The following is a 140,676-nucleotide window of genomic DNA, read 5'->3' on the forward strand; positions in this document are numbered from 1 at the left end:
GAATTTACTTAATGACCATTTAACCCCTAAAAACCAACATCTTGTAAAACAATTTCGAGACATAAAAATTGAATTCAATCGGACGATAAATAGATAAGGTAAGAGAGTACGTTTCCTTAAAACGTTAATTTGATCACGCCAAAGGCTTAAGTCCCAGATAAATAGAAGGCGGAGTTATCGGCAAGTAGGATCTCAGTTACCGGAGAGAAGTAACCTTACAATCTGTACCCTGTACCCTGTCTCCTATTGCCCATGGCGCAGCACTACAAGAAGTAATCTGAAATTAAACTGCATGATATCTATCTGCCCCACTAGCTGCTACATACCTTCTACCATTGGCTTGAGATTACTTAACTGTGGGATGCGAAAATCCATATGTTCATCATCTCACAGACAAAAGCAAACACCTCCCGTAATCACAAAACCAGATGACAGCAAATACACAAGCTAAATATACCTAAGTGTTGTACCTACTACCTTTGGACAAAGAAGCTCTGATTTTTAGCAGTAAAGTTATATAACAAACTCACACCGGTGTCAAATGAAATAAAAACAAAAACTACATTCATTGCCTCAAATCTTGGCTGAGAATAGAACTGACTAGTACTTTAAAAACATCGTCATAAAAGTTATTGATAAAACCATACCCAAATCGTGAAGTTGAACCACAGCAGTTTCCTTGCCTACTTCTAAGCTTAGCCCCACTCCGCATATGATCTCCTATATACAAAATATTCTACATATCTTAACAAAATATCAAAATTATAATACAGTATTTTTTAAATATATATAACACAGGATTGTTTGTCTTTTTTAAAAAATTACAAATAATTGAAATCATATGAAAACCCTTTTAGGCCAGTGCAATTAGCGATTCGCGATCGAAGTAATTCCGGTAGTCCCAATTTTTTTATATGTTATATAAACTGATCCCCTGATGTAAAATCTGAGTTTCCGACCTTGGCGCACCTGTGCTCGCGCCGCCATTTTGAAAAAACTCGCCGAAATCGGGCCAAAATCTAGTTTTTCCCAAATATCTCATTTCCAATGCAAATTTCGGCTAAAGTATCTGCAAAGTATAATAGAACATAAAATAACCTACAACTTTTGTGAAAGTAAATTTCTTCTATCTCTAATAGGTACCGAGGTAGAAAGTCGTAAAGGTGCTAGTAAACTCGCAGCTTGGTCTGACATGCCTATCAACGTAATCACAACATACAATTAAGATGATAAGGTACATAAAAAAGATAAAAAAATTGTATTTTCGTAAAATTAACATTTATTAAGTGTTTTATTTGTGGTGAAAAAATTACTGAAGAATATCTTCAAATGCAGAATAAGTTGTCACCTGCGTCAAGACGTAATCCTGTGCATAATGTGGAGCAGCTGTATGTAGATAAGACGATTATCAGAGCAGCTAGAGAACGGGGTGATGAGTGGGCCCAGAAAGTGATTGAACGAATTTCTCTAGTGCCTGAAGGCTCTGACTTGGTGGCGCAAGATGCAAGATATCATGCGTCTTGTTACAAAAAGTTATTCCGCGCACCTCCTTCTGAAATGAAACCTGGCCCGCCCTCTAATGAAGATGTTGATAGAGCCATGGAAGACATTTATAATTTTCTTTCCAACAATTCAGACGAATGTCAGTTTACACAGGAACAGTTAATGGGTAAAATAAAGGGAGTCTTTCAGCCTTGTATAAAAACTGTCAGAGCGAGACTTGAGAGCCACTACGGTGACGACAACTTCTTTGTTGAGAGGGGGAAAATACACCAGTAGTGTGCTTCAAAAACACTGGCGACAAAATAATTACTAACCATTGGTATCAAGACAGGAGCTCCAACCCCGTGGAGGAACGTCGTCGGATTGTAAGAGCTGCTGCAGATATTATTAGAGAAGATATTCGATCACAAGTGTACACATTGGAAAATTACAACCCATCAGATGACTTTCTTTAAGATGTGAACTCGGTGATTCCACATACAGTATCAGAGTTTTATGAGAGAGTGATAGGCAAAAAAAAACATGGAAAGGCAGAAGGATGGAAAAGGAAATGTGTTGCCTTATCGCACGCCCTGATTTCAGCAGCACGGCCACGATCTTTCGTTTCATCACTCCTAACTAGTGTAGGTGCATATATGTACAAAAAATTTGGCTCAAAAAAACTCATTGATGCGCTTTCAGCCCTTGGATTGTCATGTTCTTACAAAGAGGCAACTCGACTTGAACAGTCTGCCATTCTGCATCCGGAAATTCCTATTCAAGATAATGCTTTTGTGCAATTCGTATTTGATAATGCAGATTTTAATATAGACACTTTGGACGGATGTGGAACGTTTCATGCAATGGGAGGGATGGTGGGTGGGACCACCCACCAAAGATGCAGTCCAGCAACACGCTTCAAGAACATACTTGCAAGTGCAGACTTGGCTTGGTCACGATAAGGATCCGACTGAATGGGGGTGGAAAAAGGATGCTGTTGGGTTACTTACTCCAGTAACAATGTTGAAGGAAGCTGCACCTCAGGCCTTGCTGAACTTCATATCATGTCAATGCAAAAAAGGTTGCGCTGGAAAGTGCACCTGCAGAAAGTCGGGTTTGAAATGTTCCCTACTCTGCATTCATTGCAATGGCAACTCCTGCGAGAATGCTGTAGAAGCCTTCGTTGATGACGATGACGAGGAATATGATGACCCAGTCGAGACAAATTTGGGTGATAAGACAGATGAAGAAGCTATTCAGGGCCAGAAGTACGAAACTATAGTCAAGGGCTCGTACTTCTGTCTAAACTGATCTACCATTAATTTTATTTTTTGTTATGCTGACAACTTAACTAATAAAGAAAAGAATGTCAATAAATGTTAATTTTACGAAAATACCAATTTTTTATCTTTTTTATGTACCTTATAATCTTAATTGTATTAATAATCTTAAATGTATATTGAGATTACGTTGATAGGCATGTCAGACCAAGCTGCGAGCACAAATGTAGTGGCTTGGCCTATTTTAGTGGTCTTCCCATTGGGAATGTATGGCGACCGATATGCTGAAATAGTCTATCTACTATATTTATAGCTAGGTCTGACACAGGCATGATGATTGTTGTCAACGTATATGTTCTTAGAACAATAATTGTTAAAGAAAAATAAAATCAAGGAATGCCAAGTTTAAAACACCTAACCTCTGTTTCAATTTTTGGCCTGGTTTTGGTGGATTAGAGTTAGGATACGTAATAGAGATAAAAAAATATAAATTATATACCTATTTCTTCAACGAAATTTTATTTTCTACAAAATTATTGTCAATAAATTTTTCACAAATTTGTACTGGAAACGAGGTATTTATAAAAAACCAAACCTAGTCGCGCAAAAAACTCGTTTTTTCAAAAATATACGCATCTTTACGACTTTCTACCTCGGTACCTATTAGAGATAGAAGAAATTTGATTTCACAAAAATTGTAGGTTATTTTATGTTCTATTATACTTTTCCATGTACTTTAGCCGAAATTTGCATTGGAAATGAGATATTTGGGAAAAACTAGATTTTGGCCCGATTTCGGCCAGTTTTTTCAAAATGGCGGCGCGAGCACAGGTGCGCCAAGGTCGGAAACTCAGATTTTACATCAGGGGATCAGTTTATATAACATATAAAAAAATTGGGACTACCGGAATTACTTCGATCGCGACCCCCTTTTTGGCGCTAATTGCACTGGCCTATTTGGTAATTTACTCGAAAGACAAATGAAAAACTGTGAAGATTTCCCTCGATTTTTTAAATTCAAATTTTGAATGGTACTTCTGTAGAATTTAATATTTAATAGCTAAATTAAAATGGCATAGCAGGGGAAAACCAGTTCATCTCAAATAAATAACTGATGCGTAATGTTAAAACTATCTGGATTTAAGCGACATTTATTCTCCGCGAGAAGCTCTTCTAATGGCTTTATTATATTATGTGCTCGGTTAGTCCTGACATTGTACAATTATTTCAAACTAGCATAGACCCTTAAGGATTTGTGAAGTTGAAAGTATTTATAAAATATGTATTTGTCTTTGGCTCAGTTTGCATGTATCGCTTGTAAAATAATTATATTTTGTTACTGTATCGCTTGTCTGAACAACACATCCAAATTTGAATGAAAATGACTTTTTAAGTTATGACATAAATCTATGTACTCACCTGCGACACGGTGCTAGTCATATGTTAGTACGCTAAGTTTATTAAGCTGGACGCACATGGCAGAGAACCATTTGGCTGAATTCATTTGGACACGGTGCAAATTCGGGAGCCACACAGCTAAGGACCCGAGCCAGTTTAATTTATATCCAGCGATGCCATGGCGCAAAAATTAAAATTGGTGGGTGGTCAAATGTTTATTGGGGATAGTTTTTATATTTCTGGCGGCTAGAGAACTTCAGAGAGAAAACTTTCCCCAAAATATTTTAGGAATGGCATCACTAACTACGTCACCATTGATGAACAACTCGAGCTTGTGAACTGAAATCGACATAAAACATGTTATTTCTTCACAAATATTTAACAAATGTTTATTTTAAATAAGTATTGAAAATAATATAGGTAAAGGGAATAGCGTTTTTTACAAATATTCAACAAAGGAAGTTTATTTATAATTGAGTATTAAAAAATAATATACGCAGGTAAATAAAATCGTTTTTTACAAATATTTAAAAAAGGTTTATTTAAAATTAAGTGGTAAGAAATAATGTTCGTAAATAAAATGCGTACATATTTTTCTAAAAAATCCAGCAAAAAGTCCTCTTGAAACGCCATACCACGGAGAAATCTTTCCTCGGTGTGACATACTGCCCGAATCGATGGCGATGTTTGAATTCATACCTAGCGAATGTTGGCTCGGGGATTTGCCACGTATAGCCGAGCCAATCCACTTTTTTTGATTTTGGACCTGCCGAATATCAAGCGAAGGCTGCCGAGCCATGTTAAGGCCATCTGAGTTTCTCCGCTTACGAAAAATTTTGGCACGGCGCGGCGCGGGGCTATTTGGCTCGCTGGCTTTTCCCTCTGTGTGTCCTGCTTTATGTATTCGTCCGAATGCCGCGAGTCGCTCGTAAGTGTAACGGTACAGCTCGCAGGTGTGTGGGCGGCTTGACAAGAAAGGAGAACCTACCAGGAGAGTATGGTACTTAATATAGTTAGTAGATCACTGTAGAGGTATATTATATATTTGTACAGCGCCCTTGAGTTAATTTTTCACAAAAACGGGGCTATATAAATCATCTCTAATAATTATAATAATATTATTTATTAGTAGATAGATCTGTCAAAGAATTTATATGTAAAAATGCAAAAAACAGTCATTTTAAATATTTATATTGAGGGACCAGTAGGATTTATAGGTCCAGTTAGAAGTTCTACCAAGCCGAACCATCTAATATGAAAATATCTGGAGTCGGTGAATTATTTTCCCATTTGATCTCTGGTTAGTTGGCGTGTTGTTCTTGTATTGTTTTTTTTTATTTATTATGCTTATATAATGCACTTGCATAATGTGGATTGACTAGATGATCATTTGTGGAAAAGTGTATGGAAGGGTTTAGTTTTTCCTGTGGGGAAGATTTAACCCGGACATAAAGTCGGAAACAAATTATTATTATTAGAGAAAATAATCATACTACGCACCGACAACCTAATTTAGTAAGTTAATTATCATATCCTCCATAGTTTTGATACTTCTTAGCCTCTTCTCTCCTTCTGTTCTCCCGCCAAACAAGGCGTTCCTGTGCGGCTTAGTTATTTTATATTAGTTACCAACTTCTTCGTCATAACCACACCTAGGGACAGGAGATAATCGGACCCTTGTTCCCTGAACAAATCTTTCCATCCCGTATCGTAGGTAAAATTTGCAGGTAGTTGAGACAACAGTCCTTCTTTGATGGTCTTACACAGCCGGGAGACCACCTTCTTTAGAAATGTACCTTATGCCATTCCAAAATCAACCGGTAAATAACTTTACTTTTTTTTCTATAAACTATTCTAGATCTATTTTTATTAATAACGTATTTAAAAAAAAATTGTTTAACTGAGGATTAAACCTTCCTCCCCAGGGACTGACAAAAATGAGTGAATAAGCCAAATCCTGACCGTTTTACACCAACCTCATAAAGGAGGCTTTTTATAGGAAGACACACAGGAGGCCCTGAGGGAAATTGTTTTGGATGCTTGTTTTGGAGGGTCTTTTTTTACGGAAAGGAAGGTGACAAAGTTATGAATCTAGGGATCAGTGTGTCCAAAAGTGACGGACATATGAATATATCCCTTCCAATGCGGCGCAAGACGATGAGTCGAGATACCAGTTGGAAAGGTCAAAGGGTCTCCCCAAACCTGCCTCTCCCCAAACCAGACTCATTCCCGATCTGGCACGACACGCAGCTGCTGGACAAGCGCACACTGAGCACACATCATCCGATGAACCCAGGCAACCCTGCTAAATCACCAAATGCGACTAATCACTTGCAGTGACCTATGGCAGAAATGTTGGTTATCCAATAAATGGTTCCCGGGGCGGCGGTACCCAAATCCACCTCAAAAATTGAAAGGTACCGATATTTATTTCGTGTATTAAGTGCTTGAATGACAATTGATGCCGGGAAGTGGGTTAATTTCCATTGCATTAATTCATACATTTTTTACATATTTATTCCTTTTTTCAAGAATAAAAACGAAATTCAAATAGACTTATTTAAAATTATTAAAAATACCAACACGATGTGTTATTGCTACATTGTATTACTAGCCCGTGAAAAATCAATGTAAGATTTTAATCACTGAAAAATAAAGATACCAACAAGTTTTTTAAAGTACGTAGGTATCTAAGATTTTAAATATCAAATAATTATTGTTCGATAAGAAAAATTGTATACTAGTAGTTCTATGAACAGTAGACCTCGCGTCTAAAAAAAAAAAAATTTTCTCTTAGTTAATAAATAAGAAACCTTAATTTCCTCTGAAATCATAAGATTTGTAATTAGTTACTTAAAGATCTACCTACTTAATTATAAACCAAATAATGACAATTCTATTTTCAAATTTTATTTACACAAGTAGGTACCATCATATTGATAAAAGTGCGAATAAGAAAGTTCAAATAGATACGATGATTTCACATTTAGAAAAATAATCTTTAGTAAATAATTAAAACGACCACTATCTTGAAACAGAAACTGAACGTACAAATCAAATTACAGGAATAATCGAAAATTGTGCTAAAAAACATTCTAAATTCACTGAAGTTGAACTAGGGACGAGAATCGGTAACTGTAGATACGCCAGATGTTTTCAAGAGAATTCTTGGAAACTCTGAAGGCCCTAACAAGTGCCCAGGGTAATTTATTATCCCGACCATCGCCTTTTATTGCGGGCACATTGCACCACTAACAAGATTACATGGAGATCAAGGATGTACTTGCCGAAAGTCTCAGCGGTGCTGCCAAGGTCTGTTATCTATGTGAGGATACTGTGTCAGCACTTAATTAGCAGCAGACACATACCTGGACGGTTGAAGAACCTCGTGCTGGCACTCTTGGTGGACGCGGTGCACTCCCTCGCTGCAGCAGCTGTTCCAGTTTCCTCACCACCTAAAATTCTTGCTGCAGAGTCTCCATCTTCGTGTCACCTGTTTCTGTACTTCATCACCTGTTCCTGTACTTCATTTTATTTAACTGAATTTCATTTTTTTTTGTAATACCTGCATCAACTGTAAAGCGCCCCTGAGGTGATATCTCACAAAAGCGGTTCTGTACAAATTGTCCAATAAATAAATAAATAGATGAAGTTGAATGAGAACTTCACTACGTACCATCAATAAACTATGTCCTAGCTAGCCGGGTGGCAGTAATTAGGTATTATTCGTCATATTTTGCTTTGTGGTGGGGATCGAACCTGTAATATATGCAATCCTAAATGTAATTTAATTAATACGTGTAGGTAAATTATTTATTTTGCACGCTTTTTAATTGAATTAGTCGCGATTTAATTTAATAATATGTAACGAAATTATACGGAACGACGATTTTCTAATACGTTTTCCCACGAACACTTGACGTAATCGAAATGGAACGTATTTTCCGGATTAATTTCGTCAATATAGTCATTTCGAAAACCCTTGTAAGAATGCCGTGTTCATTTTCAAAGACGTGAAATTTAATTTCGTCATCATTAAGATTACTTGTAGGACTTTGTTGACATCGGGAATCCTTGCAAACCTACGATTATTTACATGCTGAAAATGTATAATAAAGATCAAAACCACAATTATTTTGGGAGGTGTGTACGGGTACTGCTGCCCCGGGAACCATTTATTTATTTATTTATTTACGGGAACCATTAATTCGATAACCAATACCTCTTCCATAGGCCATCTATCTCAAGTGGTTCGCTCCGTTTGGAGCGAACCCCGTAGCAGTGGTACCCCGGTTCACGGGTGAGGTTTGTCCAGGTCTTGGCTTCAGATGCGTCTGCCCACCAACTGCGTGGCGGACCGGATTGGAAGATGCCGGTTAAAGGAGACCGTTTCACCTCTCCGGACGGACTATCGCGACCCATCGCCTTGCAGCCTATTGGAAGGGATGGGTTCATACGTCTGTCACTCCTGGATACACTGATTCCTACAGCCCTTATACATTTCTTCCCGGAACCTCCTCTTCGGCATTTCCATAAAAGTCGCACAGCTTCCCCAAAGATGGCACAGGTCCTGAGAGAAAATATGTTCGTCAGGGCACCCTGTATGGGGTAACCGGACAACTCAACACAATCACAATTCAACACACCTTTTACGTCAAGGAAAACAAAAATAAATTCAGACACAAAATTACAAAATGGATTAAAGAACAAAAAATACAATATTACCAAAATTTCATAACATAAAATAAATAAAAACCTACACGTTACACACAAAACCAATATAAAACACACATCACTAACAAACACACAAGATTATATTTTAAATTTATTATTTTCTCATTAAATGTATTATGTAGATTATATTTTTATATTAGAAAATGAAGGCCTCAGCCTCAGCAAGTGTAAGCCTAACATTATGAATACCAAAAAATATGCTTTAGATAAATTGAAGGTTTTCCTATCGCTTCGTTTGACTAGAATACAAATAAAAAATAAATTACTCAATAAAAAATATAAATGCAAACTACTAAAAAAAATATTTTTTCAATAGAAATGTACGAACGCATAAAAGAAACAACTTTAAAAAAAAATACCGTATTATAGCCAAGATTATTTGTGACAGTTTCACTTGATTAATTTTTTGCTTTCTTATAAAATTATTTACAAAATAAATAAAAACCAGTTTTTGCTTGAAATCGAACGTTTCTAGACTCTTTTAATGCCTATTACCTACGATATAAGGTATACCAAGAATGTACACATTTTTGGCTTGTAGCTTCCTCTTAAAGAATAGGTACAAATCCTTTTTTTAAATTTGAACAACACTTTACAAGGGTTCTAACTGTCATGAGCTGGTATCCTAAGGTAATGTTTTAACGCATCCTCTTAATTCTAATATATCTCTGTGCTTCCCTCTATCACCAGTGTTCTGTGTTCTCTGTATTCTCTACTACACTTTAAATTTCTCTCAGCGTGCTATCAATCTCAGGAGACGTATCACGTGACGATAACAATTTGTCTCGAGGAATTCTGGTATTGCCTTTTTCAATAACCATTTTGCGGATCCAGCAACATTTGAACAGGGTGGAAATCAGAACGTGCGACTCAATAAATAATTGATAAAGATTAGATGTGTCCACATCTTCGGATCTGCTGGATCTGCCCTGATGATGGACACTGCAACGCTGTCCGAAACGTCGGCTAAAGAAGGAGTTAGCGCAACACGGCATAACACCCCAAAAACAAACAATAAAAATGCTTTTGGCCGTGAGAATCTAAAAACTTACGCAATAGTAAAGCTTATTTATATCTAGCCACTTTATTACATTTTTGTTTAGGGACTATTCTCAAACTGTTTCGTAATTCTTAACACATTTGGCCAACTTTAATTTGTATGGATTACTCTCCAAATATCAGTTTATATAACTCTTACGATTAAATCGAGAAACGTTTAGAAATCACGAAACTACGCAACAGGAGGCTTGTCACTGATCAGATGCTCCTTTACAAAATTATTAACTCACTCACAATTGCCCGGAGTACGCTCCGCTTCGATATAGTAGACATGAAACCCTTTTCTATATTGAAAAATGCAACACCAACTCCAATCAAAACGAATTAATGAACAGAACCTGCAGTTGGTACAACAAAAACCTTGCAAATATAGACATACATGCTGACATATTCACTGCTAGTCACTATCGTTACAGAAGTAACGATAAGATATAGAAGTAAGTAGAATAGCACAAAATCATAGTGATTAAATTAATTGTACCTTATTTTATCTTTAAAATGCAATTTTTTTTAACATCCCTCATCCCTTTCCTCCACCATCCCGCTACAACACCAAAACCTGTCTCCCACCCCCACATCAGTTCTGTATACTTAAAACACATATATTCTTGTATAATGCATTATATAGGTGTATTACATTTGTTCTACTTCCATTTTATACTTGTTACTTAGTTCGGTTTTTAAATGTGTTACTTAGTCCTGCTGCATTACTGAACATTAATTAGCCATAAACATGTAGTGTACCCCGTTATGCATCGGTATAGCTAATGTCTTTCTCGGTCGTATCCGACTTCTTCCACCATTCACTACTTTATGTACTGTTAAAAATAAGGTACTGTTAAAAAACTTCATAACAAAACTACTTTAATTCGACCCCATATCTCCATACCTCATATATCGAGATATTACGTTTAGGTATAACGTAAGTATTCTACGGGCGTCCCTGACTATTCCATACCATTCAAACTACTCTTTAAACATTTCTAGCACTAATAAGAACAATCTTTGAAATTTTCGGCGATATCGATCGACCACTTTTCGAGTTTTGCGAGCACAAACATAGGCAGGCTGAATTTTTATCTAGAAAGAAAATGTGACATCGTCAATTTGCAATTAAAATTCGCAGCTGCATTTGTCGTAAAAAATGTTGCAATGGTAAATATTTTGAATGGTTCTTTAAATTTTGAGGTCATCAGCAAAAAGTAAGATAGATACATCATGAAATATTTTTGTAAGATCATTTATAAACAAGATAAATTAGATTGGGCCAGAGTGTGAACCCTGTGGAACTCCACTTGTTGCATTTTTTCCGACGTGGAGGATTTCATTCTAACAATTTGTTGTCTTCCACTAAGATAGCTTTCAAACCAGGCTAATATAAATAAAAAGGACCAAAATTATTAATTTAGTCATAAATGATTTCAAGCACGTTGCTCTTTTACACTGCAATTTTTTTTGTTTATGTGAACCAATGCTCCCAACCGTCTTGAGCCAGTGAGACTATGGCATCCACAATATGTTGTGAGGCTGAAGGTAGAGGGGAGAGGAAGGAGATGGGAAGAAGAAGGTGGGGGAGTATTTGGCTATTCAGATCTGGTCACCAAACACGGCGAAAGCCATTCAAGCAACGTTCATTTATCTGTTGTAAGCTGCCTCGTAAGCGAAGATACCTTTAATTAAAAGGTATAAAATAAAGTCGCTATCAGCGTCTATCTGTTTTATCGCTTAGGTCTTCTAACCTAAGCAACGGATTTTGATAGGGTTTTCACTATCATTAGAGAATTTCTTCCAGAATTTCTTGACATATTAATTTTATTTGATTAATTTGTGTTATTTCACAATTAATTAATTAAAATTAATTAAAATAATACATAGTATAATTGCGGCACGTTCCAGAGTGGAAGATACTACCAGTATCGCCCTGGTGTAAGACCACCATTCAGAATTGAAACGTTGCTCCAAATGGCTTTAGCCGTGTTTAGTGACTAGATCTGAATAGCCAGGTACTTCCCCACCTTCCTCTTTCCCTTCCCCACTTACCTTCAGCCTCACAACATCCCCCGATTGGGGATGAGATAGTCTCACTGGCTCCAGACGGGAGCAGTTGGGACTCTTGTGAGGTATTCACTATAAAAAAAAAATAAAAATAAAAATAGAAAGTAAAGAAAAGCCGATGTGTTTTACAAGTAACTAATTACTAATTACTCAAGTCGTAAAAAAAATATTTTCGGGCGCTTACATTGCTCACGCTGGCTAAACCTTATAAGATCCATAAATATAATGTACTACGGAAATGCCCATAGAAAAGTCCGCGATGATCTCCAGGGATAACCCCCTGCAACGCTGGGTACACGTCAGTTAGTTGCTAAATAAACACTAAAAGCACGCGACTACTTAGTTCAGTCTTTACCATATGAACTACAAAGCATATCAGTTGCACCTGTAATACCTGCATTATATAATTTAAAGTGAGCAAGTAAATCTCTTCCAAACGCAATAATGGATATATCCTTGCCCCGGCCCTTAATAAATCAGCGAGGAAAACCCGGATCGGTGTAATATGTGAGCGAAGATAAATAAAAAGACAGCTTCGCCAGCAAATCTCACAGGATAACAGAAGAATAAAAAGTCGGGGACGGAATGGTGATCTCGCAGTCAATTTATTTGCTGGCGATGGTCCGACGCCCTCCCTCTGAAAGGATGTCAATAAAACCCACTACAATTTATCATGAGACATTTTCACGAACACTTTCCAACGGTTTCCACAAGGAAATCATACATAATGGAAATTTATTGCTTGGTCAAAACTTGTAATATTTTCGCAAAAACTCATTATTTAGACCTATACGGCTGGTTTTGCCTGAAACCAGCAGAAACAAACTGAAGGCTCGGTGTTCCGACCGTCCTTTTCTAAAGTCAAGCCCATTGTTCGATTTTTCCACATGTTTTCTGCCCAAGAGTCCTAACCATTCTAATATCTTTGGTCCTAACTGTTCCCAACCTCCTTGAGCCAGTGAGACTATGGCATTTCCGAGGCAGATGTAGTGGGGAGAGGAAGGAAATGGCGGGCAATAGCAAGTTTTGAAGCAATGAAGTGCGTCGTCTTCAATCAACCTTTCACGTATTGCCAGTTGAAGAATCTTGTATTTGTTCCTCCTCATGAAGCGACCAAAATATTTGAGATTTTCACAGCAAGCGGAGGTAAATAGTATATATCGTCACCTTAAAGCAATAGTGGGATATCTTCGAAAAATACACTTTTGAGATAAGTATGCAGTTCGATGTAAAATTTTGAGCTCTATATGATGCATTACTGGGATATTTTGTAAAAAAAAAATTGCCAGTGTTACAAGTAAAATCTCAGTATTGAAATGTTCGGTCACTCAGAGCAACACTGAGATATTGATGTTGTCCCACTGTTGCTTTCAAAAGGTCGTTTAAAATACTGAAATAAATTTATTGTCTCACTGTAGCTCTATAGTTTTCAACAAGTTGGGTGATCTTGGAAGAGAAACATAAATAAACTGAAGGTGAATACTGGTCAGGAGTATGTAGCAAAGTCAGGAAAAATACGCAGAGCAAAACAAATTAAGCCTGTGCTGTGTACTAATTGTAAATACAAATGTTCTGAATCTGTTTTGGAAGTTGATCGATTAAAATATTTTAATATTTATGATTCCATGAATGCTAGCTAATAGTGGTTATTATTTTGAGAGAGATGGACTTAACATACGTATGTGTAAGATTTTTTTATGGCAACCTTAGATATAAGCAATAATACCATAAGCACTGCATTAAAAAAGAAAACAGACAGCTTCCTGCAAAAGGATGATTTAGTTGATGGTGTTATGAATCACATCAACAGCTTTAGTAGAGTGGAATCGCACTATTATCGTGCAGGATCATCTCGGATCTCCAAATATCCAAAAGATGTACAATTTGTACAAATAGAAGTGTGTCTCGGTAGGTAATCTCTATGTTACACACTCTACATACAATTCAATACCAAATTCAATATATATTTTTTTTAACCAAAAAAGAACCTTTGTGGATTTTGTGTATAATACAACTATAGTACTGCAAATGAGATATTAGAAAAAATAATAATATTCTGAACACATTCAGAATGTAAAGCTATCTCGACAAGAAAAAGATAAAAACATTACCAAGACCACTGATGATACTGTAGTTGCCATTTATGACTTTCAAGCTGTTATGCCGTTGCCAAATGGCAATATATCTATTTTTTATAAGAGCAAGTTAAACGTTATAACTTCTGTATTTACAATACCAAACAAGACAGGGCCATTGTTACATGCGGCATGAGGGTGTAGCTAAAAGATGCGCAATTGAAATATCTACCTGCGTGTACACATTTTTAAAAGACCTTTGCCAAGGGAAACGGGAAGTGATATTTTATTCTGATAACTGTGTGGCACAGAATAAAAACAATTTTATTTATTTTCTATGTACATGCATGCACTATGAACACTTGATATTCAAATCATTACCCATATATACCTAATTGTTGGGCACTCAGAGAACAAAGGAGACTCCATTCATTATTGCATCGACAGAGAAAAGGTCAGGATTTTAAAACAAGGCCTAATATTTATTCCAACGGAGTTAGCGATGATCATAAAGTGTTCCAAGAAGAATGAACCTCGTTATAAGTTAACAGAAATGGAAACAACGGACTTCATTGACTGGAAGAAGGAAAAATTTCTCAATAAACATGGACAAAAATAAATGTATTTGGAATAAAGTTAAGATTTTACAGATCACTAAAGACGAATCGTTAGTTATCAAATACAAAAGCACCTACACCGAGGATCCATTTAATCAGAGCATTAATGTGAGAGAGCGACTAAAGAATGTTCGGAATGAGAAAAGTATAATTCTAGGACCAGCTTATACAGCTCCACCCTTCAATTCCACCGAATAAAAATCGTGATTTCTTATTTGTTTGCCAAAGTGGTGTTATACCAAAAAAACCTCATAATTTGTTTTGAATTAATTAATACTGCTAATACAGACTGCGATGTACAAGAAGAAAATAACGATGAAGGTTCATTGTAGGTTTCCAGGGAATCAACACATATTTGTTTTATTTTTTTGTTCTTAAAGTTCTGTAAAAAAAATTACATACCTTTATTCTAAAGGTTTTCTGTTATTTTTGATACATACCTACTTTTTATTCTTGGTTTTCTGTTAATTTTGTTACATACTTTTATCCTTAAGGTTTTTCTGATATTTTTGTTACATACATTATATAACGCTTCTCATAAATAAATTTATAAGCACAAATATATATTTTTTTCATTTTTATTCCACCTTACTATCGTCAATTGTCGTATTGACAAACTATAGGAGTAGGTGGGTGTGTACTGTTGAAAATGTATTTATGATTATAAACATCATGGAAAAACATGCAGAAATTAGAATTATTAATTATTTAAAGCAATTATTAATTATTTAAAGCAATTATTAGCCTGAAACAGTCGTACACATTGAAAAAATCTCCCGAGGAACAATTATTAATTCATTTATCCATCTAAACTCGTAATATTATTACTATGCTACACTGAGATAATTTGAGATGATTACCAAACACTCCACGCAACAGTGAGATATTTCCAGATTTACGTATACTTTGTCAAAATTAGTATGAAAAAATTAATTATTTTTCTATTATTACAATTTTGTGTTGATGTTAAATAATTTACCTCTCTTATACTATATCATTAATCTGCAAGATTAGTTAATTTGATGCTGCTAGAGCTCACGCAAACCTAAAAGTTCTATTATCTCAGAACAGCATTTTTCAAGATATCCCACTATTGCTTTAAGGTGACGATATATATAGTGTAGGTAAACTCTTCATATATTTTTCATTTTGAATTGGCTTCTTCCATATGGAATCCTATTTACATAAAGCGCATTGAAGCCATCCAAAGAAAGTTGTCCATCAATTAAATTTGAAGATAAATAATAGTAATCATGACATAAACAGTTCGATGGACTATTATGGACTAAAGTTATAAAAACTAGAAGAGACTCCGTAGATATAAATATTGGTAATCATGAAATAAACATCTCGATGGACTGTTATGGACTAAAGTCATAAAAACCAGAAGAGACTCCACAGATATAAATATTGGTAATCATGACATAAACATCTCGATGGACTGTTATGGACTAAAGTCATAAAAACCAAAAGAGACTCCACAGATATAAATATTGGTAATCATGCCATAAACATCTCGATGGACTGTTATGGACTAAAGTCATAAAAACCAGAAGAGACTCCACAGATATAAATATTGGTAATCATGACATAAACATCTCGATGGACTGTTATGGACTAAAGTCATAAAAACCAGAAGAGACTCCACAGATATAAATATTGGTAATCATGACATAAACATCTCGATGGACTGTTATGGACTAAAGTCATAAAAACCAGAAGAGACTCCGCAGATATAAGTATTGGTAATCATGCGATAAACATCTCGATGGACTGTTATGGACTAAAGTCATAAAAACCAGAAGAGACTCCGCAGATACAATATATCTCTATAAAATAATCAATTGCTTTATTGATTGTTCGCCCCTTTTGTCTGAGATTAATTTTAGAGTCCCAAGCTCGAGAACTAGAAATAAACCATTTTTTCATCTTTATAAATGCTTTACTAATAACCGTGACTTTTGGGTGTCACGAAACAAACAAAATTCACGAACCGCTACTGAATATTTTTTAATAATATACTGCGAGTTATCACGTTGTTGTTACGAATCCTGTTCAGTTTCATACCAATCATTTTATAAACATTTCTTCAGTTTAGTTATAGGTATATATTAGCGATTATGGTTTTGTTAGTCTAGTGAGGATAATTTGATTTCATATATTGTCATTTTTTATCTTTGTTATTATATCTCATTTTATTATTTATATAATATGTACAATTTTTTTTTATAAATATATTAACCCACGGGTACTGCTAATCTGGGTTTATGTGAAAATCTATCATTAGATTTTATTTGTATTGTTTTTAAGTTTATTGTTTACAAATCTTAAAAAATCTGTCAGTTTTCCTAAATAAATAAATACAACCTACTGGCTATAGACATCGTCGAGGAGATATCCTCGACGATGGTTAAAATTAAATTTTAATAATTAAGAATGAGAAAATTGTATGGGAATTTAATATCTTTGTCATAGGAATAATGTAGGCCACGTTTTTACAATTTCCTGACACAATTGTTACCAGAACATAAAACATAATAATGTATGTTATTCCACGGAGGCAAAAAGAAAATTATATTTTAATTATATTCCAACAAAAGAAAAATTATATTTACATAATTTGCAATTTTTATCAATAGCACATATATTAATGGCTTCACTCCATACACGGCTTTATTTTAATTTGCAATGGTAATATTCACACGATGAAAACAAAACGATGTATGGATACGCATTATTTATTATTATATACTATATAATATAACTGTGCATACAAGCGCATTTTCAATATTGGAACTGATATTATATGCGTTAAAATTTTTTTAATTATAAAATCTTTTCAAAATCAACGAGCGGGAAAGTTTATATTTGCGTATTAATTTATTTTACCAACAGATTGTTTTAAACGGTGACCGGATAAATCATCAACATGATAATTCATCACATCTTTAAAATTATAAAATCCTTTCAAAATCAACGAGCCGGAAAGTGTATATTTGCGTATTAATTTATTTTACCAACAGATTGTTTTAAACGGTGACCGGATAAATCATCAACATGATAATTCATCACATCTTTAAAAAGTTATATAAAGTCATGGAATGTGATGAAACAGAAATTTTATTAACTGGGTTAAGTAGGTTAGGTTAGGTTTTAAAAAAATTATCATCGTTTCGAATGACTTTATATCACTTTTTAAAAGTGTGTTGAATTGTCACTGTGTTGAGTTATCATGAAACCGTCCTGAGAAGAGGCGGACTAACGTTATTTTATTCTATTTTATTTAAGTATGGTAATGGTATGTTTTAGTCCTCCTCACTAGGGTGTCCTGAGAAGAGGCGGACTAACGTTATTTAAGTATGGTAATGGTATGTTTTAGTCCTCCTCACTAGGGTATCCTGAGAAGAGGCGGACTAACGTTATTTAAGTATGGTAATGGTATGTTTTAGTCCTCCTCACTAGGGTGTCCTGAGAAGAGGCGGACTAACGTTATTTAAGTATGGTAATGGTATGTTTTAGTCCTCCTCACTAGGGTGTCCTGAGAAGAGGCGGACTAACGTTATTTAAGTATGGTAATGGTATGTTTTAGTCCTCCTCACTAGGGTGTCCTGAGAAGAGGCGGACTAACGTTATTTAAGTATGGTAATGGTATGTTTTAGTCCTCCTCACTAGGGTATCCTGAGAAGAGGCGGACTAACGTTATTTAAGTATGGTAATGGTATGTTTTAGTCCTCCTCACTAGGGTATCCTGAGAAGAGGCGGACTAACGTTATTTAAGTATGGTAATGGTATGTTTTAGTCCTCCTCACTAGGGTGTCCTGAGAAGAGGCGGACTAACGTTATTTAAGTATGGTAATGGTATGTTTTAGTCCTCCTCACTAGGGTGTCCTGAGAAGAGGCGGACTAACGTTATTTAAGTATGGTAATGGTATGTTTTAGTCCTCCTCACTAGGGTGTCCTGAGAAGAGGCGGACTAACGTTATTTAAGTATGGTAATGGTATGTTTTAGTCCTCCTCACTAGGGTGTCCTGAGAAGAGGCGGACTAACGTTATTTAAGTATGGTAATGGTATGTTTTAGTCCTCCTCACTAGGGTGTCCTGAGAAGAGGCGGACTAACGTTATTTAAGTATGGTAATGGTATGTTTTAGTCCTCCTCACTAGGGTATCCTGAGAAGAGGCGGACTAACGTTATTTAAGTATGGTAATGGTATGTTTTAGTCCTCCTCACTAGGGTGTCCTGAGAAGAGGCGGACTAACGTTATTTAAGTATGGTAATGGTATGTTTTAGTCCTCCTCACTAGGGTGTCCTGAGAAGAGGCGGACTAACGTTATTTAAGTATGGTAATGGTATGTTTTAGTCCTCCTCACTAGGGTGTCCTGAGAAGAGGCGGACTAACGTTATTTAAGTATGGTAATGGTATGTTTTAGTCCTCCTCACTAGGGTGTCCTGAGAAGAGGCGGACTAACGTTATTTAAGTATGGTAATGGTATGTTTTAGTCCTCCTCACTAGGGTGTCCTGAGAAGAGGCGGACTAACGTTATTTAAGTATGGTAATGGTATGTTTTAGTCCTCCTCACTAGGGTGTCCTGAGAAGAGGCGGACTAACGTTATTTAAGTATGGTAATGGTATGTTTTAGTCCTCCTCACTAGGGTATCCTGAGAAGAGGCGGACTAACGTTATTTAAGTATGGTAATGGTATGTTTTAGTCCTCCTCACTAGGGTGTCCTGAGAAGAGGCGGACTAACGTTATTTAAGTATGGTAATGGTATGTTTTAGTCCTCCTCACTAGGGTGTCCTGAGAAGAGGCGGACTAACGTTATTTAAGTATGGTAATGGTATGTTTTAGTCCTCCTCACTAGGGTGTCCTGAGAAGAGGCGGACTAACGTTATTTAAGTATGGTAATGGTATGTTTTAGTCCTCCTCACTAGGGTGTCCTGAGAAGAGGCGGACTAACGTTATTTAAGTATGGTAATGGTATGTTTTAGTCCTCCTCACTAGGGTGTCCTGAGAAGAGGCGGACTAACGTTATTTAAGTATGGTAATGGTATGTTTTAGTCCTCCTCACTAGGGTGTCCTGAGAAGAGGCGGACTAACGTTATTTAAGTATGGTAATGGTATGTTTTAGTCCTCCTCACTAGGGTGTCCTGAGAAGAGGCGGACTAACGTTATTTAAGTATGGTAATGGTATGTTTTAGTCCTCCTCACTAGGGTGTCCTGAGAAGAGGCGGACTAACGTTATTTAAGTATGGTAATGGTATGTTTTAGTCCTCCTCACTAGGGTATCCTGAGAAGAGGCGGACTAACGTTATTTAAGTATGGTAATGGTATGTTTTAGTCCTCCTCACTAGGGTGTCCTGAGAAGAGGCGGACTAACGTTATTTAAGTATGGTAATGGTATGTTTTAGTCCTCCTCACTAGGGTGTCCTGAGAAGAGGCGGACTAACGTTATTTAAGTATGGTAATGGTATGTTTTAGTCCTCCTCACTAGGGTGTCCTGAGAAGAGGCGGACTAACGTTATTTAAGTATGGTAATGGTATGTTTTAGTCCTCCTCACTAGGGTGTCCTGAGAAGAGGCGGACTAACGTTATTTAAGTATGGTAATGGTATGTTTTAGTCCTCCTCACTAGGGTGTCCTGAGAAGAGGCGGACTAACGTTATTTAAGTATGGTAATGGTATGTTTTAGTCCTCCTCACTAGGGTGTCCTGAGAAGAGGCGGACTAACGTTATTTAAGTATGGTAATGGTATGTTTTAGTCCTCCTCACTAGGGTATCCTGAGAAGAGGCGGACTAACGTTATTTAAGTATGGTAATGGTATGTTTTAGTCCTCCTCACTAGGGTGTCCTGAGAAGAGGCGGACTAACGTTATTTAAGTATGGTAATGGTATGTTTTAGTCCTCCTCACTAGGGTGTCCTGAGAAGAGGCGGACTAACGTTATTTAAGTATGGTAATGGTATGTTTTAGTCCTCCTCACTAGGGTGTCCTGAGAAGAGGCGGACTAACGTTATTTAAGTATGGTAATGGTATGTTTTAGTCCTCCTCACTAGGGTGTCCTGAGAAGAGGCGGACTAACGTTATTTAAGTATGGTAATGGTATGTTTTAGTCCTCCTCACTAGGGTGTCCTGAGAAGAGGCGGACTAACGTTATTTAAGTATGGTAATGGTATGTTTTAGTCCTCCTCACTAGGGTATCCTGAGAAGAGGCGGACTAACGTTATTTAAGTATGGTAATGGTATGTTTTAATCCTCCTCACTAGGATGTCCTGAGAAGAGGTGGACTAGCGTTATTTAATTCTATTTTATTTGTCTTCTACGTCGTTTTTAGTGTTTTGTTTTTTACTGACCTCTTTCAAGTAGATTTTTATTCTTGATTTGTACTCATTATACTTTTCTATTCGTTTTATATATGGGGGAAGGATGTTATGGAGTTTGTTGCAAAATAAATGTAGTTTTATAACCTGGAATGTTTTTTTATGGATTCGCGGTCTTGTAGAGAATTTCGTATTTTTAATAGTATATTTTGGCATATATTTCTTGAACATTTGGTAGTTCAAAACAATTGAAAATTTCAATCGAAGGCGTTCTTAATATATGAAATCAAAATAAAAACACCAGATGTAGAAAAATTTTAAGTCGAAAATGTATACCTGAAAAAGTAATTATGAATATATGGAAACATTAAATTGTATCGAAATAAAATTAAATTTTTTCGAAGGAAACCAATACTTACAGTTAATATAATAGCCCTAACGAAGCTTGAGATAAGCGAAACCTCGTTGACTGTCATCAATTAATTTAATAAAAAGTGGTGTATTAAATACTAAGTGTGTTTTTTCATTTAATGTAAAATTTTATTGGTTTCGTTTTACGAAAGTATAAACGAAAAGTTCGTTAAAAAACATTTTCACAAAAATAAAACGACACATTGACGTATATAGCATTTACGTATATACTTTGTTCAAGTATTCTAAAAATTCCAATATTTAAAATTAAATGGTTACCTTACCATTTCATTACTTTGACATTTGAATTCGAAGTGTTACACAAATCTAGAAATAAGTCGTCCCGGACAGGAACTTATATACCTAATGTTTATAACGATGATATGAGATTATTTTTACTGCAAACAAATAAATAATTAAAACGTTAAATGTTTACCTCATCCTGTTCAAATGTTATTACGATTCTGAGAGTTTTATCGTTTTAGCGCTATACAACTAAAGGGTTTTCCAATAAGGGGTGTTATTTTGATATTCAATCGTAAAAGATCAATGGTTTCGTTGCTTGTGTGGCACGTAACGCCGTCTTATTGATAGTAAACGTTGTCCAGATCAATACCATCCAATTTCGGCCATAAAAAATCATTAATCATCTCTCGATAGTGCAATCCATTCACCGTAACTGTTGCTCCAGCCTCATTTTCGAAAAAGTAAGGTCCAATAACTCCGCCGTACCATAAACCGCACCAAACAGTCACACGATGAGGATAGAGAGGCTTTTCAACAATAACATATGGGTTTTCCGAGCCCCAGATGCGACAATTTTGCTTGTTGACGAAGCCACCGAGGTGGAAATGGGCCTCATCACTCAAGATGATTTGCATTTGATTCACTCAAGTGAATTTTAATAATTTCAATGCGTTGTTGAAGCGTGTATCGTTCCATTTTCATTAGTGACATAGTTTTTGTTTGTCAAATGTCAAAAAATTACAGCTTTAAAAGTAACATCTACCGAAATAGCGGGCTATTCAAAATAACACCTCTTATTGGAAAACCCTGTAGAAAGAAACATACGTTCGTGAAATATCCATCAGAATATGATTAAACACATTCGACTATCTAGTATCTTCTGTCTTTTTCGTTTTCATAGAAAACGTGTGAGAAGGATTTTTTTGATGAACCGCTTTTAGGACGATCATCGATAATGTGCGTACGATCTCTGCATGGAACTAGTACATCGGAAATACCAACAATTCACTAAATTATTGGTTTATATCACTCATCGTTCCAAATTTCAATATCCGCTGTCCATCTAAAAACATAATTAAAAAGATGATAGTTAGTCACACGCGACAAACAAAAAATATATTAGAGACAATATCGAGTGTCACATCGCTTCCTGTCAGTGGGATGAAACAGACACCAGAAACTGTTGCTTGTCCCGGGGGACTACTTAGCCGGATATATCTGCCGATATTATGTATATATCATCGATATTAATGTGTATTCCAAACATCATCGTACCGTATCATATCGTTTGGAGACGATATCTGACTGGTACGGTCGACAGGATTCTGTGTACAAGTTTTTTGTATGTCATCGTCATTGCTACGTAGATATTTTTAATGATAATTGGCAGAAATTTGTCAAATTAATTAGTTGCAATTAATTGATTACTTTAATGTACGTATCAAACATTTATTTTTTTCGAATAAAAAAACATTTTCATGTTCTTAGTTCATCACTTAGTTCTTCTAAACTACGCAACTAATTTTGGATAGAGTTTTCACTATCATTTAGAGAATTTCTTCCGAAAGATTTATATTCATATAATACATGCATATTATTACATTTGTAGAAAGTAGAGAAAGGTCGATGTTTTTTAACGAAATAATTAGTCGGAAAAAAAATATTTTCAGGCGTTTACATTGCTAACGCTGGCTTAACCTTATGAGATACATCAAAATCATGTAAAACGGAATTGTATATCTTAAAAGGGCCTACAGAAAAGTCTATGGTGGTATATGTCTATCTCCTAAGGATAACCCCATAGCAACGTCGGGTTCACGTCAACTATTAATCTTATATCCAAATATAGAACAATGTAAAAAAATGTATTTTAATTTCTGATTACGGAAACTTATAACTATTAGTTTTGTGAACAGTATACTTCGCGTCCAAAAAATTATGCTTCTAATTTTCTATTTACTTAAGAAACCAAAACTAAAATTTCCTCTTACGTAACAAACCAAATTCACAATCATAATAAAATGCCAAATGGTTGAGTTAAAACAGTTAGAATTTTCTCAGTCAACGAGTTCGAATTTAACAACCTAAATAAAATTTCAGAAAATTGTCCAAATTTCACTATTTTTCTAGTACCTACCTATCGTATTATTTTTTGTAGTAACTACCTTTTGTATTATTTTTTACGGTTAAACGAATACTCCAAAACTCCATGAAGATTGGAAATATTGTCACGTTGAGGGCTGAAATAGTTGCATTAACGTCGAAGGCAATACAAAAGTTAAAATTTCATGACGCAGAGCTCATCGTTCGAGAAATTTAGCTGCTTCAGAAAACAGATTTTATTGTAGTGCTTAAGTACCTACTAGATATTTCAGAAAACTGAAACGTAAGCGAAGGGCCAGATGTTTTACAGATTTGGAATAATTTATCAAATTTCAATGTTAATATTCAAGTTTTTCGAAAGTTCTACTAAAGTTAGGTATATATAGGGTTTTCCAGTAAGAAGTGTTATTTTGATATTCAATCGTAAAAGATCAATGGTTTCGTTGCTTGTGTAGCACGTAGCGCCGTCTTGTTGAAAGTAAACGTTGTCCATATCAATACCATCTAATTCCAGCCATAAAAAATCATTTATCATCTCTCGATAGCGCAATCCATTCACCGTAACTGTTGCTCCAGCCTCATTTTCGAAAAAGTAAGGTCCAATGACTCCGCTGGACCATAAACCGCACCAAACAGTCACACGTTGAGGATAGAGAGGCTTTTCAACAATAACTCTGGGTTTTCCGAGCCCCAGATGCGACAATTTTGCTTGTTGACGAAGCCACCGAGGTGGAAATGGGCCTCATCACTCAAGATGATTTGCATTTGATTCATTCAAGTGAATTTTAATAATTTCAATGCGTTGTTGAAGCGTGTATCGTTCCATTTTTATTAATGGCGTAGTTTTTACTTGTCAAATGTCAAAAAATGACAGCTTCAAAAGTAACATCTACCGAAATAGCGGGCTATTCAAAATAACACCTCTTATTGGAAAATCCTGTAAATAGTTTCTTAGAAGATACTCTTAGTATCGCCTTGGTATAAGACCGCCATTCAGAATCCAAACGTTACTTGAAATGGCTAGAGCCGTGTTTGATGACCAGATCTAAATAACCAGGTAACCCACCTTCCTCTTACCTATCTCCTTCCCATACCCCTACATTCACCCTCACAATGTGCCCCATTTGAAGATGCCATTGTCTCACTGGGTCCAGACTGTTGAGCAGTTAAACTCTTGTGCGAAATTCACATCAAAAAAGCATTTAAAACATTTTTATTTCTAATTAAGGCGATGCACTACGTCGTGTAATTTTTGTAATTGAGCCGCTATTAATAACAACCCTTACGTAGATGGCGGTAAGGTTTAAATTCCCACTTAACACCATCCGCCCGTTTTGATTTATGCAAGAAAAAACATGGCAAAAAAGTGCCTTTTATTTTATTTTGTTATCATTATCGATCATTAAATAATTTAATTTGCCACATTATACAATAAAATCATAACCGAAAATGGGTTCGTTATTAGGATATTTTGAACTTTAAAGCAGTTTTCATAGGCCTATACATTATTTTTTTCTGGGCTTATAAAAAGGCTTATCTAAAAAATACTCGATTATTTCAAAGGCAAAGATGTATTCTACTCGCAATATTTAATTAAAGCATCTGAAACATTTCTAGGCGACCAAATTTTCAAACCAAAAACACATGATTTTGCATTACTAAGTATGGCATCGCCTTAAGGCAATTTATAACATCTTTTGAAAATTTCTAAACCCAAACTAATTTCTTCTTTATAATTAAATGGCTTCAGTTGTACTTTATTATTGTATGCTGATTTATAATGGGTACATCTGATAACAAATAATAATACATTCACACATCCAAACAATAGTAATTACGATTTATAAGATAACTATCATGAAATTAACAATACTGCCGAATTGATTTTCGATGTAAATAAACCGCAATCAAACTCCTATATACAACCATGTCCCCACAGTGTAGAGAAGCTTTTAGCGCAAATTAAAGCCGATATAAAAGATATGTTTAGCTTAGAGTTAACATATAAATTAAATAAACAGTTTCCAAGAAAATTCTTGCTCAATGTAATACTTAAATTAGTCTTTGAGCGTTTTTTTCCCTTTTTGCGATTTTTCTGTACAATGTTATTATGTACTTTCTCAAATATTCCTTTCGTTTCATAACAAAGCTTTATTTTTTTTAATTTAAACAATCGTTTACAGCTGTTAGTTGAATAATAATAATAATAAATGATAATTATCTTATTTTTTTGTAACAAATAGAGATAATGATATCCTCGCTGGAATCATTTGAAACCAAATTTATTTGTCAAAAGTATGATGACATTATTATTTGCCTGGACTCCAATGAATGATGTTAAAGGAGAAGTTGAAAGTTTTTTACGATTTGGCTAATAAAAGTAAAATTATTAAACATCTAGAAACCAGACTGGCTTGTTTAGAACAGTCAAACCTCGGTGACTGTATTGAAATAACAAGAATTGAGGAAAAGACAGATGAACATCCCAAACAAACTGCTATAAAACTAATAAAAAATGCTAATATCTAAATAAGTACAGATACTATCATCAGCAATAAGACAATATGAAAAATTCTCCTAAGAATTAGAAATTCAGAAACAAGATCAAAATTATTGGAGAATAAGAAGGTGATCTCAAACTGTGAGAAAATGATATTCATAGGAGAATCCCTATCTCCTTATTTTAAGGAAATGCTTTGGAAAGCCAAAATAAAGGGAAGAGAATTAAATTACAAATATATTTGGTTTATAAATGGATCCATTCTAATGAAAGAAGATGAAGGAAAAAAATCAGAGAAATAAAACACGAAGATGACATCAATAGAATATATAATGAATGGTAAAAGGCACCGACAATACTTAATGCATTAAAAATTGATATCGATTTAGGAAAAAACATTTATTTCGATGACAATACAGAACCTAATTTAACAATTAATGATTCATTTACTTATAACAATTTTTCGAAACATTCAAACATTTCTTTACCTTGTTTGAACATTAGAAGTTTAAGTAAAAACTTTGATGAAACCATAACTATGCTTGATGGCAAGAACATCGTCTTGAGGTATTAGTTTTCACGGAAGATTGGCTAAAAAAAATGACCAATACACCTAGCATCCCCGGATACACAGTTTACAACACAAATAATAACTATTTTTAAAACGATGGTGTAGTTGCCTACGTGAAACAAAATGTTCAGGCGACTGTTGAGGAAATTGTTTTCCCTGGAGCAAACTGCTTAAGAATGCAGATATCGAATATTTTATGTTTAATAGCCATTTACAGATCTCCGTCCTAGACTCATATACATAGTTTCCTTAAATCACTGAGTGTCCTGCTTGATTCTACATCTATACAAAATAAGGAAATCATTTTATGTGGGGACATAAATATTAATACTTGAGTTGAGATTTGAGTAGTATAAAAACTCAAAAATACCTCTCACTTTTGGCTTCTCATCGTTTAAAGCCAATTATAATTTCACCTACAAGAGTTTCATCTACTGTTTTAAATTGCATCGATCATATTATGGTAAAATCTTAATTTGAACCACAGGGAGCTGTCTTCACTACTGACATAACAGTTCATGATTCGGTATTGCTGAGATTTATGAGCTTTCGGCTAAAGAAAATAGCAAAGGATAATGAAAAAATCAAAACCGTCATAAATAACAATCTTTTGAAGGCTAAATTAAAGGAGGAATCATGGCAGTCAGTCTTTTCATCGCAAGAGGTTAATTCAGCTGCTGAAAACTACGTAATAACGTAAAATGTTTAAAAATGCATGTGGAAAGTTGCTCGTCTGTACAAAGTGTAAAACATAACATGAAATACTTAAAACCTTGGATAAGTGATAAATTATCAAATGACCTGAGAACCCGCGACAAACTGCACAACAAATGTCGAGGAGAGTTTAATCATATTCAACTGCTTGCTTATTTTAAGAGATTTAGAAACTGCTATAAAAAAATTTAAAATATGCAAAGCAAGCGTATTACAGAAGGAAACTGGATAAAGTCAATGATAATTTATTTAATTTTATATGGGGATAATAATATAATAATTTATTTATTTTTATTAATTTATTCTTATTTTTTATGTTTGAAAGTATTTGTCAAATTAAAATTAGACTACCAACCATGTAAAAGCCCTCTGGGCGTTAAATAAATAATACCAAGCAACAGTGGAAGATTATAAAGGAAGCCATAAATATTCAAAAGGAGCAAGTGTCCATAAAAAAATTAGAAATCAATAACAAAATTATCTCAATGGAGGAGAATCCATATATAATTACCAACCATGTTAATAACTTCTTCAGTGATATGGTCATAGATTTGCAAAAAAATTTTGAAGTGCAAATAAAACCAACGAAATGTGTCTTGTTAACAACTTTACCTTGTACTCAAGTTACAGGAGAAAGTTTTGAGTTTAAAACTAACTACTAGCATTTATGAAGTTACTATAGTTATAAATGAATTAAAAATGTATTTTTCCTGTGATATCGCTGGCTTAAGTATCATGGTGTATAAACAGCGTGTTTATGAGTTGGCTGGTCCTACAGCTATTGTTTATCTTAGTTTTAAGATTGGCATATTACTCCTTGTTAAAATAATAGTTTATTATATTTTTTCTTGCAATTAAATATCGATGTATATCATGGTCACCCTACATGTTTACTAGATTATACTGTAATGAATTGACTGGTATTAGATTAATAGGTACCATGTAGGTACCCAATTCGTAGACAGATTAATGTAACAATATTGTTCTCTTAATATATAATCTTTGTGCTATTTCTTATTTTTATTATTTTGGAAAATTATTAACATCAACACAGGCTTGTCCTAGTGAGGTTAAAAATACTAACGTAAAAAAAGATACTATGTAAAGAAAAAATAAATTAAAATATTATTAAAATTCTGTATTATATGTACCTACCTTTTCTGAAATAATTATAAATATACTATGGTGTTTTTAGTACAGTTGATTGATTTCGGTTTCAGCCTGTATTTGGTGTCAACATATTATATATTTCTGATCTCTCTATGTTTTGAATCTAGATTTTTATTCGAGAATAAAATATTATAATATTGTTTTTTTTGGGAAAGTTAATACCAATATATAATGCTACTAAAAATGTCACAACTCTGCGACAATCAGTAACATATAGTAATCAATAACACAACTAACATTGGGTCTTTTTACGATTTTTATTGCACTCCAACGGTCGTCTGAGTATAATGTTTACGCCTAATGATTTGCCAGTTTTCACGATTTTTCTCCATAAAACATCATAATCTTCAAATCAGAGATTCAGTCTTTCTACCCCTTACATAATCTCCTCAACGCAAAAATGTGGTTCAGGACAAACTATGGAAGTTAATACAAAATTATAAAATGGATTAACTGGCATTCGTAGTTAAAATTACCCCATCAGTGGTGTTTACACGATATATTGAATATGTTAACGTGCAGTAAAGTTATGATGTCCCCATCAGTGGTGTTAACATGAGGTTTTGAATGAGTTAATGTGCAGTAAAGTTATGATGTGTGATCAGTGGTGTCAACACAAGGTATTGAATGAGTTAACGTACAGTCAAGCCATGATTACCCCATCAGCGGTGTTAACACGAAGTATTGAATGAGTTAACGTACAGTCAAGCTATGATTACCCCATCAGCGGTATTTACACGAGGTATTGAATGAGTTAACGTACAGTCAAGTTATGATTACCCCATCAGCGGTATTAACACGAGGTATTGAATGAGTTAACGTACATTAAATTTATGTTATTTGCATTAATGTTAATTAAACAAGATAATTGCAACATGCTATTGCAACCGGGGGTAGTTTACGAATATGTTGGAGCTTACTATAGTTTGATTAATCTAGCTTGAGAAATGCCGGGTATTATGTAGCCTATTATACATATTATTAATAAAGTTCCAATTTCTGGGACGGGAACAAGTTCAGTTTATTCCCGCCCTGTGCTCGCTCCTAGATAAGTTTGTAGTAAAACCATAATATTATATATAATATAAATAATGTTAATTGTAAAGCAGCGAAACTTTTGAAGGGTTTTTTGGTTTCTGTGTTTCTGTGAAAAATATCTTTTTCTCAGAATATTTTCAGCACCTGAATAAACTATGAAATATTCAAATACAGGTACATTTAGCAGTTAAAATAAAGCACGATTTAATAATGTTTGTTCCATATTTATTAATTAGTCAATAAGTAAAACATAAATAAATAAGTAATAAAAAAATATATATTATGAAGCAAATTCGCAAATTCCTCTCCTACATACGAATATTTAATGAAATCATCATTTTTAACATAACTAATTCGATGTTTGAAACACACCTAAAACCAGAGATGTGCTTTATTTCAAATAAATCCATTTCAAATGGAAATGCAAAATGGGTGTTTTCCATTTTGCATTTTAAATGCTTTTCTAAAAACCATTCTGCATTTTGCATTTTAAATGCTTTTCTCAATGCATTTTCCATTTTAAATGCTTTTTTGCAACATTCTTCCTACTATCTCCACTCATCTTTTTTTCATAAGCCCCAAATATCAGTCGGTCCTCAACCTCGCTATGAGAGATAATTAACATTTGTCAAGTTGCTCCCTGGTAGGAGCCCTGGCAATTGAGTGATATCATTACAAAAAATACTGATTCAAATACTGAACATGGTGCCATGACGCTGTAATATTAAATGTTAGATAGCAGTTTCTATGTTTTTACGTTGGCAACATTAGTCCCGCTCAAATTTTTGGTGGTTTCATAATCTGTAGTCGTGGTGTGTTTGGATTTACCATCATGTAATATGTTTTTTCTACATTGATGTCCATTATTAAATGACAAAATCGTTTAAAAATTCTATAATTATTTTAATTGTTTGACCTGAGAAACCATTTTGTATTTTCAATGCATTTTGAAAATAGGTATTTTGCATTTTGCATTTTCAAATGGAAAATTTTTGACCCGTTTCCATTTTGCATTTCAAATGGTTTTGGGTACCCATTTTGCACATCTCTGCCTAAAACCTAAACAATGTTTTCATGTTTTGCACCCATTGATGATTGAAATTTTGTTCAGATTATTTATTCTGTTAAAATCCACTAATTACATCATTCCACCAGACCCAACGTCCTGTGGATATTATTATAAGAGTAGGTACGCACTCGCACATGTCTGTTAGCAGAGGTCGAATCCAGTACTTGAGCTGTACCGGCACGCGACCGCTCCGGTCCCGGGGGACTTGTGGGCTCTACGAACTGGTACTTGGTACAGCATGTGTCCGTACTGCCACGCTGAATACATTACATCTGTAATGAGTGTTGTGCTATAGACGACATATCGTGATCATTGATCATTCACATACGCAATACTTATCACAATATACAAAAACTTATTTTCTCTTCCATTTTATACATACTATAATTTTAAGTTGCTCCTAACACGATAGAACCAGTGAGACTATGGCATCCCCTATCGGGGTGTGTTAATGTGTGATTCAAGGGAGTGGGGAAGGAAAGAGGAGAAATTTGATCTATAAAATTCCAACTTCGGAATTGATTACTAAATTACGGATTAGTCACTGTGTAAAGGCGCATCTTCAAAATACCCTAAATTAGAAATTCTTCATCTATTGCCTGAAAATTGTTCAATTCTAGATAGAGATATCCATTTTATACATACTATAATTTTAAGTTGCTCCTAACACGATAGAACCAGTGAGACTATGGCATCCCCTATCGGGGTGTGTTATCAGATTCAAGGGAGTGGGGAAGGAAAGAGGAGAAATTTGATCTATAAAATTCCAACTTCGGAATTGATTACTAAATTACGGATTAGTCACTGTGTAAAGGCACATCTTCAAAATACCCTAAATTAGAAATTCTTCATCTATTGCCTGAAAAATTTTCAATTCTAGATAGAGATATACTAGCTGTAAAAATAAGAAACATCCAATTTGTTGGTCATATGATATGAGGAGCGAATTATTTTACTGAATTTAATTAAAAAGTTAGGGGAGGGTTTATGAAATACGCTGTGGATGAATAAATTACGCGTCTTGTACGAGTGCAATTAAACTAAGTCGTTTCGGACTGGAGAGATTGCCTGTATGATAGATAATATCCGATAGGTAAGGCACCGGAAGAAGAATAACAAATACAAAAACCTTAACGGAACAGCTGCGCGGCCTTTTTCATACAAAACTTAAACTTAGATTTTAGGCCAAAATACCTAAACAAACTACATCATTATTTTTTTTATCAATAAATTCATTAAATATCTAGTACAGATATGTTTTAAATTATAAAATATAGAGCATTAAAGAATTAAATTAGAATGTGAATTAATGGTATTTTTTTAATCTTGCTCCTTGTGCTGTGCAAATATGATGAATTAAAAAATAAGATAAAAAAGTATTTTCAAGGGCGTAAATTCGAATTACAAACGACCGATTTACGTTGAAATAAATAAATGGTCGTACGTATCAATATTTCAACAAAAAAATTTAAGATGTAACATTTTATTTTTCATTAGGTATATTAAAAAAAGTAGGTAGGGCAACTTGATTTTTTTAAATAACAAACATGGTTGCCTCTAAAATCATCCAAAATTTAATCATTTAATGGTGTCTATTTTATAATTTAAAACACAAATAAATAGAGTAGCACGTATCCGTACTAGATATTCAATACATTTTTTGATTAAAAAATATAAATATCATGAAATAGAAAATTTGTCATTTTGATTTTGCATAGTAGGGAGTTTAGTACAGCTTTTTCTAAATTACTTCTAGGTCTGGTAAAAATATCCCGGGTATTTTTTATTCCTATCTGTTTAAATTTATTAATTCTTTATTTTTCAATCAATTGCCGAAATATTAAAATTCACTGAATGTTGTTACCACTTCAGTGCGTTGATGTTAATATCCTTTGAAAGTTGTACGCATACACTCCCAGGAATTTTAATCAGAATCTAAATATATCGGTATCTACTTGCGCCAAAATACTGGATACCTAATGGCCCTGCTTAGAATTTAAAAAAAACTACCTTTTTGCGGGGGAAAGCATGTAATAGTACCTATTCCTAAAATTGGTTACAGTTTATTTTCTCTATTACAAGACACTTCTACCGAATATTGTTCCTATGTGAAGAATTCCCCAGTACCTAACTACAACTGTATCCGAATCTCGTGGGAGCTATATACTTAAGTGGAATCTCAAAAGTTCGCCAGATTTATTGTCAATCTTACTTTAATTAACATAAACACTCACGCTTATACCTCCCGGGAGTCTCGTCTTGGAAGTACGAATGTCTGTAATAATAATATGTGAGGAACAGATTATTTCGAATGTCCCCTTCCCCTAGCGCTCTAAAAAATGCTAAACGTATTTTCTTATGTAAATAGTCCATTGATATACAAATATGTCTGCTTTTGCGGGGCTGAATATGAACGAATCGAACACAATACATTCATGAACAGAGCCTGGAAAAAATCAATGCGTATTTTATTGGATTTTTCTTAAAATATGCATTTTGACGTGATTAGTGAAAATTCTGCATTTTAAGTAAGTAAGTAATTAATTAATTAACGCTAAATAAGGACAGTTTCCCTTGCTAAGTAAGGGTAAGTAAGTAAGTAATTAATTAATTAACGCTAAGTAAGGACAGTTTCCCTTGCTAAGTAAGGGCAAGTAAGTAAGTAAGTAATTCATTAATTAACGCTAAATAAGGACAGTTTCCCTTGCTAAGGGTAAGTAAGTAAGTAATTAATTAATTAACGCTAAATAAGGACAGTTTCCCTTGCTAAGTAAGGGTAAGTAAGTAAGTAATTAATGTTAACTTAAGTCATTAATGACTTATTAGAAGTTTTTTTTATCATTTGAAATTTTTTGTTTGAGATTTTGAAAATAACATGAATGTGACTGATTTAAAACAAAAATCATTCTAAATTTTTAATATTTTGCTTATAGACATCAGTAGATGTTGAGAGAAGTTTTAATATTATGCTTCTATTACATCAGTAGATGTTGGGAGAAGTTTTAATGTTATGCTTCTATTACATCAGTAGACGTTGGGAGAAGTTTTAATACTATGCCTCTATTACACCAGTAGATGTTGGGAGAGGTTTTAATAATATTATGCTTCTATTATATCAGTAGATGTTGATAGAGGATTTAATATTATGCCTACTTTATATCAGTAGATTTTGAGAGAAGTTTTAATATTATGCTTCTATTATATCAGTAGACGTTGATAGAAGTTTTAATATTATGCCTCTATTATATCAGTAGATGTTGAGAGAAGTTTAAATATTATGCCTACATTATATTAGTAGATGTTGAGAGAAGTTTTGATATTATGCTTCGATAATATCAGTAGATTTTCACAGAAGTTTTAATATTTTGCCTATATTATATCAGTAGACGTTGGGAGAAGATTTCACTTTTACTGACAAAAGTTATAATTTCATATTGGAAACTAAATAAATTGTTTTTAATTATGTTTATAATTTGTTTAAATTTAAGGTTTTACTGCATTTTTTATGTCAATAAACAAAGTTTAAAAATGCAATGCATGTTTCTACCGGAATGAGGTATAACCTTCTGTAAATCCTTTGCGAATCTAAAATTTTTGCATTTTTTTGCATGTTTTTTTCTAAACTCTGGCATGGTTTTTCACATTTTGGTGCATTTAAATCCGCCAATTTTTTATCCGCTCTTAATTAATGAGACTACTTACTGTTTTATTGCCATTTTGAAAGTTTCCCAATAAAATAGGTCAGTGCATTCAACATTATTTAACTGTAATGTAGGGCTCATCTCGCAATATCTATGTCAAAGAGTCGGTTTGCAAATCTTCATTTTGATTTGCCTATTATTGTGCAAATGAAATAAGCTCCCATCTCCGTGGATAGAAAATGTGATTTTGAATATTTCGAAGGTGATTAAACTCAGAAAGCCAACATTTTATTGCTGCTACGCTAATAATTTTCCGGAAAATTCTGAAAACCCCAAATGAACAATATTTTTGGTTGTATTTATTTCTTCTTAAATTATTTGGAAATTACAAACCGTAATGGTTATATACACCAATAAATTTGGGCAATGTGTTTTGATTTCATGAACGTTCAACCAAGCACCAAAATCTATAAATTACTACTTTTAAAACCTTTTATCAATGGCAGTAAAAATTCCTGATTGCGAAATTTTTTTACCAATTTCTCGTTTTAGTAGAAAATTTGAGAACGATACGTCAGCGAAAATACATTAAAATCCGAATGAATTCTGTAGATAATAAATAATTTAATGTTTCGCAGGGCCGGCCCTAAGACATACAGCGCCTGACTCGAATTAATTTTGGCGCCCCTTATCAAAACCAGTAGACGCCTAGGTAGGATCACTGTTATCAATAACATTCGGATGTTTTGTATTCTCGTGTACCACCGTTTTTCTGAAAAATAATCTCAATGAGTTATGTGTCAGGACTGTTAGGTATTATCAGCGACTCGGCGCCTTATCAATTCGGCGCCCGGAGCGGACTTTTCCAATTGCGCCCGCATATGGCCGGCCCTGATCCCCCACTACAATTTCGTGAACCTTCTAGTTTATTTTGGTAAAGAAATTAATATTTCCGCGAGTTTTAAATGGTTGTAGGAATGACGAAGATTAAAGGGGATTTGTGTATTTATGGAGGTTACCAAAAGATTTCCATATTACCTATTCTTGTTGACTTGCCCTATCTTACGATGATATTACGACAATCTTTGTCCTTCTCGCTCTGTAACGTATGTGTAGGGATTGTCGAAATGGAAGTTTTGTCTTTTACACGCGTCACGCGTCGTGAAGAACAATATATAAAGCGTACAAACTGCATAAAATTTGCGTGAATTCTTATGTCTGAAATTTCTTGGCCAAAACCACTCATTTTCATTATGAGCATTAGAGCTTTGAAATTTCAAATTAAATGTAAAAAGAAAAGGTTAAAAATAATCCATATTGTTTGTTCCATCTCTCGATTAAAATCTCGAGCGAAACTGACTAGACACCTCCTTAAACTAATATGTGAAGAATCGTATTGAATATATATTTTTTAAACTCAGAGATTTTTTTTTGTAAAGTATTTCTTAGATTTCCTGCGCCGAGTTAGTTAATTAATTTTCTTAGATCAAAGAAAATTAGTTTTAATATCTAATAAATACAAAAGTTGAGTGGCGTCCTCTCCGCATTTTTTACAATGAATATTCCTGATTGGCAGTTTGTCATCACTGGAGACGCGATTTGTTATTATTTATTATTGATGTATGGCCAATGGCACTGCCTCACTGCCTGCGTAAATATTATCACGTTTTTTTTAACGAACGCTGGACACAATATACCACTGGACATGTGTACATCGGCACAGTCGATCAGTTCTCCTGACAGGGTGAACATATTGCACATTGTAGATCATTTCGCTGTGATTTTTCTCGATCGTAAATAATTAGATCGATAAAGAAATTAAATAAATTCCAACCAAAAAATTTTCACGAAAGGTAAGCAATACTATTTATTTAATTTTAATTTTTTTTAAAAGAAAGACAAAAATTCCCGGGCTACGAATAACCTGACTATTTGAAAATCTCCTACTACCACCACAGTAAGCTGAAAATGTTGCTTGTGTTGTGATGGAGGACTTAGCCAGCTGAGGAATTGAACACACTACGCCTGGGTGGGACCCAAACGCGATGTCAACTCGGCCACCGACCGGTCTAATATCTATACACCTCTATGTATGGTTGTAATTAATTTTAGTTAATTTAATTTTTTTAAATGCATATATATATTCATTATTCTTATTTCTATTGGAGGTTGTTTAACGTTATTGCGTGCTGTAGTGAGTTGATATAAGTAATTTAAAATTTTGTTTTAAATTTGTAATTAATTTTTCGTTTGTTCGGACATTGTTCCAGAGTGAAAGATACTCTCAGTGTTACCATGGTGAGAGACCAACATTCAAAATCGATTTTTTTATATAACTGGATCTATGTATGTTGAGCGACCAGGTCTGAATAGCCAGGCTTCCCAATCTTCCACTTTCTGTTTCCTTAAGCCTCAAAATATCCCTCAAATTTTGAATGTTCTAGTTCTAAAAACTCTCGGAAATTCGGACACAGTTTTTACATTTTTTGTATTTTTTTTTTATATTTCATAAATTTAAGTATGTATGCTTTTATATATTTTTTAATAAAACCTCTTTCCATTTCTTTAGATGACGGGAGACACATTATCCCCGGAGTTCCTGGAACCAATGGAGTTCATCGATTACATGGAACCCTATGAAAACACTGAGATATTTGTAGAAAGTTACCCGGACCAATATGGAGCCTTAGAAACTGTGAAAGATTCTACATACGAATACAACTGTGGACATGCAGAACCTGAAAATACGGAACCATTACTCCTATCAGATGTGTTAAGACTTAACGAGATTACAATCAACCCCAATAATTATGATGCACAGATGCCATATTCAGAACCGTACATAAATTCTAATAATAATAATTGTGAATACCAAACAGACATAAACAATATCCTCAACATCGACAAAGAACTAGACAATTTCCTTTCTGAGTCTGCCTCAAATTATGACCCGTCGTGGGATATATCTTGCTTACCTGACAAAACCATGTTCTGCAATGAATACTGCGAAAATTTCCTCAATGAAGGATCCCAATTTGTTCCGTCAACAGAACCAGAACCTTTGTACATTCTCGGCGTAGATCTATTCACATATAAAGAAGATGACTACGATGGAAATCAAAAAACAATCCAACAAGAGATTTGGGAACCAGAATACACCATCACAATAGACTCATCAGTTGCAGAGAATCAAACCGACAGAACTAAATATAGTTTTCCGTCAAGCGAACACAGTGTGACGAATAAATGGTCAAATGCTCAAGTAACGAACGAAGAAAAGATTTATCCGTGCATGTTCGACGGATGCTTCAAACTCTATCCGAAAGCTTCACATTTAAAAGCTCACCTTCGTCGTCACACCGGCGAAAAACCATTCTTTTGCACGTGGCCAAATTGTTCATGGAAGTTTTCAAGATCAGACGAACTGACTCGACACCGTAGGAGCCACTCCGGAGTGAAACCGTACAAGTGTGATGATTGCGTTAAGTGTTTTAGTCGATCGGATCACCTAGCCAAACACAAGAAAGTCCATCGTAAGAAGATGATGGTGCCGAGACAGGAGTACAGAAGAGTTCCGTCTCAGAGGCCACGAGGAAGAAAGGCCGTACTGTCGGGACTTATTTGATGTTATGTCAATTTTTATTATGTTACGATAGTTGGATGAGGATAACAGTGATGTGACTTATGCTCAAATGCAAAGTTGATAAAATGTGTTAAGGCGATGCCATACGTAGTAATGCAAAATCATGTGTTTTTGGTTTGAAAATTTGGTCGCCTAGAAATGTTTCAGATGCTTTAATTAAATACTGCGAGTAGAATACATCTGAGTATTTTTTAGATAAATCTTTTTATAAGCCCAGAAAAAAATTATGTAAAGGCCTATGAAAACTAAGTTAAAGTTCAAAATCTCCTTCTTACGAACCCATTTTCGGTTATGATTTTATTGTATAATGTGGCAAATTAAGTTATTAATAAAATGATCGAAAAAAATTTATATTTTTGCCTGAACATCCACAAAATAAAATAAAAGGCACTTTTTGGCCACGTTTTTATGTTGCATAAATCAAAACAGGCGGATGGTGTTAAGCGGGAATTTAAATCTTATCGCCATCTACCTAAGGGTTGTTATTGATAGCGGCTCAATTTAAAATATTACACGACGTAGTGCATCGCCTTAATTGATACAATTCCTAAATTACTTAGGTGTGTGAACCATAATATTAGTATTTCCATGTCAGGATCTAAAAACTCAACTGAGTAATCAGAGCCTATATAGATATTGTGCAAAAAAAAACTAATTTTAAAAAAATTGTTTGATCTTTATTGTTAGTTCTTATTATGACAGTCTGCACAGAAAGTTAGAATGTTTGTAAAGATAAAATTAGTGGTCTAAAACAAATTTATATCTTTTATTGTAAATTATGACGAGCCACAAAGTAAATGCTTATTACAAATAAAATTATTATTAACATTTTGTGATATAAATCTATAACACGGTAAAACTGATCATTATTATAATTTTATGAACCAGCCTGTAATAATTCTGATATTGCTACAATAATTATTTTAATATCTCTAAATAGTAAAAATAAAGTCGCTATCCGCGTCTGTCTGTTTGTGCGCTTAGTTCTTTAAACTACGCAATGGATTTTGATAAGGTTTTCACTATTTAGAGAATTTCTTTCAAAAGGTTTATCAATATAATACAAGCATATTATATTTTTAGAAAGTAGAGAAAAGTCAATTTTTTGTAATCAAGTAGTAAAAATAATATTTTCGGGAGCTTATAAAACTTATGAGATACACCAAAATAATTTACCACAGAATGGTATATCTTAAAAAAGCCTACAGAAAAGTATAGAATGATATATGTCTTTCCCCTTAAAGATAACCCCCTGCAACGCAGGGTAAATGTCAGCTAGTTGTAAATAAATGTGTTAATTATTTTTATTTGAAAATATTATTTGCCTACAATTTTTTTTCATTTTATAGATGCAGAACTCAGCCTACTCTTGCACTGTATGGCTGTAATCATAAATTCCAAAACATTTGATACCATACTACTACTTAACTGTTATAACTTATATTACACAACCCAAGAAATGACACTACAGTAAACATCATAAATAACAGACACAAGAGAGATGGGTCATGAACTATTACTAGTATTAAACTGCGCGCACAAAAATGTCGCAAACATCATTCACCCATACTACTGCAAATCGCGTCTACGCACAGCAGTTCCCTGCCTATCTTTCCACCCACACACCAAACGCATAGCTTTCATTGGATCCGCAGCTTCAATAGTCGGTGCAGTTTGGCTGTAGCTCGGTGACAGTCGGCGCGCTTCCATGCCATATTTCCCTTCGTTACCATTACCTATGGTAATCATGACATTCGATGACATGATATGATAGCATCTGTAGTATTTGGTACCGCCACATCCGTCATAATACTTCCATCTTATCAAGTCAGCACATAAGCCATAGTTACCATTCCATCTGTGGACGGAATTTGCCACACATGCACATTAATATTCTCATTCTCTTACAGCAGCTATATCATATTGTAGTGTGCCACAACACATTGCTAGAAATATATTTGATGTGACAGTACTATTCCGACCTCCGGATTCGTAGTCGAGAGCCTTACCTCTCGACCACAGAGTATACATATATATGTAATCTTGTTATAGTGTGCCACAACACATTGCTAAAAATATATTTGATGTGACTACTATTCCGACCTCCGCATCCGTATTCAAGAGGCTTACTCTCGACCACGGAGTCTATATCCATAATCCTGTTGTAGGGTGCCACAACACATTCCTATAAATATATCTAGGTAATCTAGGAACTCGTGATGCAATTTCAAAATTGACTTCTCTAGTTATGGGGAACTTGGATAGCCGTCGGAAGTGTCTGATTTATTGATTTAAAAAAGGCTTTTGATAGTGTGTCGCATTCTAGTCTGATCGCTAAGCTAGAGAAAATTGGACTGGAAGACAAAGCTTTATCTTGGTTCCAGAGTTACTTAAAAAATAGAGAACAATACGTTAAACTAAATAATTCACTAAGTGAACCCTTGTCTTCTGAATATGGAATTCCACAAGGCACAGTAATTGGGCCTATAATTTTCGTTATATATGTCAATGACATGTTCACTCTCCCTCTTAATGGAAGTGTCATCTCATATGCGGATGACACAGTCATCATAATCGAAGGAATAACATGGACAGAAGTAAATATAGCTGCGAATGGTGACATTAACATACTGAAGGAATGGTTTGATGATAACTTACTTAGTCTTAATGTAGAAAAAACATCATATATACCTTTTTATCTTAATGATCCTGTCACAGATTCCAATATTAGCGTGATAGTGCACAGTCGTTCGTGACAAGGAGGAGAATGTAACGATAATAATTGTAAAATCCTGAAGAAAACCCCAGATGTCAAATATCTAGGGATCACTATAGAAAGTAACATGAAATTTAAGAAACGTCATATCGAAAACTGTGTAAAAAGAATTAGAAAACTTACTTACATTTTTATACAATTAAGAAATATCCTAAATCTTTCAAATATTAAAATGGTTTACTTTGCTCTTGTACAGTCAGTGTTGCAGTACGGAATAATCGCATGGGGAGGTATCTATAAGAATAATCTGTATTCGATAGTAACAACACAAAAAATGATAATCAAAGTTATTATTAAAAAACAAAGAATATTTCCAACATACATATTATTATCTATATATATAAGCACATAGACTAGCTCTCCAGTTTGACCCGAGAATATTTCTCTACAAATTGGGTAAACAAAAAAAAGTGATGTCTGATATGAAATGTAATATATTTTTATCTCTTGTGAATATTTACTTTTTTTTCTAAATAAACAAAAAAAAATATATATATATCTGAAATCCTGTTGAAGTGTGCCACAACACATTGCTAAAAATATATTTGATGTGACTACTATTCCGACCTCCGCATCCGTATTCAAGAGGCTTACTCTCGACCACGGAGTCTATATCCATAATCCTGTTGTAGGGTGCCACAACACATTCCTATAAATATATCTAGGTAATCTAGGAACTCGTGATGCAATTTCAAAATTGACTTCTCTAGTTATGGGGAACTTGGATAGCCGTCGGAAGTGTCTGATTTATTGATTTAAAAAAGGCTTTTGATAGTGTGTCGCATTCTAGTCTGATCGCTAAGCTAGAGAAAATTGGACTGGAAGACAAAGCTTTATCTTGGTTCCAGAGTTACTTAAAAAATAGAGAACAATACGTTAAACTAAATAATTCACTAAGTGAACCCTTGTCTTCTGAATATGGAATTCCACAAGGCACAGTAATTGGGCCTATAATTTTCGTTATATATGTCAATGACATGTTCACTCTCCCTCTTAATGGAAGTGTCATCTCATATGCGGATGACACAGTCATCATAATCGAAGGAATAACATGGACAGAAGTAAATATAGCTGCGAATGGTGACATTAACATACTGAAGGAATGGTTTGATGATAACTTACTTAGTCTTAATGTAGAAAAAACATCATATATACCTTTTTATCTTAATGATCCTGTCACAGATTCCAATATTAGCGTGATAGTGCACAGTCGTTCGTGACAAGGAGGAGAATGTAACGATAATAATTGTAAAATCCTGAAGAAAACCCCAGATGTCAAATATCTAGGGATCACTATAGAAAGTAACATGAAATTTAAGAAACGTCATATCGAAAACTGTGTAAAAAGAATTAGAAAACTTACTTACATTTTTATACAATTAAGAAATATCCTAAATCTTTCAAATATTAAAATGGTTTACTTTGCTCTTGTACAGTCAGTGTTGCAGTACGGAATAATCGCATGGGGAGGTATCTATAAGAATAATCTGTATTCGATAGTAACAACACAAAAAATGATAATCAAAGTTATTATTAAAAAACCAAGAATATTTCCAACCAACGAACTTTTTGAAAAATTTAAGGTCCTACCGATTTCAAAACTATTTCAAAGAAATGCCATTTTAAAAGTTTTTAAAGATTCTGAAAGGTCCTCAACGCGAAGTATAAGACCTAGAACATCTGGGAACATGTATGTACCTAGATGCAATACGACAGCTGCACAACACCATCATGAATATTTAGGCCCAAAGTTATTTAACGATTTACCGGATACAATAAAAAGTGAGAAAAATTATTTTAAATTTTAAAAAAAACTTTCGTTGTATTTTTACAGAGAAGATTGACTTACTTTTATCGATGATTTTCAGATACATTCTGTTGCTTATATTTTTGTTGATTTTTCGTTAATTTTTGTTGATATTCTGTTTCTATAATTATTTGTAATTTTCTTATTGTACAATATTTTGTAGTATTTTACAGTATTTTCAAAAATATTTTTTTTCCATTTTTGTAACTGTACATATTACTATCTATATATATAAGCACGTAGACTAGCTCCCCAGTTTGACCCGAGAATATTTCTCTACAAATTGGGTAAACAAAAAAAAGTGATGTCTGATATGAAATGTAATATATTTTTATCTCTTGTGAATATTTACTTTTTTTTCTAAATAAAAAAAAAAAAAAAAATATCTGTAATCTTGTTATAGTGTGCCACAACACATTGCTAAAAATATATTTGATGCATAGACATATGAATATTAGTAGACCTGCCCTAAGTGATTAAAAGCGTATTATCCCCACTCCCCATACCGGTTCCATTGGAGCCGGCTGTGCTCGCGTATGGCCTCAAGTGAAATTTGAAAACGTGACGTCATCATTCTTGTGCGAACTATGGTCGAGGCATCATCGGTTCATTTTACGAAATAACACGGCAAAATGTTGACTTGTACTATGAAAACTTGTAAAAATAGATGTGAAAAAGAGAATAAACCCAATTGTCGTATTACATTCCATATATAAGCATTATTTTACTTTATTTTAAGCATATTCACATCGTATAATATGAATCAGTTGTTACTATCACATCGAGAAACGTCTGGACGCGAAACACAAAGCTGGTTGGTTGCTGGGAAGTAAATTATGAACATTTATAAAAGTGTCTTAACTAAATACTTAAACGAAATATTCGACTCTGAAAATAGAACCGAATTTTTTTGCCGAATTTGGACTTCGCAAATTTGTTCATAACGTGGCGAGTAATTTGCGCTCCCATGTAAAAATGTCTATTCATTCAAAAGCGTATTTTACTTTTAGGAAGTAAATAGTGATATTATAATGCGAGATGCCTATTTACTGTCAGATTGATTTATTGACGAATCACAGTCAGCTTCACTCCCTTCGTTCTTCAACAGTTGATTTTACCCCTCGCCATTATCTTCTCGTCTATTAATTCCTATGTCTGTGATTTGATGTGATTGTACTATTCCGACCTCCGGATCCCTATTCGAGAGGCTTTCTCTCGACCACGGTGTCTATATCCGTAATCCTGTTGTAGGGTGCCACAACACATTCCTATAAATATATTGGATGTGAACGTAGTAGAAAGTCTTACCTCTGGGTCAAGGAGTCCATATCCATAATCCTGTTATAGTGTGCCACAAGAAATTCCTAGAAACGTGTTTGCTGTGACAGTTCTATTCTTGCCTCCGTCACCAACTACTGCAGATTTTTCCTACCGCCTCCCAAGCCGGTACCATACTTGATTGTCTTTTTAAAAATGAAAATACCAGACACAGGAGAAGTTTAAGCAGAAGTACATTGAGATGTGCGAAGAGCCTCAAAACCTACAAGTCTTTGTGTGGGATACACGTCTTGTACAAATATATATCATGGAGTTGTGTCTACTCGAAACAAGGTAGTAATCAATAAATTTATTTAATACATGTAAGATTAGTGCTGCAAAATAAAAACAAAAAATTAACATTTCAAATGAAAGACATATTTTGTTAAATGTTTATTTTTTTCATCTCTAACACATACCATTAACTTATTTTCGAAATTCATTCACAACCACCAAATAATCTGAGATTCAGATTAGAAGTGCAACCTACATAAAAACCATTCTACTGAAAATATAACCAATAGACAGAGCATTCAACCAACTCAAAAATGACCCCTGACTGTTTTCCAAAATACGGGTAGCGAAAGAAAAATGCCAGGACGCAAATATTCCGTCATGATCGACGAACTAAATCTACCGATCAGATAAATTTGAGACGTTAAAACTACATTTATTACATGGCAATAGTTTCGTTCCAAAGTGCCTAAGAAACGAAAACTTTATAGATGCATTTAGAACATTGAAATGGTTTCTCTCCATAGCTAGCAAGAAAGTGATTCTTTAAAGATATTTTAATAACAACCTTTCCATTCCGAAACTGGGGGTGGTTTCTTTCTAAACTACTTTAAATTTCAGCAGTAAAATGGATTTTTCGAGATTAAAACACTTCATTCCGAACATAGGAATAAATTTTAGTGCCGAGGATGTAATTTTTTAGAGTGTTATTCATTAAATTAAAAAAAAAAAAAAAAAACCACCCCAATGCAAAAAAAAAATCAAGAAAAGCTACAGGAATTTAAAAAGAATGCAAATTTTATGAACTCGTTTGTGTAATCATAGACTAGGACTCGGACTAGGAGAGGAATTGAACCCACAACACCTTGGTTGGGAACCCGACACATTTGTCAACTAGGATACTAACTGGTAATATAGATTAATGTATTCAATATCATCGCTGTTCTGGTAGAATATATTATAACACTTTTAGAATTAATGCTTTTCGAAAGAGACTTCAAATCAGTAACAAAACAGTGAAAATAAAAACGATATTACATATATTATTTTTAAATGTATTTTGTTCAATGCCCGTATTATGGAATTTTAATAATCAAAATACATAAAGACAATTTCTCATTCATATCACTTGTTATACATTATACATCTTAACTACAATTAAAATACATAAAGACAATTTCTCATTCATATCACTTGTTATACATTATACATCTCAACTACAATTAAAATGAAATATTATTTTGGCTCTTTAAATGTAACACGGAATGCTATCATAGATTCTCCCAATGCCTATTACATAAGTTTCTTATAATATGTAAAATAATAATTATATGTTATTTATAAGTTAACAGCCCAAATATCTTAACACTGATAAATCCATGCAATTACCCTTGGACTTAATAAGAAAGTCTCTACCAAAATATTTTGCACATCCTCCAAGAATATACAGAACACTTTATGTGGATGAATATTATGTACGAGTTTCACATCAATATGCTTAAAGAATATAGTTTATTTAGTCTATGAACTAGGTTTGGTTACCGACGCTTCAGCCAAAATATAATTTTTTTTTCTTTCACAAAGATCTTTTTTATTCAAAGGTTTCATAGCAGAATTCATGTTTCTATGATAATATTTGTAAAATTACATATTAATAATCATTTTTTGTGCTTTTGCAACAATGTGGTTTAAAAACTTTAATATTTAGATGAATATAATTCGACGTTACATAAATTAAAGAATTTGCATAAAATCCCTGTAACGGATAGGTTAGCTACTAAACGTAAATATTGTCACAAAAAGTATTAATTAATTTCATTAAAATAAATAATATACTAAGGACGGGTTGTTTCGGAGAATTTGAACAATTCATCAAATTTCAACGTTCATTTTCGGGTTCTGTGAAAGTCCTATTCAAGTTCTGTTTTTATATCATTATAGGGTAGTTGCTTGAAAAAACTGAAATAAAAACAGAACTTGAAAAAATCTTTCACAGAACTTGAAAATGAATGTTGAAATTTGATGAATTGTTCAAATTCTCCGAAACAACCCGTCCTTATATTGTAACATTATGTTACATTTATTCATTGTGGCAGAAAGGAATAAGCAATAATTACAAAATTCTAGGGAAGATTAAAAAAATTCAAAATTGGATTAAAAAATATAACAAGTTAAAACTAGACTCAAACTCACAACATCTCTGTCCCAACACGAGTAAATCTGAGTTGGTGTACGTGACCGAATAATGGATGAATGAAAGCCATATACATATTTTCTTCAATTCATTAGTCTTTGCTAAGCGTTGAACTGTCAATGTACTTGTATCTTGGTGTATTTTTTAAAGATACATAGATAATAATTTTCTTTTAAATCCATATTTAATTGTTTTGAAATTTGATCAGAATGTTTATTTTTGCAAAATATATACCTTTCTGCATACAGATGTACAATCAGAGGTGCTATTGCGTACTAATATCTCATAGAAACGTGCTCCACTACTAGTGAGAAACGGTGCGCGGGAACCGGATTCGGTAGTTTCCGGTCGTTCGAGTTTAGAGTGTTGTAGAACAATTGGAGAAAAAAAAAGTTAAACCAATTTTTTTGCTTCGTGTCTCATCTAAATTATAATACATTTCCTTTTTACAATAATTGATAAATAATTTATCCTGATTTGCAGAATGTGGCTAAAATTATGTAATGGAATATACACTTGGAATCAAATTAATTCAATATTACAAGGGGTATCCAGAAAGTAAGGTTACAATGTTTATGTAGGACGGAAAAATGCTTGTATTTAATTGAAATTCACAGGATACAAATATATTAAACTAATTTTTCAACATAATCGCCGTTGAGATCGTGACATTTCTGTAGTCAGGGCAAAAGCTTTTGTATGCTAGCGTCATAGACCGCCGACACCAGCTCTTTCAGTCGCTTCCTCACAACTTCCTTGACCTCCTGATCCTTGATAAAACGTTTCCCACCCAAAAACTCCTTAGTTGACGCGGTGTGGGGCCTGGTGTTGTCGGGCAGGAGGCTGCTCCCTGGGTCAGCATTCCTCTTCTGCAGTTCTTAATGGCTCTTCTGAGTTTTTTTAGGGTATTGCAGAAAGCCTTTGCATTAATGGTAGTCCATTTAGGCATACACTCCACCAAAAGGACCCCCTTACGGTCCCAAAAAACAGATGCCATGACTTTTCCGGCTGAATGGGTCGTCTTGAACTTTTGGTGGCTGGGGAAGAAGAATGACGCCACTGAAGTGATTGTCTTTTAGAAACTGGGGTAAAGTGACACACCCTCGTCTCATCCCCCGCACGATAGAGTGCAGAAAAGCTTCTCCCTCCTGTGCATATGACCCAAAAATTCACGAGCGGCGGTCACACAATTTTGACGGTTCTCTGGTGTGAGCATTCTCACACACAACTTCTTGTAACCAAGTTGTTCGGGCACAATATCACCAAGGAGATTACGAGAAATGTCAGGAAATTCTTTGTGAAGGTCTTTAATCGTCATACGGCGGTTATTTCACACTTGTTCTTCAATTTTTTGCACAAGTTTGTCAGAAATCACTGGTGGTCTCCCACTCCTTGCTTCGTCGTGAGTATCAGTACGGCCTCCTCTGAACAACCTAACCCACTTAGTGACATGTTGTCGGCTCATCACTTCACTACCATAAACTTCCAATCACTCATCACTTCACTACCATGAGCGTCCGATGTATATTCACGGCGGTACCAAACAAACTGACCGTTAGGATTCCCATGGGGGAATTCATTCCGTATAGACGCCAGGTAGGAAATTTTTTTTTCAGCAAAAAATTTCCCCCGGTCTCAGGAACCCTCGTAACCTTACATTCTGGATGACCCTCGTATATTACACATGCAAAAATTCCAGGGATGCTAAACTTTTTTTAAATGTATTTTTATAGTTAAAATATAAAAATTTTAAATAAAAATAAAATACCTCAGCCGAGAATGGAACCCCGATCAACTGCTCGGAAGGCAACTATGCTGACCATTACACCACCAACTATTGTAAGAACGGCGGAATAAATTCATTATACAGTAGAACCTCGTTAATTCGAAATCCAGCGGACATCAAAAATCAAATTTCGAATTAACGAATTCCCACGTAATTCGAAATTTTATGAAAAAAAAAAAAAAAAAATACGCCGAAAATCGATTTTCTCGGCCGCCTCTTCAAATCCGGGTGGTATTTTAGCTGTAAATTCGTATTAATACCAATTATTTCTTTATTTTCGCGGTCGATTACCGTAGCGGCCGGCCCTGTAAATTCAGATATTCGCAATAAATTCGTAAAAATGCTATATATTTACGCGTAAATCGAGATTTTTCTGCCGATTTCGGTCGCGCCCTACCCTTTAAATTGAGATATTCGTAAAAATACGATATATTTCCGCGTAAATCGAGATTTCGCGGTAATTTTCTGTCGCGGCCGGCCCTTTATTTCAAATATCTGAATTTGAATTCGTAAAAATACGATATATTTCCGCGTTAAACGAGAATTCGCGGCCGTATTCCGTCGCGGCCGGCTCTTCAAATTCAGATATTCGAAATAAATTCGTAAAAATATGATATATTTCCGCGTAAATCGAATTTTGTCGGCAGTTTTTCGTCGCGGCCGGCCTTTTAAGTTCAGATATTTGAAGTAAATTCGTAAAAATATGTCATATTTCGGCATGGATCGAAAATTTTCGGCCGATTTCCGTCGCGCCGTATTTTTTCAACGCGGATATTCGAAGTAAAGTTAGTAAATATACGATATATTTACGCGTAAATCGAAATTGCGCGGCCGAGTTTCGTCGCGGCCGACCCTTTAAATGCAGATATTTGGCGTAAACTCGTAAAATTACGACATATATCCGCGTAAAATGTATTTTCTCGGCCCTTTAAACTCGGATATTCGAAATAAATTTGAAAAAATACGACATTCCAGTGTAAATCGATTCAGATTTACAAAATAATAATACTAATTAGGACGATTTATAACGACGTAAAAATACATTTTTCGGCGTTTTACAGCCACGGCTGACTTTTAGATTCAGATTTACGAAATATTATGATTTATTTTCGCAAAAATCAAATTTTTTCGAATTACACGAACAAATTTTCGTGCGCGGACAAAAATAAATTTCGAATTACGAATTAACGAATTTCGAATTAAAAAAAATTTTGTATGAAAAAATTTTTCAGCGGAAATTTTTTTTGCGAAAATTTCGAATTACGCGTTTTTTCGAATTATCGGGGTTCGAATTAACGGGGTTCTACTGTATTATGTAGGTACTGTAAATATGAGAATGATATATTTTTTAATGTTACATACAAAAATCGAAAATTTTATTGTTTAACCAATAGAGGCCAGCAAGAATCTTTCATAAATAAAAATAAATTTTTGTAAAGCCAACATGTAGACAATACCATACTTGATTAAGTGACATTTTTATTTTTGTCTTTAACTAACTCACTAAAAGTTATATCCAAAGGCAAAATGAATTTATAAGGTCAACACTGCAATTGCTGTGCTTCGTACCGTGCGTGGGCATGATTCTTCAACACTGCAAAAGCAGGACTCCGGCCCGAAGGGGTTAATAATGAGGTGATTTATTAAATTATAATAATATAAACTGCACATTTAGGCAGTGCTTTTCCAATTCATATTAATTATGTAATTTTTCCTAAGGAAACATCAAGAAATTGTAGACAAAAATGGAGTGCGCTGCGATTGTTGAAATAAAATAAACACATTAAGAAAAATTGAGATGTCATTTTTCCTGCACATGTCAACCTGTCAGAATCGAAAGCTAAACATAAACTCACATTTGAATCTACTTTAATTTGATCCAAAATCAGTGTTGCCATAGTAATGAAAAATTTGAGATGCATTTTGATTAATTTCTAGAATTGGTTGACAATTGGTAACTTCAAAATTTGAACACTCAAATGGAATGTTTTTGTACAGTACATTAATTAACCCCTCAGACCTCTGGCATATTCCGTTAGAAGGTCGGATTATTTCCGCTTTGAAATAAATCCAAATAAATGGAATTATTCTGAACACATCTGATTAAACCTAAAATGGTTTTTGAAATGTTATGAAATACCAAAGAAAATAGAAGAACGAGATATGCTATGAGCAGTTCGTACTGAGTGGAATTGTTTTGCCGAGTGTCGCCGGTTTTGTTCACCAATACTACTGCACACCTTCGCTTGCGCTAAGGTATCCGCACTAATACATAGAACAGATTTCTGTGCGCACACGTCCCGATACCGTTCAAAGTACCCTAATTAGGTAGTACTCCGGCTACGGTCCGGCGGCCAACATAGCATATCTCTTTCTTCTAATATCTTTGTGAAATACGCTTTCAAATTTTACTATTAGAAATAAGCATATAATTTTTGAAATATAAAAATTTATGACGCAAACACAAAAAAGTTTTAAAACTGGCTTCCTTACATTTTTTGTCTAAAAACTGAATAAAAACTAATGATAACGAAAAAACAGACAATTTATGAAACAAATATATTGTAAAAAATATCGACACTATTTTTGATTCATATAAAAATAATTAATAAAAAATTCACAAAGTTTCATAAATGTTTCTCAAATTCGTCGGTTTGGTGAAACCTTCGGTTTCATAAAAGTGCACATTTTAATTCTTTTGTGGTTAACTTCTAGTTTTGAATATGAAGCGCAATGTTTTCTCTTTTTTAATAATGTTTAGATCGTATTTCTAACTGTGATGTATGGTAATTAGGTTGAGTAGTTAATCGATAGATGGTGGTAGACATAAAGCTTACGCCAGGGCCCAGTCAGATGACGCTAGTATAGCAGGTACTTGCGAGAGATATTATCGGACAGCGCAAGCGTCTGGAGGCTCAGATATTTACTTACCCTCGGGTAACGAACAGTGTAGTTGACCAAACAGGTTATTGTAACGTAAATAAACCCAATTATAAAGAACCTTTTACTGTTTTAAAGAGTTCCCAACACCCGAACTCTGCATTAGTAAAGGCAGATATAACAACTGACACAACACTAACCATGGCAGTATGGGAGACATAACGATTTCTTTGAGACCATATGAGTTGTTCCCGCGAACAAATTAGCCTGAGCGTTTAATTATGACAGTGTTAGGGTAAAAACACTATAAATAATTATTGGAAACGGAGGCTATTTTACAAATTTCATATCCTAACTGATGAGTTTATGATACATGCATAATATATAAAGATAATAAATACATATTATTATGTACATAAAACAGACAAAAAACTTATTTAGGTACATCCGTATACCTTTTATGGCATTAAGTAATACATAATTAATCATAAGAAATAGACGTAACAAATGAAAATACAGAAATTCATTAGTTAATGAAGAAATTAAAAAAATACTTTTTGGGGTTATTTTGAGATGATTTAAAATATGTAGGTAAGTTACAACTTACAATGCGAACAAATAATTTTAATTTTGAAACATATTTTTAAAATCTGATTAAATTAGCTGAAAATATACAAGTAAATGATTATTTTAATTTGTGTGAAAAATGGATGTATTCTTATCACGTGGCACACAAATATTTTAAGCTTAATGAGTTTTACAATACATAGTAAATAATTCAATAAAAAATATTGATAACAATGTTAATACGTTAGTAATAAAGAGATACATTATATAAAAATATTTTTGATTGTAAAAACTAGAAACTGATATCACAGAAAAAACATAGGAACACTAAAAGCAACAGCTAATAATAATGAACATTGCATTGTTTAAAATGCAGACAAAAAATACATTGATGGAATAAAATTATCATCAAAATTTTCAAGAAGCGAAAATCTGCTTTGGAGTTATTTTTGTTTTTCAGGTACGCACATTATATAGATTGGAACCATTCAAAAGCGTTTACCTTTTGCCGACGCAAAAATAAAATCAGTATTTTTGTTATCAAAAATATTACAGGCCAATTTTAAATTATTTCTCTTTTCCGTATACACAGTGTCTGGAAACATAGTGGTAAAAGCGGGAAACTGGTGAATCTACACCACATTTGGGGTTTATTTTGCGGTAAAACTTTTATTGATAAGTAAAGACTCGACTCGACTAGACTAGCAATTCGAAGGTCACGGGTTCAAATCCCGCAGTTCGTAAGTAAATTTTATTTGATGAATTTGTGTTATTTAATGTTTATTGTCTTTTAAAATGTGAAGCATATATTCGGCTCCAATATTTTCTTAATGGTTTTTAGTTTTCCGAAAAAAAAAAAAAATATATATAAGTCAAACTTGGTTACAATGAGCATGAGGGGACTGACTAAATTATTTGCTCCTTATAGCCGTAAAGCGTTACATCCAAATCGGTTTTTTTAAAGTCATATGCACCTACCTAAATGCCTGTATTATCAATATATTCGCAAATGTGCAATATATTTTAAACGAGCAGGTATTACTTATTAAAAAAGCATATTAGAAAAAAACACTTTTATTAAAAAAATTTATAATCAATGATTGTTTTAAAGATTTCGCTATCATGCTTCTCAATTTCCCCCTCAAAACAATCAACGCATTGTAACTATCATCACCTGGTTCAAGGCTTCCAAGAAAAATATCACTAAATTGTGTATCTTTTTATCACTAGTTTGTGCGTGCTGTACCTACTACCTACCGCTTGTAAAATCGTACTTGTCATTTTTGTTTTCGACTATAAAAAATTATTTGTCACAAACGAGTGATGCTCAACCTGCGGCCCAATTCTCGCGGCCCGCTATTCAATTTTATACTGCCCACTTGGCTATAGAGAAAAATCAAAATGTTTAGGGTAATTCTTGAAAACCCTGGCTGAGAATATATTTTTATGAAGTTTTGGTTAATTTATGCTGCATGTCCTAAATGGAACTAAATTTGAAGAACCGGTCTGCATAACAAGAAATTTTAAGAAAAATCAATAGAAACCTTTCAAAAAACTTTTAATCGTGAATTTTACTGTCTGTTTTTCTGTCTCCCTCCCCCTCAATAAAAACAACAGGGTTGTAAGTAGGTACTTTCATTAAAATATTTATTTATTTTTAAAACAAAATTGACAATGAGTTGTAATCAGTGGCGGCTCGTGACTTTTGGGTATACTAGAGTGCTAATACTACAAAAAATGGCATTATTAATGTTGTTGTAGCTGAAAACGTAATTTTTTTTTAATTCGGTTTTTCGTATGAAGATCTTCAAGAAATCCGTGCGGCGTAGGGCCAAATTGAAATTTCCCGAATATCTTCATACAAAAAATTGAGTGTTGGAAAAAAAAAAATTATATTATACCAAACAACATCAATAATGTCGAATTTTTCAAACTAATCATTCTATTACAATCAAAAGTCACGAGCTGCCGCTGGTTGTAATACAAAAGAAGACGTAAGAAGGGAACAAATTTGTCAAGTTCAAATTTCACATGACTTTTGCAGATTTTCTGACAATTTTACATAGTGCCCAATGGATAGTAACGTTTCACATAGTCGACAATCTTACACAGGTAATGACATAAACGTATTAATCCGTCCCTAACGGAATGGGAAATTCCCGCCTAAAATTACTTACTTTAAGAATAATTCCCAATTATTTTATTTTTTCAGACCCAACGACTCATTCATGTTTTCAGAAATTATGTTGACAAAATTATTTGCTCGGTATATCAGTGAATCGACCTCGTTATAACAGTGAACAATTATGTGAAGTTAAGCCTGAACTAAAATATCGTTATGTAATTGCTCTTTATAGCCGTGAACTCGCTATTGCCGTGATCGTTATAATCAAGTTCAACTGAATTTATATAAAAAAAATTAAAACTAATATTTTGGTTCTCTATACGATGTAGATACACGAGTTTCCCACTTTATTTTAATTAATTCAAATGTATATTAGATTTTGTGAAAGTCCAAAAATATTAATAGAAAGAGAAATAATCTGTTTTCCTTAAAATATAAACTGGTGTAATTCGACTGCTCCAAATTGAACAATACATATTAACTCAAGGCAGTAAAATTTACAAGAGCGCCTACTTATTTCGTCATATTCTGGACATGATGTACTCATCATATTTATAATAATATATAATTTGTAACATTTATAAAAAATAAATAAAAATAAAATATTGGTGGACAAATTATAAATTCTGACTCACTTGAGTTAGGTTAGGCTGGATTGGACTGCTACTGGCAGTCAGTATACGGACGGCAGTGTTGTTTTTTTCTGTGAGAACTATGCAGTCACCGCTTAAAGCTGTCAATGTGGACTGCTTGTAGCAGTCCGTATATTCCCAGCCAATTGGAGCAGTCAAATAGTATTTTGAATGATATTGCCATTCAACCACGATAACATGCAGACAACAGACAACCTACACGCATTTATTATACCTATATGTATGTTATTATTAGCCTACCTTAGTTCGAGTACTTTAATTAGAGCCTAGAGACTAATACATGTTAGATTTATGGTAAAGTAGCGCTGCTTTTGGTTCCGCAGCGTTGGATGATCTATGGTTGTGGTTTAGTCTTCCTCTGAGGAAGAGGTGCCCGGCATGGAACTGAACCAGGCGTCTCTGGTGCCAGGCTGGCATCTGAAACAAATTTAAATATAAGATATAAGAAATGTTGAGAACTTCTGGAAAAACGAATATAAAAATATATTTATTTAATACTTTGTGGTCTCCATAAAACGGTAACACAAGAAAATAATACATTACAGAGAAGATTGCAATTTTTACATACAAAGGTCATGGGGACAGTTTTACTATATTTTTTACATGCGTCAAAAGATAGTTGCAAAATAAACTGTCTGTAAGTGACTTTGAAAATGTCGATGTTCTATTGACAATCCTGTATTCAGCATCGTTAAAGAGTTGAGTCACTCTGTTGATTGGCACATTCTGGTAGGCAGAAGTCCTCGCTTTCGGAGCATAAAAATGCGCATGTGATTTCTCAAGAGTATACTTGTTAGGCTAACTAATAGTCAATAATTAGACGGTTAACCTTTTTCAACTTAAGTGGATCAAGTATAGTTACAGAGATTTATTTATTTTCGGGAAATCGACAGTTTATATTTTATCAGTTTGTACGTGTGCAGTATAGCCAAAATAAAACCAATTATGGATTTCCTCCTTGTAACTGTATCTCTAACAAGACAACATAGTAAAAATAATAAAATAATGTTTACTTAAGAATATTTTACGGCCGGCTGAAATCAAGCAATCCTGTTAAGAACAAGGACGGATATAGGAAAGGATAGTATGTATATTCCCTCACATAGAGGTAATGTATAAACCTCTTTTGTATTCATTCTATCTCTAGGATATTACTTTGTTCAGAAGGGGCCCAAATAATGGAGCTATATTCCAGAATACTGCAAACAATTGCTTCATATAATATAAACCTTTCTTGAACGGTAAAAATTGGTTATTATTTGTAATATTTGTTGAAATACCGAATATGCCGTCCCAGGAACCATTAATGAATAACCAACTTCCCTGCCATAGGTCACCCCAAGTGGTTTGCTAAGTTTGGTGACTTAGCAGGGGTGCCTAGGTCTACGGGGGTGAGGTTTATTCTTGACGGCGGATACGTCTGCCCACCAGGCTGGATCGGGGAGATCCTTTAATCTCTCCTCACTGGAGGGATGGATTCATAAGTCCATCACTCCTGGACACACTGCCCCTAGATTCCTACCCACCCATCACATCTTTTTCCCTTCCAGAACATCCTTTACTAAAAAGACCCTCCACATAGCATCCACAAAGATGACATAAGCACTGGGGGAATTTTTTTGATACTGTTAAATTAGGTGAAATTCGATTATGCTTGTATGATAATTTGATGTATAAATTATTTCAACTTGTAGGTGTTTACCAAGATTTTTCAGTTCAATTTATAACTCAAATCTCCTTATTCTCACATCGCGGCCTATCATTATGTGATGATAAATCCGTCATAATAATTCACTCAAAACAAGAATATCTGTGTAAAGTCCCAAAGAGAGGTCATATGTACGTCATTTTGTATGAAAACGAAAAAGACAGAATATTCTAGAATAACGACATCATGTCTGACCTCCCTGTGGGTCTGCTTCATATTATTTATTTTGAAATTAAAGACCTATTTTTTTATAAGTGCTTATCAATTCAAAAATATCTTTGTAATAAAGTTTTATAATCATTTTTTCTTCAAACCAGTCAGTTTTAGTTTTTTAAGTGAAACAGTCACAAATCTACGGTAAAAAAATCAGAAAAGGTTATGTACAATAAATTTTCAAGGAGTACCTATTTCGTTTAGTCTTCACTGGCAGTGTGAGAGAAGTGGGAAGTTGGTGCAGATCCTCTGCAGCGTGTTCTGGCAAAGGTCTTCTGTGAAGGGTCATGGTTTCGCACAGTTCACTGCCTTCCTCCGATTCGTCCAAATAATATCTACAACATTATGATGCAAATTAGATATTTACAGAAATGTTAATGGCAGTTGCAATCATTAAAAGAATTTGTATTTATATAATTAAGGTATGACCAAATTAGACATACAAACCTTGAACCATTGGCAGATTTACAGTTCTCACACTCACTATGGTAGTCATCTTGGTCATCATTCAACACGGCTAGGGGCTCTGAATCATAGCTACAGTTGCAGGGAGTCTGAAAACAGTTCCATATCCATAATTATATTACTTTGTGTGCACAGTATTTATACTGTGTGATCATCTGCAGCAAATAGAGAACCCATAAAACATTAATATGGGTTCTTTATTTGCTGCAGATGATCACACAGTCTTTATACGGTGTGATCATCTGCAGCAAATAGAGAACCCATAAAACATTAATATTAGGATTTAATTAATATTTGTTTTTTAAAACCTTTCTTTCGACAACTTAGGGTTAAGTAACTATCAGGTCTACGCTTCGACACATTTAAGAAGACAGTGAACCAGAGGCGGTTCCTTGGTACGTGCATTTGTGCATTGCACTGCTTGTCTTCAATCTCCACATAACAAATTACAACGACATCTGTGCCCCAGTGATCGATGTAAGAAATTCGTAATTCCCGTCAGGTCATTATTTGAGCTATCTTCTAGTAAAAAAATTCCGCGCAAGAGCAAGCGGTCGTGCATACCCAGATATGCACAAAACCAACTTTTACCATACTACTAAAACAGCGTCGGGCAGTATCGAGACAGCCCGAAGTAGCCGAAACGGTGACATGAGCGAGACAGATTACACTCTTAACATCAAATTACGTGTTAGAGCAGTGCAGATACATAACCCATCCGTGCATTTTCGAAGTGCTTTGACGGCGAGTGAATTTTGCATCACTTTGATCATGCGTAATCCAATGCGTTTGGAATGGATTCGCTTAGAAATACTAATGTTCAATGTTAACGCAACAACATTAACACATTGGAACTCGTTCGCGGTGAAATCAAACGGTTTCGCTATATTTTCAACGATGAATTGAGTGTCCTTTATTTTCAAGATAATTTTGTATTATTTAATAAGTTATTTTACAAATATAACTTAGAAGATAGAATGAATTGCAGTGGGTGTTCCCATTCTTAATTTGCTCCACCTAAATTACAGACTAGGTACATTTTAAAAGTGAAATGCACTGCTGGTAATTACAGTCACGGGCCGCGTCTGCAGTGAACACAAATCACCTCCAAGCAAATCAAGAACAAATACAATAAAAGTATGCACTCACAGTATCTGCTGGCATTGGCAAACACAAATCACCTCCAACCAAATCAAGAACAAATACAATAAAAGTATGCACTCACAGTATCTGCTGGCATTGGCAAACACAAATCACCTCCAACCAAATCAAGAACAAATACAATAAAAGTATGCACTCACAGTATCTGCTGGCATTGGCAAACACAAATCACCTCCAACCAAATCAAGAACAAATACAATAAAAGTATGCACTCACAGTATCTGCTGGCATTGGCAAACACAAATCACCTCCAACCAAATCAAGAACAAATACAATAAAAGTATGCACTCACAGTATCTGCTGGCATTGGCAAACACAAATCACCTCCAACCAAATCAAGAACAAATACAATAAAAGTATGCACTCACAGTATCTGCTGGCATTGGCAAACACAAATCACCTCCAACCAAATCAAGAACAAATACAATAAAAGTATGCACTCACAGTATCTGCTGGCATTGGCAATAGCGGATGTCTCTCCAACAGCCTGCCCAGGGATCCCGACTGTCGTTTAGCTATCTCCGCATTAGTCCTACTGGCTTCGTTGGCCTCAGCGCGGGAAATCTCTCCGGCCAACTGTCGCGACACCTCGCTCAGAGACCGCGGCAAGTCTTTCGCCGCCTTTTGATGCTCGTGCTGAGCATTCATCTCATTCCCGAACCTAAGAATATTCTCTTTGGACAGCCTATGCGTGTTGTTCTCTATCAATAATCTGGTGTCGTCGTTTGCCAGTTTGACGGTGTTTTCGTTGGCTAGTCTGGAGTTGTTGACATCGTTGGACATTCTAGAAGAGCTGGAGCTGGAATGTCTTGAAACTTCTTCGGTGGCTCGGAAGACGTTGTTGATGTCCCGGTTGGACTTGGTGTGGGGGGCTCTCTGCTTCAAATGAGGGAAATTGTTTTCTACCGGAAGGTCGTCCATAGCGCTCAGCATTCGGGGAATAGTTCGGTGTCTGAAGAAAAAACAAGAAATTGATTCAGATACATTTTTTTATTATTACACTAGTGGATCCCCCCAATGCTTCGCTATTGCTAATATCTTTCTCGGGCGCCTCTGACTCCTTCCACTATTCACTACTGTATACCACAATGTTACTGTTAAAAAAATACATTTCACTGAATTTTAATTTTTTTAATTTTTAGTTTTGCGAGCACAAACATATGCAGGCTAAATTTGTATATATTAGAAGCCAGTTAGAATTTAACTCAACCATTTGGAATGCATTTTATAATGTAAGACGTTGTCCAGCCACAGACCGCCTTCTATGAATGGAAGTTAAAATTTATGTTTGTATGTATTTTTGGATGAGAAATCTCAAAAATCTTAAAATTTTAGATCTCGACAACAGCCCCACCTATCGGGTCCAAAACTATCCTATATTTCAAGCTGGAACCAACAATTCACATTCACAAAATTTCATTGAAATCGGTTGGGCGATTTTGGAGATTAGCATGTACGAACACAGTGACTGAGCATGTACGAATTTTTACATATTAATATGCTTGTTACACGCTCGTTGAGTTGACCAACACAAACTTAAGATTGTGTGTATTGGTGCATATGGACAGTGATGTCCTTTTTTCTAACAATTATTGTTATTACAATTATTGTTGTTACAGTGGTTCATTTCATATCTTACTAAAAATGAGGTTTTATTCATATCACTGGAATTTTCATTTTTGAAGTCAAATAACAAATTTGGAATTTGACTCAACTCTGGTTGCGATACCTGTACTCTTACTAACTTGTGTAAAGAATTTTAGGACAAAGTGTTTATAAAATGAATTCCAACCATTTACTTCAACCAAAACAAATTTCCACCGAGGAAAATGAGTAAAAATGTTTGTGTTTTAGTGTAAATGTTACAAATTTAACCTTAAGTTTATTATAGCTCTCATAAGCTAAATAACAGGTGGATTTTGTTGTGAAGAAACTAAGAAAACCTTGACATGATTACAAATGAACAGATGTTACTCCTGTATACAACTTAATCTAAAAGTACATATTTAATAATATGATCTCAATACATATAAATAGAACACATACATATAAGGAGAACTAATGTTAAAAGTCTCAGATACTGAAAGTGATATTAACCCCTCCGACTTTTCGCGAACTTGAAGCTAAGATGTCTTTACCGAAATGTCAATTTCACGAAAACGTTGTGTTATTACCGCCTCACAATCAAAGCTCTATAAATGAAACATTACTGAACGGAGCCGAATAGTAAAAACTGTTTTAGAAAGGTTACAAAATAGGCTTTCAAATTGTTGTATCATAAATAAATATTAACATTTGTAAATATTTAAATTTAGAATGGAAACATGAAAAAATTGTAAAAATGACTCACCTGTAATGTTTTATGTAAAAACGATACTAAAATCACGGATAATGTAAAAAAAAACACTTATTTCATCGTACAAATGTACAATAAACAATTCTGTCACTTCACTTTTTGACCATTTCATACAAAATATATTTTTAAAAAACTGGGATATGTGGGAGGCGGGTCGGCACGTCAAACGGCTTTCTTGGCGTCGTTTTACGATTTGGCGGGTAAAATTTGCTTCCACTGAGTAGGTCTTTTTACGGGTTTCTATGGATAACTTTGAATAGAGATGTGAAGCTTCATTCAATACGAATATTCTACTTTTTGTTTTAGGGATGTCACTAGAAGAATAACGGAGTTATGACGATTTTTGTGGAAACACACGCGTTGACGTGTAAACACGCTTATTGTACTTGACTGCTATCGTTATTTTATCGTGTATATCTGCTTACGTTGCTGACCGGTTAATACTGAACATAAACAATTTAACCAAAACCTTGACAGTATTACAAATGAACAGATGTTACTCCTGTATACAACTTAAGGGTATTCTCAAAATATATTTAGAAACTTCACACCGATAGCAAAAATATATTCTACTTTAACATCCATAATACAAATGAATAAGGTATTTGCGCCAATCTCATTTATAATATTATTTTTCAGTACTAAAATAATATCAGTTGTATGATAGGTATGATACCTTTACTTGGGTCTTTGCATTATTGTACAAGAACGCTGCTAATGCAGCTCGGAGTCATCGCTCGACTACTGCCTTCTGAATACGTGAGAATACAATATGCCGGTAAAGTGTTCCAATTACACATCGAAAAGTTCCGAGATCAGTAACAACTGATTATTACGTCCGCCGTAACGTAATCATCGCAACAAGCGATCGCTGTGTGTGTGTGTATTGATTTGTGTTTTAAAGTGACTTGTAATTCATCCATTTACCGAACATTATCGCAATGCGGGCCACACTTGACATCAACATACCTGAAGATAATCAAACTTGGTAAGTGCAATCTTGCGTGTTACTTTGTGTGTAGATTTGAGGCATCGTGATCCTACCGGAATTACAATTATCCTTAGGTAGAAAGAGGATAGAAATCCTTTTTTCTGACCCAAAATGTGACGCAAACTAAAGCGTCACCATACTAAAGGTAACTGTCCGAGTTGACAAATTCTTCTGCTAGGTCAGCGGTCGGGGAACCGGGGTAAATTACCACAAATGGGGTAAAAATATTTTTTTTTGGGGTAATAAGGAAATTTTTCTAGTTTGCTATTTTGGAAGACTGTGAAATATTACTTTTGATGACATCAAGGATACAGTTATAAAACATCTTACAAAACTCAGTGAGCGGATCTCTGACTACTTTCCAGATCTTGATATACATACTTTCAATTGGGTTGTAGATCCTTTTAAATGTGAAATTGCTAACATACCAGAAGAACCTCCGGGTTTGGCAGAAACAATACTTGAACTTCGATCTAATACTGAAACATGTATTCAATTTGAGATCAAAGCCAATCTGTCGTCTTTTTGGATATCAAAAGCTACGAAGGCTTTCAAAATTGCAAATGAGGAGGCGGTATAAAAGTTTCTACCATTTTCAACAACCTATCTTTGTGAACAAGGCTTTTCCACTCTAATGAACATAAAAACGAAGAACAGAAATCGATTAAACGCCGAAGACTGTATTCAAATTGCTCTTACATATTCATTCATTCGTAAATTAATTCAATAAATAATGTATATTTAAATATACATCGATTGTATTCTTTTCAAAATGGGGGGAAGGGGTAATATTGACTTACGCAAAAATATTTTGGGGTAATGGTTAAAAAAGTTCCCCGACCGCTGAGCTAGGTCATCATGACAATATCTCCATCATAGCATTATTATGGTGGTAGTAGGAGCTTTTCGAATATTGTTGAGGGACCTGGAAAATTTAATCTTTCATTTTTTTAACCCTAAATTAGGTTGGGTGAGGTATGTTATTTGTTTGTTACTTTTGTTCAATGTTTTATTTTGTCACTTTTCTGTTTCATCATGGAACCCTGAAATATGATAAACATATATCATCACCTTACTGAGGAAAGCAACAAAAATAATAATAAATAGGTCTTACTGCCTCGTCCCGTCTACGGCGCTGGCTGGCATGACCCTGGGTTGGGTGGAGGAGTGGGTGGAGTGGGTGGAGTGGGTGGTATCTGGGGGAGGGTTGGCCCCCTGGGGGAGGGGCGCAGCGGCAAACAGAAAGTCCGAATGCTCCCGGTTGCGAGCCCTCACAGCCGACAGGGAGCTGGTTATCTTCAGGGTGCTGATGAAGTTATTGTTTCCTGGAAGTTACATCACAATTACTGTATCGTCTCCATTCAGACAGGTTTTAACGGTTCCAAAATTTTAAGGTAGTTTTCAGGTTAAAATGTTTAATTGTTTGTATGGAGAAATAAATATTTTTCTACAAAAGTTAGTGCAATTTACCCCCGGAGTGATTTTTTGGCATATTTTGCCATTTTGCAAAAACGCTGTACATGTTTATAGAACCTAAATATATGGAATAAACGGCGAAATGTAGGTGGATTCGTAAGCAGTTACATATGTTTACATATAAATATTGGAATAGTATCAATTAAATCAGGGCTTCCCTAACTGTGAGTCGCGACGCCCCGGGCGCCGCGGGATCGTCCCAGGGGCGTCGTGAGGCAATATTTATAGCGAGAATATCGTTCCATCAGCACTGCAGCGTTAAGGGTTTTATTACCGTTTGCGACATCATACTTGTGTGAGACAGGTTTCTCTGCAGTTGCAGTAATTAAGAATAAGTACAGATCAAAAATAAATTTAGAGGCAGAGACGAGAGTGGCGATTTCGAAACTTCAACCTCGTTTTGAGAAACTATGCTCAGAAAAGCAAGCACATCCTTCTCATTAATACCAAAGAAAAAAATGCTCTTTTATCTTTTTTTGCTTCCATTTTTGTTTTTATGTTGTGTTCTTTATTTTCTAATAAAAAATTTAGATACTATTTGGAGTTTTTCTGACAAATTGTTATTAGGTAACGTACCCATACTACATGACCCGTTCAGGGGGGGGGGCTTCAAAATACTACGAATGAGCGGCGGGGCGGTTAGATTTTTAGTCTGTGTGGGGGAGGGGGGGGGGGGGCGTCGCAAAAATATGGCAACTTCCCAAGGGCGTCACAGTTGAAAAAAGTTTGGGAAGCCCTGAATTAAATAATAAGGTAAATTTATATATGTATATGATACCAATCACTCCAGTGGATAAAGAAGAGTGGGTTTATTTTTTATACAAAAGTGCTTCAGCTAGCACTTCATTCCAGAGCAAGATAGATTATCAGATTAGAATCTGGTGATTCCTGGTGAGAATCGAAACATTGCAGATCTAAATAGCAATCCTCTTCCTGTCTTCTTCCTTTCTCCCATTTACTTCCACCACTTAGCTAACTCTGAACAATGGGAGATAAATTTAGTATGCATAAAACATATTATCTTGTAACCGGATAAAATAGGACACTGACAAAACAGAACAAAATGTACCTGCAGAGCTAGTGATAGAATGCTGTGCCGTGAAGTTACGGGCCTGGTTAGTCCCCATCACAATAACCTGCCTGTCCCTCATGTCGGCGATGCTATTCCCCACACTGCTGTGGTTGGACGACATGTTGTTCAGGTAGAAGGGGGCGGCAAGACGGCTGCCGTTGTGCTGGTATTGTGGCACGCCATGCTCCGCGCCATTCGGGATGCCGTGCGCACGCTGCTGAGGGGAGTGGCTGTTCTCGATGCGGATCAGGTTCTCCATGTTGGTGGCAGCATTGAGGGGGAAGCTGCGATGGTAGCCAGGCATGTTGTTGATGCTGTAACAGTTAACAATTATTGATATTTTTAAATGTTGATTTGTCTTAAATATTGACATTTTAGACTATTTTGGGGAGCCATTGTCCCATTGATCTGATGGAGCAGCAGCCTCTGGGTAACAGTGTATTTTTATGAGAACACCGCACAAAAGTCCCAACTTCTCGCAACGGTCTGGAGACGGTGGGACTAAGACATCCCCAATTGGGGTATGTTGTGAGGCTGAAGGTAGTAGAGAGGGGAAGAAGATGAGGAATAAATCTGGTCTCCAAGCAGGGTGTTGTTTAAGAAACTGCTTCCGAATTACAGCTTCAGATGACCATGAATTATGGACTGTAAATGAATTTAAAATTAAACAAAATGAATGGTGTTTGTTGGAATTGGGTGATCATACTTGTAGGGATGAAGCAAGGTATGAAAAAAGTAAAAAAAAATGGAGATCAATCACTTGCCATGAAGCAGCACACAACACAATATAATTTATAAATGTTTCACCGCGTTACCTCGAGGTAATGTCGCCACAACACAATGAATACTTAAACTATATTGGGCACTTTCCATAATTCCTTCTTTTCAAAGATTATGTACACGACAACCAGCAACAACTTGCTTCCAGTACTTCAAAACTTCTTCTCAGGGGGATATAACTCCGATCGAAAATTGGAACCGTGAATATTGTGACGTCATATTGTTGCATTACATAACTATATCCACCAATGAAAAACTATGGAAAAAACTTTCAGAGTTTTTCATTTGTGTACAGTATAATAAGTAGGCTCCGAATGAGAATTGTGCTGTTTATATATTGGCATATCTATGGTTTTTTATGACTATTATTTATGCTCTGAACAAAGGCTTGAATAATCATTACTGTGATATATTTTCGATTTACAGATTGTTTTCAAACATAATAATAAATATAATTAATAATCATGTTTTTGATATTTTTAATATGTTGCAAGCACCTTTATGACATTTTTTTCATATAAGAAGAAAAACTGTTTAATAATTCACCTAAAAAGAAAACTTGTAATAGCGACTAGTAAAAACAAGACAACCTTTAGTGTTTTTACTAAGATTATATCTAACAGCAAACACAATGGAATAAAGAAGATGATTTCATGGGAAAAGTATCTATATAGTTAAAAATAGGAGTGAATGTACAGGGTTTTCCAATAAGAGGTGTTATTTTGATATTCAATTGTAAAAGATCAATGGTTTCGTTGCTTGATCTTGCTTGTCCAGTTTAATACCATCCGATTCCGGCCATAAAAAATCATTAATCATCTCTCGATAGCGCAATCCATTCACCGTAACTGTTGCTCCAGCCTCATTTTCGAAAAAGTAAGGTCCAATGACTCCGCCGGACCATAAACCTTACCAAACGGTCACACGTTGAGGATAAGGAGGCTTTTCAACAATAACTATTGTGTTTTCCGAGCCCCAGATGCGACAATTTTGCTTGTTGACGAAGCCACCGGGGTGGAAATGGGCCTCATCATTCAAGATGATTTGCATTTGTTTCACTCAAGTGAATTTTAATAATTTCAATGCGTTGTTGAAGCGTGTATCGTTCCATTTTTATTAATGGCGTAGTTTCTACTTGTCAAATATCAAATAATGACAGCTTCAAAAGTAACATCTACCGAAATAGCGGGCTATTCAAAATAACACCTCTTATTGGAAAACCCTGTATAATAGCTCCTAACTTATCACTACTGATCTCCAAGCCCCACCTTGGTATTCTTCATAGTTCCCGGAAGACTTCAACAACAAGGAATTACTTCTTTTAATTCAATCTGCGTCTGTAACCTAACCTAACTTTACTGACCTTATAGCCTCGGCCCGGGCTTGAGCCACCGCCTCATCGTAGGGCGGGGGAGCCTCTCCCCGCGGGAAGTAGTTCCCGGGCGGCTTCCACAGTGAGGGGAAATGCGAGGGGCCATCCTCACACCCGCCCAGGTACCCGAGGCTGCCTCCGATGTAACTACAAACATAACAATAATTAATATTAAAATAAGAGCATAACCTACGTGATGGAACTTATATGGAAAGTATGGCAGTACATTTGACCACAAACACATAAGGCCTAGCGCACACCACGATTGTATTTTTTGTGACACTATTTTAAAATCGTGCTATAAGAAATCGCAAAAATAATGCTGCGCGCATCGCGATGAAAAATTGCGGTAATTGTTCATTCTCAACATGGATTTCGTACAAATTGCTTGTATTGTTTTGCTTCTTCGGAAGAGGAGGAATAAAAGAACACATTAATACTGGACTCATCCTTTTACAGCAGAAAGATATGTTAAAGGTTTCTTTTATCTGAAATACAATGATCTTCGACAATATCAAAAAAAATTCTTTGGCTATTATAGAATGACGATTTAGACATTTGACAAACTATTAAGAATTGTTGGACCTCAAATTGCATACAATAATACTAGATGGCGGAATGCAATCTCAGCTGAAGAAAGGTTGTCGGGTAGCGATTATAAATCGCAGTGCGCGCATGTCCATATAACTTCAAATGCTATAATTTTATTTTGCGACAATCGCGTCGCGTGCTGTCGCAGAAAAATGTGACAAATCACAATTTTAAAATAGCAACTATTTATTACTCATACGTTGCATTTCTGCGACAAAATTATCGTGGTACAGAAAATCGTGGTGCCTAATATGTGTTGTGGCCTACAAGGGTGAGGAAATAAAGGCATGGTTTCGGGCGTGTACTGGTAAAAAATGTTAACTAGAAAATCGCGGTTTTGAGGAAAAAAAATCATATAAGTTTTGTACTGTTTTTTTTTATCAAATTCAATTGTGTTAATATAAAAATATAATATCATGATGCGTGTTCAATTAACTCCTCAAGTTTTTTCAGTTTCGGTAACAAACAGCTAGCAGTTTTAGTAGAGTCAATTTGTTCACTTTTTTGAACAACTCATATGGTCTCATAGAAATCGTTGTCTCCCTTACTATCATACTTAGAAATATGAACTAAACAGTGTTAAAAAGAGAAAACACCAAGCTTTATTACACCTCTATCAAACCAAAGGGTCCGACTGCAATTTGAGAAAAGTTTATGAAATTTTGTGAATTTTTTATTAATTATTTTTATATAATATGACAAAAAAGTGAGGTGGCTATAATGTTCAGAACTGCTGACAAACTGCTTTGGCAGTTTAGCGGATGTTTATATTTAAGTACATTTGTATGTTAAATATTTGCATTCACAATTTTAATACCGTAAAAATTATATTTGAAAGTGTATTTCTGTCACCTTTCAAAAACAGTTTTTAATTTTAGGATACATTCAGAAATATCTCATTTATTTGGTTTTTATTGAGAAGCGGAAATAATACACACAAATTCTCTGACTTTCCGACAGCTTCTTTATGAAATATAATGGTTAATTTGTCAGAGGCCTGAAGAGTTAAGAATAAAGTTTTTATTTATGTTATTTGAATATTAATTATGAATAATCAGTTATTAAGTTCATTTCCAAAATAATTATATTTGGATGATTTGTACAGCGCTGTTTTTGTGCAAAATCTCCTCAAAGGCGCTGTGGTAGATATTGGCATATTTCATCAGACTTTAGGAAGAAGTTACTTGTGCTTTTGGTCTGTCGGGTTCTTGTTTCAAATTGACGGCTTGACTTTCTTTTCAAAGCACTATAAATACATTACATTTGTTAAAACATTAATATTCCACTCAAACTGCAAACAAAAGCAAAAAACATACAATAAATACGAAACGCCTACAGCCAAAAACAATTAAGTTGGGTTAAAAGTTTTTGCCAAACACAAAGAGGGCAGATACAAGTGCAGCTTTATGGATTGCATATGCAACAGCCGCATAGAGGTTAAAAGGTTCCTAACCCGATGCTAGCCAGACTCCTCTGATCCTCGTTCATCTGGCGGTTCTGGTGCCCGCGCAGCTTCCTCTGGCGCAGGCGGTGCACCATGAAGAACAGGACGGAGAGGAAGAGCAACACCACGACGGCGGTGGCGATCAGCCGCAGCCCAAAGTCCTGGGAGCCGTCCAGCACCGAGTCGGGGTGCTTGGACAGCGCGTCATCCAGGCAGATAAACTCGCAGCAGGTGTTGCCCAGCCGGAACGACTTGCAGTCCTACAAATATTACAAAATATAATTATATTATATACAAATAGCCTTACAAACTTGGCGAAAATTTTAAACAATTGATAAACAACCGTGTATTTAAAAATCTTACTAATTGATTAACCTTTTCGTACCGGAGAGAAAATATCACATAAGATCCGAAGGGGGGTCACTAGGGTCCCCCAATTTGTTTTGCTTATTAAAGGATGTTAATGGCATAATATTGTGTAATTTTTTTAGTTATAATTAGGGGGGAGTATATTCAAAGTGTTTCAGGAGTCATTATCAAAATAATTTCATAAATAAAGTCGTAGTTAATATTCTAATGAATTTAGATAATAATGCGCCTTTTTCCATACAAAACAGGGAAGGCGGGCCGATGACGAGCATAACTCCTCGATTCTGAATCTCGACTGGCGATTGGCGATTACAGCGTAGCTTGTTTGTTGCACAGGGTGGTCTGTAAATGATGGATATATTTATAAATATATATTTTTTAAGTTTTAAAAACCTACCATTACTAAACTAGGTGCGGATGTTATTTCGAATATTATGGAATATTTAGATGTAAGTGAAGATTATAATTCCTAATTTATGATTTTATATAGTATATTTACATTTAGGGTTAAATCGTAGTGTTTGCCTTACGATAAATAATGGGTTCGTTTGTATGTCGAGGGGTTCGAAATAAAACGAATTTTTGGAAAATAGTGAAAAAACAAGGTATTTTTAAAACTTAAACGTGAAGCAAATTATTTTTTTATTGTAACCTCAGATATTCCTGTTTTTTTTTTATTTTTTATGTGAATACACCACAACAGTCCCAACTGCTCCTAATCATCTCGAACCAGTGAGACTATGGCATTCCCAAATGGGGTATGTTGGAGTGGCGGCTCGTAACTTTTAGGTGTACTAGAGTGATAATATTTCAATTAATAGTAGACCCAAAAGTCACGAGCCGCTACTGTTATGTTGTAAGGCTAAAAGTAGTGGGGCGGGTAAGGAGATGGGGAAGAGGAAGGTGGGGAAATACCTGGCTATTCAGATCTGGTCACCAAACAGGGTCAAAATCATTTCAAGCAACATTCTAAATGAATTCTGGTCAGTAAATTGTGAAATATCACAAAGTAATCTATTAAATTTTACTTACGCACACCGGGATTTGAACCCGCGACCTCCGGTTTACTAGTCTTGAGCCTTACCCCTCGACAACGGATGCTGTAATATTTATGAAAGAAAAAATATATAATATCAAGTTGCAGGGCGGTAGATGCCTTTAGTATTGCCTTAGTAAAAGACGACCATGTAGAATCCAAACGTTGCTTGAAATAACTTAAGCCTATATGGTTATTAGATTTGCATATTTCATTTCATACTTCAACCTTTGCCTCACAAAATACCCCAATTGGGGATGCCATAGTTCCACTGGCTAGGACTGTTGGGGCTCTTGTGCGGTTTTCACACAAATGAATTAAAACCATAGAATTTTCTGATCTAATTTAAAACATTGGTAAATATGACGTAATAAACTGCAATAAATACATGCCGACTGATTACATAAATTCTAATATTGTAAGTACAGAATAAATATTTTACAACCCTGAAATAGATATTAATTTATAAACACCATTTCATATATGATGCCCATAGCATGGCGAAACTAGTCCGCTTTTACAGAGAATTATTTACCACGAAAATTTAGAGAATTAGGAACTAAAACCCAATATACAATTTAACAGACGTTTGCTATAGACTTTTTAATCATATAGTACTTTGTTTTTATTCAAGTTCCTTCAAATTACTTAAAAATGTTAACAAAACATGTGTCTCTTTCTGACCGATTTCTTTTCCATGTGAGAAACAGAGACAGACCTAATTTTAATATTAAATATGATTTAAGATTTTCACGGCCAAAAGTATTTTTGCTATTTGTTTTTGGGGTGTTATGCCGTGTTGCGCTAACTCCTTCTTTAGCCAACGTTTCGGACAGCATTGCAGTGTCCATCATCAGGGCAGATGTGTTTTTTGAGGTTGTGTTAAAAAGTGAGTTAAGTATGAGGTTGTGATACCGTGTTGCCAGCTCCAACCCTCTGAGCTAACATTAACGTATCATTTTTTATATATTTTTTTTATATATATATATTTTTTTTTTATATTTAAAGTGGTTTTCTTCGTTTAGCTCTGGTGTATCCGTCAATTACCGGATACCAAGAACTATTGAGCTTAGCTCCATCGTCTCTATTAATGTTTACGGGATTTTTATGAATTTCAATGGCCTCCGTAATCAGCCGTGCTCTATAAGTTTTGGGTCTACCCAGGATTTCAGGAACAAATCCAAAGTAATGCCCGGTGTCAATCAAATGCTCGGCAATTGCCGATTTGTCAGGGTGGCCGAGTTTACAAGCTCTGAAGTGTTCTGAAATCCTTTTGGAGATAGTCCGCTCTGTCTGGCCTACATAGACCTTGTCACATCCGGAACAGCTGAGTTTATACACTCCATCTGTTTCCAGAGGAAACTTAGTCTTTGCAGACCTCAGTAAGTCCTGTATCTTTGTTATTGTTCCGAAGACAGTCTTGATATTTTCCTTTCTCAATAGCCTGGCAATTCGGTCTGTCACATTGTGCACATAAGGCAGGAAGGCACAGCCTTTCGACTCTTGTTCAATTCTGTCTTCGTTTGGTGCAGATTTGGCTCTTAAGATTTGCCTTGTCTGACTTGCTGGGTAACCGTTACGCTCCAGTGCATCGGTCAGCTTCGTAAGTTCCGCTCCGATTTTATGTTCTTCACATATTCTAGTCACTCGGGTCACCAATGTGTGGATAAGTCCTCTCTTCTGCGCTGGGTGGTGGTGCGAATCAGGGTGTAAGTACCGATTCGTATGGGTTGGTTTCCTATATACAGTATGCCCTAGGCTACCATCGTGTTTTCGCATCACCTCCACTTACAGTCTTTACTCAATGTGTAACTAAAACACCGGCTGAAAGTCTTACTAATAAATAAACTGATAAACAACCGGTTATGATTTGAGATTTTCACAACCAAAAGAGATTTATTTTTGGGATATTATTAATTTATTTATTGGACAATTTGTATAGCGCCGCTTTTGTGAGATATCACCTCAGGGTGACGGACAGCATTACAGTGTCCATCGGCACAGCAACATAAACTATGATAAACAACCATTTACATAAAAACCTTACTAATAAATGTTACTTAGACTAAACTGATGTTTAACAGCCATATATCGTCGCTTTAGTTGGTTTTTGTCCAACAGACCATTTTTGGCGAAATTGAGTTAAGTATGCAGTTGTTCTCAGAAAGCATTTATTTATACGATACAAGTGAAAAATAAAAATTTAAAAAATATTTTTAATGTGGTTTCAAGACGAGTTTGTCTTAAGTCCACCAAAATCAAACAACATTCCGAGCGTGTTTATCCAACACTTTGTCCTACATCCAAATAAAAAACGTGTTTTCTGCGTAATTTTAAGCATTTGGAACGAATTTTACTTAAAAATAATAATTTCTATCACTTTAAATCATTTTAGTAAGATTAGAATTGAGCTAATTTCATTGTATTTACGTTTTTCGTTAAAAAAAACTTTGAAGCGTTATTTCTCCCGATTTAGGTTTTGGTCTGTTGGATAAAAACGAACTAGAGCAACGATATGTAGAGCTTATGGAAAATCACACATTTTTTACACAGCGAAAGGAGCATGCTTAGCTGTGTTTAAGCATCTTGAATTATTTTTGTGATCGATGTATTTACGTGCTTGTATTTTGCGCTTGCTTGTGTAAACTTGAAAAAAAGATAATGATGGAAGTACATATTATGATTTATGTCTCATGGAAAAAACGCTTTCCATTTGTATTTATAATGACTAATAATTCGTTTTTATAGCTCTATAATTCCTCAATAATTTTTAATACTGAGATTTGTTAGATTAAATACTTGTTTAATTATTAATTATTGTATTTGTAAAATGGTTTTTATAATGATTCTAGTGGGCCGAGATAGACGTTGTTCTGCCACATACTGCCTTTATGAAGGGAAGTTAAATTTTGGGTTTGTATGTATTTTTGGATGAGAAATCAGAAAAATTAAATTGTCGTTGAAAAAATATTTTTAGATCTCGACAACAGCGCCACATATCGGGTCTAAAACTATTCTATATTTCAAGCTGGAACCAACCATACACTTTCATTGAAATCGGTTGGGCGGTTTCGGAGATTAGCGTGTACGAACATAAAACGTGATTTTTATATACTAAGATTATGTAAGGTCTTCTTCTGCAGCACATCCTTTTATAAAAAAATATAATATAATAGTTATAGTAAAATATATTTAACATAGGTATGACCGGTCAATGGCTTAGTTGGCATTGCGGCTGGGTCCCACCCCGGCGTCGTGAGTTCAATTTATCGCCTGGCTAAGTCCTTCATCGTGACACAAGCAACATTTTCCGCTTACTGTGATGGTAGTAGGAGATTTTCAAATATTGTCAGGTTATTTGTAATTCGGGAATGTTTGTCTTTTTTTAAAAGTATTATAATTAACACTTTACCTCTTATATATTTAACATAGGTATGACCGGTCAATGGCTTAGTTGGCATGGATTATAAATGCATAAAAACATATCTAAAAAAGAAATTCACACACTTTGATCGGGTTATTTTTTTGCCTGCAGACCGCTGAAAACGGGCGAAAATAAAGGTCCCGCGCGAATTTCTTTAATTTGTTTTAAATCTTCGAAAATTCTTTGGGTTATTAATCTGCCCTAATGATGGACACTGTAACGCTATCCGAAACGTTGGATAAAGAAGGAGGAAGCGCAACATGGTATAATAACCCAAAAATAAAGCACAATTATATTTTTAAACTCTAAATTAAGATCAGATTTGCACATATTACTTTCATGGTTTGATTTGTAATAAATGAGTTTTCACTTTGCTCTAATAGCCACTAATAAATCGACTTCAATACCGTGGAAATTCAAACATAAACAAAGATCACAGAAATAAAAATTCCCTGATGTTTTCTTGAAGGGCACCGACACGGTTATTGAAAACGCGAGAACGAATTATAAAATAATGCGATTCATTTTAACTTCAAGTAGGTAATTGCAAAAACCAAAACATTGGCAGGTGAAATAATAATACCTGAGGTGGAGAGCACAGGACTGCTTTGCACCATTTTGGTTGGCCATTTTCACAAATACACAATGTGCAAGTGTCCGGACCAGGAACGTAATGGAGACCTGGCGATATAGACCTTCCGTGGATGTCCGGGCATTCTCCATCGCTTAAAACTGAAACTAGAAACCCCACAGGATGATAAACAATACTCTTCAATATTAAAAGATATAAAAGTCAATGACAGCTGTCAGAAAACTTACCATATAGATTTATAGAAAATATTCCGAGTATAATCAGCTTTGCGAGCATAGTTTCGATAAAAACCTCTTTATATTTGTTTGCATTTAATTACTAATTCGATGAATTCATTTATTATAATAAAGACAAAAGTCTGACACAGACCCGCCATAAAATCGATATTATATGGGTCAAATCGAGTATTGCCAGTATACATTATGAAGAATCAAAAATTTGATTGTCAAATTATTTTCACAGGTAGATACCATAAAATACTTGTTCAAAATATGAGAATTCATCATATGAATTTTCAAAACTAATTTATTCGGATAATTCCTCACATGATAGCTCAACACAGTCATAGCTCATCATTTCACAGCAATGAACAATAAAATGCTTGCTGTTCGCAACTCGCAACCACAAATAAACCACTCTCGCTGCAGCTGCATACTGGCCATAAATATACCACTCTCATTGACTCTCATACTGTGATACTGACCAAATAGTTGATTTATGATACTGACCATAAATCATGATACTGACCATTGATCATCCATGATCCATTTATAAAGGTTTTTGACGTAGAGGTGGGTACTTTTCGTTACTGGGTACAATGAGTACAGGTACAAAAACAAACATATTTTGTAAACCGGTATTTTTTTGTACCTGTACTTACTGCACCCAGATAATTTCTGCCCACGACGATTCCCCACAAATTTTCTATTTAAAATTGACTCCCGCGATAATTATTCGAATCCAATGAGATCTGAGCTTTTAGCCATATTATTCGTTTTCTATAAGAATTTTGAGGTGGGCGTGGCGGTTTCAAATGAGTTTCAAGGCCAAAGCCTAGTTAAATGCCCCTGCCCAGTACTTTTACTGGGTACGATAAAAACGCCTCTCTATGGCTTGTCCTCATTATTTATGGCATGTTTATTTATGCCTCTCCTCTAGTTTGACGATGGTTTGACGGCCAGAGAGTGGTTTATTTATGGTGGGTTTTACAGTGTTTACAGCAGTCTATCAGTGTTGCCAACGAAGGCGATTTATCGCCATTTAGGCTACTCAGAACGAGAATCGGCGACGAAAAAATCTAAAAGGCGACTGGTCGCCGATTAGGCTACCTCAGAGACAATTCATTTAAATCAGCCAAATTACAAATAATAAATAAGTGAGGAATTTTTCGAAATGGAATTCCGTAGCCACCCCCCCTCCCCATGGATTTCAAAATTGCTGGGGGAAATCACATAATGTTTTTGGCTGTGCGGAATTTTTTTCAGCAAAGTTCTGTAACAACCCCCCCCCCCATGGATTTGAAATATTTTGGGGGGAATTATCTTTTACGGAAATTCTCTAACAAACCCCCCCCCCCATGGATTTCGAATAATAAAAGGGGGAATCAAGCTCTGGGGAATATGTGAGTAGAATAGAATTACATCAGGCGATTAGGCTACTAAATGTTTGAAAAACGGCGACATTAGGCCAAGATCCGTTGGCAACACTGTAGTCTATTTATGACCAGTGTTGCCAACGAAGGCGATTTATCGCCATTTAGGCTACTCAGAACGAGGATCGGCGACGAAAAAATCAAAAAGGCGACTGGCTGCCCATTATGCTACCTCAGAGACAAGTTATTTAAATCAGCCAAATTACAAATAATTAATAATTGAAATGAAATTTTTAAATTTAATGGAAAAATTTGAGGAATTTTTCGAAATTGAATTCCGTAGCCACCCTTCCCCCCCATGGAATTCAAAATTGTTGTGGGGAACCACATAATGTTTTTGGCTGTGCGGAATTTTTTTTCAGCGAAGTTCTGTAACAACCCCCCTCGCATGGATTTGAAATATTTTTTTTTTTGGGAGTACTCATTTTGAATCATTTTTGTGGGGAATTATTTTTTACAGAAATTCTCTAACAACCCACCCCCCCCCCATGGATTTCGAATAATAAAAGGGGGAATCAAGCACACGTACAATATTTATGGGGAATATGTGGGCAGAATTTATGCGAGTCCATTAGAATTACTGCAACTGAAATTCGGCTACATTAGGCTACTAAATGTTTGAAAAACGGCGACATTAGGCCAAGATCGGTTGGCAACACTGTTTATGACAGCAGGAGAGTGGTTAATTTATGTAGACAACGCGCAAAACAGATTTTTTATTCTTAAAAAGTATTATTAGCCTTTGTAAAATATTATAGAATTAGGGTCCTCACTTCTCAATTACTATTATTCCAATTTATGTAAAATGTGCATCCGTGTTTGTTGATATTGTGTCATTTCGAAAAGATGACTTCCAACATTTTTAGTAGATTTGGGAAGAGCTATGGAGAAGTACAAACATTTAACAGTAATGTAAAAAATTCAGACTATTTCACGTCCGAGTTTGAAATCAACGATGCTCCTGTGGGTGCCAGAAATCTGCTAACCAAGGTACATCAGTGAACATGACTGCTATCAATTAACAAAATAACCGATGCTAATGCTTCCAAGCAGAATTTCAATCGAATCCTTTTGTATTTTATAATTTTACGTTTTTTCGCCAGGGTTTGATCCAAGATGAAATCAACCACTATTCAGGTGCGGCGATAACTACACGTGGAAGATTTATTTCTAAAAATGACCATCAGAAAAATCCTCAAGATCGTCCATTGTTCCTTTACATTCAGGGTCCTACGAAGCAGAGCATAGAATGTGAGTAAAATGTTCATTCTTTTTGCAGTAATACAATCTATAAAAATGGTGATGCCTCTGACGTAAGAGATAATGTCTTTCACAGTTAATGTTTACATTTCCACACTGGGGCGATAAGCAATGGACATAACTCCACACTGAACTGCGCTGTAGATAACCTTACTATGGCAAACTTCATTTTCTGGGCACGGAGCATTTGGTTTATGTCCCGGGCGACGTGTAATAGAAACATATTTTTTGTTGTTAATTGAAAAATATATATACAGTGTGTATCGGCACGTACCTGACAAACTTTAACCAGCTTTTCCTTAGCACATTTAGAGTAAAAAAGGTTATGGGCACTTTGCTGTCCGGTAACATTTTTTTTCAATTAAAAACAAAAAATTATAAAAAAATCCACACTCCGTCACTGTCATTGGCATTGTTTCTCGTGTTCAAAAGCTGTTATTAGCAAGTGTGTCAAAAAGCGTCTTTGCTCTTTCATACGCACTAAATAATAATAGTTAAAAATGAGACGAATGGTGCCATGCCATTTCGTTGTGATTGTAAAAGCGCGCCAATGTAGGTACATACGTATATTATTCAACGAAACTCAAATAAAATATTGCCAGATGGGTTTTCAAACTGTGACAAAGGATAAAACAGTGGTGACATGTGGTGAAAATATGAATGATTATAAAATATTATTAAAAAAAAATGTTACCGGACAGCAAAGTGCCCATATCATTTTTTACTCCAAATGTGCTAAGGAATAGCTGGTTAAAGTTTGTCGGGTACGTGCCGATACACCCTGTATATCATAAAATAAGAAAGGAGAAAAAAATAATTGAACCAGTTTTAAAAGTGCAAATGGCATAACAATAATAGTAGAGGCTGATAATACATAATTTACAAGTGAAAACAAGTAATCTATATGAATAAAAATGTTTGTTTGTTCAAAATCTTAAATCTCTGAAAGTTCTTATATAATAATGAATACACATGTGTTTCTATATACATACTAGCTGTACCCCGCCACGCGTTGCCGCGGCTCAGTGTGTCTGTGCAGATAGAGAAACAATAGCGCGTGTTACTTTTACGTCCAACATAGATCATTGTAGAAATGTATTATATATTTCTACAGCGCCGTTGAGGTGATTTTGCACAAAAATGCTGTTATACAAATCATCCAAAATTATTATTAACAAATGGCACTGTTTTTCAAAGAGACATAGTTTTAGCTGCCACCGGTCACATCTATATAATATAAGTATATAAAAACACACGCATATTTGAATGCAATGTGTCAAAATTTCAAAGCAATTGGTGAAGAATTTTCAGAGATTTAAGATTGTGAACAAGCGAATATTTATATATGGATAATATAGATGTCACCTATGACAGGTAAAAACAAGTAAGCGCCATCTGTTGGATGTAAAAGCAACACGCGCTATTGTTTCTCTATCTGCACAGACAGACTGAGCCATAGCAATGTGTGACGGGACACAGCTAGTTTACGATAAGAAGTATATGAACAAAAAAAATGTAATCGCTCCTACGCGATGCTCCTAAATAATAATATAATGCTACATAAAAACAATCAGGTTCACTTACAAATTCACCTCAAATATCGACATATTTAATACATTAAATATGTTGACCTCAAATATTGATATATTAAAAATGTCGATATTTGAGGTTGTAATATTAATTTGTTTCCAAGTGTATGAAGGCGAGATATAGGTGCGTGTGAGATAGTTAGACCCGGAATTATTGTTGTAGAATAATATATTTTGCATGGTTACTGATGACTGACTGACTGACTGACATGGTTGCTGATTTGGTATTTTAAAGTCGATGAGATGCAGGAGTTCACAACAGTCTAGTTTGGAATTAATAATTACATACAAAAAAGTTAAGTAATTTATTTTTCTTCGATTTTCAAGGGTATGTATTTTAAGGACGGGTTGTTTCGGAGAATTTGAACAATTCATCAAATTTCAACGTTCATTTTCGGGTTCTGTGAAAGTCCTATTCAAGTTCTATATCATTGTTGGCTAGTTGCTTGACAAAACTGAAATTAAAACAGAACTTGAAAAAATCTTTCACAGAACTTGAAAATGAACGTTGAAATTTGATGAATTGTTCAAATTCTCCGAAACAACCCGTCCTAAGTGATTTAGTAAGAATGTATAGTTTGTGTTGAATAGGTAATTGAAGTTTGAAGTTAATAAATCTTAAAAATTTTGTGCTGCACACATTCCATATTTCTTATAGGAATTTGATAGTATGGAGACCACACTATTGAATTGTATTCAGACTATTGAATTGTATTCAGTAGCGGCAGCTACTAGAATAATACCTGGTACTCCCTTGAAAGATCTAGAACATCGATACATGCAACCCGCATCGCATTGGAACTTACGAGATGTGCGGCGATAGTACATTGAGCCCCCGAGATCTTCGAGAGCAGCGTAGTACCTATCTAGAATAATAGCGAAGCCGCCAGCCTACTTACTTAGGGCCTGAAAGGTTCTAGACTTTACTAGGCCCATGTGTCTACTTTTAAATACCACATCGTGGTACTTAACAGTCAGTCTTTAGTACTCGGTCGATAAGTCTCATTCAAGTGCTCAGCTGCAACTGACAACGGGCGGCCGATCAACCAGATCCACCGTACCTTTGGCTTACTTCGCACTGGAGTACCAGTAAGCCTCAACGATTATATCTTCCGATGAATCGAAGTCTTTGATAGTTTTGATTATAAATCCCAATTGTCTTCATGCCTTTATTAGTTATTTGTTGTATATGATTTACAAATTTTAATTAGGTCAAACATAACTCTAAGATCCCTAATTACTTTGACTTTTTCCAAGATTTTGTTGTCAATAGCGTAGTTAAATGATAACAAGGTGTTGATTCGACAAAATGTTAGTGTCTTTTATAATTATCCAGAGATGTGCTTTATTTAAAATAAATCCATTTCAAATGGAAATGCAAAATGGGTATTTTCCATTTTGCATTTTAAATGCTTTTCTCAATGCATTTTCCGTTTTAAATGCTTTTTTGCAACATTCTTCCTACTATCTCCACTCATCTTTTTTTCATAAGCCCCAAATGTCAGTCGGTCCTCAACCTCGCTATGAGAGATAATTTACATTTGTCAAGTTGCTCCCTGGTAGGAGCCCTGGCAATTGAGTGATACCATTACAAAAAATACTGAACATTGGGCCATGACGCTGTAATATTAAATGTTAGATAGTAGTTTCTATGTTTTTACGTTGGCAACATTGGTTTCATAATCTGTAGTCATGGTGTTTTTGGATTTACCATCATTTATTTATTTATTTATTTAACGCCCAGAGGGCTTTTACATGGTTGGTAGTATAATTTTAATTTGACAAATACTTTCAAACATAAAAAATAAGAATAAAATTACATTTGATAAAAGCTATGCAACAAGTCATACAAACACAAGAAACAAAAACAGAAAATTACAGCTATTTGTTGGTTTACATGATGTGTTTAGGAGTATTGTTGAAATAAATGTTTTAAATGATCCACAAAACTTGCCAAGTTGGTATTGAATATGTCAACATCACCCAAGTAATGATTTCCCATGGTGTGAAGTCGTTGTATCGGAGAGTGGGCAATGTAGTTACGCTTATGTGTGCTGCTGTAGAATATTGTATTTTGTCGTGTTGTTACTGTAATATGTTTGTTCTACATTGATGTCCATTATTAAATGACAAAATTTAAAAAAAATTCTATAATTATTTTAATTGTTTGACCTGAGAAACCATTTTGCATTTTGAAAATAGGTATTTTGCATTTTGCATTTGAAATGCTTTTCTAAAACCCATTTTGTATTTTGCATTTTCAAATGGAAAAGTTTTGACCCATTTCCATTTTGCATTTAAAATTGTTTTGGGTACCCATTTTGCACATCTCTGTTGTTATCATCGAACTACTTTTTTTTTTTTTTACTCCCCTTCTTCAAAATCCTTCCTTCGGGTACGTGCTGTTACACCCTGTTTAGTACTGAAAATAAAATAATTATGGATTTTAGAATGTTACATTCATCACAACCGAAATTATATTGATTAATAATTCTCACAATGAGTCGTAGAATTTATCACAATATTTTTCCCTTTTACATTTCAGTGGCCATTCAAAAGATCCACGAGATTATTCGGAATGACATTGGTAACCCCATCCGCCAGGGAATGAGCCTGCCAGGGAACGGCAACAGGCAAGTGTTGGCCACACAGGTGGTGCCCACCCTGAAACCACCCCCTTTGATGGGTGTGTCTACCAACGTCACGCAGGTGGAGAAGCTGTACATCGGTCTGGACGGAGTCCCGGCTTCCTTTGACTTGAGGGGAAAGATCATTGGACCGGTAATTGTTATTTAATTTAACTTCCTAACTACCGTATCTCCGCAGGCAGGGCAGCCCTTGAGCCAAACTGCGCCTAGCACTAGTAACTGCCTCGAGGGGGCTGTGTGAGGAGTTAGGTATCATCAGTGCCTTATATTTCGCCTTTCGCTTCATATATTCACTCTCCTTACACTCCTTCGTTCATCCGCTCTACATTAAGCTGTCTATAAAACAAAAAAAACCCTGTTGAACGGCGAGCTCTGGCATAATGAAATTAGCACTGCTTTTTTTTCTGGAATTTATAGATCTTTGGAACTGTTTTCAGCTCATTTTCATAAGGTCATTTACATCATGAGCTATGGAGCTTTGACATAGTATATACATTTAACTGTCAACAAATAAGACAAGATACCATAAAAGCCCTGTTTTAACTTTTCATTTCATATGTTATAACGTATGAAGCATGGGGCTTCAAATCTTAAGTAAAAAGGTATTGCCGGGGCATATGAGATCTTCCCAGGTTATAGTGGGTCAAGGCTGGCGCCGTCATTGTACAAAAGAAAGGTTCCATTTTTTAGTTATGAAATGAAAAATCGGCCAAGAACAATCATACAATGTTTATTTAATCAAAAACAAACCATGACTTAGCAGGTAGCAATTGCAAGACAAAATTAAACCAAACAACATACCTATGGACCTGTGAAATTTGAGCTAAACTAACAACCTGCTTTTCTTCGTTCTTCGACCTTCGTTCTTGATCACGTGTCGAGCGAGTTGATGGATGTCCATTAAAATGTCAGCGGTCACGTTCGCCAGGAAGTTGTGGTGCTGAAAAGCTCAAGACATCGCTCGGAATGGCGTGTAGCAATTTCTCGGCAGTAATGAAGCCATGTGCCAGTTCATAATGGAGTCAGGGTTGTAAGATTGATCCAACATGATTACAATATTACTTGCTTCTTGAAGTATTCACATAAACCACAGTGGAAACGCACTCCATACTTACAGCGATACAGAATAATGATAAACAACCAGCCGAACTCCCGTCAACAGCGAATCACAGAACAATCTCCTTGATTATCCGACATAATCGAATGCCCGTCGTTTCTTTCTCCGGCGTCCATTCAAGAAGTGCCCGTTTCCTCCCGCCGGAAACGGTGCCAACCCAAATTCACCAAAAAATGTTGCCAGTCAAAGTCAGGAAAATAATTCTTTTTCATAGTAGGAATTATTTCCGTGACAATGTCTATAAAATTTTTATACTTTCCGTTTCAAGATGTGACTCTCTTTTTCAATTTTATAATTCCTTATTTGAAATAAAAAAATGTAATATGAAATATTGGTTTATAATTAAGTAGGTAGGTACTTAAGTACCAACTTATGATATCAGAGGTAATTTTGATGAAAAATAGACATACGACAGGTAAAGCTGGGTTGTATCAGACGGGTGCCTTTTAGATTGACTCTAAATAGGGGCGCCGAGTTTCTAGTTGGTGAGGTGCTGTGTGATCAGGGCCTGGTCCGGTTGCTGTGAAGACCTTAGTCCAAAGAAGTGCATGACCGGTTGTAGTGGTGCAAGCGGGAAGAAGCAGTCCAGGTAGAGCGAAGCAGTCACATGTAAATGTTGCGAGTTTGAAATTTCAAAGAGTGACTTGAGTTCGCTTTTTGCAGTGTTTACAGCACCCTTGATAATGAGCTGCATTTCAGAACAACCTTGAAACTTAAATTTTAATTTTGCAACTAAATGTGAATTGAGAGATATTTTTGCTCTCAGTTTGTGCTTGGCGCTGATCAGCTGGTGGCCGCCGACCAGTGTGTCGCCTGACATGGCGGCTGGACAAAGGATTTCATCATTTTCTATTGTTTTAATTTAGTATAATAATGATTAATGATTTAGGCTGGTATTATGTAAGCTTATGGAGATATATAAGAGGAAGCTAGGTAATGCAAGATGCCATCTTAGGTATGTGAGTGTTAAGTTACAATGCTTATTATTGATATTTTTCCAGAGTGGCTCCAATCTGAACTACATCCGCAGCGAGACGGGCGCGGCGGTGACCCTGCGTGGGCTGGGCTCCCAGTTCATGGAGCCGGGCCTGGGGCGCGAGGGCCCCGAGCCTCTGCACCTGTTCCTGGAGCACCCACGACCCGAGGGGCTGGCCACGGCGCGCCAGCTGGCCGTCAACCTGGTGGAGACGCTGATGCAGGAGCTGCAACAAACTGAATTTCCGCAGGTAAACAATAAAGTATTTCCCTTGATAAAACACCAATTTTTTTCCCACTAGTTTTGGAACCACCGTTCCTTAACCCTTGGAATGCCAAAAAAGCCGTAGCAGATTTGCTAAGAACTAACCGGACTTGCCTCGATGTTATGGTATTTTGAACCTTAAAAAATTCTCCTAGCACACTAAAATTGTATTCTCTCGACAGGGAAATAATAAATTAACAATTTAAAGATAAAATAAGGGACAATTTTTTTTTATTTTTTTTTATTGGTTTTCAAGCTACAATCCCGTTAAACTGCAATAAAGCAGTTTGTCAACAGGATGTTAATGATCAATTACATACATACACACATACTATAATTATTATAACTATACAATTAACACACCTAAATTAATATAAACTATCTCTATTTAGTAACCATTGTTTCAGCATATATCTCAATCTATTTGTAAAATCGCAATTTTTTATATTAATGGGTAACATGTTAAGCATTTTTGGAACGTTAAATTCTAGGGTTCGCCGTCCGTATTTATTATTATATTTTGGAACAAGCATTCCTTCATTCTTTGTAAACCTTGTATTATATTCATGTTCCACTTTTATAATAATTAATTTAATCATCATGATTTTGTGCTGTTCACACCTAAAATGTGATACAATAAATTTCTGTAACGATAGTAACTAGCAGTGAATATGTCAGCGTGTCGAATTGCAGGTTCTGTTCATAAATTCATTTTGATTGGAGTTGGTGTTGCGTTTGTCAATATACAAAAGAGTTTTCTGTCTGCTATATCGAAGCGGTGCGTGGACATTTATTTTGTGTACCAACTCCGGGTAATCAACTTTTGAGTTAATAATTTTGTAAAGGAGCATTTGACAAGCCTCCTGTTGAGTAGTTTCGTGATTCGAAAACGTTTATCGATTACGTCGTAAGAGTTGTATATGTTGAATGATATAAACTTGAGGAATTTTATAAATCGCTCATGAACTATTTCTAACCTAATATAAACAATGTAGCGCGGATTCCAAACCTGTGAACTGAATCAGAACCAGGTTTGGACGAACATGTGAATTATAGAGCACCAGATAAGTCTTACGGCCGTTCTTCCCAATCCTACTGATCAACTACTGAGCCGAAATTTTGGCTCAACACTGCTCAAACGCACAACTATGCTCTTTCCAACGGAAAAGTGACAACTGAGTGATCAACCAATTTAAGGAAGCCAAACTACTGGATTAAGCTTGCCTCAGTAAATGACTACTTATAAAAAGTGTCAACAGAGTGAAACATATTCGCGAGGCCAAGGCACGGTGGCATTAAAGTCAAGCTAATACTTTATTTTTAACATATTTCATACGCTTAAATATTAAATATCGGTTTATGTATTACAGTACTTAAAAAATTATATGCATTAATAATAAATACAATAATTAATTCTTCAATGTTAATTTAGCATTGAAAGTTTTAACTTTGATGTCATTTTATTGTCTATGAAAGTGGGCATATCCACTTAAGCTAATCAACAGTAAGGATGTTTGGAAACAGGTGAATCGAACGTTACTGAATAAATCACTTGGCTGATCGGACCCTGAGATTGATCGTTCGAAATGTTGGGAACAACGGCCGTTAGTGTTGTTGAAGAATTTGCATGTTCTCTGTACAAAACCTAGACTTTTGGTTTCTTTGGTGGCAATATGATCAACGTGTTTCTCAAAGGTGAGTTTAGAGTCCGAAAGAACCCCAAGATCACATATATAATGTTTATTTTTAGTAGAGATCCAGAAATGGCGTAATCATGCGATATTTTCACACGGTTGCTTGTGAATGTGATGCTTGTGAATGAATCAATTACCTACATCCTAGTATAGTATTGACGCATCTCTATGCCCGCATCAAAATAATCAAAAATAAACATTAAAAAAGACAGTGAACTAAATCAAAAGTGCCTAACTAGCCTAAACTGGATATTGCGCGACAAACCAGCATATTTTTTATCTCAAGAAGTGGATTTTTTAGTGCATAAACCTCATCATAACACCTCTACAACTGTCACTTGATCAAAACGTTTCGGCTATCACTACAAATCAAAAAGTGAAAATAACTCAGTGGTGCTCCTCATTATTCAGTTAAAAACTTTAGTGGATTCTCTCTTATTCAAAGCCTGAATCAAAACATTAACCATGAATACTAAGTGCTCTACCTGTGGAATAAACATCGATAACCCCTCAGACTGCACTTCATGCTGCATCTGCGAAGGCATCTTCCACATTGCTTGTGCTGATTTCTATGAAACACCTCGCCGCACTGCAAGAAACTCCCAGTGGAAATGTAAAACCTGCATAAAAAACACAAAAAACCCAAAATTCCCAAACAAAACAACAAAAAACGAAGACCTGCCATCTATTGCCAAACAACCAAAACAGATAATCCAACCACAGAAACTGGAAAATGCTCTGCCCAATAACACAGAAAGTATCATACCCACAAACACAGATGGCGCTCATCGCACCATCTTAACTACAGAAATATTCACATCGGAAATTCAAACATTAAAAAATGAAATAATGAATCTTGTAGAGCAAAAATTCGATTTTTTTCTAAATAAATATGAAGCAATCGTCCAACAGAACGACGAAATCATAAAATCTATTCAATTTGTTGCTGACCAACAACAAGAAATGAAGAACCGTCTGGATACTGTCGAAAAATCAAATGTCAAAATCAACTCTGAAGCAATCGAATTAAAAAATCAGTATGCTGTCTTACAAAACATAATCTCCAAACAAGATGAAAAAATTGATCGACTGGAGTATCAAAGCCTTCTCTGTAACATCGATATAAGAGGCGTTCCCGAGACAACCGCTGAAAACAACATGGAATTAATGAAGAAAATATTAAAAATTATTAACCACAATAACACCTCTTCTCCTCTGAATACCGAAATCATAAAAATCTGCAGGCTAGGACAAAAAACATCCGAAAAAACCACGAGATCCATTATAGCGACATTTAATAACACCCAAGCACGAGACACCTTTTTAGACAAGATTAAATCATATATAAAATCTACTAATAGCAATCTTAACAAGCTTAACACAGTAGATCTTGGATTCTCGCAGGAAAGAAATAGAATCTACATCTCGGAACACATAACTCCAAAAGGCAAATTTCTACTGGCCCAGACAAAAAAATTTGCTAAAGATCATCAATTCAAATACACATGGGTAAAATCTGGCCGTATCTTACTTAGGCAGACTGACGACTCGAACATAATATCAATACACAATGAAGGAGATATTGAACGAGTGAAACGTCAACTTATATGACTAACGATACACGATATGCCTATATTTAATGTCATCATGTACACATTTCCAAGTACCGCCACTCTATACCTCTTTAACCACTAAAAACATATTTTAATTAACAATAGCATTACTATCATTACACGTAACTGTAACTTACTAAATCCAAATTATCCAGGCTTATTTTTTTCCTAGTCTTGCCAACATCGTAATCCTCTTCAATCACACCACTCTCATTATCTATAAATATTAAAAAAAAAACAGCATACTATAGCCACAATTATTGCTTTCTCTCTAAATATTACTTAATGATTATATCTTTGTATTATAACAGTCTTTATGTAAACATTGCTTATTACCCTGCAATACCAAAATATTATTATCTAAGTACCAGAAAGTCACCTCCTACACCAATAAAAATGTCATTGAACTTTGTTATGACAGAACTATGTATAGATACTGTAAAAAATTCTCACTACCATTATCATCTTTAAACACCTATGGCACCACTTTCACTCTTTTGCACTCAAATAATTCCTATCATTTTACCAGGTTCATCCATAAACACAAAAACATCATAGCAATAACCTCAAGTGAAACTAACCCCTCACACATCAGTGCTCATAACCACAAGTCATATCCTACACCACTTACCCTCAACACCAACGCTTACGTTCCTTACTTGCGTAACTCTGATTATACATGTAATCCATTCCACCATTATAATTATCTACATAGTTATAATCAAACAAATAAATCTGATACTTTCATTGCATTTAATAACCATTACGATTGTAGATCTTCTATGTATACTTACTTGTTTAATTAATGTTATTCTCTCAAAAACTGTAAAATTCACCCTCCATAACACAGGGTCATCCCTAGCATGGAGGGTGAAATATCACAAAAACCATATGTACCCTTCTAAGTCTTGTATTAATAAAATAAAATAAATAAATAAAAATAAAAATAAAATGTGACTGCAACATTTCGATATATTGAGCTTATTTCTGAGACAGTAATCAGTCAGTCGGACAAGATCTGCCTGCAGACACAAACAGCAGCCGGGGAGCTTATAGGAAGGTATATCTTCATATCATCAGCAAATAGTAAAATTTGAGCATTGTGGAAACATGCCATAATATCATTTATATAAATAGAGAAAAGCAAGGGACCCAAAATGGACCCCGGAGGCACACTGGAAGTGATAATTTTCCAGATGGAGGAAAATCCACCCACCGTGACTGCCTGAGACCTATTTGTTACGTATGAAGATATCCAACAAAGGAGATCTCCATAAATACCGTGACTTACAAGTTTTCTAAGCAGAACGTTGTGGTTGATCTTGTCAAAGGCCTTACTATAATCGAAATAGACTACATCAACTTGCACACGTTTATCCATGCAGGCACACAAGATATTTGTAAATATTATGAGATTTGTAGCAACAGAGTGATCTGCAAAGAATCCATGCTGAAATTCGTTGATCGAATTCTTTACAACGGGAAATTACTGGTAAATGCATAGTTTCGAAATAGGTCTATAGTTATCTGCTTCACACTTAGTTCCCGATTTATGGATTGGCGTGATGTAGGCCCTTTTCCATAAATCTGGAAATGTACCAGTCTTGAACGATAATTGAACAATATTGACAGCGGAAGTGTCAAATGATTTGCGCACTCGGTAATGAACAGTGGTGGGATACCATCTGGTCCAGCTCCCTTGTTAGAATCGAGCCTTTTTAAATATTTAGATACAAGGTCAGCAAATCAATTGAAACTGATCCCACCGCACCAACCTGCTCAACTACGGAGTCGTCGTAGCAAGTCCCTAGAGAGTCGGCCGGTTCGTAGATGGAATGGAAATAATCAGCAAACAAATCACAAAACGCTTGGCCAACCACCACTGTTTTATCCTTAAGATTTAAAATGCCAGGAAAAGAGGCTGATAATTTTTTTGATTTTACATATGAGCAGAATGACTTGGACTGGATCTTTGGCGATATTCTCTTCAGCATTATTGATAAAGCCTTTGTCACACTTCTTTATCATTGTTTTATGTCTGGTTTGTAGCCTTGAAAAATTAGTGTAATCGGAGAGGTTCTTATACGTAATACAGTAGAACCTCGTTTATTCAAAATCCACGAGACATAAAAAATCATATTTCGAATTAACAAATTTCCTTGTAATTCGAAATTTAATAAAGTTAAAAAAATGTCGAAAATCGAGTTCCTCGGCCGCCCCTGCAAATTTGGGTAGTATATTTGGAGTAAATTCGTATTAGTACAAATTATTCCCGTGTAAATTGAATTTTCACAGCCGATTACTGCCGCGGTCGGACCTTCAAGTTCAGTTCGTAATTCGTAAAAATACCACAAATTCGTAAAAATATGATATATTTACACGTAAATCGAAATTTCGCGGCCGATTTCGGTCGCTGCAGATTTCAGTCGCGGCATTTTCGGTCGCGGCCGACCCTTTAAATTCATGTATTTGAAGTAAATTTAGTAAAATAGTATTTTGGTGCCTGTAATGGGCAAAAACATAGCTAATTGAATTTAGTTTATGAAATTATGAAGAACTGATTAATTGTTCACCAACATTCCATAGCATTGTTTGAATGGTTGACATAAAGATAATTTAATATCTTAAGGTCCTGCGTCCTGTACTGGGTCAAAAGAAGGAGTTAGATCCTCTCGCTGCCTAAGGATACTTGTAATCCCGGTAGGATCGCAATGCCCCGAACCAACACACAGATTAACAATGCAAGATTTGCACTTGCCAGGTTTGATGATCTTGCTGTTTGTTGATGTCACGTGTGGGCCTGCACTACGTTAAATATATGAATCATAAGTCACTTTAAAACATTAATCGATGCACACATACACATGGCGATCCCTTGTTGCAAAAGATTACGTTTTTGATCGGCGGTTTAAGAAATGTAGGTACTGATTATTGAATGGCGTTTCTCTTCACGACTAATCACATTCTGATTAGGCTAGAGTTGATCAATGACTCCTTTAAATCACTGATCACATTTACAGCGTTAGGTATCTTCCCATGACAGAAAAGACAGAAGTTGATCGATGACTCAGCCTGCATTTAGCTGCATTCTGTACAAATCGAGCGTAGATCCAATGGTACATATTGTACCCTGCTCTGTTGTTGGCGGAAACCGAACGAAGCTACTAGTTACCAAACGTCGTGATGAAACACAGTACAATTTACAAAAACATGACGGGCCGTTCGGCATTTTAGCTGGCACACTAAGGTTAAAAAAAACCTCAATTCGGTACCATATATAGATATTTTTAACATTGAGACGTTACAAATCGTGGTGTTTAAAATTGAAACAAAATTCGACATGTAAAATTAGGAGTGTAACGATACTGATAAAGGATTCGCCGATAAAAAGTTTTAATTTACAATGCTCAAAGTTCATATTTTCATGTTCATGTTTAAATTTTACCTTAACAGTCTGTTGTATTGTGGTGAACGAATATTATAACACGTTTGTATTTGATATGTTATTTATTAAACCAGCCCAGCTGGCGATCTGTTGACAAGTGGTGACAGCTAGGGTTTGTGTAGCACAGACAATATATTAGGAAATGGCCATAGATAACATTATACTAATAACACCAACATCCCTCTTTTCCTAATAAAGAAAAACAAGTCAAGACAAGATGAACATTAAATATAAATTTTTCTTTTCAAATAAACATAATTCATGACATAGTAATAAACTGTAAGTGAAATACAATTACCAAATTTAATTATAATCAGATGGATTATATCTATCAGGTTTATTAACAATTCTGCCCGAACGAGTTCGAATGCTTGCCTCATTGTTTGTCAGCTCATCAGAAGTTGTAGGACCTGGATAAAACGGGATGGAATGAAAATCATTGTCAAAACGTACACCTTTCTTCGATGAACTATTTCCATTCAGCGGTGATGATGATTCCTGACGTGATCTGTCTAAATTTAAGTGTTTCCTATTCCTGCGATATCTTGAACCATCGGGAGTTTCAACAATATATGACCTTGGGCATCCTTTAACAATTTCTACTACAGTAGCTGGTGACCATGAACTTGACACATCTTTTTTAAAAACTACTTTATCGCCTATCTTCAACTCAGACAAGTTCCGAACCTTTTTGTCAAAATATTTTTTCATTTTGTTTTGACGACCCTTAAATTTATCTTCATATTCTTTAAATCGCACGACTTTTGGTCTAAGTGTACTGGATGTTACGGGTAAATTACATCTAAGTTGACGTGACATTAAGAGGCTTGCAGGGGATGGAAAATTATTTTTTGGACTATTTCTGTAATGTAACATAGCAAGATACGGATCAGTTTTGGATTCAAGGCATTTTCTTAAAATATTCTTTACTATTTTTACTGAACTCTCAGCTTGACCATTTGACTGAGGATAGTTTGGACTAGTGGTGATATGTTCAATATCCCACTCATATAAAAAGTTTTTAAAAATGGCTGATTGAAATGGTGGTCCATTATCACTAACAAGCGTTAACGGTATCCCATGACGTGAAAATATAGATTTTAAGTGTGTGACTACAGTTTCCGCGTTATAATTGTGTAACATTGAATTTTCGATGTATTTTGAATAATAATCAGTAACAATGAGATAATTTGAGTTGTTGAAATGCATTAAATCTACACCTACCTTTTCCCAGGGAAAATTAGTGATACCATGGGGCAAAAGAAGCTGTGACGGGTTATTAAATTTAAATTTAGTACAAATCTGACATTGATCGACAATGTTTTTAATATCAGAGTTAATATTCGGCCAAAAAATCATATTTCTGACTAGACTTTTTGCTTTTGACATACCTAAGTGACCTTTATGTACATCTTTTAAAATTTCAGGACGTAAAATTGACGGTATAATTAAACTAGGTCCCTTAAATACCAGATCATTGACAACATGAATTTCTGCTTGAAAATTCCAGTATGGTTTAACGCAGGGTTCAATTACATTTTTATTTGACGGCCAACCGGTTTTATAATATTTCATTAAAGTTAATAAAGACTGATCTTGTTTCGTCGCCTCAGTGATTAATTTCAGTTTTTCTTCTGAAACTGCCAGACTTGACATCAGTAAATTGATATGTATGTCAATTTCTTTTTCCGCATCTGTTATTTCTGTATCAGGTAACGGCGCTCTAGATAACGTATCGGCAATATACATAAATTTACCAGGTACATATCTGACGTCTAAATGGTAGCATTGTAGAGACATCATCATTCGTTGTAACCTTGCGGGAACTTCAGAAAGTGATTTCTTAAAAAGTGTGACTAGTGGTTTATGATCTGTTTCAACATTTACCACGTGGCCATAAATATATTGATGGAATTTTTGACAACCGAATAAAATTGCATATAATTCCTTCTCTATTTGTGCATAATTTTGCTGACTGGACGTTAGTGTTTTTGACGCATAAGCAATCGGTCTACTTTCCTGCAAAATAACTGCGCCCACTGCGCTCTGCGAAGAATCTACTGATAATTTTAACGGTTTTTTAATGTCAAAATTAATAAGTACTGGAGATGAACTTATAATTTTCTTTAAATTGACAAAGGACTGATCGTGATTGGCATCCCATTGCCAGCTGACGTCTTTCTTTAGCAAAGTCCTTAAAAGTTCTGTTTCTTTTGACAAATCTTTGATAAAAGATCCCAAGTAATTAATCATACCTAAAAACCGTTGTAAGTCTTTCTTACAAGTGGGAGTAGGTAATTCTCGAATAGCTCTAATCTTTGACTCATCTGGCCTGATCCCTTGACTGCTAAAGATATGACCTAGAAAAGTAACTTCCTGTAAGCCAAAGTGACATTTATTTAGATTGAATTTTAAATTTACTTCTCTGGCTCTTTTAAAAACATTTTCTAATCTCCTTTCATGAGATTCAAGATTCTCTCCCCATACTAAAATATCGTCAACGAAAACTATCACCCCTTCTAGATCAGCAAATATTTCCGTCATTATTCTAGAGAAGAATTCGGGAGCTGAATTAATTCCATACGGAAGTCTTAAAAATTGATACCTGCCGAAAGGTGTTTGGAAAGTGCATAAATCTGAACTTTCACTATCTAAGCGTATCATCCAAAAACCTGAAAATGCGTCTAGATTTGAAAAAAACTTCGCTCCTTTAATTTTAAACCTAATTTCGTCCATTGAAGGTGTTGGATAATGCGTTCTGCAAATAGCCCTATTTAAATTTCGTGGATCTAGACAAATGCGTAACTGTGAATTTTTTTTTTCTGCGACAACTATGGAACTCACCCACGGTGTTGGTTTTGTAACCTTGACAATGACCTTCATTTCCTCCATTCTATCTAATTCTTCTTTTAATTTATTGTGCAGCTTGAATGGAATCTTTCTTGGTGCATCGATTTTAGGATGAACATCAGATCGAACTGTTAGATGACATTCGTGAGGTAAGCATCCGAGACCCTGAAAAACATCGTTAAATTTCTTTATTAAATTGTTTGAATTATACATTGACAAATCATTGTTGGGAATATTTTCAGAATTATTCGTGTTAGAATACACACGTTTTATTATTCCCATTGCATTGCAAGTAGTTAGCCCTAATATAGTTTGACATGATTTCAACTCAGTGATGACAAAGGGAATGGACATATTTTTATCATTATTATAAAAACAATTTAACTTACAAGTTCCTTTTGTAGGAATGTTAGTACCACCGAATGAATTTATTTTAAATGCTGTTTCTGTGATAATTTTTTCTGACAAACCAAGTTTATTAAAATTTGTAAAAGACAAAACATTTACATTGGCACCTGTATCTATAAGACATGAAATTATAACATTATTTATTCTTAAATTAATGTGCCATGAATTCAATGTTGAATTAATATTGTTACAATTTAATGTATCAATTGTATAGTCGTGGTTGGGTATTTTACTTTGTGACAATGTATTAACATTAATTTTCCTACCTTTCAATTTCCTATTAAAACAAAATTTCGAATAATGCCCAATCTTGAGACAATTAAAGCATTTAGCTAATGATGCCGGGCAGTTTGTGCGGTGAATTTGTCCACATTTGGTACAGACTCCGCCCTGACTTCCGGATTGACCTCTGGATAGACTGCTCGGACTTCCCGATGGACTTCTGGAATGATTGCTCGGACTTCCGGATTGACTTCTGGAATGGCTTCTGGCTGATAGTGAAGATGAAGAAGGGCTTCGTAGAACTTGTTGTATAATATTCCCCTCAAGACTTCTTGTGTTTTCCCTCGATACAACAATCGCTCTTGACAAATTAATCGCTTTTTCCAAGTTTAACGACGTTTCTTGTAAAAGTCTTTCTTTCAAGTAGTAAAGATTTCGATTTAGGTTACATATGAATATGTCCTTTATTAAGGATGTTTGTAGATTGCCGAAATCACAAGTTTGACTTAGATTTTGTAGCGAAGCAATAAAATCTTCGACTGTTTCACTGTCGCCTTGCTTCCTCGTGAAGAATTTAAATCGTTCCACTGTCACATTTACTGTGGGTATGAAGTGTTTATCGTAAAGGAGTAAAATACCGTCGAGCGTACTTTTCTCAATTGTGAGGCCAAATGAGTTAAAAATTTCTACCCCTTTCGGGCCAATCGTGTGTAGAAGCCTGGCCACTTTTTGAATTTCCTTTTCTTCATTAAAATTATTAGCCATCATATAAATAAGGAATGATTGCTTAAATTTCTTCCACTCACCCGCCATATTTGGAACAATCGCCATCGGCGCAATATGACTCGACATTTTATTTCTTTTGACAATTTGTTTTGGATACAAATTATTGACTCTTGATGTGACTTGACTTGACTTCACTCACAATATATTTATTAAGACACATCTGACACCATGTTGTATTGTGGTGAACGAATATTATAACACGTTTGTATTTGATATGTTATTTATTAAACCAGCCCAGCTGGCGATCTGTTGACAAGTGGTGACAGCTAGGGTTTGTGTAGCACAGACAATATATTAGGAAATGGCCATAGATAACATTATACTAATAACACCAACACAGTCCAAGAGGGCTTTTTCTATTTTTCCGGTTTTTTTCGTATTTTCGAAGTCACTTGTGTCCCTAACAGCATATTCAAAAAAATATTTATCGTGTATGTTTTTTAGATACATGTATGTTATACAAGGTGTCCGGAAACTCGTAGTACAAGCGGGAAACTGGTGAATCTACATCACATTTGAAGTCGATTTTGTAGTATATTTTTTTTTTATTTGAGCTTTCGTTATCGAGTAAATCGAGTTTGAAGTTGATTTTTTTTTATTTTTTTTTTAATCAAATTCTTATAAATTATTACTGAAGATCAAAGTACCCAACTAATTAAAACTATTTGAAAGTAAAACAAATGAAGAAACTCGGATTTGAAGCATTATTTTGAAATCACCCTTCATTTAACCCGGTGTAATCATAAAATATTTCTGCTCTGCAGGGTTAAAACATCTGTTATTCAACCCTAAACACCAGAAAAAACTTTAACCCTAAAATAGCCGAAAAATATTTTTTTTTTGTTTTTTTTTTTTTTTGAAAATGCTCAAATCAAAAAACTTTAATGTGGTGTAGATTCTCCAGTTTCCCGCTTGTACTACGAGTTTCCGGACACCGTGTATACAACCTGTTAAAAATAAATAATCTAAAAAAATATTTTTCTTACTTTACAGCTGTTTATAAAACAGTAGTTTTCAATAAATCGCCAATCGACCTCAAGATTACTTTCATCTGCTACTACATACAACATTACAAAAATATATAAAAAATATTTTGTAATAGAACATATCTCAACCTATAGGACCCAATTTTTATATAATAGCTAAATAACTGTGTGATATTATTTTGAAAAACTATGTAAATCAACTTACTTTGAAGTCAATTTTATGTATTAAAAAACAGCAATTTGAAAAAGAAAAAAACCATATAATTATATTATAATAATATATATATATATATATTTAATAATAATATATCAATATACAGTATTTATACTATCTTAATTGATAAATAAATAAAATTAATTTAAAGATTTAATTATCTATATTCATAACCCTAAACACATATAAATGATCGCATTTTACATATTCAATCATAACGCGAACATCGTTCGCCACAAGCGGACGTTTTGCGGCGCTCTCTTCTGTGAAGTAGTGTTAAAAAACGTAAGTGTATTAGTTTATTTTCGATATACATATATATTGTAGACATAAAATCAAAACGTAGAATTTGTTCATGTAATTTGAAGGGAGCGTGTCAAAGGTGAACAAGAATGTGAATAGCGTGGAGGCGAACGTTGTTGAGATGATTGTACCTTCTCATATATTACCTTCCAGCTGAACAATATGTAGCAGGTCTTAATTATTGTAACTCATCTCATTTGCTAGCGCCCGCTGTGGATATGTACGAACGAGACAGCAGTATTATAATTGCTTCCAGCAGTATAGACGAGCAGACGTATCGTATTTCATGTGACTAGTGTTATAGGGCTGTGCAAATAGATGTTTAATTATAATAATAATTTGATTATTTAATTTGGCTATTATAGCTCTTCGTGAATTGAACAAATGAAAATAAAATATAATTATATAATATAATATATGTATATATATATTTTTTTTTTGTAAAAGGTAAATATATGACTGTTTTAAGTGTTGACAATAATTTTTTGTCTATAACCATTATTATTATTTATGATTTGCTTAGTTAAATTAAGTTCTCTTGAAAAATTAATTAGAGGTGAAAAATATTGTTAAATTATATCTAACCCTAGTTATTCTTTGAATATATTTGTTAATTTAATTTTGAATTTGCCATTTTTGAAGAAATGAAAATTAGCTTATTAATTTTTTTTCAGTGTATAAATTTGGGAAACAAATGGCATTCCAAAACTTTCCGTCAGCTCAACAGAAAGAAGAAAAAGTATGATTTTTTTTAATATCTTTATTACATAACTATTTTAAATATATTAAGACTACTATTATTAATAAATACCATATCAAGACCTAAGACTTTACGCAGCAATTCTTGAGATTATTTTACGTTAAAAATGTAGTTTTCATTTTGCCACCCGCTGACATGTTTTCAAATAAAAAACAAAATTCTTTAACTTGTCGCCACCAGTTACAACCGTATGCATCACGTGGTATGCGCTTAGTCTATTTAGTTTATAGTGCGTACCACTTGCATCAGTTGGCAACCAGTGGTAACATGTGTTTTCATTGAAAAAAAAATGTCACCGATCCAAAGTGACATCAAAATTTTTCACTCCAAATAATCTCAGTAATTGTCTTGTTAGTTATGTCTGTTAACACACTGTATATATATTTTTAGTTTAAATTTGACTGTTTTTTGTACAGACCAATTTCTCTGAGAACTCTGGAAATGGAGGTTTTGGTGGATAACAACTTTGAAAGTTTCAGTACTGAACTAACCACGAATATAGTTGCCACGGCTGCGGCTGCGGCTGGTATATCTGTTTTAGCGGTAAGAAACATCAACTAGTGATTATATGGGTTTTTTTTATCTAATTGAATGTATAAGTTGTTCACATAAGATTGTTTTTTTTAGGAACAAAGTGTGGATGACATTCACGAATCTACTACAGCCGCACAATCAATGGAATCCGGCAATGGTGAAGTAAGAGATACGATGAAGCTTTTTTTTCTTAGCACGCATTATGAATTATAAATTTATATATAATTACTAATTACTTTATATTTTCAATTTAATTTAGGATCAGCTCATGGATAGTGCAGATCACGACATTCCTGCAATGGAGCCACAAGAAAAACCATTTGCCATTGATGGAAGGAGGATTGTCGATTTCCAATACATGTTTGTGGTATTGCAGATAATTAATAATCATTGCCCACTTTTAGGATGTACTCTGTCCAATATTTATATTTATAAGGAAAATAGAAAAGGATTCCAATCACCTTTTTTTTTCCAATGCGATATGTGCCACCTCAAAATGAATATTTCATCGTATGACAAAAACATACCTCTAGATGTTAAACCATGCTGTTGTGTCTGGAGCTGTAACCGTTGGGATAGGTTATAAACCATGGAAATTCCGGCCATGACTGGAACAACATTTTGTAAAATTCAAAATAAAGTTTGTTCGTGGTATGAATCCACAGCTATCATAAAAATGAGAGAAGCAGCACAGATAGAGGCAGAATATGCAAGACAAATGGAAAAGTAGATTCGAGTGGTACTCCGTTGATAACGGTTGTTGCGGATGGATGTTGGTCCAAAAGATCGTATGGAACTAACTACTCTGCCCTTTCTGGGGCTGCGGCAATCGTTGGCCAAAAATTTGGTCAAGTCCTTTTTTACAAAGAAAAAAAAAAGTTTTGCGTAATATGTACCAGGGCTGAAAATAAAGGCGAACCTGCCAAAGAACACACGTGTTTCAAAAACCACACCGGCAGCTCTACAAGCATGGAGTCAGACATTCTGGTAGAAGGTTTCATGTCTTCTATGAGCACACACGGCATTATATACTCCAAACTCATCGCCGATGGAGATTCCAGCACGTACAAAAAATTTTTAAAATCAAGGCCTTATAAAAACCTAACAGTGGAAAAAATTGAATGCCGCAACCATCTTTTAAGAAACTTCTGTAATAAATTACGTAAGATTACAACAGAAACATTTTATCCTCTAGCTTCACGAAAAATTTTGTCAGCCAGAATTTTGCAGCTTCACACTGCTGTGCGATGTGCCATCTCGCATAGGAAAGGAGAAATTGGAACAATGGCTGACAAAATTTTCAAATTAAATTCTGATATATTAAATGGACCCCGGCATGTGTTTGGAGATCACAAATCCTGCCACTTAGGCGGATATTTTTGTAAACGTGCTGAAAACGGTGAACCCAATTGGACAACTCTATTAGAGAAATGCAAGATGTTTGATAAAATAATGCTGCATGTAAACACTCTAGCATCACATTCTCGAAGTTTGATTTGTGATGTTGACAGCAACGTGGTTGAAAGATTTAACCAAATAATTGCCAAAATGACTGGAGGTAAGCGAATAAATTATACGTCCCGAAATTCGTACCAGAGTCGATGTGCCGCAGCAGTGGTGTCGTTTAATTCCAGGAGAATTCATTATTCCGTGCATAAAGAGGTTTTTGGAAACAGCCCTGGAACGTGGTCAAGAAGAATGGAAGCGAAGCGTGCACATATTGCAAGGAAAAAAAAACTTTCTTCCGGGTTTAACCATATTATCGCAGATAGCGATTATGGTCAACATTTAAACTCACCCGATATGGATGACGAGCTTTTCACGGAATCCAAAAAAATATTTTTACAGTCTCTGAATCTCTCAGACGCCGATCGTTCGCGTATTGAAAATGAAACCGTTTTGCAATAAAAGTCAGGAGAATGGATGGAACTCCGGAGAAAGCGGCTAACAGCATTTTGGTTCGGGAAAATTTGTAAAAGACGATTAAACATCAACTTTGGACCGTTAGTTAAAAGCATAATGTACCAAAGTCCGCTAGGGGTGCCATCAGTGCGTTTTGGTAATGACAACGAGGCCCGGGCCTTAATGCAGCTTTCCATTAAATTAGGTTTGACATTTACTAAATGCGGTTTGTTTTTAGATGAATGTCATCCTTTCCTAGGTGCCACTCCCGATAGTAAAGGAGATCATTTTATAGTTGAGATTAAATGCTGTTATAGCGCTCGAGGTATGGAGCCGTTAATTAAAAAAAAAATAAGTTTTGGTATATTGACAAAGACGGTGAAGTTAAAATAAACCAAAAACATGATTGGTATTTCCAAATTCAAGGACAACTACACATCAGATATATGTATATTTGGTGTATGGACCTCGAATAACATTCCATTAACCTTTTCACCGCGATCAAATGTACCGAAAATTACACCCGTACGCGGTACTCACTTTGAAAATCAAAACCTACCACTTGAAACAGCTATAAATCTCTTATTTCTAGACAGATTTATGATTTGCTTATCTTAAAAGCTTTATTAATGCTCTTGAAGTTTGTTGAAACACATAAATAAACAATAAACCGCAAGATACAGATATAATATTATAAACAGTGACCCATCACAAGAAATCAACAAGAACTGTCGCCATCGCATGCACACTGCTATATTGTTTATAGTATTTACTTACCCGGTCTGATGGGATTTGGACCACTGCGCCGATATCATCGAAACACAATTATTTTTATTATTATATCTACTAACAAATAAAGTTTTAATAAAAAGTTAACACGAGGAGAAATATTTATAAGTTTTGTTTTTCATGGTAGTTTCTAAAACATGGCCACACACACAATGTCACATCGCACTCTGGGCATTTATACTGGGACATTTTCCCTTTTTTAGAAATGACGCACACTCGGCAGGCTCGGTGAAGTTTTTGAGAATTATTTCCCTTTATTGAGTGGGGCATATGTTTTGCTAATGCCTTAGCAGTTAGTCTCAGAGGTAAATCGTGTGAAGAGCGAGAATGAGGCTCAGATCGGGAAGTTTCATGATATTTTTGCAATTGTCGTATTACGGCTAATTGGAAATCTGCTAAACTAACATTTTTATTTGTAATTGATTTAAAAGCTATATGAGAGTTCAATAAATACAGATCAATAATATGGAAGGCCACATTTTTATACCACTTAATTGTTTTTCGCAGGCAATTTATACTACTTAACATCAAGTCCACTTTGTCAACAAAACCCATACACTTATTATAGTCTAGAACGCACTTGGGTTTCATAATTGGTTGACGAGTTTTCCAATCAACTTTTCCCGTCATGTCCATGGAGTCGTCACGTAAGGTTGTTAGCATGTGAACTTCTCTTTTATCGCACCACTTTAAAGCCAACAGAGGTCCACGATGTTGTGCTTTCATTTCACCCTTTTTAAGTTTATTAAATTTTGCCATGCCTTTTCGTGTCTTCCGCACCGTACCACATGCATTGGTTTTGTTCGCATGGAGAAAATCATATAGTTGAGGGCTACTGTACCAATTATCAATAATAAGATTATGTCCTTTATTTAAATAATCTTAAAGTAGTGTCGTTACTACAGCCCCCGAAACTCCGAGACATTCAGAGTCAGTTATGTCAGTCCCTTCGCCACAATAAATAGTGAAGTCTAATATAAAACCCGTCTTCACGTCACACAATACAAACATTTTAATTCCAAACCGGTGACGTTTGGGTGGTATATATTGTTTGAAAATTAAACGCCCTTTGAAAACAATTATGCTCTCATCGATGCATAAATTTTCATAAGGTATCAAAGTTTTTTTGAACATTTTTCGGGTATGGTCAGTTAGGATTTTAATTTTGTAAAGTCGGTCACCAGGAATTTGTGTGTCGGGGTTTGAGAACATTCGCAATATAATTTCGTAACGATCCCTAGACATGGTTTTTCCCAAAATTGTACTAGCGAGCAATGGGTCAGTGGACCAGTGTTCTTCGATAGTAAGATGTCGGTTTCTCGTCATTAACATTAACAGTGCAAAAAAAATGTACATTTCTTCGACAGATGTGTCAACCCATTTACGAAGTCTGGATTTTTGGGAAGGTTCTTGTTTTGATATGGTGGCTATGTAATATCGATTAGTTTCGATCACCATTTTAGTCACTATTTCTTTGTTCAAGAAGTATTCAAAAAAGTCAATTTCCGATGAATTACCAGAAAATAAAGTGGATGGATCAAAACCTGACACAAAATCATCAAATTCATGAACTATTGGAATAAATGGACCAGAGGTCTAAGAAGAAAAGCAGTCTGCATTTACGGTATAGTCTAAGTTAGGTGTACGAGAGTCATGATCTTGGCTTATCCCGGGGGCGTTTATTTCACTGTCACTAACTTCTTCAGTAATTGGTATATCTTGATCATCTTCACTTATTTCTAAATCAGAGTCCATGTCTAAAAATGTTTCATAAATTTCGTCTTCTGTAAGACTGGGGTTTGCCATTTTTAAGGGAGTTCAATTTTGATATATAAACGGTAAGCCTATAAATATAGACAGATATATTACTATTTAGGTTGTCCACAAAATTTAGAAATAAAATCACAAAATAAAGTCAATCAAAAAGTCTTGAGTAAAATAACTATTTTTAAAACACGTCACGTCACAAGTTCACAAACAAACGAAAGTCAATCAAAAAGTCATGAGTAAAATAACTATTTTTAAAACACGTCACGTCACTTAAGTTCACAAACAAACTAATGTATCACAGAAAAATAAATTACTTAAAAAGATTCGCAAAATAGAAATCGGTCAATATTTTACATCGACGCATAAGTCCATCAAAGCAGATTAGATCACCTAAGAAATACTATGGATGACACAACGTTTCAGCGGCGCGACATTCAAATGACTGAATGAAGATTTAACGAATCATCGCTTTCACAATGTTTTATGTAAACAATTTATTATATTTTAACCAGCAAACGCCAGATGTCAGTAAGAAAAAGGATTGAACTATTTTTTGGTTCAGTTATCTGCTAAATTCGTCGCGTATTTACGTAGTATCAAGCCGCTAAAGTGAAACGCATGATATGATGCGCGTAGCGTGGGGGGCACGAATTATTTTCGCATGAATTGATGCGCGTAGCGGCGAAAAAGTTAAAGGTTGAAACCATTAGAAGAGGTGACTCTTTCTTTCACTTTTCAATGTTAAAACGCCTTCAAAATGTCTACTTTGATTGCTACTTGCCAGAAATCATTGACCCGAGATACGAAAGAGGCATGGATATTAGAAATCCTCCTTACATAGAGCAAGCCATAAAAAAAACGTAAGAACATCTCGTCTGTGAGGTTATTGGTTATCTGATTTTATTTTCCTTATGCTTGCTATGTACAACCTTAACTTGCGTTTTATTGAAATTATTTTCATTGTGTTTAGATATAAATGTCTTTTACTCGTACATTTTGTAACATTGCGCAAAACAAATGCATTATATTCCAATTGCCCGCCATGCACATATTTTTTATATTGATACATTCTGTAAATTATGTTGTATTATGTTCCTTATGAAAAAAACTGTTGTTTCTAATGAAATTGGAAAACCGTACAATAACTGTACACCATTTATTTCATATCTTGAGAGCTTCACTTACATTCATGCATCGTATCGTATAGTATTATTTTATTGAGTAAAGTGGGGAATTACTTAGCTATTTACATCAGTTCATCAAACACGGCTAAAGCCATTTTAAGTATCGTTTTTTTTGGTGGAAAGTACATTTCACTGTGGAAAGTACGGTAAATGTACTACTGAACTGAGTTTTATGTTCATATGAAAAATGCGTGTATCTATTTGTGAAATAACACGAATTAATTCAATAAAAGAAAGAGCTCAAATCACTTGTACCTTAGCAATTCAGCATACACATAAATGTGAACAAAGAACATTCAATTACAAGATTTCTAGTTCTTTAAATATTTTACCTACTGAAATTATAAACGGAATCAACATAATTGTTGGAGACATGCTAGCTGAAAGAAATTGTTTGTATTTGTTTAAGTTCTGAAATACTACTTTATGTAATGTTTTATTGTTGTTTTTATATTTTATTTTATATATTTATGTAGTACAATCTATGAAATATTAATATCAGAATTTTTTAAAAAGGGACCCGTTAGTCAATCTGCCAAAAATTGGTTTATCGGGACGTTATAAAAATACATAAATATTGTAAAAAATTCGTAAATCATTTTACTGCCAAACTTTTTCACTATCACGATCTAAGCAAAAAAAGAATAGCACAAAAGTTCTATTATTTGGAATATTCCAATCTGTACATATCCTTTAAATTAATTTTCCCACATCAGAAACACCAGATAAAGCAAACAACACAAACCTGACCTCAATTATTTGATTTCCCAAAAAAAAATTATTCGCACATGCCGGGATTTGAACCCCCAACCTCTGCAATCGAAGTCGAGAACCTTACTTACAATAAAAATATCAATATCCACTTATTCCAAGAAGGGAAAGATATTATTCTAGTATATTTTTAAAGTTATTGTTACCATACCAAATTTTGGAAGAATCTTAAATGTGTATTTATTTATAAGCCTAAAAAGTTTTAACGTAAAAGTGGAATATTAAATCATTAGTGTTTATATGAAAATATCAATATTTCATAGGAAACAATAATTGTATTAATAAAAATGTATAATAATAATAATAAAAATAAATTATAAAAACTGTTTTTTATATGCCTACTCACTGTAAAAACCAAAACTTTTAATTAAATAAATGTATTCTCAACTGTGTTTTATATTTCAATGTTGTGACAGCCTACTCACTGTAAAAACCTAAACTTTTAAATAAATAAAAGTATTCTCAACGGCGTTTTATATTTCAATGTTGTGACAGCCCTAGCAGCAGTCGCAAGTCGCAAGAGCCGGCCGCTTGCGAGTGTGTTCATTGAATTGAAATATTTCCAATATTTGGGGAAAAAATATTTTTTAGTAGTATTACTAAATAAGTAGAGACACCCATTCATGGCATTAACGATATTTTCGCGAATTAAAGCGAAAAATGGTGATTTTAGCTATAAATACGTTAAAACGCGAAATAGCAGCTGAGTACAAGGATGCTCTCATCTATTTCATGAAGGAGTATGAACCCAAAAACTCAAGTATTCTTCTTCTTTCGTATGGTGGGGGGGTCAGAGGGGGACATCTAGGTCTGTGAGCCAGTCTAGGGCATCAGGCATCGCCATGTGGAACTCATCAATCCCGCCAGGTAATGAATGGAGCGGGCATTCGTTGACCACACTCGAGTATTGATTATATTTTAGAGTAGTTTGCAGATAGTAGCAAGGCAACTTTGATATGTATTCATTTGACATTTGTTGATAAAGTGTGTGGCCAATTTGTCAAATTGGTAAATGTATATACCTCATATATAAATATACCTCAAGGTTCTCATTTAGGCCCATTATTATTTAATGTGTATATATACGATATTCACAAAGGTTTTTTACATGCTAATTACCTAGCATATGCAGATGATAAAAAAATATACTTAGTTATTAAATCAATCAACGACTGCATTAAACTTCAAGAGGACCTCAATCGTCTCTTTGTCTATTGCAAATTAAACAAACTTGTTATTAACATCGCAAAATGCAATAAATTAACATTTACACGTAATAAAAATAAAATATCCTTTGTATACACACTAAACGGCACACACATCAATGAAGTAAAATATATCAGGGACCTTGGGGTAACACTGGATGTTAAATTAAACTTTATCCAACACACTGATGACATCATTAACAAAGCCAATAAAATGCTGGGATTTATAATTCGCATTGCAAAACCCTTCCACAACATAAACACTCTATATTCCCTTTACACCTCATATATTCGCCCACACCTGGAACACTGTACACCGATCTAGACTCCTTTATACCAAGCCCATATCGAAAGAATAGAAAGAATTAAAAAAAAAAATTTTTAACACATAAATTATAAACTAAACTTACACTTCTCAAATTATACCGAATCCATTAAATTTCATAATTTTAACTCCCTCCAAACACGACGTCTAATTTTTGATCAAATCCTATTATTTAAAATCCTAAATAATGGTCTGGACTCACCAGAACTTACCAATTTAATAAATTTTCATATTCCGTCTAGATCAACCCGACAATCTGATTTATTTTATCTACCCTCGTGTAGAACAAACATTTGAAAAAATTCCCCAATTCCTCGTATATGTGCACAATATAATAAAAAATTTTACAGCATTGAAATTTTTGGTAATAACCTAAAGAAATATCGATATGAAGTAATGCGTACGATCGATTATTAATATGAGAGTATGGAATGTATCGGCAGTATCTCCTATCCTTTTCCTATTTTCCTCTTCCTATCCTCTTCCTATTTTCCTCTTCCTCTCCCCTTCCTTTAACACCAAATTAATTTTAACCCTTGGGACCTTCTAAGACCCAAACAGTCCCAAATGCCGTGCGCGCATTATACTCTCTTAAGACCATATTTGTCCCAGAACGACCGCACATTATTCAAATGCATATATCTCTCTTCCTCTCATCTAAAAATTAATTATTTCTTTTATGTCAGAAAGAGAACGAAATAGTGCTTGTTATTGTCTTTGAAAAAATGGAAGCTTGTAGAAGGTTCGATCCGTGCAAATCAACAACGTCTCAAGGGTTAAGAAACTAAAACTTCATTTCTAATGCACTTTAACATAAGAAACTTCTGTGGCTTGACTTCAATTAACTTGTATATTTATATCTATCACTGCATATTATATAAAAGCTGTTTGTTTCTTACAAAATAAATAAATTAAAAGGGTCAAAATATCCATACGCTCATTTTCTTTGGGAGGATTTGGTGTGGAGGAGTGATGGTGTTTTCCCTGCCAAAACCTTAAAGGCTGTGCAGGAGGTAAAGAACCAGGTTGTCCTAACCCAAATAAGAGAGAGTTGTCAAAAGAGTTCTGTGAAACTGGCATCTCATATGCTGAACCGTCAAGACAACAGCACTAATCTATTTTTTGAGCACGCAGGTAAAATGTTCAATCCTGCGATTCTAGGTCAGAAATTCCAGCGATCAGACGCTATTCTTTTAGCAAGTAAAAGTAGGCTTACACCAACATTTAAATCTGTTGATGACAGTAAATTCCTGGAAGGTAACAGCCATTTTCAAAGACAGCTTGTAGAGCAAGTGAGGGATGGAGTTACTGTAGACGTAATAATAATAATAATAATTGGATGACTTGTATAGCGCCGTTTTTGTGCAAAATCACCTCAAGGGCGCTGTACAAACTTATAATACATTTCTACAGTGATCTTTGTTATTACTTAACTATTTATGGAGAAAATATACAGTACAATACTTACCTGGTAGGTCACGTAGACGTAGTTCAGCTTCTCTTAGCTGTAAAGCTCTGCTGTTCACAGAGAATTTGCTGCGGCAGGTCTGATGACTGTGTGGGCCCCTGTAAATAGTGTTGACGCAAAAAGATTTTTTAGTCGCCATAATCTTGGTTTGACAGATCGTAGAACGAACATGACACACTCTACTGTAGAAAAATGTGCCATGTTGAGTTTCAATCAATAATACAATAAACATGTTTCAAGTGATTTTGCTAATTTAATTGTTTTTCCCCTCTTGCCGACTCCCATTCCTTGATGTTATCCTATTTAGCTATAAACGCTATGAAAACGCAAAATTAAAGCTATTTTTTCAACAATTAATGCTACATTTCTTAAAAATTAAAGCTTTCAATGGGTGTCTCTATAAATAAGAAATACAAAAAAAGCCAAAAGGCAATTTTTCAGTGGTCACATTCTGATTTACATACCTACTTTTTATTATAATAGGCAGATAAACATGAATGTTCTTGCGTATCAGAATGTGACCATTGAACATTTCCAGCTGCCTTTTCAATTATGACGATAGTATTGTTGATTAAAGACTTTTATCGTTTCCATGTTGGCTTTCATGCTAGGGTCCCTTGAAAAACCTTTTGATTTTAATAATGTTTTATTAATTTGTACTTTGCATTGTTCTGAACCAGTGTTCACAGGATCCAGAGCCAAAATTCGTATACCTATTTTTTTATTTATTTTTTGTTCATAAGTCTTTCTGGCTTATGAACAAAAAATAAATTACTGAAATTATTATCAGAACTGAAATTATTATCAGATATTGGGTGTTTTTTGTTGCTGAGGTGGTATATAGTTGATCATCACTGAAGATACTAAAATGTTATTATATTAATAAAATGGATAACTTTTGTTAGCAGCCACAGATGACCCCACCGCAGATGTCCATGCCGCCACCACCCCAACATCACATTGTGGCCCCGCCACAATTCTCTGTGGAACACCCGTGGCTGATAAACACGCAAAATAATGTAAGTCTAAAATAACATCTATTTATTGTCTAAAGTAAATTGAAAGGAAGATTTTTGTTTTGTCTCATCACGTAACCTATGTATGTTTTTAGCAGTCTGGTCAGATTGGAGGTGCCAACAGCCAACAGCAGTTTCAACTCCAGCAGGTAGTGCTGCAGCCCCCCCCAAGGCCAATCACCCACGTCAACATCCCCCCGCCCGGGGTGCACATCCCTCAACATGCTGGGCCCCTGGTGCCACCCCCACAGTTAGTCCAACTGTCGGCCCCGCCTCCCTCTGCACCCCCTGTACTTGTGGTCAGCCACCCCCCTCCCCAACCCCTCTATCTCCCCCCTGACATGGTGGCTTCTTCCTCCATGGGCACCTTCTCCCTCGTTCAAGGGGGGCTGGTCTACCATCAGGCACCGCCTGTACAAACCCAGGCGCAAATGGGGGATGGAAACAACTCCATGAACCCTCTCTCTCAGCCTCCACCCCAAATGATCATCACTCAGCTGCAACTAGATCACAATAATCAGATGTCCCATAGCTTCCAAAGCAACCAGAAGTACCATGTTATTGGACATGTCCAGGGCCAGATGAATCGAGATGGCAATAGCCAACACCAGCAGCAGATTATCCGTCAAAATCAAAATGAAATGTATTCCCCTTTTAGCCAATCTAACAATGCAAATACCTCCAACATGAATTCTTCCTATCAGTCTAATATGTCAGATGGTGATTCTGAGCATGATGGCCCAAGCCAAGGAAGGCAGAGTAATAATAACCCTAATATGCAACAGTCAGAACAGGATTGTACAGAGCATAAGGAGCAGAGCTCTAGGCAAGATAATCAACGTGGGCAAATTAATATGCCAATTCCTCCTAATCAAAATCAATCTGGTTTGCTTTCTAATTTTCAAGTCACACATAATCGTTCATTCCCCATCCTCGGGCAGCTGCCTCCCAACCGCCCCCCTCAGCCTCAACAACTGTCGGAAGGTCCTTCGTCGAATCAATCAACAAGCAACCAATACTTATGTCAGCAGGGTAACATCCAAAGCCCACAAATTAGTCACAATTCCAACCAGCCAACTAATCACATGTCAACTTTGCAAGAAGACAGTCAGATGGCGAATAACCAACAACAAACCAGGCAAATGCCTCCCAACCAATTCTCAGATAACGATAGTCATCAGCAGATGGATCAAGCTTATAACCAACAAGTTGGTCAGCAGAACCAGGGGAATCAGCAAACACCAAACCCAAGGAATTTCAACCAATCTACTTCCAACCAAAGCGAGCCACTGTCGCCCAGACAAGATTCAAAGAGAAATGATACCCAAGGCAGGAACAGATCCTCCAGGAATCGTAGAGGACCTAGAAATAACAGACAATATGTTTATCCGTGGAGCAGAAGCGAACAGGACAACTCTAACCAGCAAAATGATCCAGTTTGGTTGAGGAAGGAGAGTATCAGGGAGTTTGAGAATGAGAGAAAGATGAGTGATTTCCCACGCAGCAATAATGAGAGCAGACCATCCCGCTTCCAGCCACTGGAGAGTGAGGAAGTGCAACCTCAGGCAGAAGACAATCGTCAATCCACGCAATACAAAAACAATCAAGACCAAGATCACAATCAGCAGGAAGGCGGTGCTAGATTCAACATCTCTGTACCATCGAACAACCAGATTGTACAACATAAGACTGTCGCGCAACAATACGGACAAGGTGACAACAATCAGCCAATGGTGAGAAATTTGTATTGTATAATATGATTGGAATATTTTATTTACGTGTGACAATTTATTTTAATTTTAACAATATTTTTACAGCAAGTGAATCGTAATAGAAGCGATACCGATCATCATCGCAAGGAGAGGTCTCCCGATGGAGGTCGCAAGAGGAGATTTGAACAGGAGGTAACTTGTTATATTAATTTCATTATGTAATCACAAACCTACCACCGTCATGGAATACTCGTTTTTTTTAATAAACTATAAGATTATTTCATTTGAGTTATGCAATTTTTTTCAGAATACGTGGACAAACAAACAAACTCCAAAATCGTCCACAAGCACAGATGTTGGCAAATCTAGTCATAAGAAAAGATTTGATCAAGAAGATTACAAAGCAGCAATTGCTGGGTGAGTTAAAACTTCAAAATAACCAAAAACAAACATGTTTATGTTAAATTCACATTTCATACAGAATTCTTGTGTAATTCTCTCCTGTGACAGAGATCATTATTTGTGTATGCGTATTCGTTTTCAGTATTCCCCTTAATCCGTTCCCGGGCCCAGAATATGTGGTGTAAGCTCCAGATTTAATACTTTCTTGTAATCTTGCTAAATATGTAACTTTGATATAGACTATGATAACTTTCCTGGTTTTGAATACAATCATTTGTATACAACTGGTGACTTTCTATGAATCTCCCAACTAAGAGTTGGCTCAAAGCTGGTGCAATTTGTGACGTGGTGAAGATATCCGCCAGCAGCCATGGAGAATATCCGTCCAAAATCCATTGGGATAATTATTATGTTCTTGGATTAGGGCAGTAAGAAGACCTGAAGATACATTATTAGATTCACCTTACCGAGCTGTGAGCCAACACCTAGAAGCTGCTAACCAGATCTGTGGAGGGAATGAGTGATGCCAGCTGGTGATAAATTTTTCCATATTTTTTTATAATGTTCCCTCAGAATTAATAGATTGGTGAGCTAATCGTTACATTCTGAAAGAGACTAGGCATTCAAATCATGCTGTCAACTGTCTGCCTATAACACGTCCTGAGATATTTGACAAACTGAGAACTGGTACCCGGAGAAGTGAGCTTCACTAGCAATATGGAAGACAGGAGAAGCAGGGAAAGATCACCGATGCGTTGAACTGAACAAGTATCATAGGGGCCTTGTGTAGTTGATTACGACACTTGCAGATTATTATAAAAACAATGGAAAAGAAATCCGCAAGGCTGCAGTCGGATGGATTAAATATATTGTAGTTGTGTTGCTATTTTTCATCAAACCCTTTTCTGCTTATTCTGAACGTTTCAGAGCCCGCACAATCATCTTATGCAGCATCTTCAAACATGCAGAGCAACGTCTGTATGCCAACACAGTTTTATCTTTCGTTGTATTATTCTTTCCTCGCTTCTCATGCCATCTGCTTGGTTTACTTTAGAAGCCAAATCAGATGGCATGACATGTCATATACTGTTTTACTAAAAATTCAAAGAATGAATTTTTTGGTGTGTTTTGATCTACAAGCTGCACAACCAAATACATAGCAGAGTATGAGCGGAATCAATTTACATCTAATTGGAGTACATACTTCACCTGAGAAACATTATGGCTTTCATTATGCAATCAGAAACATTTTTGAAATACTTTTCTACAGCTCAGATACACATAGCAGTTAGATGAGTCGTGGAGTTGCAAAACCCGTACTGGAAATTTCTGCTTGTTTTCATATGTTCACAAAAGTACATGTTTATTATACACGGTGACTCGTAGTACAAGCGGGAAACTGGTGAACCTACCTACTAGAAATCTCTCTTACCCATTCTGAAATATTTGTATTTTACATCAAATCACTATGTGAATTTAGACTTTGACTTGTTTTTCGTACAGCTTTTTATTTCTAGAATGTGTTCATTTTAACATTGATTAAATTTTACATACCTGTTCACATCTTCAGATTTTCAACAAGGTCTATTTTAACCACTTGAATGCTGGTGTATCCTATCGGATATGTACCTGTCAAGTTCCAGTGTATCCCTAGCGGATATCTTACATTTATACCCATCAAGTGCCGGCGTATCCCTAGTGGATATGCTAGCAACTCAACCACACTTGACTCGATTTTACGTTATTTTGGCGAGGAAATAATATATCTTTATACTATTCTATCTTTTTTTTTTGTCATGTGCAAACATATTTATTTTATCTGAAAATTCGCATTGCCATTGTGAAAGTGTCATCGATCTACTAATATTATATTATAGTAGTCCTGGAGAGGGGTCATACGTGATGTCATTCGTTCTAATACCTTTTTTCTTATTATTTTCATACAAGACATGTGAAAAGGAAGAGTATGTAATTATGACCTCTCTGTGGAACTACTATACTAAATTTATTTAGCGGAAAACATCATTTTATTATTTTATTTTCAATGTGAAGGACACTTATTTAGCTTTATGAAAATATTATAAATCCATAAAAATGTATTTCTATAAATTAAAATGAGAGAGAAATTTTCATTTCTGTGAATATAAGTAGTTATTTTGGGTAAACTACTCGTGTTATATACATAAATTTTAATAACTAATAAACACATTATCTGGTAAGACAGTACCTACAATTTCCAAAAATATCATTTTGCTAAACAACAAAATTCTGTCAGTTAGTATAGGGCTTAAAAAACTTCATTTTGCCGCCGGCACACGAGGGGGTTATATTTGACACAGAAGTTAATTTACATCCAACGCATGACAGGTTATTGCAAGCGGTTTTGTTTGAGCTGTACAACAACGACAGATGCCAGAGCGGGTCTCTATTTATGGAAAGCTTTACACTAGAGCAAGAAGACGATTTTCTTGATGATGACTGTCTTCTTCAGACTTAATACTTGTAACATTTCACCATTCCTCAGATCTCAGAGGTCCAGTAAGTCTCCCAGCAGACTTGTAAAGCCAACCGACTCCGTCAAGAGTGAGAAATGCGGCAGCTCCGGTAAATGGTCTGACAAGAAAGGTATTTTTATCAGCTTATATTACAGAAGCTAATAATGTTTTGTTCACCTAAGAACTTCCTTTTTCAGTTTGTCTAGCAGTATTTTTTTACCAGATTCTCTACTTGATTTCATTAATAAGTGTATGAATAAAATGCATGTTTGACACTGTACGCAGAGTATGCTGCTAAAATATTTTTTTTTTGTCAAACACACAATGTTACTGCTATAAGTGTTACAAGAATTGGTCAGAAAAGAAATTTCCCCTTTTTTAAATACATCTATTTGAATTTCACTTTTGTTTTCAGTAATGAATGAATGCAAATCTTTGAAATGGAAATTAACCCACTTTCTGACATCCGATCGAGCTGATAGACTCGCTGTGGATGACGATGTATTCTTTCAACTTTTGGTGGCAATCACATACACACACAAGGACATATACGCATTTCTCTGAAATTGGGTGACATTACAGCGGTTAATATACAAAATAAATGTCGGCTTTACCCAATCGACATTTGGCGAGGTTGTTAGCACAGTCGACTCCAGTTCCTGGGAAGGAAGGTACAATCCTCGGTCAAACCAAAAAAAAAACTTTATTAAAGTATAAAAACTTTGTTTTTTATGGGTTGATTTTTGTGTTTGTGATTTTCAGGTTCGTTGAAATGCCAGCAGTTTTTTTGCAAATTAATTACAAAACCCCTCCAAATGTAGATAAGTTTTCTTATTATTTCTAGAAAAATGGTTCTGTGATGTGGAAAATATAAATGAATACTTCTGCCGACTTCGCCGGGTTCAGAAATCCATTTCCATTTACAAATGGTTGAGGAAAGCAGAAAAGTTATTCTCAAACAGTTTTATTTTGTTGCTTCTAGCTTCAATTGAATGATGATCGGCAGAGAACAGAATGAACTTAGGAACACTGCATTAGATTCGTCCATTTCACATTCAGACTTTTACGTCTAGTTCCAGAAAACCAAGATCTTCTCGCGTAGTCTGAGCGTCTGATGTGTGAATTAATTTTCATGAGGAGTGAAGCATCAGAGGACACCGACAGTTATGATTGTGTGGTGTGCCAGTTGATGTGTCCCAGAGACAGATAGGTGGCTAGACTGCGTGGAGGGGGATTGGAGGTAGATGATGAGTATAGCGTACCATACACCCTGGAATAGCAGTGTGAAGAAGCAGCCAAAAACCATGTGACGGGAGAAGCGTTTCAGCAGCTTTGTTAACATTTACCTTTTCAGAAACATAGGTAGTGAAAATACAATAATTTTTTACAAATTCATTATCTTTATTAATCTTCTACAATTTTATTTGGTTTTTACCTCGAATATCAATTTTTCAGATCAACATTCATCTCAGATTCCAGACTTGGCAGTTAGCTGGTGTAGGACACATTTTCTGGCGTTTGTTAACACTTCTTGAGTGTCCATTTTTGTTTATCACTGTTTCCAATTATTTGTGACTGAAATTCCTTTCAGCAAAGAGTAGTTTTTAACAAATTTGGAAACTGCTGTAAGATCCTGCCATGGACAGACACAAGTTGATGAAGCACTACTCCTGGTTGCCTATAATGTATAAGGACACTGAATTTCTCAGACTTGTATAAAGCTGCTGAGGTAGCTGGAAGACACCAGAAGAATAAGAAGATAACGACTTGAGGACGGATTATAGTTATCCTTCTCCACTATACCGCCGTCTTCACAGGGGTCGCGTCTGGCCACTGAGTTGCTAGGGGTAGTGTGAAGGATTCTAAAGACCACTCTCCTGTCCCACTGCTTGTTGTCTCTCGCCACGACAGTCTGTGGCTTTCCCGAAGCTTTAGACGATCTACAAGATGGTGCTGCCATGGGAATGTGTTTTTTGTTTTTCCTTTTTATTTTCCTCTTTTAATGTATGTTCGCTTTATAAATGTTCTCTCCCCACTTTGAACACCAAGAACAACTTTGGTTGAGAACACTTAAAACATGTTTGGTACCTATTTATAAATTTGTGTATGTTACGCCGTGCTGAGAAAGACAGGACGTAGAGTCTTAACTAGTGTTGCTTAAATTCCCAGGAATTTATATTTGGGGAAAATTCCCATATTCCTGAAACGAAATTAGAGCATGCTGATGACAGAACTTTAAAATTTTTTTGGAAAATACTGAATAGTACCGAAGATTTAAGTCATAAAAAAGTTGACATTTGCGGCCCGCCGATAATAATAATGTATGGGTCATTTGTATAGCACCGTTTTTGTATAAAATCACCTCATAAGCCCCTGATAAGCGTGTGATGTTAAGATACATTCAGTGACTGGTGGAGTACTGCAGTATTCTAGCTGCCATTTTACTTATGAATTGTGTTTCGTGTGACATCAAAAGACACAATTGTACGTTTTACCCAAGTTCACTTTGAGAGCTCATAAACTTTTTCAATATAATGAACATTTTCATAAAAAAAAAACAACTTCATTCAGCATAACTTTCTTAATAAAAAAAAATAAATTTCCAACTTTTGATATAGAGGGACCCATCTGGTCCTTAAAACGGATTGGGAAAGTGGTGGGTGCCCTCGACGGAGTCCTTCCTATGGTTGGATAGCACTGGTGGTGGCTACATTACGATGTTCCATTGAATAGCATCTGGCGTCGCATCGTGCAGAATCCCTGTGCCCCAGGGGAACTGATAGATATTTGAAGACAAAGCTGGACAATAACAATGTGGTTTGTGGTTTGAAGCTGTCCACATTTAATAATACACAATGCAATAATTGTGCGTCAGTGGCTTAATATAGTCTACACTTTCTGGAAAAAACCTGGAATGTAAATAGTGGGATCCGCATTCAAGTTTCTGGGGCCAAAAACCTAGAATTTTAAATTACCACATTACCACAAGAGGTACCCAAACATCAATTAATGCTTGCTTGCATTTCAGTTTTGGGATCGTCTGAGAAGTCTACATGAGGGTGCAAGAAACTAAATTAGATGAAGAATATAATATTGTGACCTTATTTTGCTCTTTCTGGAAGGGCCAGTTTCCTCTAGGTGTGCACGTTCGCGGGAGTCCCAGCCTTTCTCTGCACAATGTCTCCATCTGAATACTATGAGTGGAATTTTGTTGAAGCTTTACGTCCATGTGAATTTCATTGAATGACACATAATATTGTTGGCGCTGCATCTCTCAATCTCATCTAGTTTCTTCTGACCAAGTCTTGCGCATTTAGGATGATATCTCACTATGACAGTGTCATTAATTTTCTTGATGTTTATTTAGGTGAATCGTCTAAAAAAAATGAAAAACCAGACAGAACTGAATCTAAGAAAGAAGAACGCGAAAGCAAAGAGAAATTTTCTCTCAAGAAAATGGACAGTTTTAAAGACAGAGATAATGAAACGTAAGTAAATATTCTTGCTCATCATATTGTTAAATTTACACCGTATATCAATTCTAGTTCCACTAAAGTGGAATCTACTATTCCTGTCCCTATGTTTCGGATCTTCCCATCCTACCCCTGTCTGGTGTTTTGGCCTTTGGTGTTGTCATCTGACATCCTTTCAACATGGTCAGTTCATCACAAAATCTCTGTTGGTTGGGAATCAGAATCAAAATTAGATATTTTTATGAACTCCATTTTTGGTTCAACAATTAAAATGTAGTTTAAAACATATATTTCTTTCAGGTCACCACAGTCGGCCATTGCAGCTACTAAGAAGCCAGCCCCCTGGTCGACAGAACAACAGCAACGCGCAGAATATAAAAGTAACGCTGTGCAGTACACTGGCGCTAATCAGTTTCAAGAACAACCTGCCCCGGCTGTCAGCGATAATGCAGGAAACCGACAATACCAGCAAAACTATCAGCCATACTTGAATGCAGCTCAGATGTTCCAAGGCAATCTGCCTTACCATCTCTTACCTCCCCCACCCCCTCCTCCAGGACAATCTCATAATACCAACATGCAAATGCAACCCGGCATGCAATTCAATCTACCGCAGAGTAATACTAACACTCCGCCCAACATGTTAATGGGAAACAACAACATGGCTCATGGATTTGGACAAAATCCTTTGGGACAGCAGGGGATGTCAAACATTACACAAAACATGCCTCCAAATATGAACCCTAATGTTAATCAAAATACTCAGTACGACATGACTCAGAATATGATGAACAATATGGGACATCCCATGGCTCCAAACAACTATATCTTACCCCCAAACATGCCTCCTGGAATGAATCAGAATTCTCCATTGAACATGGGGCAAAACATTCATCAAAATATGTCTCCGAATATGGTTCAAATGATGCCCAATCAATTACAAGGTATTCCCCAAAACATGGGACAGAACATCCCTCATAACATGGGACAGCACATGATGGGACAAAGCCCTGCATCTTATATGGGACACAATGCCCCTAACAACATGCAACACAACATGGGACAGAACGCCATGAACCAAAATGTGGGACAGAATCAAAATCAGATGCAACCAAACATGAACCAGAATATGGGACAAGGCATGTCTTCAATGATGGGCAACAACTCTGCCAATGTGAATCCAAATATGGCCATGAACACAAATAATAATCAGAACATGGGAATCAATATGCAGTTGATGGGGCAGATGCCCCACAACATGGTCCCATCTATGGTGCCTCCACCCAGCAATATTCTCCATGGCAACAGCGGCCCACCTCCCATGATGCCCCCCAACATGCTCAGCAGGACGCACATGGTGCCACCACCCCCGCCGCCCAACATTCATAACATCACTTCACAGCCCCCATACCCTTATTGGGTTAATTAATAATTAACATATACATTTAAAAAATCATTTATTTAGCTACATACACTATTTAACCCTTCAGAGAATTTCCGCTTTGCAATAAAATCAAAATAAATGGATTATTTCTAAACATATCCGAAAACTAAACACTGTTTTTGAAAGAAATTTCATTATTAAAAATAAATATTTTTTTGAAATGTAAAATTTTTGAAGGCAGACACAAAAAAAAGTTTTAAAAATAGTTTGACAAGGTTGTATCAGAACATCACTTTATTCTGAGTTATGGTGTTCCAAACATAACAATGTCAATTTCTCATAAGATCTATAACAATTGCAAAATTTATGGTTTGTTCTAATATACAGTATTTTAGTTGTTCAATAATGAATCTTCAAATGAATTCTTCAATTTATAAAAACAAAGAAATTTTTAAATTGGACTTGTATTTTAGATTCTAGAATATATCTACTTGTGAAGTTAAAACTTTGTTCGACCAGTAAGGGCACAATATTTCATTTTACCAGGAGTAACGTTCCATTGAACCTTATTCAACTAATATATCCTAACTGACAGTTAGAAACAAAAAAAAGTTGTGTCTTTATTTTCAACCCTTGAAGCCTCTGACATATTGACTGTTATGTTACACATTTGAGCTAGAGGCATATATTGATATTTCAGATTTGAATGTTTCCAAATGTCACCGTGACGAGCACCTCATACTTTACATATCTATGCAATTTAATTTCATGGACCAAGTGTAGCGATGTCTTGTTTTAACTCGACCATTTGGCTTTTCATCTGTCCGTAAATTTTCTACATTTCAGTTCTGGTTCACGATGTGGTTTCTACTATGAGCTGTCAAATCGTAATAATCAATGTTATGGTACCTACCAGCCTGAAGAATGTATGTAAAAATAATTGTCATTGGGATGGTGACATTTCTTTGGACAAATTATATAATTCCTTATTTGAAATTAAAAAAATATTACCTAATATATTTATGGTGTGTAAATAAGTAGCTATGTATTTAAGTACCTACTTATAAACCTTATGATTTTCGAAGAAATTTTGGTTTTTTTTTATTAAAAAAGGGAAAAATAAAAAACATACTTTTTTGGATGCGAGTTCCACTTGTTCACAGAACTCCCAGTTTTATAAATCTTTTGCCAGTTACGAATCAACTCGTCCTTAACACATTTCGGCCGGGAAAGGTAGTTCTACCCGTTCGGTCGATTGATGCTTAAGGCCGGGAAGGGTAGTTCTACCTTTTGCGCCAGCCTCATTTCAATGGCAGAAAAGACGGAATTATTCAATGTTTTTATATGAATACATATTATATACCAATCTCTTTGCAAAGGTCCCAACTATATGTACATAAGTATCGAATCGTAATGCAAGTCTTCTTTTTATATTTATCTTCGTGCCTTTCGTTTACATCGGTATTTCAACAAAATGACAGTATATTATTTAGATAACATGTTATTGTAATTATTCAATTCCTGGAATGAGGGTTTTTATGACCCTGAAACCCGATTCGAATCTCTATCTCTGTTCCGCACCCACTCAACTCCTGTGTGCAAGCGAGCGAGCGTATTTAAAGAAAGCAGGTATGTTCAAATACTGATAGGCGGACCGTAATAAACGTATAACAAGGTTAATTGAGTTGCATTTCAAATAATATTCTATTTTAGTTTAGTACACAGCTTGGGTATGCTGAGTTACTACGTAGGAATTTTTATTAAAATATTTTAATTATTTTCGAAGATATAGCGATTTAAAACAAATTAAAGAAAATTGCGCGCTACCCTTTTTTCACCCAGAGACAACGTAGCGCCAGCACAAAAAATATCCGGCTGAAATGTGTTAATATAGTGTGATTTAATTAACCCGTTACATGATGGTTTTATTAATTAGGAAGTCTTGAGCAAACGTACTTTCGCATGCAAAATTCCCAACTGTTCCCGTGTGGAACAACCCAATTGTTAGTATACAATATATATTAGTATATATATTATTATTCTCTTATATTAGTTAATTTTGATCCTTTTGCAAAAACAAAAACTGTACTAAAAACTAGATAAAATAATATCTCAGACGTGTTTATTAGAAATAAACATTTTCATTTCTAAATACATAGATTTTGGAATTTAAAATGTATTTTGAGTTTAAAAAAAAATATGTAATATGCAACTGTATATTAATCCGGAAAACGTATGGAAAATCTATGAAACTCCACATTTTGAAAACACATTCCTTATTATAAGAAAATTTGCAATGAAACTCTCACTTCACTTTTCATCTTGTCGATAGATTTTATTTTTTTATTACATATTAAAGAGTCAATTTTTTTTAACACCATTTTCATATGTACTTATCATGCATTTCTGGAAAACTTTACGATTCATGTATTACTGAAGTATTTATGTAACTTTTATTAATAATTTGTAAAATTTTCAATAATGTTTTATCAATTTTTAACACGTCTTGGAATAACCTCAAAAATTTCACCTCATTTTATAAACTTTTTAGCTCGTACTCCCATGAGAAATACATTGATATATAGAACTGATTCAATAATACATAGAACATAGTAAATCTTAATATGAAATATAATAAATTTCTCGCATTTAGCGTAATTAGCTCTGGGATTCAACTGTCGCTGACCGTTTTTTTAAAGACAACCGTCATCCAAAGATATGTGCAGATATGCTAATTTAAAACATAATTGACTCTTGTGGGAAAATGGGGTAAGTTTTCACGTAAAATTGATTATAAATTGGTTTTTATATGTATAAAACTTTAAATTAAAATGAAGTTCTACAAATTTATCTTGATAACAATATATAAGTACATAAGATAATTAAAAATAATTTTTCATTATAATTCGATTATGATATAACTATTTATTTATAATGCCTCCGCTGTCACCATTTCTCCACAGGGGTACGCAGAGAAGAATTAAACATTACACAACACTGTCATTGCACACCAAAGATATTAGAAGAACGAGATGTGCTATGAGCAGTTCATACTGTGTGGAATTGTTTTGGCCAGTGTCGCCGGTTTTGTTCACCAATACTACTGCACACCTTCGCTTACGCTAAGGTATCCGCACTAATACATAGAACAGATTTCTGTGCGTACACGTCCCGATAGTATTCAAAGTACCCTAATTAGGTAGTACTCCGCCTACGGTCCGGCGGCCAACATAGCATATCTCGTTCTTCTAATATCTTTGTTGCACACACTCCTTGCTTTCAAGCGCATTCATGCTTATTCAGTACAGATCATACCTTTTTTACATAACGAAATAAAACAATAACTTTGTTCGAAATCATGGAATTTTATTTTATTTTTTTGACAAACCGATTATATATAATCAAATCAGATTTGGCATCCTTTCCCTTCACATCGTTTTGACTACCACTACTTAAGGTAGGTTTAAAAATAAAAACGCAGTGAATGTTTACATATTTTTAGTTGTAGAATTAAGTGATAGTAAAAGAATTAGCCAGAAATTGTGTTTTAAGAGCGTTCACATTTTTACGAGATTTTAGAGTCATTCGGACTCCTTTTCATATTGCCGCCTTTTTGGCAACTGCTTATATCGTGCGTATATCACAGTTTATTCCATTTTCAATAAAGCATCCGTACATTATGAACATTTAACGAAGTCCGTATATTCCCGTATGCAATAAGTTTATATTGCAATGCTTTTAGAATCCTTTAACATTGGTTTAGATTTGACTACGGTGTATATCATACGTATATAACGATACATTGTCATTTTAAAAAGGCGTCCATGCAAACAAAAGCAAATTTGATGACATAATACAAATTGAAATTTTTTTAATTTGCTTGGCTTGGTGGCGCTCGAGATGATGCTCTTTTCCTGAAGGGAAAGTCGCAGGTTAGAATCCTTCCCACGACAGCTTGTCCTAATCTTCACTACATGAGCTCTTAGCTTAGTGTGGAAATAGTAGGAAACTGAAATAATGCATTCTTGTGCTATTTAACATAATGATTTGCGTTCGGAGACGCTAAAACTCCACTACACATTACTTTGAAAGAAATAGAACAGAATTACGAAAATCAAAAACGGTAGACGAAATTATATCATTTCTATTTATTAACCCTAGATTCATAACCTTATCTAAAAGGAACATTATTCATAAACATTCATCTCACAGACGACTAAATTTAAGTGACGAGTTTTGGGGTACTTGTAAATAAAATAAATAAATTATGTATGGCACTCTTTTATATGTTTAATTAGGTAGCAAAAAAAATAATAAACGAGTTAAAATTAAATTTCATCGGTACATTCCACACACATGGGGCCGCGATGGTCCATGCACATATACTTTTTGCATTGCTTGCATTAGAAACTTGTCATATGCCGTTTTTTATAATCACAATAACCACAAACATTTTTTTGAGTACCACTTGGACCAGGTGTGGCAATGGTAGGCATTTCATCTAAAACTTCGGCCATTTTCCTTTTTAGGCATCTCTTCAAAGTTGGCATTTTGTGTCTTTTACGTAACCATGTCGTTATCACTGTCGGGACCATTTCATCTAATTCCACATGATCTTCGACATCACTGATTTCAACCCTTTTGCTGACTGGTAAAATCATCATCTCCAGAATCAGATAAACGATTCAAATAGTCATCAATTTGCCGATCATCCATTCTAAAATAAAATAAAAAGATTTGATGTAAAATACACACAATAATACATTTTGAACGATAAAATAAGATGTAACTATAAATAATAACTCATATAGAATAATATCATATACTTACTTTTACTTTGTATAAGCAGAACTCATCAAAAACAATGTTTTCAAAATAACTTGCAGTCTCGTCAAAAGTTACACTATTCATAAAGATTTGTCTCTCAGACGTTCAAAGGTCTATAACTTGTCCACAAGACTTCACTGTGAGGCAAGCGAACCCGCGTTACTAATGAATAAGCGATCTAGGAAGGTACTTGAGAGATCATCATTCTATCTCTTTCACTCTAGACACTAGAAACAAATTTAAGATTTGCGCGGTCTGTGGGACGAATGGTTATGAATCTAGGGTTAAGAAATATATTTATAACTAGTCAAATATTATTATTTTTATTAGATTATATTGAACAGAAATGTAACGTAAATATAAATATTTTTGTTCTCTTTGTGTCAAAATTAACTTTTGGCTTGTAGGTATTTTAAAGTTCTACTTTGGCTAAAGCGTTATGTTAGTTACATAAAAGTGGCTACCTTTTTGCGTTGGATAGCAATATGATCGCCAACTGCTTAATAAAGGTATAATTTTTGTTAAGAAATACAATCATTCTCGGGGTTTTTTTAACATAACTCCACACAGGAGACCACAAGGGAAAAAATGCCCTAAGGCCCTGTGTCTTCTTTGGGGATGCTGTGTGGAGGTCTTATTATGGAAAAGAGGATGTTCTGGGAAAGAAAAAGGTGTGGGGGTGGGTATGAATCTGGGGGTCAATGTATCCAAGAGTGACGGACTTATTTATTTATTTATTGCATCTCACTATACATAAAACACTTTTTTTCCCATAAAAATCAACCTCACTATTACTAAGCCTGTGTCTAGGTTAACAATTTACATTTGAGTGAAGCAAACATAAGAGTAATCACAAACATAAAGTAATTCTACATACAAACACAAAATATTTCAAAATTAAAGAATAAATAAGTATTAGATGTGTTACCAGATGGGTAATTTGACAGTATATTGTAACAATATTTGAACCATAACTAATCATTAATCATTATTCAAAAGAAGAATAAAAGTAGATAATAAAGACAGATAGGGTGACATTCAGTTTTTAGCAAATGGGACTTATATAAAATATTATTATTTAAGAAAGGACAAGGATGAAAAAATATTAAGACAATCGTCTGTCAATACAAAAACCTTAATTAACTTTTTTAATTTAACTAAGGAATTGGTAGACTTAATATGATTTGGAAGAATATTAAACATAAGTGGTGCCTGATATAAATAATTTCTTTGACCAAAAGAAGATTTAGTAAGTACCGCCACAAAGTTCAATGTAGAGCTAATTCTAGTTGTCCGCATTTGTTGTGTTCTTTCACTTATGAATCCATCCCTCCCACTGCGGTGCAAAGAGATGGCTGGAGAGGTCAAAATGTTTCCCTCAACCAGTCTCTCCTGACTCGGCCCGCCCCGCAGTAGGTGGACAAATGCATCCGCCACCAAGACCTAGACAAACCTCACCCCATTAACCCGGCACCCCTGTTAAGACATCAAACTTAGTGAACCACTATGGCAGGGGTGTTGGTAATCTAATAAATGGTTCCAGAGGCAGCGGTACCCATATCCGCCTCCCAAATTCGGGATACGCTGACAATATTTTTAAATCTCCTACTGCCATCATTATGCGCGGAAGATGTTTGTTGCTTGTCCAGTGATGGAGGACCTAGCCAGCTGAGGAAATGAACTCTTGACGATGATTGGTGAACACCAATGGCACTAAGGAATTGAATTCTCTGATAATAAAAACCGTAAGATTGATAGAAAAATAATTGTTATACACTTAGAAATAACAAAGAAGTTTGGTGGCATTTCAAGGTTAGCGGAGGTCATAGATGAGACAATACCCTAAAATAAAGCCAGAATCTGAACGACGTAAGTGAAGCAGCCATGCACAAAATTATGCGACGCGCGGCCCTGGTGTATTGAACAGACCTACGGTTGAATTTGCCCTCTAAAAATCAATCGCTAAAATAATGTGGGTATCTTAACGACATAAGTGATGAAGTCGAGTAAAAACAATATTCTTTGCTTGGCCCGGCGTAATGGACGGACCTATGGTCAACTTTGCCCGGGCAGGCCTAGAAAATCGGTGTTTCCTTGGGGTTTATTTTAATTATTTATGATGAATGTATTAATAAATTCTCAAATGTTTCTAGAGGGATACCTCAGAAAGTTACTAATTCATTGTCTGGGAAAATAAAATTTGGTGCTTATAGCTAATTTTAAAGTTGAAAACCGTTTTATAAATTTTTTAAACCGTTTTAGATAAAATATTTGGTAAGGTTCTGTTTTTATTAATCTTAAATAAAAATAAGTAACACCCGCAGGGATCCCTATAGAAACATTTGAGATTTTAGTAATATGTTTATCAGAAATAATTAAAATGTGAGCGTCGAGCAAACCCCCGTTATTAGAGTCTTATCACAGACATAGGAATTAATAGACGAGAAGATAAAGGCGAGGGGTAAAATCAACTGTTGAAGAACGAAGGGAGTGAAGATGACTGTGATTCGTCAATAAATCAATCTGACAGTAAATAGGCATCTCGCATTATAATATCACCATTTACTTCTTAAAAGTAAAATCTGCTTTGAATGAATAGACATTTTTACATGGGAGCGCAAATTACTCGCCACGTTATGAACAAATTTGCGAAGTCCAAATTCGGCAAAGTAAGGCAGCTTCTATATTCAGATTCGTAGTTAGTTTCAGAGTATTTAGTTAAGACACTTTTATAAATGTTCATAATTTACTTCCCAGCAACCAACCAGCTTTGTGTTTCGCATCCAGACGTTTCTCGATGTGATAGTAACAACTGATTCATATTATACGATGTGAATATGCTTAAAATAAAATAAAATAATGCTTATATATGGAATGTAATACGACAATTGGGTTTATTCTCTTTTTTCGCATCTATTTTTACCAGTTTTCATAGTACAAGTAAACATTTTGCCGTGTTATTTCGTAAAATGAACCGATGATGCCTCGACCAGAGTTCGCACAAGAATGATGACGTCACGTTTTCAAATATCACTTGAGGCCGTACGCGAGCCCAGCCGGCTCAATGGAACCGGTATGGGGAGTGGGGATAATACGCTTTTAATCACTTAGGGCAGGTCTACTAATATTCATATGTCTATGAGTCTTATATCGCCTTAAGTCGGGTCTAGAGCGAAAAAATGTTTTCAAAACATCAGACAAAAAGAAAAACATTGGAGTAGGGCTACAATATTTTTGGTACTTATAAACTTCTCAGACCTAAAGCTTAAAAAAGGCTAGGTATCTAAAAAAATTTAAATGAAGAAAAAAAATACTTATAAAGAATAAGACGACCTACGAAATGTATGTATTCAAACCTTTTTTTATGTACATATTAAAACCATTTTAAGATTAGTCTTTTGTTTTATTTAGTTTTTGATAAATTCGTCTCTACAGTCAATCAAATAGACTGTATTATTATTATTATTATTGGTTAATTAATTTATAAAAATGGAGGAAGACTAAAATCGTCCTCCTGACCCCGAGTCCAATTTAATATTGCAAATGGCTATGAATTTGATGCTAGTCATGTTTCTACAACACTCCCTTCCAGAAAACGAAGACCGTCTTAATGTACCACCCAAAATTAAATCTCTTTCTCAATCCAATGAAATCTCAAACTCTAAGGAAAGTCGTAAGGATACCATAATATCAGAAACTAAAAGTACTAACTTATTCTTTGTCCTTCTCGGCTCCGTGTATTGTTAATGTCTAAAGAACTGAAAAAGGGAAAATCATTCATCCTCTGGATTTTGGGAAATACATTTTTAGTTCTAAAAACAGTAACCGTGGCATAGTTAACAGATCTATTAAACCGGAAGGCCGTTATAAATTATCCATAGAATTTAAATCTGCAAACTTTGCAAATGAATTTGTCAAAAAAATTGAAGCACTTTCACACAATAAATTTTAATCTTTTATTCCGGCATACAACTTTACAAGAATGGGACGAGTGAGAGGTATTCCAACAGATCTCTAAGAATCTGAAATTGTAATTCTGAAGTGACCCCTGAGGTATTAAAAGCATGTAGATTAAATTACAAAGATACATCTAATGGAAACCCTCGCTATCGTTAATTACTTTTGAAGGCCAAACTTTGTCATCTCGGGTATTTATTTATTACAACGCACTCCCTGTGGTAGTATATAAATTCCCGACGATCCAATGTTTTAACTGCTGCCTTTTTCGACACTGGAAACACATATGTCGTTCCCATCCACATTGCTTTCTTTGCGGATAGGACCACCCTTTTGATCTTTGCCAAAAATCATCGAATGATCCATGTTGCATGAGTGGTTTATTTATGCATTAACTGCAAGGGCAACCATACAGCGTTTAGTGTTGCCAGTCCAGAATTGACCAGACAAAAGAATATTAAACATTCAATGGCTTCAGACAACATTTCATGGAAGAAGCTCTGAGGAACTAGCGTCATTGATCCCTTCGGCACCGGTGCGTAGTCGGGATACACGCCAAACGCGCGCCCAACATTTGTACACGGTTGACATTTGTCACATGAGAACGGGTCGCTTCTACGATTCGTTCTTAAGTTCAACAGCTCGGCTGTGGAACGAACTGCCGGCCTCTGTGTTTCCTCCCTCCTACAACATGGGACTCTTCAAGACCCATGTTCACTCCTTCCTCTCCACAAAAAGACCCTCCACACAGCATCCCCAAAGATGACATAGGCCCTGAGGGAAATTATTTTCTTCAGGGCCTCCTGTGTGGAGTTAATATAAAAATAAAAAATAAAATTTCCTATTTCCAGGCATCAAAATTATTCCCACCTGCAAAAATATGTTCGCAGAGGTAACATCTACCTCCATTCCTTTCAATCTACCTTCCTCTATACCTCCTCCATCATTTTCCACAGGGAAACAATTTTTAAACCACTAAAATCAAAACAAAAATGAGTTTCTTCTATTGATAAAAATAGACATAATGATATTTTGTGTGTGAAAAAAAACTCTGCTTTTATTCAGACTTTAATTACGCTCTTAATTTCTATTCATTGAAACAATAATAATGTACCGTCCAACGCCGTCGATTGTATTAAATCTTTATTATCCTGTCTTCCCAGTGTCTCCGAAACAACAGAATACTTCAGTGGAATATCAGAAGTCTATTCTCAATAAATTTGAACTTGTACAATTACTCGGTTCCATGATATTTCATCAAAATGAAAATTCAACACACCTTTAAAAAGTGATATAGAGTCATTAAAAGTGATGAAATAAAAACTAGGTTTAATTGTAACCTGGTTTTTGTTTCATTACTTTTCATGACTTTATATCACTGTTTTTAGGTGTGTTGAATTTTCATTTTGATGAAATATCATGAAACCATTTGATAAAGAACAGATTAGAATGGTTTGTTGAAAATCACAGTATTATCTTTCATAATCAATATGGCTTCCGAAAAAGAAATCTACTATGGATAATTTAAGTGTGTTTACAACAGATATCCGTATTTCTCAATCCCTTAACTCTTGCACATTGGCCACATTTCTAGATCTTTCGTCAGCTGTTTTAAGTCAAGATGTTTTGAAAGAAAAATCCCCATAAAATTAGTTCAATTTATTATCAACTTGCTAACAGACAGATCCATTATTATCCACTCTTCCTCAAAAATATTGAAGCACAAACTATCGAAAGGTCTACACCCCAGGGATCTGTAATCAGTCCATTATTATTTATATAAGTGATTTAGACATTGTAATCCCTTCATCTATCTAGCGACTTTATTTCTTATTTTCTTTATCACACAAAAATTTATCGCATGCTGCGAAGGAATTAAATTTGGCGTTACATAATATTAAAGTTTGGTTGTTGACACATGGAATGAATTTAGCTAACTCTAAAACCAAGGTAGTGGATTTTACTCGCAAAAGAAAACTGCCCCACTTTACAGTCTCTTTCGATAATGTCCCTCATCAAATCGTTAAGCAAATAAAATTTCTTGGCTTACTTTTGGACCATAAGCTTTCCTGGCTCTTGCATATTCAGAACATTTCTGCTAAGTGTGAAAAGGGGCTTAATATGATGCAAGCTGTTTCCAGAGTATGGTGGAGATCCCATCCTACTACTCTTAACCCTTTCCTCTCTCCCCTTTCCTAACCCTGTGCTAAAAAAAATCCACGCGTTCCGGTGCTGTGTAGTCAATACACATCTCAAAACAACTGATTTAATATCGGAAAAATATGAATATTCATAGCTAATCGCTTATTTTTATTATATTTTATATCAAAAGTGATAATAATTGTAATTTAATTGCTGAAAATATGAAAAAACCATCGGCAGATGCTAAAAAAACGTGCGAGGGGTCCACATCTAACGACGGTCCGCGTCCGACTGGCTGGCGGCTGGCACACACACAGCTGTGCGGTCGTAGGTATCGATGGTCTAAATCAAAATACAATTGCGGACGTGTGGATTTCTCATGTTCCTGCGTTGCAAATTAAAGCGGGACATCAATAGCGTGTCATTTTCTCGTACACTCTTCGCGTAGCAGTATCACACAGTTGATTGTATTGGTGTATTTGTTTCCGATTTACAACAAAAATCTCTGATTTTCAATTGAATTTGAAAACTATGTAAAATATTATTTTTTAATTTAGTGCCTAAATGTATATAAGCGGAATACCTAAAATCTGAACTCAGAGTTTATTATATTTATAGAGTTATTAAAGTTATTAGAAGCAATGTGTAGTAAATACACACCACAGATAAGGAAAGGTTAGAGTAATGTATAATTCTGTCATTCGAAGTCACTTGGATTGTGGCACATTTCTTTTCGACCCACTTCCTAAATATCTGGATAAAAAACTTGAAAGAATCAAAAGCACTCAGAATGATTATTGGGGCAATGAAATCTTCTCCAATTAATTCTCTCCAGGTAGATCCTCCCTTATTTTTGAGAAGACAATTCCTCGCGGATAGATATATCTTAAAAGCGTTATCTTTGGAAGAGTCTCGATCGTTTGTTCAGTAATTTAAACAACAAAAGGAGGGTAATAGATAGAGATCGATTCCCTCTCCTACTAAAAAGTTTTCTTTCATTCAGAGAGCTCTGTCTTCTTCCCTCCAAAATTTACAAGATGATCCAATCCTTCCTATTTACAGTACCCCGTTTGATGCAATCAATTTTATCTCCAAGTTAATAACTTCCCGACAAACATTTTAACACCCCGTAATAACTTTCAAAATGTTGAGGAACATTTTAAATCATTATCTCTTCAAAGTTTCCTGGATTTTCCCTCATATACACAAATGGTTCCAAATATGATCACAAAGAATGTGGCGCAACGGTTTCTGAATTTCTGAATTCAATGTAAATCTGTCTTATAAATTGCCTAAAGAAATTTCTATATTTACTGGAGAATGCTTCGCAATTGAACAAGCTTTCATCATCTAAATTTAGTTTAATTTTATGAAAACTTTTAGCCATACTGCATCTGCCTTGCCACCTTCCAACGAATGAGCAATATAGAGATTTTATTTGTCTGAAAAATGTCAAAAGGGGTAATCGGTAAGACTTTCTATGGATTATTACGAGCAAGGCCTTTAAAATTGGTGAGCTGTTCAATGTCATTTTCACTCACTTTTATACTCATACTTTCTTGTTATGTATCAAAATCAGAGATGTGCAAAATGGGTACCCAAAACCATTTGAAATGCAAAATGGAAATGGGTAAAAACTATTCCATTTGAAAATGCAAAATGGGTTTTAGAAAAGCATTTCAAATGCAAAATGCAAAATACCTATTTTCAAAATGCATTGAAAATGCAAAATGGTTTCTCAGGTCAAACAATTAAAATAATAATAGAATTTTTAAACAATTTTGTCATTTAATAATGGACATCAATGTAGAACAAACATATTACATGATGGTAAATCCAAAAACACCACGACTACAGATTATGAAACCACAAAAAATTTGCGCGGGACTAATGTTGCCAACGTAATAACGTAGAAACTGCTATCTAACATTTAATATTACAGCGTCATGGCTCTATGATCAGAACCTATTTGAATCAGTAATTTTTGTAATGGTATCACTCAATTGCCAAGGCTCCTACCAGGGAGCAACTTGACAAATGAAAATTATCTTTCATAGCGAGGTTGAGAACCGACTGATATTTGGGGCTTATGTAAAAAAGATGAGTGGAGATAGTAGGAAGAATGTTGCAAAAAACCATTTAAAATACAAAATGGAAAATACCCATTTTGCATTTCCATTTGAAATGGATTTATTTGAAATAAAGCACATCTCTGATCAAAATTAACTATTACTTTTGGCGTGTAGGTATTTTAAAGCTCTACTTTGAATCAAGCGTTATGTTAATTACCAATAAGTATTCTAAATGCATAAAAGTGGCTACCTTTTTGCAATGGATTTTGCATTTGCGTCGTCAACTGCTTAGTAAAGGTATTATTTTTTTAAAGAAAGAATCATTCTCGGTTTACAGATCAGTCCACCAAACACGGCTAAAGTCATTTTTCAATTCTGAGTGGTGGTTCTACACCCTGGCTTTACTGAGAACTTATATTATTTTAAATGAATAATTTGTCAAAATAACACAAATTCATCAAATAAAATTTACTTGTGCACGGCAGGATTTGAATCCGTGACCTTTGGATTGCAAGTCGAGGGCCTTACCCCTCGACTACGGAGGACGTGATAAAAATATACACATTACAGTGTACTTGAGGCACGTTTCATAGCGGAAGAAACCCATCGATCTGGTGTAAGACTACCATTCAGAATTTTACTTCCCAACCTTTCTCTCCCCTTCCCACTCTACTCAGCCTCACAAAATACCCCTGGGGATGCCATAGTCTTACTGGCTCCAGACGGTTGAACAGAGATTCACTTATAAAATAAAAATAAATTTGTTTATCCCAACTTAACCATACAAATGCCAACTTCCCCCCAGCTTGGCTGTTGTGCATGCTGTAAAGCAAAATCGGATCGTGAGTAGATAGTACTCGTCGGGTCTCGAGCGAAAAAAATGTTTTCAAAATATCGGACAAAAATAAAAACATTGGGGCAGGGCAACAATGTTTTTGTTTTCCATGGCCGATCGATGAAAAACAAAAAAAACTTTGCGGCCTCAATCTAAGCATCCACATAAAGTGCGCATGTTTTCGTCGGAGACCTTTCACAGACCTTTCGTCGGAATTTGTTCTAAGTTCGGTGTTTTTTTTTTTACTAAATTACCCTGTCTATATAGAATTCTATAAAGTAAATGCTACTTAATATGAATTTCTGTCGTCTTGGCTGGTCAAGTAAAAAGAACAACAATCAAAATACTTTTTCTTTTACAAATCGTTTATTAGATACAAATTTGAAAACTGACTTAAAAGTAGGTATTAAAACAATAACAATAAAAAATCATCATCAACTTGAATAACCTATAAAATTGTGCAAATATATAAAGTAACATCTTTTATAAAAAAAATAATTGTAGCAGGTAAGTATTTAATCATGGCGAATAGCTACAAAAAGCTGCAAATCATTTATTAAAAACAAATTTCAAAATTGAATAGGTATCTAAAACAATTTAAATAATAAATTAAATTTAAAAAGAAACTTATTCCTCATATAAAAAGAAGATAACCTATGAAAACACTTGACACTTTTAATAAAACCTTAAATAACAAAAACATATCACTCATGAGTCATGAATGATGAATATAAATCGTTTATAAAAAACAAATTTCAAAATAAATCATTTAGATTTAGATAAAAATAAGCTCATCACCAAATGTATGTACTTATAAACATCTTATACTTTTATTAAAAACAGGTACCTAAAACAATTCAAATGAAAAAAATACTGATCACTTATAACGAATAAGATGACCTATGAAAACTATTTTTATAAAACAATATGACATGCACCCGGCGTTTCTTGGTGTTATGAATGGTCAGGAGTTAAGTTTCGAGATTTTGAATTCTATTGTACCTGAAACTAGGTGCATTTTAGGGTGAAAAAAAATAATAGTTAAGATATGAAAAAATTTAATTTGTGTCACTTGATAGTGGCATGTCTTCCTCGGGCGTCCCTGACTTCTTGGACCATTCATTTCGACGTTATGATTTATTTATTTCTTTACATCATTTTTATTTATTTCTATACATACATTACAGTGTCTACCAAATTATTTACATTATATATTATAGCGGACATAAATATATATCTGAAAAATTACATTTTTTTATATCAATTTTCAATTTTCGACTTAATTGTGCCATTACTTGGGCTGGCTAATGGTCAATTTCAAAGATTTTTTTGGTTTCGACTGAGGATTAACCTTCCTCTCCAGGGACTAGAGCCAACCACGTTAACATTTATTTAAAATATTAATTAACTGCTGTAATGTCATCAAATTTCAGAGAAATGCATATATGTCCGCGTGTGTATGATTGTTTGCCGCTAAAAGTTGATAAAATGCATTGTCATCGACAACGAGCCTATCTGCCTAGTTTCAGCTCAATCAGATATCAGAAAGTGGGTTGATTTTCACTTCCACAAATAAACTGGTTCAAGCAGAAAGAGATTTCATAAAAAAAAAATCTTGAAAACAAAGAATAACATGTAAACGAACCGCGACTATAGTTTATTTTTTATATTATGGTTTTAAATCACTACAGAATAAAATATCTACAACAACACTTACAACTTGTAAACTTCAGAACAAGTATAATACCTAGCGAGGTCTGTAAGAAAAATAAATAATTTTGTAACTCTTTCTTCAAAGAAATAAATAAAAAATAAAGATTTGTGTCGAAGTTTTCTCATCAACTTTAATGTTTGATTCCTCTTTGCAATTTTAATGTTCGCATAATTGGGCATTTTAAGATTAAAATTTGTTTATTTTTAATTTTTAAATTAAATTATGCACTCTAAATTCATTTATGATTAGTTAATTTATTATTTCGATTAATTTTCTTCGCTTTATAGTATTGATATTATTCAACACTGTATTATAGTTAATGCACTAAAATGGTCGGTCGTCAAATATACTCTAAACTGCAAGGACGTCAATATATGGAATATGATGTACGATTGAACACAACCAAATTTGGATAATCAAAAGATTCCAGACAACCCGAAACAAATGTGCGGCAAAGTCGCATATAACTTACGGCCACGTGACCTTCAACTCTTCAACGCAACGTTGTTTCTGGTTATGAAATGCAAAATACGTCATACTCGTCACCACTAAACGAAAGGAATTAAATGCACGATTCGTTATAGATGTACGCTACTAAAGGCTAGGAATGAAATGCAGAATATGTCATACACGGACGCCACTAAAGGCTAGGAATGAAATGCAGAATATTTCATACACGGTCGCCATTAAAGGTTTGGAATGAAATGCAGAATATGTCATACACGGTCGCCATTAAAGGCTTGGAATGAAATGTAGAATACGTCATTCCCCGTCGCCAATAAAGACTTGGAATGAAATGCAGAAAACGTCATTACCAGTCGCCAATACAGGCTTGGAATGAAATGCAGAATACGTCATTCCCTGTCGCCAATAAAGGCAAAAAATAAAATGCAGAATACGTCATTTCCAATCGCTATTAAAGGTGAGGAATGAAATGCAGAATATGTGGTCGTGTACGCCTAGCAGCCCAGCGACAGACTCCAGAACTTAAATATTCGGATCCATGCACTCCCAGGCCAATTTGAGGACCTGGAAAAATTCTGCCAAGATGCTTATAGCAACATCTACTATTGAACTGTGTAAAAATTGAGAGAAAATAAAGTGGCGACCGTATATCGGTCGCCAAATGTCAGTGGTGGCCACTTTAGATGAATATTTGCCCATGATGGTCGTCAAATAGGTGGTACGATATATATATATATACATACAGTCGTAATTGGTTATAACGATCACGGCAATAACGAGCTCAGAGGACGGATTCATATTTTTTATGGCACTATCTGTGTAAGATTGTCGGCTATGTGAACCATTTGCTATCCATCGGGCACAATGTAAAATTGTCATAAAATCAGCGAAATTTGTTCCCTTTTTCTTCTTTTGTATTACAACTCATCGTCAATTTTGTTTTAAAAACCAATAAATATGTTTATGAAGGTACCTAGTTACGAGTACCTACATCCCTGCACGGGGTAAATTTATGCCAGTGATGCACAACATTTTGATTTGCTTATTTTTCAAGCGGATTTTTTTTTTTTCATTGGGGGGGAGGGGGTTGAGAGTGAAATTCAAAAGTTAAGGTTTCTGTTGAATTTTGTGTTATACAAATCGATTATTCAAATTTGGTTCCATTTAGGAAATGCAGTGTAAATTAACCAAAACTCTATAAAAAAATGTTCTCAGCTAGGGTTTTCAAGAATTACCCCAAACATTTATATTTTTCTGTATGGCCAAGTAAGCCGTATGAAATTGACATGCGGGCCGCAAGAATGGAGATGCGGGTTGTGCATCACTTGTTTGCGACAAATTATTTTTTACAGCCGAAAACCAAAACAATCCTGCATTTATGACAAGTGCGATTTTACAAGCGATAGATGGTAGGTACAGCACGCACAAACTAGTGATAAAAAGATACACAATTTAGTGATATTTTTCTTGGAAGCCTTGAACCAGGTGATGATAGTTATAATACGTTGATTATTTTGAAGAAGAAATTGGGAAGCATGAAAGCAAAATCTTAAAAAAAATCATTCACATTTGCGAATATATTGATAGTAGAGGCATTTAGGTAGGTACATGTGACTTTTAAAAAACTGATTCGGATATAACGGTTAACGGCTATAAAGAGCAAATTTAGTTGGTCCCCTCGTGCTCGTTATAACCAAGTTTGACTGTAAACAGTGAAAATATATAAGAGGGAAACACAATATAAAATAGCATAAAAGATACATGAGATAGAAATAGATTGCACATAAATTATAACAACTTAAATACTTGATGTATTTGTATGCAAACAATAATGTAACCTAAAATAATGTATTGCTGTATATGAACCTATATTGAACATTTATAAATAAACCATAGACAAAATGCGAGAAATAATTAACTAAAAATTCTGCCTCAATACAGGTTCGCCAAGGGAGGCAGGTTATGCATAACTTAAAATATAGTATATTATGCCATTTCTATATAACACTCTTACATACATATTTACTTTTTCTTCTATTAGAAACTGCTCTATTATGGTAACATTATTCTTTCAACAATGTCATTGTTACTAACTTACATATAGGTATATAACTTACTAATTATATATATTATATATTCTGTAATTTTTTGATGAAATAAAAAAAATAAATAAAAATGATTATGTATTACAATATACAGATTATTATTATTGACCCCTCTAAAAATATACATAATATATTATAGTACACGCTACTCCGAGTAAAACCAGAGATTGATTTAGCATTTGGTATTATAGTAATAATATCATTTATTTCAGCTTAATAATAAAATATCTCAACATAGGAGCCGTGCTTTCAGCATAGATAGGCGTCACACTAATTGGAAATACATATTCCTTAACATTACCTGGTAATAATTCCATGGTAGTGCTTCGACTGTCCAACTATGAAGATATTCCTGTATTAGGACAGTTACATTTGGATATATTATGGCAAAGATAAATTTAAAAAAAACTGAAAATATTAAATAAGACAGAAAACAAACACGTTGAAATCGTTACATTCAGTGTAATGCAGAAATAAGCCATAACAATAAGACAACAACAAAGTAGCCGTTATAACCATCGGTACGTCCTGTGCGAAGGATACCAGAATTTTAAAAAAGGTTAAAAAAAATAGCCATCACGGAACGCCTGGCAGATGTGAAACATCGAAATTGATTTTTATTGTGGGATGTTAAAATATACTACACATTAAAAATTCATCATCATTGGCAATTTTAGTGAAAACAGAATATACCGCACAGTGTCTTGTCGGCCTGAGTGAATGTTATTGTAGCAGATCAAAATAGATTTGTGTCTCCATCATCTAAGCGTACGTGAAAAATCACAACAGTAGAAAGGTTATAAGATTATATACACCATTATAAGAACCTCGGATGGTTCATACTAACCTAGCTCAAAAATACGTAAATTTATTTAAGGATACTATTCTTGGATAATGAGTACAACCATGCTGTCCAGATGCAGAACTAGTACGAATTTATTACAGAGAGTTTTACGAATTATAACTTTAAATTTTCTCATCACGTTCGTTTATTTATAATTAAAATTTGAATTGGGTATAAGTTTTTGAAATGTTGCATTGCATTAGCATTAACTTTTTTCGTTTGTCGTTCGTTGCAAAGGAATACCACATTCAAGTTTTTCCGTGATAACAATTAAAGAAAAATTATAACTTGGTGAACTTCCTATAGTTTTGGTCAAAAAGTGACCGTTTGGACAAGATTTGATTTAGCACGTGACCTGCCTAAACGCTATCCACCGCTATCATCCAGCCAATGATGTACCTCGAACGACCACAAAAGTATTAGTAAAGGATCTCATAATGGTGAAATTACTCTAATAAGAAATTGATTGTGTTAGGATTTTGTAAGTACATACGACACAAAAAGCAGTCAACACCTAAGACATGTTTAATCCCATATCTTTTGACACCTGCATTAGGAAAAACACTTGACTGAAAAGCGTTAACAAAACTTGCCATTAAAACAAGAAACTTATAAAATCAAACCCACAACAACTTATGAATGATTAGTCAATTAATTTACTAAACCAAAAAAATCTGCAACAAGATGAAATGAAATATTGGTTATTTATATATATAGTTTATGCCACTAGATTCGGAAAACTAACATTGAAACATAAGCTATCCAGGACAAATATCGTAGGGCCATTTCTTATATATTTCAATGTTAATAATAATAATAATAATAGGATAATTTGTAGAGCGCCGTTTTTGTGAAAAATCACCTCAAGGGCGCTGTACAATTTATTTCCTAGGATCTACATTTGTTATTTAGAAAAGATACCAAAACATACTTACCTGGCAAGTCACTTCCAACAAACACACTTATATTAAAAAGTTTATGCTTATAAAAGATAGAACTGCACGCAGAGGACACTATATCAAAAAAACACTGGTCGTCGCATGATCTTAAGTCTGCTATAGTTTTTATTTTAATTTAAATGTATTTTAACTGTCTTAAAAGCCTACAAATTGTTAGTTGTTATCATTTTTATTTATTTATTTTTAATTATTATTTTTATTTATTTTATTTTATTTTTAGTATTTTTTACATTTTGTTAATTTAAATTTAAATTGCCGTCAACTGTGAAATTGGAGGTTTCTGAAATTATGGATACGACTGTCTGAAAAGGTGCGTTTTAAGTTTAGACCTAAATTCTGTCGAGTCTGCGATCATTCTCAAATCATGTGGCAGTCCATTCCAGGCTTTAGGTCCTGACACGGCAAAAGCACGCTCACCGAACTTAGTATCTGGTGTGCGCTTTGGTTCCTTCAACCTTCCGATAGCTGATGACGTTGCTGACCTAAGGGTTGACTGTCGGGAATTGGAATCTTCTGGAATACACAATTCTGATAAATAAGCCGGAGCCATTCCGTTAAGTGACTTAAATACCATCCAGCATACCTTGAACTGGATTCTTTCAGGACATTTGAGCCAGTGCAGATTTTTGAGATGCTCTGAAATGTGGGAGTATTTAGATACTCCGGTGATAAGCCTTGCCGCGGCGTTGAAAACGGATTGTAATTTGTTGATTTGACATTTAGGGAGACTTGCATATATTCCGTTGCAATAATCTAGACGTGAAACAACATAGGAATTGACTAGCAATTTAGTCGCCTCTGTTGGCAGGTTTCTCCGCACTGCTTTAATTTGCCTTAATTGAAAGAACCCCGTGCTTACAGTTCTGTTCACCTGAGTTTTAAGGGAAAAATTAGCGTCCAGATTGACACCCAGTAATTTGATGCACGTTTTTGGAGTGATGTCACTTCCGGAAATGGTTATTGGGGAGTTTTCAATGTTATGCTGACGTCTGCTTGTAGCAGTCCACAGAAACTCAGTCTTTGTGGGATTCAGTTTCAATCTATTTGAGGTCATCCAGCGAGTAATTGCTTCTATACACTCAATTATACGAATTTTTAAACTGTTTATTTCTTCTGGTAAGCAGTAAAAATAAACTTACTGGTCATCAGCGTAGCAGTGAGATAGAAGACCGAATGATTCTATTATTTTAGCGACATCATTTGTGAAGAGGATGAAGAGTAGTGGGCCCAAAACGGACCCTTGGGGTACTCCAGATGAAAGGGTTGCATAATTTGATTGGTTTTTTCCCACTTTTACGGCTTGTAAACGGTTGGCCAGGTACGATGTTAGCCAGGTCTTAACATCACAGTTTAAACCAAATGATTCATCTAATCGTTTAATAAGAAAGTCATGGTCAATCGTGTCAAATGCAGCACTCATGTCCAAGACTGAAAGAAGTGCCAGTTTATATCTAATTAGCTGATAGCCATAAGTCGCAGTGCAAAACACAGTCAAACAAAACTACTTAAGAGTACGTGAATCGCAGGCAGCAGTTTGAAGATAATTCGACAACGTTGGTAAGAAACACACAAGACTAATTAATTCAAATCTCCACAGTGGCAAAGTTTTCCTCAAGAGAATCTTAACGGACAGTCGAGTGACGACTACATAGCATTATAATGTGCAAACCAGGTGTTGGACCGTCTGTGGGAGGGAAATATACGCACAGTAAGCCATCCAGATAATAACAATCAAACAATAGAAAGTCATGACAAGTAGAAAACACTGTTACCCTAGTCCACACAACATGAATATTCAGTCAGATTTATCTATATTTGCAAAACGAATAAGATTCTTTTCTGCACACACCATGGTCGCCGCTCTAAATAAGTCATTCTTGCGAAACCATCAGCCTTAGTATTGCGAAAGACAAAAGAGAATAGTACTAGTAGATTACATTACTGGAAAAGACAAAAATATTTTTTATACCATCTCAACCAATGTGATGTTAATAATAGGTATGTGGTAAGCAGAGGTCAAAATAACTTTTAAATAAATTTTCCACCCCTCCCACAGATCAAACCCTCCCCCCCCCCATGAGAATCCATTTTTCAAAACTAAACGCAAGTATGATAATATTTAAAACATGGTTCTACGCAGAGTGGTACCTCACAGAGTTCGCAAATATAAATTGTTCTCTGTACAACCCTGTTGCGGTCGGAACACCAAATACAACGTAAGCGCCGTTTCTTTATTACTGGTGGAGGCTGGTCGTCGTATGTCTCAGTCTGTGAGTCAGTAGTTATGCAATTGGTCTTTAGGAAGTGTTTACCAGGGATAAGGCGGGCAGGGTTGGAAAACATGTCAGTTACTATTAGTCGTCTCGGCGCAGGACGCTGTGCCAACAGGAGGTGCTTGTCCGCCAACTCCGTTACTAGCGAAGTCCTAAACATCAAGGTGCTTTCCTCCGATGGAGATGACTGGGTATACATCACAAGAGAGTTGTGAATACTCACATTGAGCAGACGCTTGAACAGCTTGTGGTGCCATTTAAGACACCTCTTGCCTTCAATAAAGTAGGGTTCCAGCATTTCATCTTTTTTGTTGACACCTCCCAAGTATTTGTTGCAGTCTCTGACTACCTTCGGTTTGTATATATTCAGCCTACCCCTGGAAGGACAAATTTCCATTTCCGCGCCATGATAAGTCGATATTGTCGTCACCTTTTTCTCGTCTTGCCACGATAGTATGGCGACATCACCAGCGTGACGACCGAAATAATGTCCGTCCGCCATGTTGATACGACTGAATTCTGGTGGAACATTGGCCCTATTGGTGCGTAATGTCCCGACGCAGTCAGTCTTATTTCTCTTGAGGTACCTGGCGAGTAGAGGAGAGTTGAACCAATTATCCATCCAAAGCGTATAACCCTTATTCAACAGTGGCTTTATAAGCCTCAGAACTGTGGATGTGGATTTCAAGACACTCGGTAACGAATCAGTTAGTTCAGTTGTTTTTCCTGTATACACAAAGAACGACCACAAATAGCCAGTCACGGAATCACAAAGTTCAAAAGTTTTTATTCCGAACTTAGCAGCCTTTGTTTTAATATTTTGCTTCATACCCAATTTACCTTTCCATAATGTTAGAGACTCGTCAATTGAAACATTTTGGCTTGGAACATAAAGTTCTTGAAATTTAGAATTTAAGTGGTTTATTATAGGCAATAATTTTAAAAGTTTCTTGTCTTCAGAACTAGTGTATGTCCTGTCATTGTTATTGAAATGTAAACATTTTGTCAACTCACAATAACGCTTAAAAGTCAGTAATTTTCTAAACGCATTACTTTTCATCACCCAATGAGTTGAAAAACATGAAGTTAGTGATGGCATGCGAATAATGCCTAGCATCATGAAAAATGCAAACAAAATTAATATCTCATCCCTGTCAGTGTTCCTCCATGTAAGGCTTAGGCTATCACGACGCCGAGCGTCCATTGCATATTTGTTTGTCTCTGCTACAATTACATCAAGAATGTCATTCGTCCATATGGCTCGAAAAGCGTCATACGCAGTATCATACACAGCGGTAGGCCCTGACCTCTCGGGCGCAAACGTTTCCCTTTGACCGACATGTGTACTAATGCCAGCCCAAGAGAACTCCGCTGCGTTCCCATCATCAGTCAACAAATGAGCACCGGTATCCGAAAGGGGGTCATCCACTTCGTCACAATCTGTCCCATCTGTTGACAGATGGTTAGAACGCACTGGCAACGGTGCACCTCGCGCTTGGCGAATACGCCCACCGCGAGCCGTACGGGTGATTTGCGCCCGAGATAAAGCCGAGAGCTCGGGAGGAACCTGGTCATTCGAACCATACACCTCATTTGGTAAGCCTCCGGATACCCAGGTATCTCCCTCTCCAACAGGACGTACCCTCTGGCGGCGTTGATGGACAGCGTCGCGGACGATTTTGCCACCTTCACGTCCGTTCCCGCGGGCGCATCTGACTCCGCGGCCACGTCTACTTCGTGTTGGTTTCCTCTGTGA

The 140,676-nt window shown here is 35.0% G+C and overlaps 3 protein-coding genes across 5 annotated transcripts; 2 read left to right on the top strand and 1 right to left on the bottom strand.

The window, feature by feature from the left end:
• The first annotated feature begins 37,048 nt into the window (after positions 1–37,048).
• On the top strand, positions 37,049–38,104 carry LOC149425910 (uncharacterized). The gene has a single exon (XM_089643875.1). It carries the CDS (start codon positions 37,049–37,051, stop codon positions 38,102–38,104), a length of 1,056 nt encoding a protein of 351 aa, XP_089500001.1.
• A 16,025-nt stretch (positions 38,105–54,129) lies between these two features.
• LOC149425911 (uncharacterized) lies at positions 54,130–73,877 on the bottom strand. Its single transcript, XM_089645129.1, has 10 exons — positions 73,739–73,877; positions 73,503–73,657; positions 68,100–68,350; positions 66,047–66,202; positions 63,901–64,217; positions 62,470–62,680; positions 58,453–58,960; positions 56,830–56,936; positions 56,574–56,717; positions 54,130–54,878 (listed from the first exon to the last, which is right to left on the bottom strand). The coding sequence occupies exons 1-10, from the start codon at positions 73,785–73,787 to the stop codon at positions 54,809–54,811; spliced, it is 1,968 nt and encodes a 655-aa protein (XP_089501255.1). The 5' UTR covers positions 73,788–73,877; the 3' UTR covers positions 54,130–54,808.
• A 1,961-nt stretch (positions 73,878–75,838) lies between these two features.
• Positions 75,839–118,332, top strand: LOC149425912 (uncharacterized). Of its 3 annotated transcripts, none has more exons than XM_089642168.1 (11): positions 75,839–76,152; positions 76,266–76,413; positions 80,557–80,792; positions 82,778–83,002; positions 107,151–107,264; positions 107,357–108,994; positions 109,079–109,165; positions 109,281–109,390; positions 111,900–112,000; positions 115,238–115,358; positions 115,644–118,332. In XM_089642168.1, the coding sequence occupies exons 1-11, from the start codon at positions 76,009–76,011 to the stop codon at positions 116,770–116,772; spliced, it is 4,053 nt and encodes a 1,350-aa protein (XP_089498294.1). In that variant the 5' UTR covers positions 75,839–76,008; the 3' UTR covers positions 116,773–118,332. The 3 variants fall into 3 exon arrangements, with proteins under 3 accessions (XP_089498294.1, XP_089498299.1, XP_089498306.1); XM_089642173.1 differs by having other exon boundaries at positions 107,360–108,994; XM_089642180.1 differs by having other exon boundaries at positions 107,154–107,264.
• The last annotated feature ends 22,344 nt before the right edge of the window (positions 118,333–140,676 follow it).

Source organism: Hesperophylax consimilis, chromosome 2, assembly GCF_061612785.1.
Source record: "Hesperophylax consimilis isolate HC1 chromosome 2, BYU_Hcon_1.0, whole genome shotgun sequence".
In the NCBI taxonomy this organism is placed as follows: domain Eukaryota; kingdom Metazoa; phylum Arthropoda; class Insecta; order Trichoptera; family Limnephilidae; genus Hesperophylax; species Hesperophylax consimilis.

What these genes read in the sequence shown, in the direction of transcription:
- LOC149425912 (XM_089642168.1), top strand. Translation starts at nt 76,009, where the DNA reads ATGACTTCCAACATTTTTAGTAGATTTGGGAAGAGCTATGGAGAAGTA. An exon ending in TACGAAGCAGAGCATAGAAT is followed by an intron (nt 76,414 to 80,556) that starts GTGAGTAAAATG and finishes TTTACATTTCAG; the next exon opens with TGGCCATTCAAAAGATCCAC. An exon ending in TACAAAGCAGCAATTGCTGG is followed by an intron (nt 109,391 to 111,899) that starts GTGAGTTAAAAC and finishes ACCATTCCTCAG; the next exon opens with ATCTCAGAGGTCCAGTAAGT.
- LOC149425911 (XM_089645129.1), bottom strand. Translation starts at nt 73,787, where the DNA reads ATGCTCGCAAAGCTGATTATACTCGGAATATTTTCTATAAATCTATAT. An exon ending in ATTTTCTATAAATCTATATG is followed by an intron (nt 73,658 to 73,738) that starts GTAAGTTTTCTG and finishes TGGGGTTTCTAG; the next exon opens with TTTCAGTTTTAAGCGATGGA. An exon ending in GTGAAGACTAAACGAAATAG is followed by an intron (nt 54,879 to 56,573) that starts GTACTCCTTGAA and finishes AATTTGTTTCAG; the next exon opens with ATGCCAGCCTGGCACCAGAG.
- LOC149425910 (XM_089643875.1), top strand. Translation starts at nt 37,049, where the DNA reads ATGACGGGAGACACATTATCCCCGGAGTTCCTGGAACCAATGGAGTTC.